We start from the raw sequence: 142,661 nt of genomic DNA, 5'->3' as shown, positions 1-142,661 counted from the left end.
GACACTAGACAGTGTTTAGTGTCTAGTGTACTTTCATTTCAGTCTGAAGTACTCTCTTTAGTGTTTCTTGTAGGTCTACCAGTGAGAGTTCTCAGGGTTTATTTTCTAATCTAAGAATGTCTTAATTTATCCTTCAGTTTTGAAGGATACTTTTGCTGAGTATAGAATTCTTGGTTGATAAATGTTTTTCTTCCATTACTTTGAATGAATATGCCATTCCATTGCCCTCTGGCCACTATGGTTTCTGATGAGAAATCAGCTGTTAATCTTATTGAGGATCCCTTGTATGTGATAACTACCTTCTCTCTTGCTGCTTTCAAGATATTCCCTTTGTCTTTGGCTTGTGGCAGTTTGATTATAACATGTATAGGTGTGGAACCCTTTGAGTTTCTCTTTCTTGGAATTCATTGAGTTGCTTGGATGTGTAAAATATTGTTTTCATCAAATGTGAAAAGATTTCAGCCATTGTTTCTTCAAATACTCTTTCTGCCCCTTTCTCTCTCTCCTCTCCTTCTGGGACTCCCAGTATTCATATATTGGTATATTGCATTGTGTTTCACAGCTCTCTGAGACTCTGTTCATTTCCCTTCCTTTTTTTTCTTTCTGTTCCTCCAACTGACAACCTCAATTGACCTATCATCAGGTTCTCTGATTCTGTCTTCCACCTGCTCAAATCTTCCAGTCAGGCTCTCTAATGAATTTTTAACTGCGATTATACTTTTTGACTCCAGGATTTCCATTTGGTTCTTTTTTTATAATTTCTTTTTTAAAAATTTTATTAACATTCTCTATTTGGTGACACATTATTCTCATGCTTTTCTCTATTTCTTTAGTCATGGTTTCCTTTAGTTCTTTGAATACATTTAAAACAGCTAACTCAAAGTCTTTGTCTAGTAAGTCCAATATGTGGGGTTTCCTCAGGGAAATACTCTATTATTGCTTTTTTCCTTGTGTATGTGCTATACTTACTTGTTTTTGGTTTGTTTGTTTGCATGCCTCTTAATTTTTGGTTGAAAACTGGATGCTTTAAATAATATAATGTAGCAATTCTATATATCAAATTCCTCTTCACTTCTCCAAGGTTTGTTGTTGTTGATATTTGTTATTTTTGCTATTGTTGTCTGTTTCACGACTTTTATTAACTAATTCTGTAAAATCTGTATTCTTTGCTGTGTGTGGCAACTGAAGACTTTGCATAGTAACCTTAGTGGTCAGTCAACGATTAGACATAGATTTCCTTAAACACTAGGAACCTATAAGTCTCCCAGTCTTGGCCAATGGGCTCTGTGCATGTGCTGAGGCATGCCTTCAACATTCAGCCAGAGAGATAACAGCTCTGCCTTAGTCTTCACTTCCTGCTTGTGCAGAGCCTCAAGGACAGACAGAAGTAAGAGCTTAGGGTCTTCCCAGATTTTTCCTGAGCACATGCATAACCCTTCACATGCTCACAGCCCTCACATGCATGTGGTTTTCTAGATTCCCAGGAATATGCCAGAGCTTTTTATAGACCCTATGAATATCTCATTCCCTAATTTTTCCTTTCAAGCTTTTTGGTTAGCCTATTGTTTACCCCAACTCTTATTCACTACCTCAGGCAGTCACAATTCACCCTAAATGTTTCTGACAAATACCTTTGGAAAAAAGGCTTTTCGAACTGGGTGAGCTGCAAGTTAGGTCAAATAAAGACAGGCTTGCAAGTGGCGTCTTCCAGTTAACCACCAGACAAGTCAAATAATGACAAGTCTCTGAGAGTAATACTTTGAAGGCTCTCCAACCCTATTGTAACCTCTCCATTGGCTGCCTGGCTGCAGGTTTTCACTGAGATCATAGGCTGTTAATTTTCATGGCTACCACAGAGCTAGAGAGACTAATGGGGATAGCATACATTAAAATACCATAGGGAATTCTCTGGTGGTCCAGAGGTTAGTATGTGGGCTTTCACTGCCATGGGCCTGGGTTCAATCCCTGGTCAGAGAACTAAGATCCCACAAGCCACGCAGCAAGGCCAAAAAACTATATATATGCCATAGAGCTTATTATTCTTACCAAGAGCTAGCCATTTTTCTTGAATAAATGCTCCCTGCCCTGCTGCAAGCCTTTGGTTAATTTCTAGAGTTCTGCAAAAATTATTTCTGACAATTGTTGCATATTTCCTTTTTTCCTTTATAAAGGAAAGAAATTTCAGAGGTCTTCACTCTGACATTTTCACTGACGTCACCTTGATCTCATAATTTTTAACATATTTACTTATTTGGGCAATCTTCATTTGTCACAAATCTCCCAAGCATGCCAACACCTCAACCTGTGCAGATGTCTCCCTCACCCCACTAGGCTTTGATATCCTGTGCTAGAATATCCTACTCACCCTGCTTGGGCTCTGACAACACACACCAGGTCATACCTCACACAAACAGTCTCCTCTCTTCACTGACCTCTGACTCTTTGTACCAGGCTGCACCTGTGTGTGATCACCCTCCCTACCCTACTCCAGGTCATTGCAGCTTCCCATCTCACCTCCTACCAGAGCAGGCACCTACCTTGCTCTGCCCTACATAATGATTTTAGAACTAAATTGTTCAGGAAAAGAAGGTGAATGGGAAATTTTTCTTTCTAAGAAAAGAAAACAAGGAATTGGAGCAGCTGAGTGACTTGCTCAAGGACACAAAGTAAGTGAGGGCCAGGAACAGACCCAGGTCAAATTACTCTTGGTGACTCAGTTCTTTTTCCATTATAATACCTAAAAACAATGGCTATTATTTGACTGAACACTTTCAAGTTATTCAGATCTCAGCATAATTGTCACTTCCTGACCACCCAATCTAAATAGCCACCCAGTCCCTTATGACCATGTCACCCTGTTTTAATTCTCCTTATTTCCCTCACCACTAACATTTTTCTTTATTTGTTGGCTCCAAGAACAAGGACTGTGTTTTTCTTGTTCACCACTGTGTCCTTAATACCTAATCTGTTGGCTGTTTCATAGTTGGTGCTCAATATACATTTGCTGGACAAATGAATAAACCACGTGTCTGACACAGACTAGTTTCTCTTATAGTTGTCAGAAGAGAGGCTCAAAGAGGTTAAGTAATTTTCTTAAGGTTACATGCAAGTAAAGGCCTTATTAGTTAAATTAGGTTTCTATAAGTGACAGTAGTAAAACTGAAATTTTGACTGGGCCCATGGCATCTTATACAAAGACACGTTTTCCACCCTCTTTTATAGGTAGGTGTGGCCATGTGATTAAACTCTGGCCAATACAATGTAAGTGGCATTGGTCTGTGCAACTTCTGGGAAGTGTCCTTAGTGGTGGGACCAGTGCTCTCTGCCCTCCCTTTCCTCCTTTCTTCAGGCTGGAATGCAGACCTGAGCAGCCATCTTGGAGTACGAGGTGAACTTGGGGACGGGGGCCACTAAAGGTAGAGAAAGATGATAGACATCCTTGACACTGTGAAGCACCACACCAGTCCCAGATCACCAATCAAGACTTCATGGGATAAAAAAATAAATTTCTGTTATGAACTAAATTATGTCCCTCACCTCCAAATTCATATGTTGAAGCTGTAATCCCCAATATGAATGTATTTGGAGATAGGGCTTTTAAAGAGGTAATAAGGTTAAATGAGGTCAAAGTGGTAGGTCCCTAATCGAACATGATTTGTATCTTTATAAGAAAAAGAAGAGACACCACAGCCCTCTCTCCTTGCATATGCACAGAAGAAAAGCCATCTACAAGCCAGGAAGAGAGGCCTCACCAGAAACCAATTTTGATGACACCTTGATCCTAGCCTTCTAGACTCCAGAATTCTGAGAAAATTAATTTCTGCTGTTTAAGCCACTCTGTCTGTGGTATTCTATATATTACGGCAGTCCTAGCAGATTAATCCAACTTCCATCTTGTTTAATCCCTTGTAATTTAGCATTTTGCCAGCAAGCAAAAAAGACAAGGAGGGTAATGGCTATTCAACAACCAAGAAAAACATGATCTGCCACAGAGACACACAGAGCTACAGCTACATGCTCATCAACAAATATTAAGTGCCTACTATGGGCCCAACTCTGTTCTGGGGATTTAGGATACTTGAGCGAACCAAAGAGACAAAGATACCTGCCCTCTGGGAAAGCTGCAGGTAGATTGGGTTCTGTGGCTGGAGTTGAGGAACAGGAGTTTAGTTTTGGACATACTGAGTCTGAGACATCAATCAGACATTCAAGTAGAATGGGGAATAGACAAACAATAAACATAAATTATATAGTATGTTAAAAAGCAATAACTATGAAACAGGGGTACCTAGAGCAGGATAAATGGAAAAAGGAGTCCGAGGTGGAGAAGACAGTTTGTTGTAATAAATAGGATAGTTAGGGAAGACTTCATTGAACAGATGACTTTTCAACAAAGACTTGAAAGGCAATTCGATATCTGGGGGAAAAGAAGTCCAGGCAGAGGGAACAGATAAAGCAAAGGCCCTCAGTTTGAATTGGGAGTCGGTGTGCAAAGTGTGGTGAAAAGGAAGAGAGTGGTAAGAGAAAGTCAGAGAGATAACAGGGCCACTCATGGGGAGCCTTGTGGACTATTGGCCACTCATGGGGAGCCTTGTGAGCTAGCACAGGCCCTAGGCTCGCGGGCTTCAGTAGTTGCAGCACACAGGCTCAGTAGTTGTGGCTCATGGGCTCTAGAGCACAGGCTCAGTAGTTGTGGTGCATGGGCTTAGTTGCTCCACAGCATGTGGGATCTTCCCGGACCAGGGCTCAAACCCGGGTCCCCTGCATTGGCAGGCAGATTCTCAATGACTGCGCCACGAGGGAAGCCCAACAATCATTTTTAAAGGATAACTGTGGAGACTTCCCTGGTGGTGCAGTGGTTAAGAATCCACCTGCCAATGCAGGGGATATGGGTGTGAGCCCTGGTCTGGGAAGATCCCACATGCCACGGAGCAACTAAGCCCGCAAGCCACAACTACTGAGCCCACAAGCCACAACTACTGAACCTAGAAGCCACAACTACTGAGCCCACGCACCTAGAGCCCATGCTCTGCAACGAGAAGCCACTGCAATGAGAAGCCTGAGCACCACAACAAAGAGTAGCCCTGTTCACTACAACTAGAGAAAGCCCGTGCACAGCAACGAAGACCTGATGCAGCTAAAAATAAAAGTAAATAAATAAATTTATATATAAAAAAAAGATAACTGTGGCTGTTGTGTGAAGAATGTGCAAGGGAGATCAGTTCGGTGCTTTGTGACCACCTAGAGGGATGGGATAGGGAGGGTGGGAGGGAGGGAGAAGCAAGAGTGAAGAGATATGGGAATATATGTATATGTATAACTGATTCACTTTGTTATAAAGCAGAAACTAACACACCATTGTAAAGCAATTATACTCCAATAAAGATGTTAAAAAAAAAAGAATGTGCAGAACACGGGTGGGAACAGGAGGACCTATCGGGAAGCTATTGCCAGGAGTCCAGGCGAGAGAAGATGGTGGCTTAGACAAGGGGGCGGCAGTGGCAATGGTGAGAAGTGGTTGGGTTTGGGATATAGTTTGAAGATAGAGTAAATTAGATTTCTGACCAATTGGCTGTAAGTATGAAAGAAACAAGAACATCAAGGACAGCTCCAAGCTTGGGTTTTTTGTTTATTTGCTTGTTTGTTTGTTTTTGTCTGGGCCATGCAGCATGCGGGATCTTACTTCCCCACCAGGGATCGAACCAGTGGCCCCTGCAGTGGAAGCGCGGCGTCTCAACCACTGGACCGCCAGGGAAGTCCCAACTCCAAGGTTTTTATATCTGAGCATCTTGAATGGAGTTGCCATCTACTGGAAAAAAGGTTGAACTGGGGGAAGGTTGCAGGTAGATTGGGTATTTTGGGGGTAGAGGGAGAACAGGAGTTTAGTTTAGGACATGTTGAGTTTGAAACATCAGACATCCAAAGAGAGACGTAGGCAATTGGTTATGCAAATTTAGAGTTCAAGAGTGAGCTTCAAGGCTGGAGACATAAATTTGGGGGTTGTCAGCATCTAGGTGATATATAAACCATGAAATGAATGAGATTCCCAAGTAAGTGAATGTAGGTGGAGAAGGGAAGAGAACCAAATCCTCCTGATAAGGAAGATAACAGAGAAGGCTGAGAAGTGATTGGTGGTACTGAGAGCCAAGTAGAGACACGAGGGAGTAATCAACTTGTGTTAGGTAAGTAAATTAAGGACTAAGGATTGCCCATTGGATTTAGCAATATGGAGGTGATCGGTGGGATGGTGGAGATGAAAGTCTGATTCAAGCAGCTTTAAAAGAGTATAGAGCTAAAATATGTGCATTTCATTATATGCAAATTATTTCACAAAACAAATATGTCTTAGGTAGTAACATGCATACTAAAGTATTTAGAGGGAAGTATACTTATATCTGCAATTTACTTTGAAGTGTATTAAAAAAATCAAATGGATTGATGGATAGACAGAAGAATGGTTGGATAGTTAGATATATAATAAAGTGAGTACAATAGAATATTGAAGGTAGAATCTAGGTGGTGGATATATAGGTGTCCACTGTAAACTTCTTCAACTGTACAGTATTTTATTTTTCATAATAAAATGTTGGGGGAAAAGAACAAGGGACAGATACTACAGATGACTTTTTTTTCAGGGAATTTTGTTCAAAGGAAAACAAAGAAATAAGATGGCAGCTGGCTGGGGAAGTGAAGTCAATATACGTTTGATTCTTTTTTTTAAGATGAAAAAAAGAATAGATGTGATTCTGTCACTAGGAATGATCCAGAAAAGAGCAAAAGAAGTTGTAGAAAAGAGAGGAGTGAATTTCCTATGCAGTGTCCTTGACCAGACCCAAAGGGATGGGATCTCACAAGTGGCGGGGCCAGCTTTAGCCAGAGCACAGTAGTTCACGACAGGAGGGGAGGGAAAAATGTTGGCGGGCGGTGGGGGGGGGGGGGCAGATCCTGGTGGGTGGGCAGAGCAGGAGAGGGAAACTAGGGAAGTTCTCTTCTGATTGCTTCAATATCTCAATAAATGGGCCACAAGGTCAACAGTTGAGAGTAAGGATGGGGGAGGAGGCGGGGGTTTCAGCAGAAGATGTGATCTAGCCATCCTGGAGAGGGGAGAATGAATGGACCAAGGATATAGCAGGTCCTTGCCTGGAAGCATTAAAGCCCCATTGTAAGATCATGGTCAGCATGGCCGTGCATTTGTCTTCAGCCTTGTTTACCTTCACTGAGACAGGCGCAGAACAGGTGGAGAATTGGATTTTATCAAGGAGTCAAGTGATTATAATAACTGACCATGGCATTGGAGCTGGGGAAGGACATTAAGAGATGAGGGGCCATGAAATGCTGATAAGACCACTGGAGGGTCCAATGTCCAAGGATTGTCAGAGTTTGGATACTAAAGGGAGAGAGCTAGAAAGACAGGAAGTGGTAGGTAGAGAACTGGATGCATGAAACTGAAATTGTGACTTATTGGTAAAAACTAAATATGATCAGGGGAGTGAGAGGCTGAGATTGCATGGAAGTCAAGATCGTGGACGGAGAGGTTGTCGAGGAACCAAGAGGCCTGGGGTTTGGAAGGATCATCTCCACATACATTGCCACCATATGAATCCGGTCTGAGTCAGGGGAACAAGCAACAGTGAGCCAGGAGCCCAGATCGCTGGGAAATGAGGGGCCAGAAGTCAGTGGGAGACAGTGACAATGAGGGGCAGTAGAATGGAGAACCTGATGATGTGAGGTTCAAAGCCAAGGAGTTTTAGGATGAGGGGCGGGAGAAGGGTCTGTACATGACAGTCAGGAGCAGGAGGACAGCTGCCCACCTCCACACACAGCGGCACAAGGGCAATGGGAGGAAAAACAGCCACAGCTCCAGAGACAGCAGGGTCCCGAGGGGGAGCCAGGGTCCTGTTAGAGCACATGGGTGATGGGAACTTCCAAGGAAGAAGTCAGGATACGGCAACTTTTGCTGATAACCAACCGTGAACTCCAGAGAGCACAGTGGGAGGTTCTGGGGAGTCGGGGAAGGGCAGAGAAGGGACAGAATAGGGCATGATAGAGCCTCTTGGAAATTAGCAAGCCCAAGATGGGAGGTGACCTGGGAGTCTGGAGTCCCAGTGGTTGCTGATAAACACTAGGATAAAGGGTCACATGAGACAAGTCCGGGGGCTCAAGGCAGATCTCAGAGGCCAGGTGAGAGTGTCAGAAGAGGGGAGGGCTGTGTGTTTGGGACTCCCTCTCTGCATGAGGGTACAGATGTTCACTCTCATGCCCCACCAGCGAAAGAGGAATCTAACTCAGCATGGTGTAATGGGGTAGAGTCAGACTTCCCTGACTGCATTCTAGCTGCCACTTGCCAGCCATGCAATGCCACTTCACCACTCTGTGACCTAGTTTCCCCACCCACAATGTAGAGATAATATTTCTGTCCTACGTGCGTTGTGAGGAATAAATAACTAATCCGTGCAAGCCTTCAGCAAATGGTCGCTCTTGTGAGAGCCACACGGTCTAACTCACCTAAAGCCAGACCACCTCCAGACTTCTCAGTCACATGAGCCAAGATATGCCCTTTCTTTGTGGACTATGCTAGCTTGAGTTGAGTTTTTTGACCCTTATGACCAAAAGATTTCTGGCGCAGGCACTGTTTTTGTAACAGGGATGAACAAATCTGACTCCATATTGGATCTGTTTCTTTTACTTTACAAGTTAATCACTAAAGGCTTGTTGCCTATAAGTGTAAATTATGCATAATGGTCCATCTCTAGGAACACTGCCTCCCATGTAATGAGTGTTAAGCTAAAATATCTTTGTTTAGCTCACTGGAAACATCTTGACCACACCTACCCGTGAATGGCTGCAGGAAGGAAGAAATTAACACATCCCCTCCAGAGTCTCTGACCTGCCAGTCTGCTCAGAAACAGCCATACTACCACCAACTCAAAGTCCAAGTGCCCAGGATCCTTTATTATTTCTAGTCAAGTGTCTTCCTCCCAGGGGAGCCCTGCAAAGGCCAGGACTCGACATTTTGAGAAAAAAGGCGAGCTGGTTTGACAGCTTCCCAACCTTGGGCAGATCACCCTGGAGAGTAGTTTAATGAGTCACAGGCCATGCTGGGGAGGATTCATTTTCACATAGTTCAGTGGTACAGATCGCAGGTCCACGCTTTTGGGACGAGCAGAGGACAAGTGGAGAGGTATTCTGATAGGCACACATCGTATCCAGGACAGCATGAGTCGAAGGAGGCAAGAGCCCAAGGATTTTATCTCAAGAAAGGGATGCCAGGTTACACACCCACACTCTCCCTGCCACCTCCACCTCCCATCTTATACAGGCATACCTTATTTTATTGCACTTTATTTTACTTCACAGATAATTCATTTCTTACAAAATTGAAGGTTTGGGGGCTTCCCTGGTGGCACAGTGGTTAAGAATCCGCCTGCCAATGCAGAGGACGTGGGTTCAAGCCCTGGTCCAGGAAGATCCCACATGCTGCGGAGCAACTAAGCCCATGCACCACAACTACTGAGCCTGCGCTCTAGAGCCCACGAGCCACAACTACTGAGCCCACGTACCACAACTACTGAAGCCCGCGTGCCTAGAGCCCGTGCTCCGCAACAAGAGAAGCCACTGCAATGAGAAGCCCGCGCACCGCAATGAAGAGTAGCCCCCACTCGCCGCAACTAGAGAAAGCCCGCACAGCAACAAAGACCCAACGCAGCCCAAAATAAATAAATTATTTTTTTTTGATTGAAGGTTTGTGACAACCCTGTGTCGAGCAAATCTATCAGCACCGCTTTTCCAACAGTATTATTTTTTAATTAAGATATGTGCACCGTTTTCTTTAGATGTATGCCATTGCACACTTAATAGACTACAGTATAGTGTAAATGTAACTTTTATATGCACTGGGAAACCAAAAAGTTCATGTGACTTGCTTTATTGCCATATTTGTTTTATTGCAGTGGTCTAGAACTGAACCCTCAATATCTCCAAGGTCTGCCTGTATTTTCCAATTCTTCCTTATTATTCTATCATCATTTCTTTTCTTCTTCTTTTCCTACCTCTCCTCTTTCCACAAACATTTTGGAATCATTACAAAAAATATATAAAAGTGAAATCTAAATACAAAGATAAAGCATCAGACTTCAGGACTAGGTAAGCCATTAACTAGACTTAGGGAATGGGAATGGACTGTAGCACCACATGCCAAATGTGATATTCCAGAGTTGCTATGGTTGAGCTTCCTGGTGGCCAAAGCAAAATGGGAAACTACAATTAGGTAGTTCAGAATAGCTGAACTACAGCTAGTCGTGTGAACAGACACAAACTGCTCTCAGAGGAAACGAAGCTTTTCCTAGCACTTAGCCCAAAAATAAAATTTTCACACATGTATACATATGACATTGAATAGTGTCATGCACAGGTGTCCCTGGCCACATCCCTGAATGTACATGCAGTAATGGGTTTCCTAAGCCTACTTTTTGGAGTATCCTTTGAAGAAGCCGGTGGAACAGCTCTAAAATACAATTCAGTGAGAGCCTTTAGAAAACAGAGTCAAATGCAACTTTCTAATGGCTTAGCTTGATCCAACAGCATTTCCCAAACTGTGTTCCTCAGAGGCCCAGATTTGCACACAGCATTAATAAGTGTTCTGTAAGAAAAGGGTTCCACAGGAGATAAATTGGAGATAAAATCAGGATTAAACAAAATCAAGCAAGTTTTTTAACTGCAGAATTTCTACAAGTGCTTAATACTTGAGTGTCCGTGTGAATCTCCAAGGTCAGGTGCAGGATGAATTATTTTCTGTCTTCATGGAACCTTCCTCTCCACCCATCCCCAATTTTTTCAGGAGTTCCTTTTAGAAGCTTACAGAAAGCTAGAGATGCGAGGACCATAGTTTGAGAGATGCTGATATGGAGAAATGGATGAGCTAAACTCCTCCAAATCAAATTTCTCTCAGCCAGGCATTTGACAGAGTTAGCCATCTGATGGTTTAAGGCAGGGGTCCCCAGCCTCCGGGCCACAGACTGGTACTGGTCCATGGCCTGTTAGGAAATGGGTCGCACAGCAGGAGGTGAGCGGCAGGCAAGTGAGCAAAGCTTCATTTGTATTTACAGCTGCTCCCCATCACTCACATTATCACCTGAGCTCCGCCTCCTGTCAAATCAGCGACGGCATTAGATTCTCACAGGAGCGTGAACCCTACCGTGAACTGTGCATGTGAGGGATCTCAGTTGCGTGCTCCTTATGAGAATCTAATGCCTGATGATCCGAGGTGGAGCTGAGGCAGTGATGCTAGTGCGGGGGAGCGGCTGCAGACACAGGTTATCATTAGCAGAGAGGTTTAAGTCAGAATCCGACACTTATTTTAGTCCACCCGTGGCCCACCCATTATTTTATTTACCACTTCCGTCCGCGCCTCTTTCCCTCCCTGAGCACTGGTCTCAGTCACAGTTTTGGTAAGCCCACAGGCTAACCCTAGCCAAAATGAGTAAAAAACAAACTTCGCTGGAGAGCTTCTTTGTAAAGAGGGAAAGACCCAATGATGAAATGGCAGACTCTAAGTCTGCCAGCAAAAAGAAAGCTGCATTTAAAAGAAAGTACCAAGTCCTACTTAAATTCCGGGTTCATTGCAACAGGTGATTCACATTCTCCAAGCCCGCTTTGTATAATATGAGGCAACCGGCTATCCAACGAAGCCATGACAACCTCAAACTGCTTTGCCACTTGGAGACCAAGCACCCTGCGTTAAAAGACAAGCCTTTGGAGTTTTTCAAAAGAAAAAAATGTGAACACAAAGAACAGAAGCAATTATTGAAGGCCACCACTTCATCAAATGTGTCTGCACTGAGAGCTTCATTCTTAGTGGCTGACCACGTTGCTAAAGCTAAGAAGCCCTTTACTGCTGGTGAAGAGTTGATCCTGCCTGCTGCTAAGGACATGTGTCATGAACTTTTAGGAGAGGATGCAGTTCAAAATGTGGCACGTGTTCCTCTTTCGGCTAGCACCGTAACTAGACAAATTGATGAAATAGCTGAAGATATCGAGGCACAACTGGTAGAGAAGATTAATGAGTCACCATGGTACGCAATCCAGGTTGACAAGTCTACTGATGTTGACAACAAGGCAACAATGTTTGTTTTTATGTGATACGTTTTTCGGGAGGATGTGCGTGAGCATTTGTTGTGTGCACTTTTGTTGCCAACCAACACCACAGCTGCAGAACCTTTCAAGTCTTTGAATGATTACGTATCAGGAAAACTGAATTGGCCGTTTTGTGTCAGTATATGCACGGATGAAGCAGCTGCCATGACTGGACGGCTTTCTGGTTTCACTACTCGGTTCAAAGAGGTCGCTTCTGAATGTGGGTCTATGCACCGTGTCATCCACAGAGAAATGCCGGCTAGCCGAAAAATGTCACCTGAACTTAACAATGTTTTGCAGGATGTGATTAAAATTATCAACCACATTAAAGTACATGCCCTTAACTCACGTCTGTTTGTGCAGCTCTGTGAGGAGATGGACGCAGAGTACACACGTCTTCTCTTATACACAGAAGTGAGATGGCTTTCCAAAGGTAGATCACTGGCCAGAGTTTCTGAGTTACGAGAGCCGCTCCAGAGATTTCTTTTAGAAAGACAGTCACCACTGGTAGCAGATTTCAGTGACACAGAATAGGTCGCAAAACTTGCTTACTTGTGTGACGTATTCAACCTGCTCAACAAACTCAATCTGTCACTTCAGGGGAGAACGATAACTGTGTTCAAGTCGGCAGATGAAGTGGCTGCATTCAAAGCCAAATTGGAATTATGGGGGCGACAAGTGAACATTGGGATTTTTGACATGTTTCAAACATTAGCAGAGATTTTGAAAGAGACTGAGCGAGAGCTTTCTTTCTCCCAGCTGGTGCATGATCACCTATTTTAGCTTTCTAAAGAGTTTGAGCATTACTTCCCAACCACAAAAGACCCCTGAACTGGGAAGGAATGGATCCTCAACCCATTTGTGGATAAGCCAGGTGAATCGACTTTGTCCGTGCTAGAAGAGGATCAACTGCTTGAGATCGCAAATGACGGTGGCCTTAAAAGTATGTTTGAGACTTCAGTCTCCATACGTTCCGGATTAAAGTCAAGGTGGAATAGCCTGAGATTGCCACAGAAGCACTGAGAAGCCTGCTTCCATTTCCAACGTCCTGTCTTTGTGAAGCAGTGTTTTCTGCAGTGATGGCAACGGAAACGAGATTACGGAGTAGATGGACAGAAGCAACACACGTCAGGTGTCACTGTCTCCCATCACCCCCAGATGGGACCATCTAGTTGCAGGAAAAGGAGCTCAGGGCTCCCACTGATTCTGCATTATGGTGAGTTGTATAATTATTTCATTATATATTACACGTAATAATAATAAAAATAAAGTGCACAGCAAATGTAATACGCTTGAATCATCCCGAAACCATCTCCCGCCCACCCTGGCCCGTGGAAAAATTGGCTTCCACGAAACCGGTCCCTGGTGCCAAAAAGGTTAGGGAGCGCTGGTTTAAGGCAATGGAGTCTGACAGGGGCCGGACTCGAGGTCTCCCAATACTCTCATGGTGAGATGAAAATGCCTCTTCCACCAGCTCCTCTTCCAGGACTCACATTCTTAGTCCAAACAACTAGAGAACGTGCAAAAGAGGTTACGAGGGTGAGGATGAAAATTTCTCACAACCTGTGAGATGCTCTGTCTCCACTAAGGGGGGCAGGTGCGTTCCCTGGGGCCTGGGCAACGGCAAAGGTGGGGGTCCCTATGCTTGGCTGCATGGAATTGCGGGGGCAATTAAGGGAATGCAGACTCAAAGACATGCCAGATGTTTCCAAGGAGATATTCAGAAGGGGGTCAACGGAGAATTCCAAGTTGAAGGGTTAACTAGAGCTAGCCAGAGAGATAGGGGGAGGGAGGGACAGGAAAGGAAGTTTAGAGGTGGCAGTGAGAAATGGGTTTAGACTGTAGAATCATTCCAAATTCAAAGAAAATGCGGTCTTAGGGGCTCACTATCTGATTTCTGTAATCCAGGCATAGACACGTTTTGATAATTCTGAGTCAGACGGAAGTGGTCTCACCTATTGCCCATCAGCTCATGGTTCCAACCTTCATGGCTTGAGTCAGGTTCATAAACAACTCGGCACAGATCCAAGTTTAGGACCTGAACCAGCAGATGCTCCTCAGGCAAAAAGGCAGATCGAGAAGATATCGTAGGGGCTTCCCTGATGGCGCAGTTGTTGAGAGTCCGCCTGCCGATGCAGGGGACACGGGTTCATGCCCCGGTCCAGGAAGGTCCCACATGCCGCGGAGTGGCTGGGCCCGTGAGCCATGGCCGCTGAGCCTGCGCGTCCGGAGCCTGTGCAACGGGAGAGGCCACAGCAGTGAGAGGCCCGCGTACCGCCAAAAAAAAAAAAAAAAAAAAAAAAGCAGAGGGGGAAAGCGTTATTTCCAACCTCCCACAGTTGATACCGGAAGCCCTCACTTTCTTGCATGGTCTCTCCCTCTCCATCCTTATCTTCACTATCCTGTTATTGTTGTTTTGGTTCCAAATCCTGCCCCTCCATCTCCCCCACCCATCCACCCTCAGACACACTGACGCTTTGAGAGGGGTGGAGGCATAGCCGGCTGGATTCCGAGGAGCAGAGAGGCAGGAATTCTGGAAGACGAGTGTGAGGTAAGACACTAGCCAGCCTGGGGTGGGGAGGGGAGTGGGGCTGATGGGGTGTTTGCTGGGACATGGCTCTCTGGGGCCACTGGGGTGTGGAGCGAGGGTGGGCTGGTCAAGATCAGAGGCCAGGCAAGGATCAGGCAGCTTGACTCATGACAACACCGCCCTCTCACGCCTTTGCCAGTGAACTTGATGCAGGGCCTAAAGCTCACATCAGAAATGTCTTTGTAGGGTGAGGGTCTGTGACGACCTGCAAAGTGGGGTTTCCAAGGTGGTCCATCAGGAGACCTGAGTCTGGTTTCCCCACTCACAGGAGGCTATGAAATTCTAAGCTCACTGAGGCTGTGCTTCTCAGATTCCTTACAACCCAGGGACTGTGTGAAGCCACAGGATGGAAGAAACTGCATTTCAAAGGGGAAAAGAAAAGTTTTACTGAGAATTAATGAATTCGCATTTGTATAGTAATTTAAAAATTATGTTTTATTTGAAGATTTGGAAGGACTCAATTTCCTAATTGTAATATTACTGCAAGCACACATGTAACACGGAGTAGAATAAAAAACCTAGATGAACTGAACATTTTGAAGGCTCCAGAGACATTTTTTCCTTCCCCTGGGATAGATCTGCTTCAGGCTATGCTTCAGATCCTGCCCACTTTCACTTCTCTTTAAGAAGCACTGGCTGGGGACTTCCCTGGTGGCACAGTGGTTAAGAATCCACCTGCCAATGCAGGGGACACGGGTTTCATCCCTGGTCCGGGGAGATCCCACACGCTGCAGAGCAACTAAGCCCGCACGCCACAACTACTGAAGCCTGTGCGCCACAACTACTGAAGCCCGTGCGCCTAGAGCCCGTGCTCCGCGACAAGAAAAGCCACCACAGTGAGAAGCCTGCACACTGCAACGAAGAGTAGCCCCAGCTCACCACAACCAGAGAAAGCCCGCACACAGCAAAGAAGACCCAACACAGCCAAAAATAAATAAAATTAAATTAATTAATTTTTATAAAAGAAGAAGCAGCACTGGCTAAACAGATCACCGAAGTGTCTTACCTCTGTGTCCCTGGGTGTGGTCAATTACACTGAGGTCAGTTAGTTGGCAAGGTGTATAAATTACTGTCTCCCCTGAGCAGGGTTTGATGGAGGTGGGAAGGGGTGCTTAAGTAATCTCCCACAATTTCCTACAGTGTTACTGTCTCCATTTTATCAAAATGAGAAACTGAGCTTCGATGAAGTTGAAAAGGCTTGCCGAAGGCCACGCAGCTGGCAAAGTGACAAGAGCTGGCTGTCTAACTATAAAGCCAGTGCAAATGATAGTTAAGCCAAGGCACCTTTAAGAAACAAAGTAGCTCCCAAGCCCAGATGGTAGGATGGGGGCAATGTGAAGGAACGTGCTGTTAAATGCTGTCATTTCTCAGAAAACAGAAGTTTTTCAAAGGAACTTTCACGTTCTCCTTTATTTATTTCTGTAATATTTGGGTTGTTATAACCAATATATATTTTCTTCATGGTGGTTGCCCCCCAACATCAAAAAGTTATTTAGACACTAACCCCAAATAACTTCCCTTGGTCTGATTACAACCTCATCCAGCTACCTTCCTAATTATTTGGCTTCCAGTAGAGCTGGCTAGCAGAGAGGGGCTCAATGGCCAAGCTGACCAAACTGTGTTGCCCACCTGATTTTCTATTTCTCATTATAAATGAATGCAGCTCAACAAATTTTTTCTTCTCCTATCTCAACCCTTCCTCAGGTCTAGCAAACAGAAAGGAGCATTACATAATGCGGGTCAAAGCAGGAAAGAGACACAAAGTCTCTTTCGGCATAGTAACCCACAGGTGTTAGTTCTCCCTTGGCCATGTACAGCTCGATTGTCTTGTGTCAGGTAGCAATTAAAGGCTTCTTTTCTTCATCTATTGCTGCATTACTCAGCTGTCTTTCCCTTGCAAGGGACAGAAATCCAACTCAAGCTGACTTAAGAATAAAAATCAGAGTAAATTTTATTGGTTATTATAACTAAAAAACTCCAAAGAACTCTGACTTCAGGTATGGCTGGATCAAGGCATTCAATGTCATCAGGCCTTTTTCTGACTCTTTTCTCATCTTTCTTTTGTGTCACACTGTGTGTTCCTGGCACTTCCAGGGTTCCATCCTCTAGCTTGGAAACCCAGCAGTAAGAGAAACTTGTGAGCCGTTCCAACAGAACTCCCAGAATTGAATCTCATTGGTTTGGCTTAGATCACATACCCGTGTCTGAACCAATTCTTTTAGCCAGCGGGGTGGAATATGCTGATTGGTCTGCCCTGAATTACATCGCCTCTCTCCTCCCACAGAGCTTTGAACCACACACAACGACGGTGGAGAGCAGTGGTTGCCCAAAAGGAAAACAGGCCACTGTAGAAGGAGAGATGGATGCTGGGCTTGGGGAGAAAACAGATGCCCAGTGCTAGACCTGAGGCACCTTTCAGCTTGATCTGGGGGAGAACAGAATAGAAAGAAATAAGTGATTGTCAGGCTGATGGCTGAGGAGGAGAAGAGATGTGATGGCGAGGGTAGAGGGTGCAGAATTCGATTTCAGAGACAGGGAACCCAGGGGGAGGGTGAAGCAAGAGAGCAGAGCCTGTCCCTTAGGGCGGAGGAAAGCACTGGGTCAGAAGAGCTGGACTCTGTGGACCTCAGCTGGTGACAGAAGCCGCAAAGGACGGTGGATTCGGCGTGACGTAGGTGAGGCATTAGTTTGAGGAGGTGGATTGCACCACCCCACCCTCTGACGTTCAGGGCAAAGTGAGGAAATCACATTTTCTTTTTTAATTTTAAATTTGTTATTAAAGTATAGTTGATTTACAATGTCTTGTTAGTCTCTGGTGTACAGCAAAGTGATTCAGTTATACATATATATTGTTTTCCTTTTTCCTATTCTTTTCCATTATGGGAATCACGTTTTCTTAACTGCATGCTATGTATGTCTTTCAGTCCCACATGAGTCCTGTTAGCTTGAGTCAGCTGCCTAAAGGCCAACTGTCTCTACACCAAAGGACGAGATTGAGTTCCTGGACGCAAGAGGCTGGGAACCTGACCTTGGACGCTGGTAGATTCCACGGGGTCCTGGCCCCATGAAAGGCCCCTTGACAGGCAGCTGGCAGGCCTGCCCCGACCACACCCTGCCTTTGCTTCCAGACCTCTGCAGCGCCTTCCTTATAGGGTTGTGCCAGGATGCAGGGAGATGGCAGGTGAAGGTTCTGTCTCGAGGCTCGGCTCCAAGCAGGCCCAAACAAACAGCAGCTGTTTTTATTACTACTGGCTCTGCAGTGTGCCTGGCACACAACAAACTGTACCTATTAGTAGGTATGTGAAGTGCACAGCTGGATCGGGATGAGATTCTTGGGAAACAGTAACGGTTAATACAATTATTGTGACTGTAAAGGAACAGATGGCAGTAGCGGGTGAGACACACCTATGGACTGTTTCGGTTTTACTGTTTGGCTGGACATTTTCCCCCCGGCTACTCAGAATACGTTTCCGATCACTTCTTTCTTCTTCACAGGGCCACCTGCTTGCAAACATTCTCAAAGCACAAATAAACTTTTTCCCGCTGATCCTGACATCCAAAACCTTTTGGGAAACACCCATGGCGGTGTTTCTCAAAGTGATGCTCCCTGGTCCACCTGGGTTAGAATCCACCTGGGTTAGAGTCCACCTGGGTTAGAATCCACATCATGGTGTTTGTTAACTGAGCAAATTCTAAGATTCCCATCCAGACCTTGCTGAATCTCAATCTCTGGGTTTGGGACCTAGAAACCTGCATGTTAAAAGGCTCCTGGGGTGGGGGGCAGGGGGTGGTGGTGGTGATTCTAATGTACCCTGAAGCTCACAAGCCATAATCCCGCGGGCACTCATGAGGCACCAGACGCCACAGGAAAATCCGATTCACGCACTGGCCCTGCCCCCTTGGCCCTTCCAGGCCCTCAAGTTACTGATTAACCCCAGGTTTCAAGGAAAGAAATAATAATAACTGAAGGGACAACGTGAGCCAAGAAACAAGCTGAGCAGCCCTGGGAGAGCGCTGCTAGATGGATGATGACGAGAAGGAAATAGGGGCTTGAGAAGCCCAGCCTGAGGTCAGACCACATCCAGGTCCCAGTGACACCGGCTGACACTTCCCTGTCGATGCCCAGGTCCTGAGCTGCCACGTCCCGGTGGCCCCTGTGCCCAGAATGGCCTGCACTGAGCTCCTGCAGCAGCCCCAGCTTACGTCCAAAGAAGCCACCGCCTCTGACACCGCGGGCCCTGCTGGGGGTCATCGTGGCTCCGCGGATAGCAACCTGGAGTGCCTGGTGTGCCGGGAGTCCTATAGCCGTGCCCGGCTGCCCAAGCTGCTGAGCTGCCAGCACACCTTCTGTGCCGTCTGCCTGAAGCTGCTGCTGTGCGTGCAGGACGACACCTGGTCCATCACCTGCCCGCTGTGCCGCAAGGTCACTGCCGTCCCTGGGGGCCTCATCTGCAGCCTGCGTGACCAGGAGGCCGTGTTGGGGCAGCTGGCCCGGCCGGACCCGGAGGTGCGGCTCTGTCCTCAGGGACTGGTGGATCCTGCTACCCTGATAGCAGGGCATCCCAGCTTAGCCGGAGAGGATGAACAGGACACGGAGAGTGCCAACTGCGTGGCAGCCCAGCGCCTGGCGGCACACCTGTTCCTACTGGTCTTGCTCATCGTCCTCATCCTGCCCTTCATCTACCCGGGCATCATCTGGTGGATGCTCTGCTTCGTCGTCGCACTGGCCCTGCTGTTGTCCATGCTTTTCTGCTGTCACCGCAGCAGCCAGGCCGGCTACTGGTCCTCCCCCAGGACCCTTTTCTGCAGACAGCAGAAACCCAGCGAGATCTCTTCCATTGCCTGAGAGCGCTCCGACCAGACAGTGTCTGGGGACTTCTGTCTCTGCGGCCCGTTTACTGTCACAGTAAACAGGGTAAGGGGCTCTGCATCAGACTGGCTCCCTTGGGAGAGTAAACGCCAGCTGCACCTGCAAGCCAAAGCCAGAATGGCAGTCTTGGGTCAAGAACTGTGTGTTTGGACAATAGACATACACCTGCTCAGGGAACAGCATAGCTAAACTGTTTGGGAATGGGGAAGAGGCACAGACTACTTGAATGCTACAGGGGCGGGGGGACCATCTGTTCCGCTTATTCCAACGCTCCCGTTTTTCCTTCTATACCTTGATAAAAGTATTACAAATATTGACGTTATTGCACAACAAATAGAACCGGAACCCCTTTTTCTACAGTTTATGTATCTGGTTGTTTCTTGCTTGCTTTTGGTTTGGTTTTGTGTGTTTGGGGCCGTTTGTTTCTATTTCTGGCTGTGACACATTTTCCCTCTGGGGTAGTCAGAGCCCACAGGAAGTCCTCCTGTGCTCCCCCGGATGTTGTCCATCTCGTGCCCATCCCACCTCGCCAAAGGTCCTGGGGGTTCGGGTCTCCCATTGAGCTGCCCCCAGGAATGGAGAGGGAGAACTTGTGTGGAGGAGTGGGTCTTCTGCTGCTGCCAGGGGATGCCCACATTTGGTTGGCAGAGTTGGGGAGGGTTGGAGAGGACACAGGTGGGTCTGGGAATTGCTCTCAGCAGCTCCACCAGGATTTCTCAGCTCCATGTCATCAGACCCTAACTTAACAGAGAATCACAGCATTACAAGAACTACCCCCATCCCCCCACAGCGGGTCCAGCTGCCCACTGGATGCACATGATCCCACACTCTAGAACGAAATCTTTATGGGCATTGTTTCTTTCTTACTGCCTCCCGATGCCCATTTGAGCTTTTGTCATAAAGATAAGAGGCCCCATAAATGAAACAGTCCTCTCCAATAACCCCACATTTCCTGCCTCTCCCTGAGAGTCACAGCCACCTGAAAGGCTTTTGTGTCTTCTCTCCACCGTTTCTGCTCCATAACAGAGAGGAGACTTCTGCCAGAGTCAGGCGTCAGCCGGGGGGGGACCCACCAGGGTGCAGGGGAGTAAAAGACAGGAGATGTCACATTATTTCCTTCCAAAGACCCCGTAACTGGGAAGCAGACTTGAAACCTCAGAAGGGTTCCTTGAGTACAATCCATTGTCCCTCCTTGCCCGCCTTTCCTCCTGATAGGATGACAGCTGCAGGGTGGACGTGAAGTTCGCGGTGACGGTCCCTTTGTCAGGGAGAGATGAGAGAACACCGCCACTGCAGCACGTGGAGGGGGCCGGGGTGGGGGGGGGGCGTGCAGGTTGGCCCCGGCCCAGCCGTTGCGTGTGTGTTGTTGAACAGGGCCTTCTGGCTCTCTGAGCTTCACTTCCCCAAAATGAGCCAGTAGCACTGGATTATTCCTAAGTCCCCTGAAGCCCAGAAGCTGAGGATGCCGCTGGGCTCCCAGATAATGAACGTGGGGTCACATCCCCTGTGGAGTCACACCCAGAAAAGTCAAAATGTAAGTCTGTATGCAATTAGCTGTTCTTGCAGTCTGCACACACACAAAAAAATCTTCCTTTTTCTTATAAGGTACCTTCAGGGCACACTGTGACACCCATGCTATTGGCCTTATTAACCCCTGGTGCTGGGAAAGAGTGTGGGTGAGTGCGTGTGGGTGTACATGTGCCCATGCTTTTAAGCCAACGCCAAGCGGGCCTGGAGGACACCCTGTCTCCATAGGATGGATAAATGACAAGAATTGTTTGGCATTTCCAGAGCTGGCCTCGGGCATGTGCAGTTTGGGATGGTTGCCAGTAGGAGAAGGAAAGAACATTCTTTCCTCACTCACCTCCACTCCCATTCCATCTCATTCTTGGACCCTCCACCAGAAGAAAACCTCCACCAAGGTTTCAGTTGCTAACGACAACACCATTTCTACCAAAGTAACGGTGGGCTCATGTTTACGGAGTGCTTACTGTGCAGCCAGCACTGCATTAACAGCTTTATGTCCATTGTCTAGCTGAATCTTCATAACAGCTTTATGAAGAAGAGACCATCTTGCCGATGAGGATACTGAGGATCAGAGAGGTCAGTTCATCTGCCTGAGGTTGCACAGCCAGCCACTGCCAGAGCCCCCTAGGAAATTAACCCATTGTTCTTTCTGCTCCCACATGTTTCCTCCTTTGTGTGCAGTTTCAAAACAACCAGGAAGCTGGTCACTGCTTGTGGGCTTGCGAGAGAGAATAGGAAACTAACCACAGGAGCCTCCAATTCCAGTAGTCAGGTGCTCAGAGAAGCCCGAGAATTCTGGAATCTATTGTCTACGCTAAAGAGAAAGAAAAGAGAATGATAAAAGTGGGATGGCTTTCCTGACTTTTACCACCCAGTGCCAGCCTCCACTGAAGGGAGCTGTGTTAGCACATGACCAATGTGCCCTCCGTCCCCATGGGCAAAGATGTCTCGACACTTCTGTCCCATTGTCCTGAAGCCCAGCTGGTCCCCGAGTACTGTTGGCCCCTGGCAGTGTTGGGGCAGAGAGCACCAGAGGCTAATTTCAGCCCAGGCTGCCCTGGAGAGGAACAGAGGAAACAGGCAGTGCTGCAAAAGGATGTAAGTGGAAGAAATCGGAGGGGCAGGCCAAGGCTCAAAGGCAGGCTCTCACCCAGTGTGTGGCCAATAGGAGTAACAGAACTTCTCTGAGCCATGGTGTGCCCACCTGTAACGCAGCGTGTGTGGAGGATGCCACACACATCCCAGGGCCTCCGTGGGGATTCAAAGTGCTGCTGAACGAGAATCCCGTGTCCTAACAGTCTGCCTTTACCATCAGACATTGACCCCTGGGGGTGAACGTGTTCCACAGGGCCTGTCCGGTGTGATAGAGCGGGGGGCCAGCCTTGGTGATGGGGTGGAGAAGCCAGTCTGGAGTAGGAGTGCTGTCCAGGACAGGCCGATCTGGTGGAGAACCTTATGCTTAGGTCCTAAGGATGGAGAGGAATTGCAGGGGGAGGCCACATTTCATCCCCATCAGCCCCGTCACCCTATTCTGTGACCTGGAAGTCAGACATACCTGGCTTGAATTCTAGCTTCACTGCTTAGAAGTCATCTCACCTCTCTGAGTCTCAGATTCCTTATCCATGAAACAGGTTATATACATATTTCACAGGGTTGTGGGGGAATTAGCAAAATAAGCCATGGTTGAGCACTGGGGACTGCAAGGAAGTAAAGAAGGAAGGGAGAAGACAAGGAGAGATGGGCTGAGTTCTAGAAAGCCCCAACAGGAATGATGAGAACAGACCCGTCTTATTTTATTCAGTCTTATTAATAAGGAAATATATTAAAACCCAAGCACTAGAATTTACCTCCCCCATTAACCAGCCTCAACGTCAGCAACATCTTCATTAATATAAGAAAACAATCATCGCTAACATGGTTTGAATGCACCATGCAAAGTTTATTACATATGTTATTACATCTGCTAGAATGTAGATGCTACTATCAATTACCCTCAAATTACCAACAGGGATGCTGAGGCACAGAGAGGTTAAGTAACTTTCCTCAAGATCGCACAATGAGGTGATGGTGAGGCCAAGACCAGGTCCAACTCCAGAGTTTAGGCTTTGAGTCACTTTGCTGTATCAGATGAAACATTCCCAGCACACTGTAATCACTCAAGGTGTGTGGGCCCCCTGGCCCAAAGGGTGAAAAACTAAGAAGAGATGGCATCCCCTCTTGGATGGGGGACTCAGGGGTAGACGTTTGTGGAGGTCACCTGTCCCGTTACCCACAGCCATGTTCTCATCTCACACTAAAGCACCTATTCATCATTGGAAGCCCTTTTCAAATGACTGGAGGAAGTCTTGCAGTCTTCGCTGGAACAATGAATTCTTTGTGGCGATGGAAAACATTTCCGAGAATGAAGGATATTCCCGCAATCTCTCAGGCTATGGGAACAGCATAGAGCACAGTCAAAGGGAGATGAGATCCAAGCTCTTGAATCTGCCTGGAGCTATTCATGTGAACTTTATATTCTTGTCCAAGAACCTCGAAGTTACTTTTTTTAAGGCAGAATATTTCCTGGGTCAGTAGAGAACTCTCTGAAGAATGCAGGACACCATGAAAGCTAAGATCCATCTGTGCATTTATTCAACAAATATTTATTCAAGGTCTTCTCTGTGCCAGGTACTGAGCAAGATATTTAATCTTATTTGATAAGGAATTTTGATGAAAAAGGAAAACTAATAAGTGCACAGTTGAATTGTGTCCCCCTCCCCCCAAAATATATGTTGAAGTCCTAACCCCCACTACCTCAGAATGTGACCTTATTTGGAAATAGGGTTTTTACAGAGATAATCAAGTTAAAACGAGGTCATTGGGGTGGGTCCTAATCCAGTATGACTGGCATCCTTATAAAAAGGGGGAAATTGGATGTAGAGACAGACATACAAAGAAGAAAGACAATATGAAGATACACAGGAAGAAGACAGCCATGTGAAGGTGAAGGCTGAGACCAGGGTTATGTTCCTATAAGCCAAGGAATGCCAAAGATGGCCAGGAAATGACCAGAAGCCAGGAGAGAGGCCCGGAAGAGATTCTCAGAGCTCTCATCAGGAACCAGTCCTACCGACGCCTTGATCTTGGACTTGTAGCCTGCAGAACTGTGTGAGACAATACGTTTCCATTGTTTAAGCAACCAGGTACTGTGGCACCTTGGTGTGGCAGCCCTAGGAACCAATACAGCCTCTATCCTGTGCCTGTGCTTGCGACAGGCCCCTTAGCTGGGTTGCTTCAAGTTCAGCTAAATGACTTGCCCAGAGTCATATGGCACATACATAGCAATGTCAGGCTCAAAATCGAGTCTGATTGATTCCCAAGATTAATTCCTCACCCCCATTGTGTAGATAGGAAATCGAGGCTCAGAGAAGCCCTGTGATTTCCCCCCAGACAGAGCCCAATATGTCAGAGATGGAGCTGGAATCAGAGCCCACAGTTCCTAAATTATCCTTAATCTTAGCAACCACCATATGAGAATTACTGAGTTATTATCCCCATTTCACAGATTAAAGAGTTAAAACCCAAGTCATTAAGATACCTGACCTTCAGGTCACAAACGAGTAAGTGAGATACTAGAATTTGAACCTACTGTTTGACTCTAAAGCTATGTCTGCACTTCCCACTGCCCCACACTGCTTCTTAGCACCCTGTCTGCATTGAGAAGCAGGAAAGCATATCTTTCAGGATGCTTGAGGAACCCACCATAAGAGCCTGTACGCTCAAAGAGGGCAGGACTGAAGTGGACCTTCGTCTTGTTTCCTTTGATTGTCTTATATTCAGCTGGGCCCCCCTTGTTCCCCCACCTCCCTTACTGAGGAAACTGCCCTGTAGCTCATCTTGCCCAAAGGAGCATTCCACCAGCAACCACTACACCAGTTGGGGCGCTTGGTCCTTCCTCTACCCACCTCCCATTTCACCTGAAGCAGTCACATGATAATATGTCATATGATCTTTCCAGAACTGGAATCTGGAGCTAGTGATGAAGGAGAGATGAGTGTTTAAAGTGGCAGCAACATGGGACTTCCCTGGTGGTCTAGTGGCTAGGACTTCATGCTCCCAATGCAGGGGGCCCAGGTTTGACCCCTGGTCAGGGAACTAGATCCCACATGCCTCAACTAAAAGATCCCGCATGCCACAATGAAGATCCCAGCTGGTCAGGGAACTAGATCCCACATGCCTCAACTAAAAGATCCCGCATGCCACAATTAAGATCCCAGCCCACATGCTGCAACCAAGAACCGAGGCAGCCAAATAAATAAATAAATACATAGTTTTTACATTTAAAATAAATAAAGTGGCAGCAACAGAGCAGATGGTCCCCATAGCTTTTGGTCCTTGAGGGTCAGTAAACCCTCAGGTTCCTTCCCCACAATTATTATTTTTTTCTTTAGATAGCCAGAATCAGTTTCTGTTGCTTGCAACCAACATTCGTGACCTAATACAGGAGCTGTCCACACTCCTGCTTGCTGAAAAATCCCACCATGAACTTCAGCCCCTCCAAAGACTGGGAAAGGAAAGTTGCAATGCCACAGGCCAGGGAGCGGAAGCCCTCTGGTACCCCCACCCTCAGCCCTCCTGAGAGCCAGCCTGACCTCGTGCCGAGGCTGCCCTGATATCAGGCCCAGGAGAACGGTGCCCAGGTCAGCTCTGCTCAGACGTGGGGTCAGACGGGAAAACACGGCATTGGATCTCAGGCCAGCCACTTGGGAGGAGGCTGGTCTCTGGTCTATTGGCCTCAGAATCCCCAGAAGAAACAAGCTCTAGTAGACAATCAGCCAGAGGTCCTTCACTGGAGTCAGATTGCAAAAGAAAACAGCCTGCAAAGTAGCTGTGGGTACAGCAGTTCCAAAACAACTGCAGCAACCATCCTGGCTAATGTTTATCAAGTGCTTACTAACATTCAGGCTACTGTTCTCAGAGCTTCCTTAACCCTTCTGTTCTTCACAACAACCCTGTTATTCTTTATGCTAGACATTTGACATGTCATCTCAGTGACTTGACACAGAGCTCCTATTTAGGTAGGCAGCTGAGGCAGAGAGAAGGTAAGGAACTTGCTTAAGCGGCAGAGCTAGGGTTGAACGCAGGCAGTCTAATCCAGCTCTGCCTTATTCAGTCACTGCATTTACCATCCCCCTCCTACCCTCACCTCTCTCCCTTGCTTCCTCACCTTCCTGCCCCAATCAAAATGTACCAAAGAAAAAAGGAAGAAAAAGAAAAAAAGAAAAGAAAAGAAGGGCCCTCAGTAACAGACACACCTGGGTTCAAAACCAAGTCCCTCCATTTATTCTCTGTGTGACCTTGGGTGTGATACATGCCTTCCCTGAACCTTAGTTTCCTTGTTTGGAAATGCAAGCTAATCAAACCTACCTGAGGGAAGTTCTGTGACAATTCAATGAGATAATGCGTAAAACACCTGGCACAGTTCCCAACATAGAGTAGGTGCTCGCCCATTCCAGTCAACCTGTCAACAAATGTGTGTGAGCACTTATTACTCACCTGGCAAGTGGGGGAAGCAATAAAATACAGGGGAAGTGATGGTCCTTACCAGCAACACCCCTGTCAGCGCTCTCCCTAGCTGGGAAAGAAGATATGCACATAGGTGCTAAATCAGACCCCAGCGTGAGATCTGGACCGTCTAGACAAAGGGTAGCCCTAGAGGAGGTGGTTCTCCCTGCGGAGAGGCAGCCAGTGGGGCTCTGGAATGCTGCTCATGTTCTATTTCTGGACTTAGGCGATAGTTACACAGATGAGACTTATTTTCTAATTATTTATAAACAGTGCCTACATCTTGGATGTGCTTTTCTGTACATATTTCATAGTGAAAAAATAAAACTTTAAACCTAACTTAACAACGCTACAGAGTCTAAGCAGCTTGAGGGCAAAGGCCGGGCCTGAGGCTGGTACCCAGCGCTAATCCCGCATTCGGATGCCTGCCCCATCCACAACCAATTCACCCCGGGTTTTAGAGCTTTGTGGGTTGCTCTGTCGATGGTCTGTCTGGTTTGAATCCTGACTCTGCTACTTACTGGCTGTATGAATCAGTCTCTCAAACTCCCTAATCCTCATTCTCACACCTATAAAATGGGGAAATAATGATGGAGTTATGAGCATCAAAAGAGATCACCTGTAGATACCATTTAGCACCATGTACCAGCACACAGGATGTGCCCAAGAAACACTAGCTGCCCAAGTTAGGCAAAAAGATGAACGTATTGGCTCATTTAACCAAATGGTGGCAAAGGCAGTTTCCTGTTGGGTTTTGGCAACGATGAAACTAAGGTATGGGGCTTCATTCAGACTGTTTCTCTCCATTTCCATCTCCTGTTCTCTCTGCATTTGAGTCTTGTTCTCACTGACCAGCTTTGTCCATGAGATTGGAAACTTGGCCAGCTCCTACTCATGTCTTCCTAGCTTCACCTCCAGAAAGAAATGAGCAGACGTTCTTCCTTTGGTCAAATGATGAAAAATCCCAAGGAAGGAGTCTGATTGGTCATCTCGGGTCACATGCCCCTCCTCTGTGAATCAGCAGGGCTGTGACTAGCAGCCCAAGAGAATCTTGTGGTTAGGAAGGAGAAGGACCTCAAACAAAGGAGAATGCTATTTGCAGAAGAACGAGAGGTGTTGAGTAGAGAGAGCAGCAGGTGTGAGTCAATCCCCACCCCTCCACAGCTAATTAGAGATGAACTCCAACTTGATTGGGTCTCTCTTTGAGAGGCCTGCCTCCTCCCCACCCGATCTCAGTCCAAGTGGGTTCTGATAGTAACAATACCATATTCGTCTCTTATGGGTAGAGCATGTGTCCCAAACCTGCCAATCAAAGCATCATGTCGCCTGGCCACAAGGTCTGGTTCAAAGCTAAGCCAATGTCAGCTCTACCCAAGAATATTACTGGAGCTACCTGGAGGAAGTATTTTCTCTGCCAGAGCTGCTAGGCTGGTAAAATGTTTGGACTTTCCGGTTACCATCTTTCCCCACCAAGGGAAGGATTTTTCTATGGGTGAAGCCAACCCAGAGCAAAGCTGAGCCCAGTGATAGAGAGAGGTTCCTAATCATATTATTTGAGTACCTAGATCTGGCCACACCTGAAACCTGACTTTCCTCTGAACTTCATAGTTACATGGGTCAACAAATTCTTTTTCTTAGCTTAAACCCTTTTGACCATGTCGTCTCACTTCCAGGCAAAGGAGCACTGAATCACTCGTGGGTGCTTGAGTTATGAGGTCATAGAGAGGGAAAGCTAAGATAGCCAGTCCAGAGCCAGATTTATGTCACAGTACAATAGAGAGCTGGATGTGAGTGATGAATGAAGCTGATACAGAGGCAGACAAGAGGGGGCCCGTGTCCTCTGAGAGGCAAAGAGAAAAGCCTCAGGTCCTGATATCCCAAGTCGCCAGTCTCAGTGAGGCCTGGCCATTCGCCAGCCTTGTCCTGCCTGTCCACGAGACCGCCTGTCATATCCTTCAATATCCCTCTTTTAAATAAGCTAGCTAGGGCTTCCCTGATGGCGTCATGGTTAAGAATCTACCTGCCAATGCAGGGTACATAGGTTCAAGCCCTGGTCCAGGAAGATCCCACATGCCACGGAGCAACTAGGCCTGTTCGCCACAACTACCGAGCCTACGCTCTAGAGCCCACACACCACAACTACTGAGCCCACGCGTCACAGCTACTGAAGCCCGTGCATCTAGAGCCCGTGCCCCACAGCAAGGTAAGCCACCGCACTGAGAAGCCTGCGCACGGCAACGGAGACCCAACGCAGCCAAACATATACAAATAAAATAAATTTTAAAAAATAAATAAATAAATAAGATAGCTACCCAGAGGATTCCGGTACCTCCTCATCCCCTCCCCTAAGACCCGGTGCTCTGTGAGGTCTACAACCTCTGTTGAATGTTAAATGGAAGAGTGCCCCAGGGCAGGACATGGCATATGTGAACTCCTAGGGAAGACATAAGGAAGGGGGTTTTGGTGGCCAGGGCAAGCCTCAGGAAGGATGTGGGAACTGGCTGGGTCTTGAAGGAAAGGTTGGATTTGAACAGACAGCAAGAATGGGGTGAATAAGGGTATTGCAGGAATAGTGTGAGAAAAGTATGGAAGTTGGAAAATACAGAGTCTATTCAGGGACAGAGAGTGGGCCTGTCTAGGTCAGGAATTTGTCAGGAACAGGGAAGAAAGCTGGGCCTGGCGGCAGAGGGTCCGGTGTACCAGGCTGTGGGGTCCACTACGGCACATGAAAGGCTTAGCATGGAAGTGCTGAGTCATCCAGCAGCACTGAAACTCTGAAACAGCAACAGCAGACTCTCGCTGGCAGACCCGGCAGCTGTCCACCGGAGGTGAGCATGGTAGTGAGTCGGGGTGCAGCGGGAACGGTGTCCAGAGTGCTGGGGTTTGCTCTGCTACAGACCCCAGATAAACTTCCTTGGGACTTGGCCTCCAACAGCATCCATCCCTGTGGGAGGGGATGCAGGACAATTTCAAGTGGTACTAACACAGATATCCATTCATTCACTCACTTATTCAATCAGTAAGCATGTATTAAACACCTACCATACACTAGGCATTAGGTTAGGTCCTAGGGAGATGAGGGTCAATAAAACATAAGACCCCTGGTCCCACTGAGCTCACACTGGGGCACTAAGGGCTGTCTTCTCAATAGCCATTCCACCTTCTCCTTCAGAGAAACCTGATTTTATCTGTGCAGCAATGCGCCCCATTAATACCGGCGAGAGCAGTCTCTGCTCTGGGCCCCATCCTTTAGGGGGCCCCCCCTGGCCTCTTCCATCCTGATGGAGAGAGAAGCCTACGAGGCCAAGAGGATGTGCCCACCTAAGCCCACACTCTGGGTGCCTGGTACCCCAATATTCCCTGTCCAAACTGCCCCAAATCCACTTCCAGACTGCAGGAGTGAACCTCTCCCCTGACCCATTCTCCTAAGGGTGCAGCCACTACACACATTCCTAGGTTTGAGGAGTGGCCAAGTGGCAGCTCTTTGCAGGAGGGGTATTCAGATCTTGGATGCCTGGGCTGCAGTGTCCACACACCTGTGTGGGAGACCTCATGTGGTATGGGATGGAATTGGGGCTGGGAAGAGAAGGAAGATGGGCAGTAAACCAGGAGCCACATCATGGCGTGGAACTCTGAGGGGCTGAAGGATTTCTAAATTCACACCTGATATTCCATGTGGTTTGAAGGTGTGTCTGTCTGCTTGGAAGGTTAGGACATGTTTTTTTTTTATCACTTTGTGTTCTTGCCCTGAGCTCTGCAAATGTTAGGACTGGCCTGAGCCAATCCCCTTTGCCAGATTCCTTGCTTTCCCAGACTCCCTTGCATCCACGGGTGATCATGTGATCCAGACATGTGATCCCAGCAAAAGGGCTTCTGGGAAATCATTTCCACCTTGACCATGGGAGAGAAACCATGAGGAAAGTCTCATGAGGAGAGCTCCCTTTTTCTCTTTTCTGCGTTTGAACACAACTGCTTAGCAATGCTTGACGCTGAGGGAGCCATTTGGGCCACAGCATGACACAGTGAAGGGCAACAGCCAACATGCTGAGGACGATGAAAGATGGAAAGAGCTTAGGTCTTTGAGCTTTGGGGCCAACTCTGGAACCATCTACCTCCGGATTTTATGTTCCATAAATCATCAGTGTCATTATGATTTTGGCCACACATTGGGAAGCGCTGGATACAACAGTGGCCAGACATCCTAATGGAAACATGCATTCTTTTTTTTTTTTTTTTTTGGCCGCTCTGCATGGCTTGCTGTATCTTAGTTCCCCGACCAGGGATCAAACCCAGGCCCCTGGCAGTGGAAACACAAAGTCTAACCACTGGACCACCAGGGAATTCCCAGAAACATACATTCTAATGACAAGTGAGAGAAACCAATCTGGCCATCTTGACAGCCTATGGGGAGGATTTTCCCATGGGTGAAGTCAACCCAGAGGAAACAGAATTTTTTGCTACATCTGCATGTTACTTTTACTATTACTGTCTTTTTAAAGGAATCTCATTTTGTTTAATGTTTTAAAATGGTGTCTCTGTCATAAAGAAAAAGCCAAGGTCATTTGCTGTTGCAGAAAGTAATAAAAAGATTTTTGGGGACTTCCCTGGTGGTGCAGTGGTTAAGAAACCGCCCACCAATGCAGGGAACACAGGTTTGAGCCCTGGTCTGGGAAGATCCCACATGCCGCGGAGCAACTAAGCCTGTGAGCCACAACTACTGAGCCCACGTGCCACAACTACTGAAGCCCGCATGCCTAGAGCCTGTGCTCCTCAATAAGAGAAGCAATGAGAAGCCTACACACCACAGCGAAGAGTAGCTCCCGCTCGTCACAGCTAGAGAAATCTCGTGCACAGCAACAAAGACCCAACGCAGCCAAAAGTAAATTAAATTAAAAAAAAAAAAAAGATTTTTAAAGTGAAATCAATGCTGAGAACAAACAAACAAACAAACAAAAACATTAAGTGCATTGTGGTATCCCAGATGGGATTCTGGGACTGTAAAAGGACAATAGTAGAAAAACCAATGAATAAAGTCTATACTTTAGTTAACAGTAATGTACCAATGTTGTTACCAAGTCCAAGTTCGTACTGCTCACAGCACAACAGGCCAATAAATTGAGAGACAAGTTGTTGGGGCAGGGAATGGTGACTTTATTCGGAAAGCCAGCAAACCGAGAAGATGGTGGACTCGTGTCCCAAAGACCCATTTACCGGAGGTAGAATTCAGGCTTCTTTTATACTAAAAGGGGAGGGGGTGTGCCTGGTTGCTGCAAACTTCTTGGTGTCAGAATCCTTTATTCTTGCAGCTGTCCACATAGGATAGATCACCATGTTTCTGTAAACCTCCAACAAGGCAAATGTTATTCTCTGCTCTGCAACTTTTTATCTCTGTATGAATGCAAAAGCGTTAGACCTTTAAAGGTCAGAGCCTCTGGAATGGGCTATCCTGTGTATTTCAAGCTATAGGCAACATTCTTAACTTGTAGCAAAAGCAATAGAATACAAAGCTTAAAGTAAAAGAAACAGATCCAATACAGAGTCAGATTTGTTCTTCCCTATTACAACATTGGTTTCTCAGTCTTGAAACATGTACCATGGTTATGTAAGATGTTAACATTGGGGAAACAAGGTGAAGCATTATATGATTCTTAGGTAAGAATTCTGTACTGTCTTTGGAACTTTTCTGTCAATCTAAAATTCTTCCAGAATAAAAAGGTTATTAAATAAATAAATAACAGGATGTTTAAATCCTAACTCAATATTTTGGAGAGTCGAAGACTCTGAGCTGAGGCCCGTTCTCCTTTTGTTAAAAAGGAAGATCAGCAAATGTTACAGGAGTACAATGGCATACTATTCAGCCTTAAAAAAAGAAGGAAATTGCCTCACTTGCAACAACGTGGATGAACCTGGAGGACCTTGTGCTCAGTGAAATATGCCAGACACAGAAAGACAAATACTGTATGATCTCACTTATGTGTGTAATCTAAAATAGTCAAACTCATAGTGGCAGAGCGTAGAATGGTAGTTGCCAGGGTTTGCGTGGAGGGAGAAGGGAGATATGAGGACATGTTGGTCAAAGGGTACAAAGTCTCAGTTATGCAAGATGAATGACTATGAGTTCTGGAAATCTAATATACAGCATGGTGACCACAGGTAACAATACTATACTGTATACTTGAAATTTGCTAAGAGGATAGATCTTAAAGCAAATCTTCTCGACACACGCGCGCGCGCGCGCACACACACACAAATGATAACTACGTACACATGATGGATTAAGTTATTTAGCTTGACAGGGATGATCTTTTACAAGGTATACAAATACTATCAAAAATTCAAATTGTATACCTCAAATATATATAATTTTGTAAGTCAAAGATATCTCAATAAAGTTTGTTTTTAACAAAAGAAATATATATACTTTTTGTGTGTTTGTGAATCTGTAAGTCACAAAGAAAATGGTTTAAATATGAGTTTAATTAATGGCCTTGATTATTAATTTATCAGAAACAAATAAAAATTGTACCTCAACAAACAAAAAAAAAGATTCCATAGCATCAAACTGTGTTCTCAATAGAATAAGGATTAAAGGGAATAACTTCTCATGCATCATTCAAGGTGATTTAATGCAAGTTCATGTACCAGCTGAAGATATCTGTGTACCACCAGTGATATGGGTCTCATGCACTGAGATCCATATCAGTGCAGATCAGTTCAGGGGTAAGTGCAAAGCATTCTTAGATGAGAAGCAGGTAGAGGGTCATCACTCAAACTTCTGTGTAAGAGATAAGGCAGAAGACTACAAAATTATTACCTAACAGACAAGAACAATGGGGGAAAATACTAACCCAAGTGTCTTTGACCCTAAATGCTGCCGCTTAGATTGGCCAATTCTAGTTGATAGTCCCATTAACAGACAGATGTTTAGTTCTTTGGGTCAAAGACACCTTAGAACAAACAAGAAACTGCTCAGCGATGTAACAATAGCCATAGTAACCAGAAACTATCCACAGCACCCTCCACCCTGACCTTCCTCTGTGGTTGTGTGCAGTCCCTCCCCATGGTAGCCCTGCTTATTTGAGCGCCATTAGGAAAGAAGTGACCATAAACGAGCTTCTGTGTCGTTCAGTCTCAAGTTCAGCACAACAGCATCATAAGGATATTCTACGGGAAGGGATGTGGGGTTGCTTTCAGTGACGTCACCCCCAGAATTCAGTACCATTCAACAAAGGCTCATGCCAGGCCAGCCCCCACTCACATCCCGGAAGGACAGACATTAATGGAGCATAGCAAAGGAGCCTCCTTCTTTTGGGGAGCCATCATCCAAAAGCCATCTAAGTATCTTTGAACCTGTACTGATGTTTGAGCCTATGGGATGGCAGGATAGCAGAGTCAACCAGATCTGGGATTAAATCCTGGCTCTGCCATCTTGTAGCTCGGTGACCCTGCCCAAGTTATTTAACCCCGCTGAGCCTCAGTTCTTTCCTCTGTGAAGTGGGGCTAATAATAGCACAGGATTAAATGATATAAAGTGTGTATGTATGGGACATGAAGAACCAGCCACAAGGATAATGGTCCCTGAACAATATTCACGGTTATTTCTGTAATTTCTGGAAGAATCAAATCCAATCAACTGGTTCTTCTAAACCTGATTGAACACCAGAATCACCAGGGCAACTTGTTAAAAATATAAACTTCTAGGCTTCCACACCCCTGAGAAATTCTAAACTGGTTTGGTGAGGGGCAGGACCCAGGAACCTATGCCTCCATGATATACTTTTATTGTGCCTAGCCCATAGTAGGCACTCAACAAATACAGGTCCCTTCCCCGACCTGGACCGTTGAAACAGCTTCCGAAGCAGTCACCCGTGCCCACTCTTATCCATTAGTCCACCACCAGGAGCCAGTGGGATCCTTTGAAAAGGTGAAAATATGTCACATTGCTGCCCCAAACCTATACAACTCTCCATTTCATACAGAATAAAATCCATAAACAAGGCCCTACATCAGTGGCTCCTGGGCACACGTTAGAAATACCTGGTGAGCTTGTGAACAATAACTAGGCCTGGCCTGACCCCAGACCAACAGAATCAGAATCTCTAGGGGTGGGGCCCAAGCAGGGTTGCCAGATAAAACAGAGGACACCCAGTTACATTGAAATTTCAGATACCCAATGAATAACTTTTTAGTATAAGTATGCCCTGGGAAATAGTGGGAGATACTTGTACTAAAGAAGTATTTATTTCTTGTGTTTCTGAAATTCCAGTGTCACTGGGTATCCTGCATCTTCATTTGCTAAGCCTCGCAACCCTAGGCCCAAGCATCAGCCTTTTTATAAAGCTCACAGTGACATGGCCCTCGTTGCCTCTCTAAGCTCATCTATTCCTCTCCCCCAGCTCTCTCCACTCCAGCCTTTTCCTTGAAAGTGTCAACCACCTTCCTCCTCTCCACAGCTTTGCAGTTGCTGGCTGCTTGTGAGACAGGCTGGGACCTGGGACCTGGGACCCTTTGCTGCAGTGCTTGCACCTGGACAAATGTCTCCTCAAGGAGCAAAATACAAAGAAACTATAAGGGACTAAAAATAACTGCATGCCTGTGCAGTTGGGGGAAATTCTGGACAACAAGATACAAAAAGACCAAAAAGACCAACCGCCACTTCTGAAGAGCTGGGAGCAAAAGCAGGGTACTGTTCATGCCCCCAGCACACACCACCACCAAAGGGCTTTTCCTTCCAGCACAAACCCCTAACCATTCCTTCCGGAGGAGCTGACAGAAGACTTCTTAGCAGAAGTATCTTTTACCAAGAATGAAAGCAGCTAATTCTTACTGAGCATGTCCTGTGTGCCAGACACCATTCAAAGCACTTTACCTGCATGTCCTCATTTCATCCTCATGACAGCACTTGAAGGGGTCATAATTATCCTCATTTTACAGAGGAGGAGAGTAAATTCTTCAGTGTCTAACACCAAACCTCAAAAATCTCAAAGGCATACACCAGAGGGGTAAATATACTTTCTCCACTTTTCCTTCCTGTAGCCTTGATTCCGGATTAGCTCCCGTGTGCTGTTCAGTGGCGGGGACTGAGGGGAGGGATGGGCACTGGGCAGGGCTGTAACAGATCCAAAGTCTGGAGTCAACAGTGTTTAACACAGAACCTCTCTCGAACTAGAGACGGGGCAAGGCTGTTGTGCAAAATGGTGCCTGGTCCCACAGAGCCAATCTGGCTAGAAGGGGCCACCAGACACTGAGCGAAGGAGGGATGGCTGGAGGTTTTCTGCTGGCGTCCACTTCCATGTGGTTATTAATACTGCAATTGACAAGACCCACGTGCTCAGATATACCCCCTATGCCCCTGAAGGGTGGATGCTATTAACCCATTTGACCCTCACAATGGCCTTGTAGGTAGGTAGAGCTGCTGTTCTTGGTCCTGAGTGGCCAGTGGAGAGACGAGGAGACAGAGGCCTAGTGCATTCCACAAGAAGCATGAGTCACAGACTTTGTATTGGAAGCTGGTCTCTGACCCTGGCCAGTGCCTTTTCTGTTTACGGTACTGGGCTGTCTTTACCTGGAGAAACAGTAACAACCTTGTGGCCACAATGATTCACACTCCAGCTCTGGCACTCATCATTAGTTCTGTGGCTTCTGCACAGCCTCGACCTGAGCCTCGGTTTCCTTTCGTGTAGCACAGTTGTGATGAGATTCACAGGATTGCTATAGGAATGAGATGCATTCATGCATTCATTATACGATTCTGAGCACTTATCAAGTGCCAGGCACGGTCCCTGGGGCTGGGCACACAGCAGAGGACTCTCCAGGCTTTTAAATTCTAGTGGGGATGGCAGGCAATCAACTGCCAACAGGAAGATAAACCAAACAATTCCACAGAGTGAGAAGTACTGCGATTGACACAGAACAGGACTGTGAGCCTGGAGTGGGATTCCCCAGAACTTAGAACAGTACCTGGCACATAGTAGGTGCTCAGGAAGTATTTGTTCTCTGGCTGAACGTGCTGGGTGGTCAGGGAAGCCTCACAGATGCCACCCTGGGTGGACACCGGAGTGGAGAGCTGGGGCCACAGGGCCAGGCACGGGAACCTCAAACGCAAAGGCCCTGAGACCAGACCAAACTTGGCGTTAAAGAAACTGAAAGAAAACTCAGGGAGCGCATGGATATCTCATCACTCAGTAAACTTCCAAGCACTGTATACACATGCGGGAAGACTGTTTCTGTGCCTGGTTCTTTGATTGCACCTGATTTAATTTTGACGACCGAGCCCCTGGCAAGCAGTTTCCGCAGAGCCGAAGCCCTGTGGCTTCCCCGAAGGCGAACAGACCCACAAACCGAGTTTCGCGCCGGGCTGGCCGGTCACTTCCTGAAGCCGGCACCCTCTGGCGGGGTGGCGGCGGGGCGAGCGGCTTGGGACACGCGTTTCGGAGCCCGGAGCCCGGAGCCCGGAAGGACCAGGCGCGCACGGGGCGGGCGGCGCGCGTCAGGACCAGTCGGGACCCGCGCGGGGGGAGGAAGGGAGGAAGGGGAAGGAGGGGCGGGGCCGGGGCAGCCTGGCCGCCTTCGCCGTCGCCTTCGCCGCCACCTTCAGGTAAGAGGCCCGCTCCCCGCCGCCACCGCGCCGGCTCCGCGCGGGGAAGCCCCAGCCCCGGCTGGCTCGGCCTGCGGACTCTTTGCCCCCGCCCCGCCCTCCGCGCCGACCCTCCCCGGAGTCAAGGCCTCCGTGTGGTTGCTTGTTTTCCTTCCGAGCCGGAAGTGCACGTAGGAACCACACGCCCGGGCAGCAGATGGGGAAACTGAGGCCGGGTGCAGCACTCGGGCGTCCGCCTGCCCTCCCTTGATAAATGAGGACGCTGGTCCGGGCCAGGGAGGGGAAGGGACTTGCCCAAGGTCACCCGGGGTCAGTGGGCTTCCACTTGGCTCACGCCGGCCCCTCCAGCGCCCCTCACCCCCCTCTCCTTGCCCCTCCAGACCTCTGAGCTCACAGGACACACCTAAACTGAGAATTCCCTGGGGGGCGGGGGAGGGAGGTTGGGAATAACCTCTGCAGAAAAGCCCCGGCCCCAGTGTCACAGGAGACCAGGTCGCCTCATCCTGACCCCTGCTGTTAGAGGAGAATGAATTACTGCTACTAACTTTGGAGTGGATTTTACACTTGGGTAAGCTGAGGCTCAGAGACATGAGGGAATTTTCCCAAGACCAACACCGCTGAGAAGGAGGTCACGATACGAACCTGGGTTCCCCGACTCCACAGCCTGACCCAGTGCCTGGCACAGAGGAGGCCAGCACAGTGCCCCTCTCTCTGCCCTGCTCGGTCTGGCACAGGGAGTCGGGACCACAGCTGGGCTAGACTGGGGGCCTTGGTCCAGACACTACTGCCTAACATGGAGTAGGAGTCAGCAGTTAGTTCTCTTTTCCCCTAACTCGGTGTTCATTTCAGGGCAGAAACATGAAGCCTTCTAAGCTTTGGGGCATCCAGCAAATATTTATTGAACACCTGCTGTGTGCCAGTGTGTGCACTGTTTGTTTGTTTGTTTAACATCTTTATTGGAGTATAATTGCTTTACAATGGTATGTTAGTTTCTGCTTTATAACAAAGTGAATCAGTTATACATATGCATATGTTCCCCATATCTCTTCCCTCTCACGTCTCCCCTCCCTCCCCACCCCTCCCTATCCCACCCCTCTAGGTGGTCACAGAGCGCCGAAGCTGATCTCCCTGGGCTTTGCGGCTGCTTCCACTAGCTAGCTATTTTACGTTGGTAGTGTATATATGTCCATGCCACTCTCACTTTGTCACAGCTTACCCTTCCCCTCCCTGTATCTTCAAGTCCATTCTCTAGTAGGTCTGCGTCTTTATTCCCACTTCGCCCCCTAGGTTCTTCATGACCATTTTTTTTCGTGTTTTTTAGATTCCATATATATGTGTTAGTATATGGTATTTGTTTTTCTCTTTCTGACTTACTTCACTCTGTATGACAGACTCTAGGTCCATCACTTCACTACAAATAACTCAATTGCATTTATTTTTATGGCTGAGTAATATTCCATTGTATCTATGTGCCACATCTTCTTTATCCATTCATCTGCTGATGGACACTTACGTTGCTTCCATCTCCTGGCTATTGTAAATAGAGGTGCAATGAACATTTTGGTACATGACTCTTTTTGAATTATGGTTTTCTCCAGGGTGTATGCCCAGTAGTGGGATTGCTGGGTCGTATGGTAGTTCTATTTGTAGTTTTTTAAGGAACCTCCATACTGTTCTCCATAGTGGTTGTATCAACTTACATTCCCACCAGCAGTGCAAGAGGGTTCCCTTTTCTCCACACCCTCTCCAGCATTTATTGTTTCTAGATTTTTTGATGATGACCATTCTGGCCAGTGTGAGATGATATCCTCATTGTAGTTTTGATTTGCATTTCTCAATGATTAATGATGTTGAGCATTCTTTCATGTGTTCGTTGGCAGTCTGTATATCTTCTTTGGAGAAATGTCTATTTAGGTCTTCTGCCCATTTTTGGATTGGGTTGTTGGTTTTTTTGTTATTGAGCTGCATGAGCTGCTTGTAAATTTTGGAGATTAATCCTTTGTCAGTTGCTTCATTTGCAAATAATTTCTCCCATTCTGAGGGTTGTCTTTTGGTCTTGTTTATGGTTTACTTTGCTGTGCAAAAGCTTTGAAGTTTCATTAGGTCCATTTGTTTACTTTTGTTTTTATTTCCATTTCTCTAGGAGGTGGGTCAAAAAGGATCTTGCTGTGATTTATGTCATAGAGTGTTCTGCCTATGTTTTCCTCTAAGAGTTTGATAGTTTCTGGCTTACATTAGGTCTTTAATCCATTTTGAGCTTAGTTTTGTATATGGTGTTAGGGAGTGTTCTAATCTCATACTTTTACATGTACCTGTCCAGTTTTCCCAACACCACTTATTGAAGAGGCTGTCTTTTCTCCACTGTATATTCTTGCCTCCTTTATCAAAGATAAGGTGACCATATGTGTGTGGGTTTATCTCTGGGCTTTCTATCCTGTTCCATTGATCTATATTTCTGTTTTTGTGCCAGTACCATACTGTCTTGATTACTGTAGCTTTGTAGTATAGTCTGAAGTCAGGGAGCCTGACTCCTCCAGCTCCATTTTTTGTTCTCAAGATTGCTTTGGCTATTTGGGGTCTTTTGTGTTTCCATACAAATTGTGAAATTTTTTGGTCGAGAAGAGCTAACACCTATCCTTCTCAAACTCTTCCAAAATATAGCAGAGGGAGGAACACTCCCAAACTCATTCTACGAGGCCACCATCACCCTGATACCAGAACCAGGCAAAGATGTCACAAAGAAAGAAAACTACAGGCCAATATCACTGATGGACATAGATGCAAAAATCCTCAACAAAATACTAGCAAACAGAATCCAACAGCACATTAAAAGGATCATACACCATGATCAAGTGGGGTTTATTCCAGGAATGCAAGGATTCTTCAATATACGCAAATCAATCAACGTGATACACCATATTAATGAATTGAAGGAGAAAAACCATATGATCATCTCAATAGATGCAGAGAAAGCTTTCAACAAAATTCAACACCCATTTATGATAAAAACCCTGCAGAAAGTAGGCATAGAGGGAACTTTCCTCAACATAATAAAGGCCATATATGACAAACCCACAGCCAACGTCGTCCTCAATGGTGAAAAACTGAAACCATTTCCACTAAGATCAGGAAGAAGACAAGGTTGTCCACTCTCACCAGTATTATTCAACATAGTTTTGGAAGTTTTAGCCACAGCAATCAGAGAAGAAAAAGAAATAAAAGGAATCCAAATCGGAAAAGAAGAAGTAAAGCTGTCACTGTTTGCAGATGACATGATACTATACATAGGGAATCCTAAAGATGCTACCAGAAAACTACTAGAGCTAATCAATGAATTTGGTAGAGTAGCGGGATACAAAATTAATGCACAGAAATCTCTTGCATTCCTATACACTAATGATGAAAAATCTGAAAGTGAAATTAAGAAAACACTCCCATTTACCATTGCAACAAAAGGAATAAAATATCTAGGAATAAACCTACCTAAGGAGACAAAAGGCCTGTATGCAGAAAATTATAAGACACTGATGAGGGTTTCCCTGGTGGCGCAGTGATTGGGAGTCTGCCTGCCGATGCAGGGGACGCAAGTTCGTGCCCTGGTCCGGGAGGATCCCACATGCCACGGAGCGGCTGGGCCCGCGAGCCATGGCCGCTGAGCCTGCGCATCCGGAGCCTGTGCTCCGCAATGGGAGAGGCCACAGCAGTGAGAGGCCCGCGTACCGAAAAAAAAAAAAAAAAAAAAGACACTGATGAAAGAAATTAAAGATGATACAAATAGATGGAGAAATATACCATGTTCTTGGATTGGAAGAATCAGCATTGTGAAAATGACTCTACTACCCAAAGCAATCTACAGATTCAATGCAATGCCTATCAAACTGCCACTGGCATTTTTCACAGAACTAGAACATTTCAACTTTTAGAACCCTTGCCATCACATGTACTGCATCAGACAGATGTGGCTAACTTTGCAGCTTCCTGAGTCATCTTGAACAAGCTAAGTGACCTGTGCCTCATCTATAAAATACCTGTCCCCAAGGTTGTCATGGGGGTGAAAGCGGCCAAAGCCACAAACAGCCCTGTGTAGAGCTGCCACTCTGGGAGCCTTTTCAGTTTTTAAGCCCAAGGCCTAGGAGTGGTTGGATGGGCACAGTTGACTGCATAGGTTGCCATAGCTCAGCATGTCCCAGCATGAGCACTGTTTAGACGCTGGAGGTACAAGCGGTCAACAAGACAAGTGTTGGCCTGGTTAGGGTGATGGGGAGGTATATCAGGGTCAGAGCCTGGAGAATTTCTCACGAGCCTGAAACCATCTCTCCCTGCACTGGTACCACCAGGCTACAAGTGGCTGGATCAGGCTCCTGGGCCCACACATGTGGGACCTGAAAAATGTCATTAGGTGGTTTATCATCACTCTGTCCTTTATGACCTGAAGGTTTTGTAAACATTGCCATACGCTTTAAACTGGGGCTACAGATGAAACAGGAGCCTCGCTGCCATGTGTTACAACCAGCGGAAGGGGACTGGGGACAGGATATTACCCACTTGCCACTCAGCCACCCTCCACTTGGCAGCCAGACCCATCTTTGGTACCACCATCCACTCAAAATCCTTCTGTGGTTTCCCACTTTCTAAGCATAAAGAACAAAAACCTTAACAGGGCCCATAAGGCCCTGCAGTCTGGTCCCCACCTACACCTGGCCTCCTCCTCCAGCTGCATCTCTGATCACTTTATCAGCAGCCCTCCTCAGGGCCTTTGCACGTGCTCTTCTAGACCATTCCTCCTCCCTCATCTCCCTATTCCCAGGTTAACACCTGCTCATCCATCAGATCTGAGCCCAGCCTAGACTTGCATTCCAAGTTCCTCAGGCCACAGGACATCCCCAGGTATGTGGGAGGTTTAGCTCACGGTGGAATTATACACTGTATATTGCTGGGATTAATTTCAGCCTGTACCCCGTCACCACCCCCGCCACACACACACACCTTGCAACTGTAACCCTCATGACTTCCGGGACTGGTCTGAGTTTGCTCAGAGGTGCTCAGTAATGAAGTCTACTTTTGGGAGTAGCTCTTGAGCAGATATGGGGACCTTGCTTTGTATAAAACCGTATTGTCCTTCATCAAAAAAAAAACAAAAAACAAAACGCTGAAGTCACTTCTTAGTTTTGGGGGTAAGTGTTCATTCATTCATCCTTTCACTTACTCTGCCAGGCACTGTTCTAGGAGCCATCAGGGAATGTGCCACAAAAGCCACTGCCCTCACGGAGCTTTCTCTAGTGGGACCACAAACAAATAAACCTGTAACCCATTGTCAGGTGGTAGCAAATTTGATAAAGAAAAGTCACGCAGGGTCTGGTGGGAGCAGGCAGTGGTGGCACCTGCTGTCTTAGACCTGGATGAATATGGAGGGAACTCTGCTGGGGAGGTGGGGAAGCACAGATGTCCTGAGTGGCTTCCACTCCCACCCTGAGCCTCCTTGTTGGGGAGGCAGGCACAGGGGCAACCAGCCGTTATACCTGCGAGGAGGTGAGGCAGAGAAAGCCTGGTGGGAAGTTGGGGGTGGCTTCAGAGGTGGCAGGCTGGACAAATCCAGGAAGCCTCATGGCAGCTCCTGAGACCCTTTACTAAAGTGAAGAAGAACTTGGGTTTGAAGTCACACATGCCTGTGGAGGGTATGTCCTACCTGGTCCTGCCATTTGCCAGCTGTGTGGCCCTCACCTCTGTGAGCCTCAGTTTTCTTGTCTGTAAGATGGGGACAGTGTTAGTCTCTTCCTTGTAAGGCTGTTGTGAGGCTGAAATGGGTTCAGGATGCTTTTGAAGAAGGGCACCATTTGGACATGAGGACCCACATCAAGAAAAAAACAGCATGAGGTGAGGCCCTAGATGAGAAACCCAGCATGGGCTGGAAGCAGCAGATGGTTCAGTTTGGGGCAAGGCTGGCTGGAAGAAGGGAAGTGGAAGAAAACAGTGAAAAGTAGGGTTGTTACTGAACCAAGCTCAGCTCCGCTCACCCACACGTAGTAAAGCCAATCTACTGACACCGGGTTGTGGTGAAGTAAAGCTCAGCGTTTATTGTAAGGCTCCAGACAAGGAGTCTGGGGAAGTCAATGCTCAGAAAAAGCCAAACTCCCCGTTGGGTTTCAGGGAAACTTTTTTTTTTTTTTTGATATATAGTTGATTTACGATGTTGTTAGTTTCTGGTGTATAGCAAAGTGATTCAGTTATACATATGTATATGTATATATATACATATATATATACATATTCTTTTTTATATTCTTTTCCATTATGGTTTATTACAGGATATTGAACATAGTTCCCTGTTATAGTAGTACCTTGTAGTTTATCTCTTTTATATATAGTAGTTTGTATCTGCTAATCCCAAACACCTAATTTATCCCTCTCCCATGCCCATTCCCCTTTGGTAACCTTAAGTTTGCTTTCTACGTCTGTGAGTCTGTTTCTGTGTCGTAAATAAGTTCATTTTAATCATATTTTAGATTCCATGTATAAGTGATACCACATGGTATTTGGCTTTCTCTGTCTGACTTATTTCACTTAATATGATAATCTCTAGGCTATCCATGTTGCTGCAAATGGCATTATTTCATTTTTTATGGCTGAGTAGTATTCCGTTGTGTAGATATATCACATCTTCTTTATCCATTCATCTGTTGATGGATGTCTAGGTTGCTTCCATGTCTTGGCTATTGTAAATAATGCTGCTATGAACATTGGGGTGCACGTGTCTTTTTTAATTATAGTTTTCTCCAGATATATGCCCATGAATGAGTTTGCTGGATCATATGGCTACTCTGTTTTTAGGTGGTTTTTTTTTTTTTTTTTTTTGGCCACACCATGCAGCATGTGGGATCTTAGTTCCCTGACCAGGGATCAAACCCACACCTCCTACAGTGGGAGTGTATAGTCTTAACCACTGGACCACCGGAGAGTCCTATTTTTAGTTTTTTAAGGAACCTCCATGCTCTTTTCCATAGTGGCTGCATCAATTTACGGAGAAGGATTTTTGAAGGCAAATGAGGAAGGGGAGTCACAGGGTGTGTTATCAGCTCGAGCACAGTTCTCTGATTGGTTGATGGTGAGGTAATGGGGTGTCACAGGTGTTAACGTTGTCAGTCCTCAGGCTCCAGTGGGTCTGGGGGGCTACATGCTCATGGTCATCAAGTAGTTAACTTCTTCCATTTGGTGGGGGTTTTAGCATCTGTAAAACAGCTCAGGAACTGTGCATCAGATACTGTTATCCAGGTACTTTAGAGAGGAACTAAAGATTCTGTGACTGCCATATGGCTGATTTACTGTTTAAATTATTACCAGTTCTCCAGGCACAACTGCTACATTTGTCACTACAGTCCTTTCAATCATTAATTCTTGAGCCAGGCTTTTGTGACTCGGGGGAGGCCTGGGAGACTACCACTTTTCCATAAACGAGAGGCAGGCAGAGGACATGGGGGAAGGTGTCTGTCGCAGGAAAGCCCCACGGGGTCCTGCTCGGTTCAGGTTGTTAACCTGTGGACAGACGGAGCTAGTGAGGTTCTAATTCGGAGGTTTTCAAATTGTGTTTGAAATCTTTTGGGCCACCTCCATGTATAAACTAGACCAAAGAGGAGCAGTGTGGCATCGTAGTTAAGATGGCTGCCCTCGGGCTAAGACCCAGGTACAAGTTTAAATCCCACATCACTCATCCTGTGACCTTGACGTCCATTTCTCAGGGCCTCTTTCTCCATCTGTAAAACAGAGATAATAGCACCTACCTGGTAGGATTATTGGGAGGAAATGAGATGATGCATGGAAAGGGGTGGCATTTACTAACATTGACCAAGTATTGACTGGTACGATTTTTTTAATTAAAAAAATTTTTAATGGTGATGAAATAGACACGACATAAAATTTGCCATCTTAGCCATTTTGAAGTGTGCACGTCAGAAGTGTGAGGTATAATCACAGCATTTTGCAGTGGATCTCCAGACCATTTCACCCTGCAAATCTGAAACTCTGTACCCACTAAACAACACCTCCCCATTCCCCCTCCCCCAGCCCCTGGCAGCCCCCACTTTACTTTTTGTCTCTACAATGTTGCTTACTCTGAGTACCTCATATAAGTGGAGTCATACAGTATTTGTCTTTCTGGGACTGGTTGATTTCACTTAGCATAATGTCCTCAAGGTTCAGCCATGTTGCAGCGTGTGAGAATTTCCTTCCTTTTTTAAGGCTGAATAATGTTCCATTGTATGTATATAACATTTTGTTTATCCAGTCATCCATGGATGGACACTTGGGTTGCCTCCACCTTTTAGCTATTATGAATAATGCCGCTATGAATATGGGTATACAGATATCTTTTTGAGACCCTGCTTTCAGTGCTTTTGGGTGTGTAACCAGAAGTGGCATTGCTGGGGCATTCACTGTTGAAATTTGGAGGTGGGCATGGATGGCTCCCCACTGTCTCTCCTCTTGCCCATCAGAGTAAGAGAGGTCCCTGGGACCTTGTGGAGCAGTTTGAAAACCAGTAGGTCAAATGAACCATTAGAGATTTTGCCATTTCTCCCCCTTCCTTCCCAGGAAGACTTCCCTCTTGAATTGTTTTTTAATTATCCCTAGTGGAAACCACCCTTCACTCAGCAAATGTTTATGAGTGCCTGCTATGCTTCCACGTGGGCAGAGGGAGAGATAAACAGTAAGCAATAAGCATAAACAAGGAAAGGATATAGTGTGTCAGACAGCGATGCGTGCTCTGGACCAAGCAGAGGAGCCAGTTAAAAGCGATTGGGAGGAGAGGCTGGGGGCAGCATGGCTTCCCTGAGCTGTGAGATTTGAGCAAAGACTGGAAGGAGATAAGGGAGTTGGTCATGTGGTTATCGGGGGAAGAGCACTTCCGGCAGAGGGAACAGCCAGTGCAAAGGCCTTGAGGTGGGAGCATGCATGGTGGGATCCAGGAGCAGCAAGGAGGATGGTGTGTCTGGAGCAGAATGAGTGGAGGGGAGGGGAGGAGAAGGGTGCGCTACATATGGCCCGGGTGCCTTGATGGTGACTGTGGGTGAGAAGGGAGTCACTGAAGGTTTGGAGCAGGGAAGGCACATGATCTGATTCTAGTTTGAGGTGGAACTTTCTGGTTGCTGTGGGGTGGATAGCTAGGGGTGAGGGCAGAAAGAGGCGGGAGACTGGTGAGGAGGCTCCTGCCAGAGAGATGATGGCAGCTTGTACGAGGATGGGAGTCAGGGAGGAAGGGCGCAATGATAAATGTGGACAAAACGTCCTGCAGCCTGGGCATCCACCCCAATAGCACACTGTTACCCTCCCTGCGCCAGCACCCCGCCCTTCCTCCAGGCTGCTGAAGTGAGGTTGGGATGGGAACTTGCCCTCCATGCCAACATCCCTTTTTTTTCTTTTGGTCTGTAGTGGGATTGTCCAAAACCCTCTGGGTTCTTCTTTGTTGGAACTGTTGCCATGGAAACCTCCTGAGATGCTGCAGTTACCACTGACCTCCAGTTTAACTTCCAGATAGAGGTACAGAACGAATGGGTTTGTCTCCTAAAATGCTGAGAGTGGGAAGTAAATTGGGCCTGCGTAGAATCTCCACTTCTAGGACCATGTCAAGATTGTCTTACTGTGTGTGTGTGTGTGTGTGTGTGTGTGTGTGTGTGTGTGTGTGTGTGTGTGTTTTAACTTTGGACTACAATCTTCAGAGTTTCTGGCTTAAGAACAGTGCTGTAGCTGTATTTGTTATAAAGGATTTCTTCAGCCAGATGTTCTTCCTTCTCCTTGGCTCCAGAATAATTAGTCCTCAGCCTTCCTGTGACACGGTAGCTATCTCTCTGGTAATGATTATCTCACTGTACTGCAGACTCATTAAAAAATGCAGCTGTGACCAGTTAACTCAGAAAAAGAGGAAGAGAGAGAGAAAAAGAACGTCACCCCCGACCCCCACTGGGCTCCCCTCCCCTCTGTAACACACACACACACACACACACACACACACACACACACACACACACATCGAATTTGACCTTGGCCTTTACTGACTGCTCCAAGTTAAAAAAAAAAAAAAAAGCCACAGCTGACTCACGTGTAAGAAAAACAAAAAAAGTTCATTCTTGCATGAGATCTTCTAAAGACCCAGGTCCCAGAGTTTTAAGGATGATTTAAAGGATTTTCAAGGATGATTCTGACCACATTTGATTTTCTCCTTGGTGCCGACTTTGGAATTTTTTCTTGTTCCAAGAAGAAATCCCACTGCATCGTTTATGGTGTCCGTCAACAAATGTGGGTTGAGCACCTCCTGTGGGTGCCTGCAGAACCCAGGTCAGATGTTTGGGAATGACCGTCTACCTCCACTACTGACAGAAATAACCCAGTCCGTGTTTTCTTTGGTGACAGATAACATGACTGGTGAGAGAAAAATCGTGATTGTGGTGCCTCAAAACGTGGTCCCACTCCAGACTAACCGTTTCCGTCCCACTTCTGAGCCTAGCCGTCGACTGGTGTCCTCCCTGGGGTCCTCACCATGTACATGTTTCCCTGAGAGTTGGGGCTCTCCTGGGTCAGGTGTGGACCTTTCTCAGGGTTCCTTGGTGTCTTCACGGCACTTGGGCAGAGGCAAGACCCCCAGGGAGTTGGGACTTACTCCATCCATTAGGGATGTCCTGAGCCCAGGGTGCTGCTGGACTGGCCCTGTGCACATGAGGTGGCCCCAGGCACACAGACACTGCTAGCCCTGACTAGCGGGGTCTTTTTCTCACCACAGGAACCCAGCTCACTCTCTCAGAATCAGTCCAGCTTCTCAGACATATTTGAGAATATCAGACTGGATCCTGGTCCCTAATCAGAACAAGGGGTGGAGGCCCCCGAGGACCAGCATACACAGTTTAGGTGGCACTCCACCCACGGCTGCCACCACACTCCCTCAGCTGGAAGAGTTTGGGGCCCATCCCTTCCGCCTGGACAGTCCATGGCGTTGGAACCGTGGACTCCTCCATCCCACCGGCATGGATGGCCGAGAATTGCCCTTGTCCATCTTGTTGATGACAAGACCTGTTGGTCAGAGGAATGGGACTTAACTGTGACAAGACCTGTGGCTTGGCTGGGCCACGTGGGGCCAGGGCTTTCTGAGACTAAGCACTCCCCTTCTAGGGATCAAGAACACAACTGTTGGGCTTCCCTGGTGGCGCAGTGGTTGAGAGTCCGCCTGCCGATGCAGGGGACACAGGTTCGTGCCCCGGTCCTGGAGGATCCCACATGCCGTGGAGCGGCTGGGCCCGTGAGCCATGGCCACTGAACCTGCGTGTCCGGAGCCTGTGCTCCGCAACAGGAGAGGCCGCAGCAGTGAGAGGCCCATGTACCGCAAAAAAAAAAAAAAAAAAAAACAAACACAACTGTTTTTAATTCTTTTAAAAAAATGTTTTTATTATAAAGGCTCTAATAAGCTCACGACAGAAAATGTTAAAAATTCAGAAAAATAGAAAGAATAAAAATGGATTACTTCTAGGCCCACAGCCCCACCACCATGAGACAAGGATCATTAACATTTTGATGTACTGCCTTGTGATCTTTTTGCTCTGTGAAACATTTTTTAAAAACATAACTGGAGGGCTTCCCTGGTGGCACAGTGGTTAAGAATCCACCTGCCAGTGCAGGGGACACGGGTTGGAGCCCTGGTCCGGGAGGATCCCACATGCCGTGGAGCAACTAGGCCCATGTGCCACAGCTACTGAGCCTGCACCCTAGAGCCCGTGAGCCACAACTACTGAGCCCATGCGCCACCATACTGAAGCCCGTGGGCCTAGAGCCCACGCTGTACAACAAGAGAAGCCACCACAATGAGAAGCCCACGCACCACAACAAAGAGTACCCCCCGCTCGCCGCAACTAGAGAAAGCCCGCGCGCGGCAGTGAAGACCCAACACAGCCAAAAATAAAAATAAAACATAACTGGAATCGTACTGTATATCCAGTGGTGTACTGTTAACCACCTCCCTGGAAAATAGAATCCCTTTGTTTGTAGCACTTTCCATTTCTGTGGTGGAAATACGCCCTCTTGGCCCATTTCAGGCTCCCAGCATCACTGAACACAGAGCTGGGAAGAGATGCCAGTATGAACCGGCATCAGTACACCATAGTATAATTTAAAATCGTATCTATTTGTTCCGATCTTGTAATCAATACACAGTCATTATTGAAAATTCATACAACTTGAACATATAAAGAAAAAATTAAAATCATCCAGAATTGGACAACCACCGCCCCACCCCCCCGGCTTAGAGACAGTCACTGTCACCATCCCAGTGTAAGTCCAGCAGTCCCCTCTGTACAGATGGAGATATAAACAAAATAACTGTCTTCAGAGTTGAAAAGCAATACGTATCTGTGACAGAATATTGGGGAAATCCAGAAAAGTCTCTGGTATCTCACCTTTCAGAGATCACTATAGAGGCTATTCATCTCGACATTTTTCTTCTCTGTGTCTTTTTAATATGGGTGGACTTGTGGCTTGAATCTCCTGGTTTGCAGGCATAGTATATACATTCTCGTGCCTCATAAGAAGGTAACATCCAGGGGAAGGGTGTTATCACTACTGATTGATTAAACACCCTACGGAAGCTTGAGAGGCAGAAAATATTCTGGTTCCTTGAACATGGCAAATGGCCCATTAGGATGAAGCTCAGGTTATTTGAGGTAGTCCCTGAGCATCTTTCTGGCTCTTCAGAAGCATCTTCTCTCTTCTCCTGCTGGGCTCTGGGACATCCCTGGGTAATTCCAGATGCTTGGCCCTTGTTCCAGTCTCCCTTTCTCATCTGATGCTTGATGGGAGGGTAAGAATAGGAGTGCCTTTCTGGAGGGAATAACCTAGCTCTTGCTTAAGCCTGAACACTAGTTCATTTGTTCGTGTCACAGGCAATTTCTGAGCACTCACCCTGTGGCAGGTAAGAGGTTGGGCAGCAGAATACTGATATGGAGTAGATCCAGTGCCTGCCCTCTACTGCCAGGCTAACCAAGGAGCCAGTGCAGCACCCACGGCTCAGGGTACAAGGACTTAGAACCGACAATCCACGCACAGCACCAGGGCTGTGCCCAGTGAATGGTAGCTGACTGCAAACCTTCGGGGGCAAAGGCCCAGAAGAGTGGTAGTGGTGGTAGTAGGGTTAGCCCTGAGCCCCGGGCTAACCGATCCCTCTTTCCCACAGGCCTCCTCCAGATCCCACACCCTATGGACCCATGGGCTTCTTTTTCTGGTTTGCTCCTCCAGGGAAATTTGCATATTTCTCCAAAGAACCTTCAAGAACCTGGACAGCCTGTTTTCAGACTTAGAGGGGAAGCCCACGGTTGTTTCTTGAAATCTGGGTAAGTATTATTTAAGGTTTCTTTCTCTTCAGAACCCTTGTCATTACTTAAAATGATATTAATTTAAATGTCATGAGTTTACATGTTATCTGTCTCCCCGACTAGAATGTATCTCTATGGTGGAAGGTGGTTGTCTGTTTGTCTTAGTCACCGCTGTGTCCCCAGCATGTAAGACAGCACCTGGTACATATTTATTGTACGTATCTGGTACATATTTGTTTCTTTATTTATTTATTGGTTTTTGTGGGGGGTTTTAGCCGTGCTGTGGGGCATGTGGGATCTTAGTTCCCCGACCAGGGATTGGACCTGTGCCCTGGAAGTAGTGGAAGCGTGGAGTCCTAACCACTGGACCTCCAGGGAAGTCCCTGGTAGATGTTTATTAAATTAACTAACTGGTTGGTTTGGAGTGGAGGCGAATATCTATTTTAGATTTACTTAGAACTTAAGGTTTTCATATTCTCTAGTGACATCCCACCTTTCCTTTTTAAATAATTATAGATTTCACAGGCAGTTGCCGAAGTCATACCAAGGGGTCCCGTGGTATGTCATACTCAGCTCCCCGCATGGCCATTGCCTTTGAGGTTAAGTCGGACTCAGCTGGGAGGACTTGGTCCTGCAGGGCGTAGCCCCTGGCAGCTTCCCCTCCAGCCTCATTTCTTCCCTCCCAACCTCTACACCGACCCATTGTCCAAGCCCTGACTACACTGAGCATCCTTTTCGTTCTTCAAAAGCGTCCTCTCTCTTCTCCCTCTGGGACTTCACAGATGCTATCCCCTCTGCCTAGAACATTCTCTTCCGACTGACCCCACCCCTGTCTGATGTCACCTTCTCTGGGAAGCCAATTCTGGGTTCCCCTCTTTGTATCCCTCTATCTGTGTTTTCTCCATCACAGCATTTATCCCACTGGGTTATCATCATCTGTTTACTTGTCCATCTAGCTCTACCACTGTCCTGTTTCTTCTACTGGAATACCCTGTCCCATCCATCTGCAGCGCTGTCCCCCTTACTTCCTGCAGGCCTCTGCTGGAGTGGCACCTTTCATCCGATACTGTTGTCACCCCCCGCCATCCTGATCACTGCATATCACCGTCTCCCTAACTGTTCACTGCCCAACTGAATGTTTATATATTTATTTATTTACTTACTTACTTATTTAGTGGACTGTTACATCCAGATCCTCTGAGTGTGAATCTCAGTTCCACCACTTAATAGCTATGTGATCGTGGCAAGTACTTAAATGATTATGATCATGATGTATTAGTGTATTATCTCCTGTCTCCCACCAGAATGTAAGCCCCTTGAGAGCAGGGAATTTGTCAGTTTTGTCCCCTGATTGGCCTCAAGGCCCCCTTCATTCATCCAGCAAGTAGTTATTGAATGCCTGCAATACTCCAGGGCCTGTTCAGAAAGCTAGGGTTACAGCAGTGAAAAAACAACCAGGGGCTGCCTCGAGAAGTTTATGTTTTACTTGTTTACACAAGTAAACAATACAATTTAAAAATATATTATTTAAGACAGGAGTAAGTCTTATAGAAAGAGAACTGGGTGCTAGGATAGAGAGGCAGAGTACATGGCCTGGGGAATCAGGGAAGGCCTCTCAGAGGAGGTGACATTCAGGCTAAGGCCAGAATGATGTGAAGGTCAAATGTAAAGTGTCCCAGGCTGGGGGGAATGGCAGGTGCGTAGGCCCAGAGGGAGGACCAGCTTGCGTATTTGAGGAGCAGAAAGACAGCCAGCATGGCTATAGTGTAGTGAACAAGGCGGGTGTGGGGGGCGTGAGCTGGAGTTGAGAGGCGGGCAGGGGCCAGATCAGGACTCTGTAGACTATCATGAAAGGATTGGTGATGGGAGGTGATGGGGTGATGGGAGGCCTTCGGAGGCCTTTAAGCAGGTGAGTGACATGATTGGTATATAGGACAGCAAGGCCGCTCAGGCTACTGTGTAGAGAATGGATTATAGGGCATCAGGAGAGTATTCTGTTGAACGGATGAATGAATGAATTTGGCCTGAGCTGAGCTCTTCGTGCACTCAGTGCAACCCCCTGTCCCCTGTGGTTAGAGACAGGCCAGCTCATGCTTCTCTGATTAGAAGGCCGTTTCTTCTTGAGCTGAGAACTAACATGGGGCTCCCCAAATACCAGCCCAATAAAATACCATCTTGGGTTCTTCTGGGTAATAGGGACAATTACCCCAGCTGCCAAGTGGCACAAGGTAGTAGAAATTGCTAAGCCTGCTGGCATCAAGGCCAGGCGCTGCCCCCGGTGACGTCCTTAGTTCTTGGCTTGTTGCTGTCCTCTTGGTCCACCGACATGGTCTGCACTGATTATCTGAGCCAGGGAAATCTACAAACAGATCTCCAACTTGGGTTCCTGGAGCAACCATTGGAGGCCAGTCTTGCTGGGTGACATTGGGCATGGTCTTAACCTCTCTGGGCCTCAATTTCTCCATCTGAAACAAGGGAAGGAGAATCCCTGTGTGGGTGTAGAGGAGAGAACATGGGGTTTAGAACCAAAGTCTGGTTTGACTTTTCGTCACATACTTACTGTGTAACTGTGGGGAAATCGCTTGGCCTCTCTGAAGCTTATAGTTAAAGGAGAGAATCTCATAACGCCTCACGTCCTACTTAACCTTACGTGGTAGTTGTAAGAATTAAATGGATTTAAAGTGCTCTGTAAACTGTTATGTGCTGTCCAGATGTTGGTTTGTGGCTTTTAACTACCTCAGAGTTATTTTGAAAAACTGATGGCAATATTAGTTGTGGACAGATTTTTAAATAATCCCTCCATGGAGGTGATACTTTGAGAACAAAAGATTTTATTGCTCAGCTGGATGAGAAAAAATTTGTGGACCAAAGTCAGTGTGGAGTATGGGTATTAGACTAGAAATCTCTTGGCGATAAGACGAGTGTTCGAAACAGAGATGGTGGCCCAGAGCTCTGGCTTTGGGCTCTGGTCTGCCATTTACTGGCATGTGACCTGGGCCCAGTTCTTCTCTGAGCCTGTTCCCCTCCGGTTTGAAAACTGGATGCTATGGTATCAATAGTACCTGGCTCGTAGAGTTGGCTGGGACCATGCTTGTTAAAAACTGTAGCCCCAGGGCCTGGCATCCAGCAATGGCTCAATAATGTTGCCTCTTACTATTATTTATACACCTTTGCTGTGTGCCAGGCACTGTGCGGAGCATCTTAGTTACTTGTCTGTTGATTCTTTTTATGCATTTATTTCTTCATGGCCATGTCATTTATTGCTTACACAGCTCTTCCAGACACGTACTGTTATAGTCCATTTTTAGGCAAAGGAATCTCAGTGCAGAGAGTTTGAGTTGCCCAAGTTCCCACATCTATGAGTTGGAGGCACTTAGATTCACACCCTGTCTGTCTGGTCCTGAGCCTGCATTCATATCCACAGTGCCCTATGGTCACGGCTGGTACCCTTCCCAGTACCCGCTCCCAGGGCCCTTGGATGCCTGACTTGGCTTGGTTTGTCCCTTCCCCACTCCTCCCCACCCATCCCTTCCCTTCTTCCCCTTCTGCCCCTGGGAAGGAAAGAGAATAAAGGGAGGGACAGAGGAAGGGGAAGGAGACCTTGCTCCCTCCCTTCCTCCCGTTCACTGAAGTATAACGTACATAGAGTACACAAATCGTAAGTGTACAGCTCAGTGAATTTTTAAAATATATTTATGCCCATGTAATCACCACCTGGGTCAAGATATAGAACATTTCCATCACCCAGAAGCCTTGCTGTCCCCCTTCTAAGCCAATATTCCCTCCCACTGGCAGCCTCTCTTCTGACTCTTCTCACAATAGATTGGTTTGACCTATTCTTCAAGTTCATATAAACGTAATCCTACAGTATATATTCTCTGGTGAATGACCATCTGCTTACCATTGAGATTCACTCATGTTGTGGTGAGCCAAACTTCATTCTTTTCATTGCTGTGTAATATTCCATGGTATAAATCTGCATAGGTTGTCCATTCTGCTGTGGGTGAATGTGTGGGTTGTTTCATTTGGGACTATTATGAGTGAAGCTCCTATGAGCATTCGTGTCTTTTGGGAGACATAAACCTTCATTTCTCAGGAGTGGAGTTGCTGGGGTGTAGGGAAGACACATGTTTAAATTTAGTGGATAAAGTCAAACCATCTTTCACAGGGTTGTACCAATTTACACTCCCACCAGCAGTGTATGAAAGTTCTATTTGCTCCTTATTCTCTTAGTATTGTAGGTCTTTTTAATTTTAACCTTTCTGATATGTGAATGGTAGTATCTCATTGGAGTTTTAATTTCCATGTCTCAGATGGCTAATTTACACTCGCACCAGCAGTATATGGAAGTTCTATTTGTCCCTTATCTTCGTCAGCACTTGGTATTGTCAGTCTTTTAATTTTAGCCATTCTGATGGGTGAGTAGCCATGTCTCATTGGGGTTTTAATTTCTGTTTCTCTGATGCCCAGTGATGTTGAACACCTCTGCGTGTGCTTATTGGCCATTGGATATCTTTTGTGAAGTACCTATTTAAGTCTTTTGCCCATCTTAAATTTGCCTTGTTTCTTTTTCTTAGTGACTTGTAGGAGTTGTTTTTACACTATGGATACAAATCCTTTGTGATATACACATTGAAAATATCTCCCCCAGCCCCAGTCTCTTAAAGATGATGAATAGAAGTTTTTAATTTGAATGAGGGCTAATTTGTCTACCTTTTCTTTTATGATGTGGTAGTTTTTGTGTCCCATTTAAGGAAGCTTTGCCTACCTGCTGAAAGCATTTTTCACTGGGATTTCTCCCTGCAGGGCTGGAAATGGCCACAGGGGACGGGTCGAGCCAGAGGCTGCCCCAGGTGGCCGAGCCAGGTGTGGAAGGGGAGCCGCATCTGCCCACAGGCCGGGAGCTGACCGAGACCAACCGTTTTGCCTATGCCGCCCTCTGTGGCATCTCCCTGTCCCAGCTCTTTCCAGAACCTGAGCAAAGGTGAGTGCTTTTATCTCACAGAGGGATGGTCATGATTCTTCAGGGAGATGATTCTTGGCAGCCTGCCAGGTGTTACTGGACACTACAAAGAGGAGAAAGCCATTGTCCTTGCCTTCAAGGAGCTCACAATGTGGTAGGGGGCTAGGGCATCCCTCATTCAGTACCCACTTATTTATACCTTCACCAAGCATTTAAGGAGCACCTACAAGCATTTCACCAGGCACCGTTTGAAGTACATGGAAAGTGGACATGAGTAAGACAAACAAGGCCGGGGCTTCCCTGGTGGTGCAGTGGTTGAGAATCTGCCTGCTAATGTAAGGGACATGGGTTCGAGCCCTGGTCTGGGAGGATCCCACATGCCTGCCGCGGAGCAAGTAGGCCTGTGAGCCACAACTACTGAGCCTGCCCGTCTGGAGCTTGTGCTCTGCAACAAGAGAGGCTGCGATAGTGAGAGGCCTGCGCACCACGATGAAGAGTGGCCCCTGCTTGCCACAGTTAGAGAGAGCCCTCACACAGAAACGATGACCCAACACAGCAAAGATAAATAAATTAATTATCTCCTACCCCCAACATAAAAAAAAAAAAAAAGACAAACAAGGCCGACACTATCCCTGCCCTCAAGTAGGACACACCCTAATAGGGGGATAAGATATCTACATTCAGTGAGCACTTACTATGTGCTGAGTGTAGTACAAGGCCCTGTGGAGAAAACAAGGAAAAGCAAGGCCTGGCTTCTACCCTCCTGGTGCTTACAATCTGGTGGGGGGCGGGCACCCAAATGAGTGATTTTAACAGTGGACAAGTGGGCTAAGTGCCACGATGCATATCAGGTTCAGTGACACTCAGTATATGGAGTCGGAATAGTAGAGTGGCTAAGAGCTTGGGCTTGGCCTTCAAGCCCTTTAAGGATTTTGCGGGGAGAGAGTTTGGAGACCAGAGGAGGGAGTTGTTTGGAGAAACCAGGACAGTGACCCAGAGATGGAGGGACACAGGTGAGATGGAGGGACACACGCAGTTTTTCTCAGGGAGAATGCAGGTGACTTGGAGACAGCTTGGGTGCTGTGGGTGGGCCAGAGGGAGGAGCTAACTTTGGCCCCAAAGGTCCAGATGGGGAGGGGTCCTGGGAGGACAGAGATATCATTCCTGAGACAGGGAGTGATGGGTTGGGGGCAGGAGATTTTTGCATCTGCAGTGTTTTCAAGAACCGCAGCCCCCAACCCCAGCCATGGTCCCCATGAGTAAACTTCCCCGTGCCTTGGGTCTTAGCTGGGTTTTTGTTTGTTTCGCTTTTTTTCTTTGTCCCTCCCACTGGCCCGAACCTTGAGCGTTTTCATCTCCTTGGGGGTCACTTCCAGGAAGCCTTTCCAGACCCTCCTCAGCCCCCCAGACAGGAAGCTTCTCCACCTGTCTGTCCAGTGACCTGTCACCACAGCCACCATGCTGCACTCTAACTCTTCCCCGAAGGGCGGAGCTGCCTCGTTCGTCTCTGAGTCCCCAGTGCCTGGCACACAGCTTGGTGTAACACACACCCTCGGTAAAGGTCTGTGAAAAGAAGGGATGGATAAATACTGACTTTCTTGGCACAGGAGACATTCCACGGGATTTGGACTTAGATCTGGGTTCGAGTCCTACCCCTGCCACTTTCCAGTTACATGTGGCCTTAGGCAGTTTATTTAACTTCCCTATGCATCAGTGTCTTCATCTGTAGAATAGGGCTAGTGATACCCACCTGCTGAGTGATTACAAGAGTCAAATGAGATGATATAGTTAAAGCACATAGCATAGTGTTTGGCCCACAGTAGATGCTCAATAAATGGCGGTGCTTGCTGAGTCTGTGACTTACTTTATTTGTTCAATTTCCTCATCTGTACAATGAAGACAATCCTGGAACTTACCCCTACCATTCAGGGTACTTTGGGCTGCAAGTAACAGTACATTGTACTAAAAGAGATTTAAATAATAAAAGTTACAATGGCCATCATCAAAAAATCTAGAAACAATAAATGCTGGAGAGGGTGTGGAGAAAAAGGAACCCTCCTGCACTGTTGGTGGGAATGTAAATTGATAACAGCCACTATGGAGAACAGCAGGGAGGTTCCTTCAAAAACTAAAAATAGAACTACCATACGGCCCAGCAATCCCACTACTGGGCATATACCCTGAGAAAACCATAACTCAAAAAGATACATGTAGGGACTTCCCTGGTGGTGCAGTGGTTAAGAATCCGCCTGCCAATGCAGGGCACAACGGGTTTGAGCCCTGGTCCAGGAAGATCACACATGCCGCGGAGCGACTAAGGCCGTGCGCCACAACTACTGAGCCTGCGCTCTAGGGCCTGCAGGCCACAACTACTGAAACAGGCGTGCCTAGGGCCTGTGCTCCACAACAAAGACAAGCCTCCACGATGAGAAGCCCGCACGCCGCAACGAAGAGTAGCCCCCGCTCACCGCAGCTAGAGAAAGCGTGTGCGCAGCAATGCAGACCCAACACAGCCAAAAATAAATACATAAATAAATTTATTTTAAAAAAAAGATACTGTACCACAATATTCATTGCAGCACTATTTACAATACCCAGAACATGGAAGCAACCTAAATGTCCATCAACGGATGAATGGATAAAGAAGATGTGGCACATACATACAATGGAATATTACTCAGCCATAAAAAGGAATGAAATTGAATTATTTGTAGTGAGGTGGATGGACCTAGAATCTGTCACACAGAGTAAAGGAGGTCAGAAAGAGAAAAACAAATACCGTATGCTAACGCATATATATGGAATTTTAAAAAGCGGTACTGATGAACCTAGTGGCAGGGCAGGAATAAAGAGGCAGACATAGAGAACAGACTAGAGGGCACAGGGTGGGAAGGAGAAGCTGGGATGAAGTGAGAGAGTAGCATTGACGTATATACACTACCAAATGTATAATGGATGGCTAGTGGGAAGCTGCTGCATAGCACAGGGAGATCAGCACAAAGCTTTGTGATGACCTAGAGGGATGGGATAGGGAGGGTGGGAAGGAGGTTCAAGAGGGAAGGGATATGGGGACATGTGTATACATGTAGCTGATTCACTTTGTTGTACAGTAGAAATTAACACAACATTGTAAAGCATTTATATTCCAATAAAGATGTGAAACAAATTTTAAAATTTAAAAATAAATAAACAATAAGAGATTTGTTTTTCTCACTTAACAAAAAATCAAAAGGAAGAGAGTTCCAGCATTGATACAGCACCTCAAAAAGCCTTTGGGTTGGCTTTTCTGCAGTTCTTAGCCTCCCCCTCCTGATCATAAAATGGCTGCTGCAGTGCCATACATCACAGAACAAGACCCAAGGCAAAGGAAGGAAGGCCCAAGGAAGAGGAGGACAGGGATTCTCTTCAAGTCTCTCATCAGGGAGGAACTCTTTCCCGGGATACCCTGAGAAGGCTTCCCCTTTTGTGTCATTGGCTAGGTCTAGTCAAATGCCCTCACTTCACCTGCAAGGGAGGCAGGGAAAAAAATAAAGGCACTTGACGTACTCTGTCTCCGTCATGGGAGGGGGCTTCTACTGGTCAGGATGAAGGGGCTGGGGAATCACTGCTGCTGAGAAACGGCCATCCATCAGAGAGGGTGGTCCTGAGGAAGGAACGTGTTGATGGCCCTGCAGAGCCTGGCACAGAGCTACTGCCAAACAAACGTTGGATGTTCTCATTATTAATAATGAAACCACGTTCTCTATCTAGAGGTTAGAATACATCTCGTTGGATGTTCTGTTCCTAAGCAAGCCAGGGTCCCATCTCCTGCAAGGGTCCAGCTCTCTCCCTGCTCTAGCCCATACCTGTGCCATGCATGGGAAGCTCTGTCTTTCCAGAAGCTTCTCAGATCTGATAAATCCCTACCTGATAAGCTGGTAGATAGGTGGGGGAAGAGTTCTGCATACTTTGTTCACATAAACAAATATTTATGAATCTGAACTGTGTGCCAGGCCTGTGCTGGGCACCGCCTGGGAGGGCACGTGGAGAAGTTGTTCTGTGTCCCCCACAAAATCCAAGTATGGTGTTAAGCACATGTGGCTGAACCGGAAGCATCTGCCTTGGGGGCAATTTCCTTCCTGAAAGTTACAATGCTCTATGCCACCTCTTTCCGCTTGGTTGATCTCAGTCTTCTTAAGGCCCAAAACACATTTTAAAACCAGCCTCAATCTGGGTTGTAAATCCCAGATATGCTGTTGGTTTCAGTAATCTTTAGAAAACTTTCTGTGTTTATGTCCACATGAGGCATAAAAGCAAGCCTTTAAAATATTTATCTCTCTTCCATGCTGTAAGCGTCACAGACGCTGTTCCTTACAATGAACTCTGTTTATTAAACTTGGAGATATTAATGGTGTAGAGCAGGGGTCAGTAAGCTTTGTCCGTGAAGGTCTAGATACTTTAGGCTTGCAAACCCTGTGGTCTCTGTTGCAGTCACCCAGCTTTGCTGTTGCATGTAGGCTAAAAGCAGCCGGGAGACAGCATGTAAAGGAATGGGCGTGCTGTGTTCCAATAAAACTTAGTTTCAGAAAAAAAAAGGGGGCTGCAGCCCCCTGGTGTAGTTTTCCAGCCCCTAGTGAATAGGAGGAGCTTTGGACTAGGAGTCGGGAACCTGGATTCCAGATGAGGCTTTGCCCTTTCCCAGCCAGGAGACCCTTGATATGGTGTTTAACCTCCATAGCCCAGGGCCTCCGTCTCAAGACATGGCAAGGATGAGAGGGGAGATGGATGCACCAGCCTAGCCGGTGCCCAGCACTCGGTGGGTGCCAAGGAATGTGATTGCTGGAGAGGGACGATCTCTGCAGTGGTGAAGCATGACCTCTGGAGTCAGAGAGAACCCTGGACCCTGGAGCTGTCACTTAACCTCTCTGGGGAATACCCTGGCAGTCCTGTGGTTAGGACTCCGCGATTTCACTTGAGTGACCTAAGATCCCACAAGCCATGTAGCATGGCCAAAAAACACAAACTAACAAAAAAACACCTTTCTGGTTCCGGGTGTCTTTATCTCTAGAATGGGGGTAAAAATAGTACCTCCCTCCCTCATGGGGCTGTAATGAGAAGTAAATGAGTCCGTGTGTATGAAGCACTAAGTACAGGGACTGACAGATAGTTGCTCTGTGATGACCATTTATTATCATCATTGCTATTGATTTTTATGTGGTTCAGCTAGATCACCAGTCACGTTAGAAGCATTTACCAAGGCCCTGCCATTCTACGATGCTATTTCTTATTTCATAGATTGCTGTCCTGGGACTTTACATATATATTTATTAATTCATTTGTTCATTTAAAGAAACACCTATATAGGGCTTTATATGTGCCAGGTTTTGCTCTAAGCACATGACAAATGTTAACTTAGCTTTCAACAACCCTATGCAATAGGTTTCATCGTTATCGCCACCGTTTTACAGACAAAGAAACAGAGGCACAGAGAGGCTAAGTAACTTGTCCAAGATCACACAGCTTGTGGCACAGCTGGGATTTGAGCTGGAGTTCGTGCTCTTCACTCCTCCACTCTTGTTCTGAGATGCTTCTCTACATCCAGGACTTCCTCCATGGACACAGGGCCAGGCCGTGCCGCTGCCCTCGGCACTACGTATATGTTTACCCCGAAGTAATGCTCAATTCACTTAGTCATCCCTCCCTGCATATACACTCACACATCATCCCAGGGTAATCCCAGTAACTGTAGCGGGGTAAGTTACAGTAATTGTTACAGCAGTAGGTAACATTTATTGAAGGTTTTCAGGCACTATTATCATGTCATTTAATCTTTCCAGCCAATCTATGAGACAGGCCCTATTATCATCCTCATTTTACAGCAGAGGAGAGTAAAACTAAGAGAGGTGAAGTAGGGCATGAAGCCAGTCACCGAGGGAGCCAGGACTCCCCCAAGGGGTCAGACATTAGAGCCCGGCTCAACCCTCTTCTCCACTGCCTCTCTTGGTCACCTTGTAAATAAAATAGTGATGCTAACTAACATTAGTTGAGTATCTACTGCATGCCAAGCCCTGCTCGGGCTGCTTTATATGTATCAACTCATTTAATCCTCAGACAATTTTATGAAGTTGGTTTCTTAGACCCATTTGCAGATAAGGAAACTGAGGCACAGAGAGGTCGAGTTACTCGCTCAGATGTCCTTCAGGAGTGAAGGACTTTTCCTGGGACTTCCCTGGCGCTCCAGTGTTTAAGACTCCACGCTTCTACGGCAGGGGGCGCAGGTTTGATCCCTGGTCAGGAAACTAAGATCCCTCATGCCGTGGCATGGCCAAAAAAAAAAAAAAGGAGTGAAGGACGTTCCCCCAGCTACTGAGAGGGCTTTCCGGCACAGCCTGGGTCTGCCTCAGCTGAAGAGAGCCACTTCACCCAAGGTTCTGCCGCCTTCCTGGGGCAGCCTTTGTCCGATGACTGTCTGAAATAAGGGTATAAAGGCCCAGCCCTGTTGCCCCACTGGGGGCAGTTCTCAAGGGTCACCCCATCTTCAGATCTCCCCACAGGGTCAGCTGAGGATTCTGTTGAGACTGGACCTCCCTGCCCAGTCCTGTATCCTCCCTGCCCATTCACAGACGTTGACCCCAACAGAATCCCCAGTAATCATTTCAGAGCTGCTTCCCGGGGACCTGGACCAAAACAGTGGTAGGGCCAGGATTTGAACCTGAGTCCTGCACTGCTCCTGTCACAGGCCCGGCCTGCAGAGGTCTCTCTACTTGGGCTTTGGCAGCAGCAGCTCTAAAGAATGGGTTGGGTGGGCTGCCTGGGATCCACAGGAACCGGAGCCGGGCGGTGCAAGCGGGGAGCTTCCTGAGGTCGCCCTCTCTACCAGGGAGCTCTCCTTGTCTCTGGGAAGCCTTTTCTCTGCACTGGCCTAATCCCCTCTGATCTGATTCCCTTTTCCGCATCCCAGTGGTGGCTTGGAATCAAAGCCTTATATGGACTCTTCTGGGGTCCCCAAGATGCCATGTGTTTCCTGTAGCTCCTGGGGTCCCTCCTCTCCTGGAGCACCCCATCCATCCCCCACCCAGGGACCCCCTCAAATGACTGCTGCAGACAGAGCCCGCATGGTGGTGGTGGGCACGGCTGGAGGACAGACTTCTCTGCACTTTATCCACTTCTACAGCAGCCATTGTGTCTCCAGAAAGCATGTCCGTGGCCATTTCCAACAGCAGCCAATCTCCATGTGTGGGAACCTTTTCTGGTCACTGCCTCTCACCTCACAGGTGGATTTGGGGCTCCCTCTCGACTCATCGGGGCTTGATTCCTGCCCCTGTCCTAGCATATCCCACGGCCCTGGATCAGTTAGTTCCGCCCAAGTCTCCATCCCGCTGCGAGCTTCTCATCCAAGGCCCATCTTGCTCATTTTTGATTCCACAGCGCCAGGGCAGGCCGGCCTCAGGGCGCATGGTCAGTAACTTCTCGTTAGCCCCGTTCGTGTGGTTTATCAGCCCTGTGGTCAAAGTTTTGGTGGAGGAAGAAGCCTAAGTCCACACACCTGAAATCAGGTTTTGGCTCTTCCGTATTCCCTGGGCCACAGTCGCCGTGGTTTTTTGTAAGTGCCAGGTCTTCACATCCCTGCACACGCCTCATATCGTGAGATGCACGGTCCAGGATCTCAGCTGCGTCTGTCTTTCAGATCCTTCTGCACGGACTTTGTGGCTGGCCTGGTGAAGTGGCTGGACTTGTCCGAAGCTGTCTTGCCAACCATGACTGCTTTTGCCAGCGGCCTGGGAGGCGAAGGAGCAGACACGTTTGCTCAGATTTTATTGAAGGACCCCATCTTGAAGGACGACCCACTGGTGATCACTCAGGTACACCCACCGCCCAGGTGGTGGCTGCCAGGGAAAGTAGAACAGATAATTTCCTCTCAAAGTCAGCCTGAATATCGCTTCTAGTGGCGTGGGGGGAGTTGAAAGATTAAATATTGCATCATAATTTCATATGATGATGACGATCATAGCTAATGTTGAATTATCATTATTGAGTATTTACTATCGATTTATTACTTAAACAGTACTTATTATATGCTAATACCTTACTAATATGAACTCATTTAATTCTCAAAGCAATTTTATTAGATAGGTAGGATGATAAATGGAGGCACAGAGACGTTAGGTAACTTGTTCAAGGTCACACAGCTGATTTGAACCTTGGCAGTCTTACTCCAGAGCCCGTGCTCCTGACTGCTAAGCTGTGGTGCCTCCTTTTGGAAGTAGCAGCTTTGCTGTGTGCCCTTGGGCATGTCACTCACCTGCTCTGTATGCATTTGAAGCAGGCAGAAGCTTGACACAGGCTATCGATGGGTACAGCCCTTCCCCTCCTTCATCTGACTCCCTGAAATTCTCACGCATTTATTCAGTTATCTGCTTACTTGTTTGTCTGGCTTGCCCCTTGAATGTACGCCAGAGGTGTTTTGTCTGCCTTGTTCTCCCACTTTTTAAGGGTCAGTAAACATTTGTCAAGTGAGCAGGCTGGTTACAAATCAACCTATTGCTAATTCCTGTTACTCTTCCCTCAGGACCTTCTGAGCTTCTCACTCAAGGATGGTGAGTTGATTTCATAAGTTGTGGGGCACGTATCTGCACCTCAGCCAGTGAAGCCAGTGGTAGGTGTTGCCCCTGCGGTCCCGTCCCCAGTGGCCTTTTTGGTGCAAGAAAAGAAAGGGGGCTTCCCTGGTGGTGCAGTGGTTGAGAGTCCGCCTGCCGATGCAGGGGACACGGGTTCGTGCCCTGGTCCAGGAAGATCCCACATGCCACAGAGCGGCTGGACCCGTGAGCCGTGGCCGCTGAGCCTGCGCGTCCGGAGCCTGTGCTCCGCAACGGGAGAGGCCACGACAGTGAGAGGCCCGCATACCGCAAAAAAAAAAAGAAAGGAAAGGAAAGCCAGTAGAGCTGGGCCACGAGCCCAGCGAGCCACGTTCATCCTAGCCTGCTTCCTGCCCCCGCCTGCCAATCACAAGCCCTCCTGAGCTCCCAGGAGCACCCAGGACACTTTAACTTACCCCCTTTGCTGTGGGTGACCTTGGCCTGGCTCTCACAGAATAATTGGAGTGGGTTTGAAACAGTCTGTCTAATGTCATCACCTGGTACTTCATTCCCTCCCGGGGGTGTTCTCATAGGCAGCCTCTAAACCGGCATTGCCTTTGAAATGTCTCTTGAGAATAACCACCACTTATGAAGCACCTGTTAATGCTGGTCATGGTACCCGACCCTTGTCGGGCATTGTTTCACATCATCCTCATAGACATCCTTTCATGTAGACACTCCCACTTTCCAGACGAGCAAACTGAGGCCCAGAGAGGTGAAGTAACTGGCCTAAGCTGGTAATGGCAGAGCTGGACATTCTAAAACAAGTGCTATTAACAAAAACCGTAGCAGATTTTACCCACAGGGGTTGAGGACTGTGGCAGCATCCCCACGGGAATATAGTAGTACCTCGTATCTAAAGAATACCAGTCTCTGACAACATCTGGGGGGTGCCTTTGGTTTATCTCAAAGCCCCACCAGATGCCGGCATCTACAAACAGGAGGAACTTCACTGGCACGCCGGGACCCCAATGGGAGTGGGTGCTAGGGCTCAAAATTTCCCCAGAGGTCAGAGGTAGGTGGCCCCTCAAACCATCTAGACGACCCTCTCATGAGACACAGGCAGACCTCGGAGATATTGCGGGTTCCATTCCAGACCACTGCAGTAAAGCCAGTCACGTGAATATTTTTGGTTTCTCAGTGCATATAAAAGTTATATTTACACTATACTGTAGTCTATTAAGTGTACAGTAACGCTGTGTCTAAAAAAACAATGGATATACCTTCATTTAAAAATGCTGTTGGAAAAATGGCACTGATGGACCTGCTGGATGCAGGGTTGCCACAGACAAGGCAAAGAGCAGTAAAACGAGCTCCGCCTGTAGATGAGAAAAGGAGGCCCGGAGTGGGAGTGGCTACAGTTGTCATGTCCAACTCTGTCCTTATTAATGAAGAACCAGGGACCAAGAACTGGGTACATCTGGGGATCAGGCTGCCTGGTGTTAAGATTCAAGCTCTACTTTGGCAAGGTCCTGAATGTCTCTGTGTCTCGGTTTTCTCAGGTGTTAAATGGGAACAAACAGTACTTTTTACCTTATAGGGCAGTGGTGAGGATTAAATGAAATAATCCAGGTAAAGTGCTCAGAACAGAGCTGGCGGGCAGGAAGCAGGCCATGAGTGCCACTGGGGCACGGTGGTGGTGGTGGTGAAATGGGAAAACCCTGGGAACCAGAAAACCTTGACTGTCATCCTGTCTCTCAGACTCCCATTGTGTGACCTTGATCAAGTCACTTAACTTCTCTGAACTTCAACTTCAAATACAAATGAAAGGCAAGAGCCAGATGCTACTTCAGAGCAAAACAAAACTGTCTTTGGTCCCAAGAACACAGTCAAGGATCTTGTAAGGAGAAGGTCAGTGTCATAGTTGGGCCGGTTGTTCAGGGCCTTTCCCATAAGCTCCATGAGAGTAGGGCCCTTGTCTGGCTTGTTCACCATCATATCCCAGTGTCTGCAACACTGATGGACACGTGGCGGGCATTTAGTACTTGTTGGGTGAATGGATGGATGGATGAAGGGATGGAGGAATGGATGAAGGGATGGAGGGACGGATGGATAAATGGATAGAAGGTTGGATGGCTAGAAATAAGGATGGATGTCCTTTCCTTAGAGCACAAGCTCAGATACTAGCAAGATGGTTTGTCTGAACTTGAGGGTTAAAACATCTTTTTTCTACAGAGACTGATGGGGTAGGACACACAGCACAGAAGGCTCTCTGTGCTACTGCATTTCTCTCTGGGTGTGACACAGGGTGATTAATCATGGAATCAGCCCAAGACATCAACACAAAAAGCCGCACGTCTCTGAACTTCCTGGAAGGTTGACCCATACTGACAATATTGGGATGTTAGTCACAAAACAATGCCATCTTGGCGGCTGGGTGGAATTTTTTATGCATGCTAATCATTTTCTTCTCATCCAGTAACAACCCATGAAGCTTCTTGCCCACACAACTGGAAAAAATAAGCCTTTTATATGTTGAAGGTTAAACTAAATCTGAGCCAACTCTAGACTGGGTTTCACAACTGTAGCACTATTGACATTTGGGACTGGATAATTCTTTGTTGTGGGACCACCCCGTGCCATGTAGGAGATTTAGCTGAATCCCTGGCCTCTACTCACTAGATGCCAGTAGCACTTCCTGAGTTGTGATAACCAGAAATGTCTCCATGCTTTGCCAGATATCCTCGGGGGGCAAAAACATCCCCGGTTGAGAACCATGGGTTCAGGACCCCAAATTTGGCCGTCTCAGGTGGGGCTGGTTTATTTGTAGTTGGTAATCTTTATAAGTTACCTAGTTGCTCTCCTAGGTCCTGTACACAGATGGTGAATTAGTGCATCGTATATAATCCTCAAATCATCTGCTAGAGTAGATACTGTTATCCCCACTGGTAGGAAATTAGGCTCAGGAGGTTAAGTAACCCGAGGTGGCATTTCCAAGTAAGTGTCAAATTCCACTTAAGGCAGTGAGTCTCGTGGTGAACGTGCGCGGGACACTTAAGCTGAAGCATGGTTCTTGCCCTCTGTACTCTGAATCCAAAGATAACATTGACTCCAGGCCGTGGAACCCGACGACATGCAGCCACATGAGATATAACAACCTTCACCGCAAACTTGGCTCTACTTTCTGACCTGGTCTTTATTACTGAGTTGCAAACCCTACCTCCCCAATGAATCAGAAAGGTTTGAGAGGTTGGTCGTTGATCGTGGTGGAACGCGCTGTCAGCTGGTGGCGAGGTTCTTCATCAGGATCCTCAAGGTTCGTAAAGCTTGCTATCAGTATTGAAGCTGGCTGTTCATCCATTCAGCAAATGAGAACGGAGCCCGCACTGTGTGTGCCAGGCCGTCTGCTAGGTGCTGGGAGTAGTTCTAACCAGGGCCGATGCTCATTGAGTGCCTACTGTGTGCAGGCCCTGAGAAAAATGCTTTACAATTTGTTTAAACCCCTCAACAGCCCTGGGAGGTAGATGCTATTCCTGTCCCTCATTTTACAAAAGAGGCAGCTGTGGCCCAGAAAGTGAAATCACCTGCCCAAGGTCACACAGCAAGGATTCAAACCCAGGCAGTATGGTTCCAGAGTCCATGCTTAACTGCTGTTCTGCTTCCTACATGGAGATAAAATGATAAAATCCTCATCCTTACAGCTGACTTTAAGGGGATTTGATGAGGCCAGAATGAAGCGTGGGCACCCCATGTGGTAGAGGCCAGAGGAGGCCAATCTTGCCAGCAGCTGAGAGGGTGGAGCTGGAGGAGGGCCTCAGATGGGCCCCCTTTGCTCCCATGACCACCGGCCTTGAAGTAAGCTTGTTGCCACGTTGAACACCCTTAACTGTCCCCCCAAAATGAGCCGTGAAGAGAAAAGGCAGGAGTCATACCTGAAATCATCTGAGTTCGAGTCCTGCCCTGAGACAGGGTGCATCTTAGAAGTCCTGTCCCTTGGGACTTCCCTGGTGGAGCAATGGTTAAGAATCCAACTGCCATTGCAGGGGACATGGATTTGATCCCTGGTCCAAGAAGATCCCACAGGCCGCAGAGCGACTAAGCCCGTGCACTACAACAACTGAGCCTGTGCTCTAGAGCCCGCGAGCCACAACTACTGAGCCCACATGCCACAACTACTGAAGCCCGCACGCCTAGAGCCCATGCTCCGAAACAAGAGAAGCCACCACAATGAGAAGTATGCACATTGTGACAAAGAGTAGCCCCTGCTCACCACAACTAGAGAAAGCCCACACGCAGCAACGAAGACCCAATGCAGCCAAAAATTAATTAAATTTAAAAAGAAAAAAAAAGTCCCGTGCCTCCAGCCACACTCTGCCCACCAAAGTGAAGACCCTGGGAAGACTTGTAAGTCAGCCCAGTGCCCATGGGGGAGGTGGGGGGAGGACCGTGGGACTAGAGTAAGGTGTGGTTTCCTTTATATGAAAAAAAAAAATTCATTGAGGGTGAAATTGGGTATAAATATTCTAAATGTTACATAAAATGTACAATTAGAAAAGTTGGGGGAATTCCCTTGTTGTTCAGTGGTTAGGACTTGGTGCTTTCACTGCCAGGTCCTGGGTTCAGTCCCTGGTCGGGAAACTAAGATCCCACAAGGCACGCAGCACGGCCAAAAAAAAAAAGTCGGTCCATCAAGGGATGGCAGTGCAGTAGGCTGGGTAATCAGTTGAATGAATATGGCCTGAGAGTGTCCTCAGACCGCAGGGAAAGGCGAGACGAAGGTTCCCCGTGCTGACACAGCAGCAGCAGCTCACAGCCTCACCCCAGCAGCCCTGGCTTCTTAGCATCTAAGGATAGAGGAAATTTGACAATTTACCATAAAAAGAGTACTATTAACCACCCTTTCTTGATCACTTACTGCATCCCAGGTGCTGGCCAGTCTCATCACATGCATCTTCTCTGTATCTCAACAAACGCCAGATTAAAAGGGTATTCTTGCCCCCATTGTACAGATGAGGAAACTGAGGCTCAGAGAGGTCAAGAAACTTGCCAGAAGCCATTCAGCTAGTAGGTAGTCAGATGAAAATTCAAACCCCAGTCTGTGTCCCAACAAAGGCTGAAGTTTCTGCCTCTGAATTCCTTTTTCCTTTGGTCTGGAGGGCAGTCCCCAAAGGGAAGGGATTGGCCGTGATCTCTTCTCAAAGGTCTGGGATTCTGCTGCTCTCTGAGGAGAGGCAAGCTCAACCCCAGGCAGGTCCTTCTGGCTCCCGAACTCAGATCCATAGTGAGAACAGAGGCTGGTTCAGTGCCTGGCAATGGAGGTTGTACTGCTCCCTGAGGAGGTGCATTTGGAAATGCAGGGCAGGTGGTGGTTGTTGCCACAGCGCCTGGGGTGCACCTGGCGTTTAGTGTCAAGCTCCAAGGACGCTGTTCATCCTTTAATGCACAGCACAGTGTTGGATGGTGAAGTGCAAAGTGCATCAACTTCTCTATTGAGATGCTGGTGAGAAAAGGAGCCCAGAAGTGTTTGTTCTGCCTCCGGGTCTGTCCAAACACACTGGGTGACTTTGGACATGTCCCTTGTTCTTCCTAGGCCAGAAGGACCAGTTGGGCTCCAAGGGTGGAGTCTGGGTGGGTGCTGGGGCGGCCCAGCAGTTGGAGGCTGGCATACTCCTGCCCCCTGGGGGCAGAGCCAAGATCCCTGAGCCTGCCCCCCCACCAGGATTTTCCAAAGAACAGGCTGCCGGGTGATGGGTCCTGTGTGTGCACCTTTGGCCCATGGCCTAGGGCTATGCCTGGGATTGTGGGTGCACCCCACATATCCCATGCACCCAGAAGGTAGGATTCACAGCTGACCACATGGGATTGACCTGGAATCACAAAACTTCACTTGAGTAGATTTGCCTTATTCTAGTCTTTTTTTTTTTTTTTTGGCTGCATCGAACCTGGGCCCTCCACAATGAGAGCTCGGAGTCCTAACCACTGGACCTCCAGGGAATTCCCTCAATTAGATTTGCCTTTAAAAGGCAGCCACAGTGAAATGAACAGAAACTTTGGCATCCTGGGTTTTAAGCCAAATTCCACGGCTCTCTCAGCTGTGTGATTTAGAACAGCGGTCCCCAACCTTTTTGGCACCAGGGACTGGTTTCGTGGAAGACAGTTTTTCCGCAGACTCGGGTGGGGGAGATGGTTCAGGCGGTGATGCTAACGACAGGGAGCGATGGGAGCGGCCAATGAAGCTTCACGCCTCGCCCACAGCTCACCTCCTGCTGTGCGGCCCGGCTCCTAACAGGCTCCTAACAGGCCACGGACCGGTACCGGTCTGTGGACTGGGGGCTGGGGACCCCTGATTTAGGAAGTTTCTTAGCCTTTCTGCACCCTTTCTTCCCTCTTGTGCAAAATGAGGCATCATAATACCAGCTTCCCAGGACCACTGGGAAGATTAGCAATCAGGAATGCAAGCTTCTTGAGTGGTGCCCAGCATTTGTTAGGAGCACCGTGGATGCTGATTTCCTTCCCTGCAGAGGTAGCAGGAGGAGGAGTCATCTTGATTACACCACTTCCTCCAGGCATGAATGCACCCAGACCTTCTCAGATCAGGAACTTGCTAGTTAGAACAAGTGCAAAGGCCCTGGGGCAGGAATGAGCTTGGCTTCTTGGTGGGACAAATACTTGTGGAAACAGGGACCAGTAGAAAGTGAGGTGGTAGAGAGTGGCAGGAAGGGGTTAGAAAATGTACAGTCTTGCAGACCATGGGAAGAAATGTGGATTTTATTCTAAGTGCATTGGGGAGTTTTGTTGTTTTTTTTTTCATTGGGGAGTTTTAAGTTGGGGAAGAGAACCCCAATCAGATTTATGACTTCAGCCTTCAAGCTGCTGCGTGGCAAATAGAGTGTGGGGCAGGAGGAACCAGGGCAATGGCTGGTCCTTGAAGAGCGATGGCAGTCACAGTGGCCACGCGGCAGAGATGGGGAGCCGTGGTCAGACTCAGTATACATTTTGGAGGTGCAGCTGTCACCATTAGCTGGTAGATTGGATGTCTGAGGAGGGGCAACGAGAAAAAATCAAGAACGATGCCCAGGCTTTTGGCCTGAACCCCAAGTTGGGCTTTTTATTGAGACAGGATGGATTGGCCCTTGAGGAGTGAGTTGGCTACCTGGCAAGTTGTCCTGGGTAGCCCAGGACTCCTGCCCCTCCTCCACCACTCACCACCTGCCTTAAATAGAACCTCAGCTCCAAGTCCAGCAGCCTGGCTGTCAAGGTCCTTGAAATGACCCTTACACGAGGCTGACATTCCAGAGTCCCGTGCCCGAGAATACCTTGGGAGGTTTTAACCACCTGTGCACCTGGCAGTCTGTATTCCAGAAACTGAATCACGGCAGCCTTGACCAATGGAGTATGAATTAGTGGCTGATAATAACTGCCATCAGTTAATCACCACGGCCAAGGCTTGTTAATTGCCACAGGTCGATTACGGCCTACACGCAATAGTCTGTGAGCCTAGGAGGGAGCTCCTTTATTTGTGGAACATTAGCTGATCAATAACCCCAAGACATGGCCTGTGGTATCTGTTTCCCGACACACAGGTCCTCATCCAGGGAGGCGGCCGAGGGCAGCTGGGCAAGCGCTGCTAGACCACGGCTCGCTCTAAGGACCCTCGTTAGAGGAAGGAACTGGCTTATCTTGCAGAAGCTGAGGTTATCGTAGCTACTACGACCTTAGTATAAAATTACCATGCAGCATTGCAGACACCCAGCAGAGGAGGCCGGTTCTGCATCGTTCATTAAGAACCCGTCATGGACCCAGAGTCCTCTCCTCAAAGCTTTGTGAGGGCTTCCCTGGTGGCGCAGTGGTTGAGAGTCCGCCTGCCGATGCAGGGGACACGGGTTCGTGCCCCGGTCCAGGAAAATCCCACATGCTGCGGAGCGGCTGGGTTCGTGAGCCATGGCCACTGAGCCTGCGCATCCAGAGCCTGTGCTCCGCAACGGGAGAGGCCACAGCAGTGAGAGGCCCACGTACCGCCAAAAAAAGAAACTTTGTGAGATGACTGTTACTATTTCCACTTCCACCTGAGCGGGGATGAGCTTTGCCCAAGGTTAGACACAAATAGTATCCGTACCCAGGTCTGTCAGGTCATTAATTGAACATTTATTCTTTGCGCCGAGCACTGTCCTAAGGACTGGAGATAAAGCAGTGTAGAGTTTATACTTATAAAGTTTATACTTCACGGGGAGAGACAAACGAGAGTAAATGGATATGATTTCAGAGCAGGGCAAGCTCTGTGTGGAACAAAATGCAGAGTAAAGGGGTAAAGTAATGGGGGCCGGGGGTCAGGAAGGCCTCTGTGAGCGGGAGGCGTCTGAACAGAGACTTGAGTGAGGGGGAGGAGCCTCCCAAGAAGATCTGGGGAATGAGCCTTCCCGGTGGTGGAAACAAAACAAGTGCAAAGGCTCCACAGCAGGAACATTCTAGAAGGTGAGGTCGTGGAGTTGGCCAGGGGCCTTGTATGTCATGATGGAGTTGGATTTCCTTCTGATCGTGATATCACGTCCTTAACAGCTTTGGGATGTGAAAATTTGATCTTTGCTGATTTGGTGAAACACGCCACCTTTCTTCCGATCCGTGTGGGTAATGGTTGCACACGGTTCCGCCCCAGAAGCTGTTTCCTTGCTCAGCTGACTGGTTCTCGGGGCTGTGCACTTCGGACGTATCTGGGGTTTGGGTTTCATCCGTTGCACTGCTGTTAACATGTCTGTGCTTGGAAGCTGAACTGACCCTGTGCTCTTTCTCTCTTTCCAGGGCGCTACGATGCTCGGGCCCGAGTCCTCATTTGCCACATGACCTCCCTCCTCCAAGTGCCCTTGGAGGAGCTGGACCTCCTCGAAGAGACGTTCCTCGAGAGCCTGAAGGAAACCAAAGAGGAGGAATCTGAGTAAGTGTGCCCTGCGACCCTGGCCACCCTGTCAGGAATCAAGGACTTCCACTTTTCAGATAACAGCATCCTGTGTGTCCCCTCCCCCCATTAAGAGATGGTGCTCTGAGGTGGGAAGAGCACTGGACAGACAGTCACAGTGCAGCCCTGACTCGCTGTGTGGCCTTATCAAGTCACTTCCCGTCTCTGGGCCTCCATCCTCATTTGTAGGAAGGGAGTATTGAATGGATGAATGCTAAGGGCCATGAGTTTGTGACTTTAACATTCTGTGGCCCCAACACCCCACTCCCCCTCAGTTCTTGTGACACCTTGTCTGTGGGCCAGAGTGGCCTGGGTTCAAATCCCACCTCTGACACCTGTTTGCTTTTTGACCTTGGGCAGGTGCCCCCCCACCCCCTGTTCTCTAAGCCATAATATTCTTATCTGTAAAATAGGAATGAGAATAGCATCCTCCTAGGGTCATTGTGGAAAACAAATGCAATTGTATTATCAAGTGCTTGGCCCAGGGCTGGCATGTAGCAAGGGCTCAGTAAGTATGAGTCCTTCCCTTCCCCCACATTCCCCCATACCTGCCAGCTATCAAGAGGCTTTGCTATCTGTGTATGGTCAGGTGTGTGTCGAGGGAAATTTTCCTGGTAACTTGGCCAGAGCTCAGCTCTTTGCAGAACACCTTACACAGGATCTAATCCCAGGGTAATAAATCGATCCCAGTCACAGCCTAACTGCGGGCTCCTTGCACCAGGCACATCTCCTAGCCTTGGGTTTTGTTCAGCCATGAAGGCTTTCTTTGAGCAGCCAGGCTGTGCCAGTTCAGCCCAGCTGGGAATCTAGCTTTGAAGCCAAGTTCAGAACTGGAGCCGCCCTCCCCCCAGGGTTTATAGGGCAAAGGGAGGGGGTTGATTCCTTCAGAAAGAAGGAAACTTGGTCTATTGAAATAACCTGAAAATAGACTTGTTTTGACTCCCAGAGCTGTGTCAATAAAGAAACAGCTGGATCCAGGCCAACACCTGGATCCCTCAAGTATGTCTTGAAATGAAGGAAACTCTTAAGTATTGTCTGGAAATCTATTGTCAGAAAGAAACACATTACCCAGAGGGTCTGTTCTGATAATACCAGTAATGCCAGATCAGGGAATGTGTAAAACAGAGCCCAGCTCTGCCACTTACCAGCCGTGTGATCCTGGGCAAGTTATTTAACTTCTCTGGGCCGCAGTTTCCCCAGCTACAAATGGGGATAATAATAGCACCCTCTTCATAGGGTTCTTGTGGGGCTCAAATGAGTTTGTACACATAAAGCGCTTCGAGCAGGACTTGCACAGAGTTTCTAGTTGTTAAATATCAACATTTGCTATAGTACTGTTATCATTGCTGTTATTACTGCGTGGACCATTTCCTCAGAATAATACTCCACAGGTGTCATTTTTTAACTCAATTTTAGGGACTTTGGCAACCTCTCAGATTCTATCTATGGTCTCTGGAGGGGTCTGAGACGCAGGGAAAGCATAGGGACTGGTCAGCCAAGGGACCTGGTTCTCTGTTTGATTCTGCTGCTAAGTCCCTGTGTGGCCCTGGGCACGTTGCTTTCCCTGTCCGGACACCAGCACCAGTTTTTTCACCTGTACAAGTAGAGTATCGAGTTGTATGTAGGTTTCTTTTAACTCTAAGGTTTTGTGTTTCTGCAAGGTGAGCTTCTCACTCAGCACCCCAAGGCGATCCTTTGCAACTGGAGTTCAGGGTGTGATGTACCACCTTTCTGTTCTTGGGTCCCCATTTGAGCCCTGAGGCCGTCCAAGCTTCCCCTACTTGTTTGGTGACTTCACTTCTCTGTGCCTCAGTTTCTTCAGCTCTAGCACAGAGACAGTGGTAGTATCTCCATCATAGGGCTGTCAAGAGGGTTAAATTAATTAATACATATCAAAGGCTTGGAAGAGCACCTGACACATAGTAAATGTTAGCAAATGCGGTGCTGGACGTTGATACTGATCCCATCATAATAACATGGTCAACATCTAACCTTTATTGAGCGCTCTGTAGATGCAGGTACAAGATACCATCTCATTGGGTTCTCATTACAATCCCCTGAGGCTTTTGCAGAGGAAGAAACAGAATGTCAGAAGAGTGACGTAATTCACCCGAGGCCACCCAGCTGGTCAGTGGCACCATCTGATTCATCCTCCTTATCCAGTCTGAACATTGCTTACTGCGTCCCTCAAGGCATGGCTGAGAATCCGAGGTTTCATTCTTAATTCTGAGAAAGGCGGTGAAGATAATTCTTTTATGGGGCTTTCTGAGCTTTTACTAGGAATGTGTCTCTAGACTCCCCAGAGATAAGCACTCCCTCTCTATCTACTGGAGAAGGTGATTAAAAAAAAAGAAAAGGGTGGTGGTGAGGGCAGTAAAGGTAAGGAACACCCTCTCATGGGAGATAAGGTGGCAGTGAGGGAAATTTCTTTGTGGACCCATGAGATAAGCAGTGCGGGTGTCTCTGCTCTTCTCAAGGTATCTGTGACCTCTGCCTGGGATTTAGCCCAAATCTGCATTTTGGCTTCAGCCTCTGTCTTTGGGAAGCTGACATGGAATGTCCGCTCAAGGTCACTTCTGACATCCCAGGTCATGAGTGTGGCCAGAGGCTATGTGATGACATAGATTGCCATGGTGCCTAGTCAGCAGGCAAAGTCAGTAATAGGAACAGGGCTTCACTTGGATTTAGTGTCGTGCTCTGAATTCTCACTTCCCAATATAGGAAGCATCATAGATGTAACTCAGAGCCAGCCTCTCCTCTTGTGCTTTAGAGGTTGAAATTCAATCAGACAACTGAAGTTACTGCAGGAGTGAAATGCTGTGATAATTAATGATTAACGGGAAAGCTGTTCGTTTTGTGTACAAAACAGTTACTAAGAGCGTTCAAGTACTTAAATAAGGAAATCGATTGGCAGTTCAGGTGTACATTAAGAGAGAGTGATATGCAGACAATAATAAAACTGCTTCTAGGATAAGATAAACCATTCGAAGTGCAAAGCACAGTGGCAGACATGTTGGAAGTCCTCAGTAAACATTAACCCTTCTTTTATCATCATCGTCATCGGCCATCGCTCTGTCAGTTGAGTTGTCCAAACTCCAAGTTCAGTTCAGAGTTCCCACTGGTAGTGACCGCACTGCCCCACCCTTGTCTCCCATCCTTCTCCTTATTGCCCCAAAGCACCGGGGGCCAGATGTTGGACAGGAAAGTTGGGTTTAGTGACTCTCCTGGGCCATTCTCAGGATTCACCTGACCCCAGTTTACTCCATATGCTTCCCTTTTGCTACATTTTGTCCCTTTCAAATTTCAAGTCTGAAGGGTTCTAGCTATTGCCCCAAGGCCAAGGTCTCCAGTACAGACATTTCTCTAACCCCTCTTTGAAAAGATAAATCTGAAGGAAATTGGTTCCCAAATTCCTTCCAGAGGGAGGTGGGCTCAGATGGCGGAGTGGGGGGAGGGGAAGGAAGGAGTGAGGTGATGATGTCTGTGACTCTATCTGGTACTCATTCTGGGTCCATCTGTATAAAGATAGTTTTGTGCTTCTTTTGCCACTATTATTATTATTTTTTTGTCTTTTCATTATTCAAATTGCAACCCTGTTAGGATGGATTCGTTGGGTAAGTAGCACATCCCACGTACTGGGATTCCCCAGCTGGGTTTTAGAATGTTTTCAGCTTTTTAAAACCATAGATGGGTCCAAGGTTACCTCGCTCTGCATGACAGAGCACCCAGCACTGATCCCAGTTTGGGGCTTGGTGAGGCGGGGAGGTGTCAAGGGATCCCAGACACAGCCAGTCCCAGAGAGCAACCTCTCCCCCACCCCACCCCCAGAACGGCCGAGGCATCCCGGAAGAAGAAAGAAAACCGGAGGAAGTGGAAGCGCTATCTCCTGATAGGCCTGGCGACGCTGGGAGGCGGGACAGTGATCGGTAAGATGAGATGGTGGCCCTGGCCAGGGCAGCACGGAGTGAGGGATGATGCCAGGCTGGGAGCAAGAGTGGGGAGTGCAGGGGGATCAGCTGGGAGCCCACCCCAACTCGCATGCGCGTAGTAGGTGTGCTCAGAGGCAGTGGGAGGGAGGCCGGTGGAGGAAGAGCGCAGCAGGCCCCGTCCGCACTCCCACCTCTACCCACCACGGGCCGCTTTTCTTGCAGGCGTGACCGGGGGTCTGGCTGCCCCTCTTGTTGCTGCCGGAGCCGCGACAATCATTGGCAGTGCCGGGGCAGCGGCTCTGGGCTCAGCGGCCGGCATAGCTGTCATGACCTCGCTGTTCGGTGCAGCTGGAGCTGGCCTGACAGGTAAGGTTCCAAAGGAGTGGTGGCCCAGATTCTCACCAGTGAGGGCTCCCTGGGAGACGGAGGAAGAGGACATGGCTTTTCTCACTCTGAGTCCTAGCACTGCCAGAACTTATAGCGAGCTTCACAGAGAACTGGGTGGATGGCTTGGCATGGCTCGGGAGAAGGCTGAGTTTGAGAAACTGCACCTGGTGTAGACTTCTTAGAAAGGGTCTGATTGGACCTGCTTGTCACCATCTAAGAAGTTTCCAGGCAGGCTGCCTCAGAGACGGTTGAGCTTCTTCTTGTAAGAGGACACATGGCTACCCCTCATTTACCAGCATCCCTTGGGGGAGTGTTTCCAAATCATATGTGTCAGTAGCTCCCCAGTCACACAGAGTTTCCTGTTAAGTGGCATGTTGCTTCCCACATTGAGAATCTTGATCAGCTCAAACCACTTTCACTGAGAGGAGTGTGTTACACTCCTGAAGTTCGTGGGCGGGAAAAAGATGTAGTACCCATTGAATCAGGCCAGAGCGGTGGTTATGAGCTTGGGCTCTGAGTTTCAACCCCAGCTCTGCCAGTTGGGGGCTAGCCAGCCTTTGGAAACCTGTTACCTTCATCTGTAGTCAGGACGATAATGGCACCGACCTTAATGAGTTCAAAAACGAGACGTTTGTCAAGGGACAGGGCACACGGTTGGCAGTCACTGTGAGTGTGTGAGTACACAGAGCCACTCTAACATTCCCCAGGGTCCCCAGTGACCCCCATTCTCACTTTTGTATCTGGGTCTTTAGGATACAAGATGAAGAAGCGTGTCGGGGCCATTGAAGAGTTCACGTTTCTGCCTCTGACAGAAGGCAGGCAGCTACACATCACCATCGCCATCACGGGATGGCTGGCATCTGGCAAATACCGTGAGGACCAGGGGCAGAAAAGAATGTAGAAGCGGGTGGATGTTGGCTGAGCTGGGTCTGTTGCTGTGGGCCAGACCCTGGCCTAGGCTCTTGCCTGTGTATGTCTTTAGGGGGTGGGTAGGGGGGACCTATTCTTCAGAGGAGGAAACTGAGACTCGGAGAGGTGAGATGACTTTATCCCACATCTGTCTTCCCATCCACCCATCCATCATCTGTTCATCCATCCATCCAACTATCCATCCATCTATCCATCCATCCATCCATTCACCCATGCAGCTACCTATCTATCCATCCATCCATTCACCCATTTAACCACCCACCTACCCACCCATCAACCCATCCTTTCCACAGAGTTTATAGAGCATGTACCAGACACTGAGCCAGGTCCTAGGAATTCAGTGGTGAGCAGCACAGTCATGGCCTCTGCTCCCGTGGAACATATGGTCCAAGGCAGAAGACGGATCATTGAGCAAGTAATTACAGGGAAGCTTTATGGAAGGCACGATAGGGGAAGCACAGAGAGCTTCTGGGGAGTGAGGGAAAAGTTATTGGAGGAAGTGGCATTTAGGCTAAGGACTGGCTGGGAAGTAGCCAGAGAAGGAAGGAGAAAGAAGTGAATACCAAGCAAAAGGGCAGCATGTAGAAAGGCCTAGTGGTGCAAGAGAAGCACAGGATGGCTTGAGCAAGGAGCTAGAAGACAGGAGTGTGGGTGACACCGGATCACACAGGAGCATGTGAGCTGTGGCGAGGAGTTTGAGTTTATCCTCAGAGCAAGTGGAAAATAGCAAAGGAGTTTCAACACATAGGTGAGAAATCAGTACATCTTGGCTGTGTGACCTCAAGCAATTTACTTCACCTCTCTGTGCCTTGGCTGCTTCATTTGTAAAGTAGAACAAATTATCCTTGCCTTTCAGGGCACTTACAAAGATTAAATTAAACGAGGTAACGTGTGGAAAGCACCTGGTTTTTAGTGACATTCCACAAACGTTATTTCCCTTTACTGCTCTAATTTGAACGTGTGTGTTTTGGGGGGATTCTAACCAGGGTGGCACTGAGGAATAAGGTCATGGTCCGCTTACTGTTGGCTCACTTTTGCAAGTGCTCAATGTGAGGCTCAGCAAGCAGGTCGTCAATCAGAGAGAGAACAGGGTGGGCCGGGGAGTCTGGAGCGTCCTGACCAAATACACAAGCTCAGAGCCTCCTGGGTTCCCAAATTGCTGGGATCCGAGGGCAGAAGCCACAGCTTTTCTAAACAGCACAGGAGGAAGCAGGTGAGAAAATGCCCAGGCTCTGTTGAGAGGCATTACTGGGCGCCAGAGTCTTATTGGTATGTGCGCACCGGGGCCAGTCCCCAAACAGGGGACTCTCGAACAGTGACTGAGCACCTAGCACCATGAGTCAGGCATTTCACCCACACACTAGGAGCCTGATGTACGTTACCTCGAGTGACCCTCATCCATGCTCTGAGGTGAGGGCTGTTCTTATCCTGATCTGGACGAAGAGGAAACCTAGAGGGATCACATGGCAGACAGGTGGCACATGCAGGATTCGAACCCAGGTCTCCTGACCCAGAGTTCACGGGTTTCTCTTCATTTGTTTCATGATACCATCCATGCTACAGAAAGACTGAGACAGGAAGGAAGGAGCAAGAGTCTAAGTGAAGGAATTTGCAGTTCTGACCAGTGTGGAAAGCAAAGCCCTTATGGTTGTTTTACCCACCCCCTTGCTGGGCTGGCCCCAGGGCAAAATCAAGTTCATTTGCGGTGGGGGCCGGGGGAGGGGGGGCGGGGGGGCCATTATCGTGCAATATGCTCCCTAGGCAGAGGCGGTGGTTACAAGAAATGTAACCAAGGTAGGTGAATGGAGTTCAGGAGGGAAATGAGTCACCTTGTCCTGCCTCCTTGATGGCCAGGAAAGAAGTCTCGTGTCATCACAGGCTTGCTTCTGTGTGCGATGGGAATGTATGGGCTTTCTTGGGCCCGCCCCTTTATTAAATAGGATTGTTTGTAATCATGATTATGGCTTTGTAGCTCACCACTAAGCCAGGCATTTTTGCACGCATTGGCTCACTTAGTCCCTCACTTCAAGCCACGGATGTGGGCATCATTATCACCCCCATTTTACAGATGAGGAAACCGAGGCTGATAAGGGCTGCCTAGGGTCGCCTCGCTAGTCAGGAACTGGGGCACGACTCACCCCCGTTCTGTCTGGCTCCGTAGCCCATGTTCTTGGCCACAGGGTGATAGAATGCAGTACTGCACTTTACAGTTTACATAATGCTTTTCGTGCAGCCTCTCACGTGATCCCCACAACACCTGTGAGTCAGATGCCTGCCATCATTCCATTTTAACAGGTGTAGAAACAGGCTCAGAAGGGCAGCGTGCTTTGCTTGTGAGTCTTGCAACCATAAAGCTGCCAAGCTGGGTCCAGAGCCCACCACACACACACACATACACACACACACACACACACACAAACACAATATCTGTGCCCACATCCTGTCTCGGGCTGGCCGTCTCCTCCTCCATAACTAGAGACAGTTAATCCCTGAGCTGCTGCAGACCTGTGACAGACTCTCTGCAGAGCGGGGAGCAGCCCCTCAGTGGTCTGCATGTCAGCAGAGCACCCTCGGGTAGGGACGAGGCCTTCGGGTTGGGCAGGTCGAGGCATGTGGCTGAGCCAGAACCCGAAGCCTCTGGGAAGCTGGCTCCACTGTTCATTCATTCATCCTGTTTTCATGAGGCTTTGGGAATCGAGTGCTTGGCAGACAGACTGCAGGACAGACGTGCACTAAACAGATGACACAAAAATAAATGGATAATTGCAGACTGTGACGAGAACTCAGGACGCAAAAGTGCAAGGTGCGTTAGATCCCCCTTGCCAAAGGGGCCGGGAAGCTTCCCCGGGGATAAGGCGAGCGAGCTGGAAGCTCAGAGACAAGTAAGGGTGGAAGGTCACTCGGACCATGGGCAGAAATGCATGGGGCCCCTCGATGGTCCCACGGCCCAGAAATGAGTGACTACATGATGTTTGCATGGCCCTCTCGCTCCCCAGGCTGAGAGCACTTTATCTGGATGGCTCAGTCTCCTCAGCTATAAAATGAGGCTAATTGTGGGGCCCCATTTCAGAGGCTGTGTTGAGGTAAATCAGAGAGTGCATGGGAAATCCCTCAGCACAGAGCTGCCCAGCACTTAGTACTTGCTCACTAAACGTTTCCTACGATGATGGGTGTCTGTATCCTCAGGGTCAAGCGCCTGGCCTGGCATAGTCTAGGTGCTCAGTTAAGGTTTGTGGTATGAATGAATGAACGAGTGAACAAACAAAATCAAAAGCATGTGTTTCTGGAGGGTAACCTGATGGATGATGAGGCTGTGAAGGAGGCAGGGGCCAGGTCACAGGGGGCCTGAGAGTCCTGCTGGCGAGGTGACAACATCCTCAAGGCAGAGGAAGGACTAGGAGGGAGGGAGGGAGGGAGGGAGGGAGGCAGACAGTCATGGTTTTACTTTCCTGCTTGACGTTGGTCACGTGGTTAGTACTGTCATCATCCTCCCATTTCCAGTCCCTAAGTGAGAAAATTGAGGCTCAGAAAAATCGGGTGAGCCGGCAAGCTCATGGCAGAGCTGGGCTCAAACACCTCTGCTCCAGATTTGCAGACTATTTCCCAGGCAGTGTTTGTTGACTGAGATGCAGCCGGTTCAGGGAGCAAGCTGCTCGTGGCCCCGTGTGTTCCTCTCGTGTGCTCTTAGCATCCTCGATGCCAGAGTTACTGCAGAGTGAGAGAAAATAACACTTTACACACACAGTAGTTGGAATACTTAGTTCTTATAACTACTCTATGAAAAGAGATAAATACTAGTCTGCTGACTTGACAGCTAAGCAAAGTGAGGCTTAGTGTGGGATAGTGACCCAGGGTGCCCGGTGTCGCCCAACTGCCAATGAATGCAGGAGCTGGGTCTCGAGCCCCAGCCTGCTGTCTCACAGCGCGGCCCTGTGCTCTGCCTGGGAGCGCGTCTGCTCTGCTATCAGCTGCCATTCAGTGGCGGGGGTGGGCCTCTTGTCTCCCCGCAAGGGTGAGTGGGCCCCTGTCGCCGACTCTCTGGGAAAGGGTGAGAGGCCTGCTCTGTCACAGGAGAGACCCCATCTACTTGTGCTCTCCCCAGGCACCTTCAGCGCCCCATGGGCTGCCCTGGCCCACAGCCGTGAGCAGTACTGTCTGGCTTGGGAGGCCACGTACCTGATGGAGCTTGGCAACGCCCTGGAGACCATCCTCAGTGGTCTTGCCAACATGGTGGCCCAGGAGGCCCTGAAATACACAGTGTTGTCTGGTAAGCCTCCCCTCACCCCCACCAGCAGCATTCCCACCACTCCCAAGCCACACTGGTTCTGTACCTTTGCATGTCTGAGGCCCCCAGTGAGCCAGGCACGGTGCTGGTCTCCAAGAACACAGAGAGGCGAAGTTTATGATCCTTATAGGGAGGAGACAGATAAACAGCCCATCACGTTATCACAGAGTGTGTCAGTTAGCAATTGCTGCATAACAAACAACCCCATAACCCAGTGACTTAAAATAACAACCACTTATCACAGTAGCTCAGAAGTGTTGAGGCTTCATTTGGCTGACCTCTGCTGGGCCTGCTTATGCATCTGTGGGTCAGCTGACTGTCCACTGATCTAGGCCAGCCTTGCCTGGGGCAACCAGGGCAACTCGGCTCTGCTCCATTTGTCTCTCCTCCCCGTCCTGGGATCGCAGGCTATCCCACACCCACAACAGAAGTGCAGTAGAGGCACAAGTCCATTTCAAGCCTCGCATCCAGTAACATCTCATTGGCCAAAGCAAGTCACATGATTGAGCCTAGAGTGGATGGGCAGGGCAGGAGCAGGGGACATTGCAGACAGAGTTATGAGGCCAAGTGGGAGGATACAGGGTGGAGTGACAAACTGGGGCCATCTCTGGAATCTCACACATGGCAGATACTTAAACATAAGGGATCTAGGCCATGTATCAGAAATGCGTGAGCTTCAGTTTTCTTCTGTACTACTTAGCAGTTTGACCACACATGGAAAACTTACAGATTCCAAGTTAGAGACTCTGGATGTATTCACTCTGGCATCCATTAGCCAGCCAATCACTTCCCTAGAAGGACCCCCCCCCCCTCCGCCCCTGCCACCACGGCCTTCATCACCGATGTCCCTCCTCCCCAGGCCTTGTGGCTGCCCTGACCTGGCCAGCCTCACTCCTCAGTGTTGCCAATGTCATCGACAACCCCTGGGGGGTGTGTCTCCATCGATCAGCAGAGGTTGGCAAGCACCTGGCCCACATTCTGCTCTCCCGGCAGCAGGTACCTGGGAATAGCTGGGGCGGGGAGTGGGGGGAGCGGGCAGGGGGCGAGGAAGCAGGGAAGCATGGGGGCTGACTTGTGCACAGACGTCATACCTGAGACAAGCCCACGTGGGGGTAGCCCAGTGGCTTTGGGGGGGCTGGGGGGTGGTCGTCATTGCTCCTCCAGTTCAAGTCATAAAAGCACCCTAGGGGGACTTCCCTGGCGGTCCAGTGGTTAAGACTCCATGCTTCCACTGCAGGGGCCACGGGTTCTATCCCTGGTCAGGGAACTAAGGTCCCACAAGCAGCGCAGCGTGGCCAAAAAGATAAAAAGTGTCCTAGGATGGACCAGTAAGAATTACAGACCGTGCATCTCTAGCAAGCAATCAGGTGAAAGCTAACAGGCCTCTGCAGGTGTGGACAAGGCCAGCTCTTCCTTTCCCGAAGTATAGAGCTACCCTCTGAGCAGATCTCCAGTGGCCCAAATACCACGTAAAACGGTTAGGGTTCCATCCACATTCCAGACAGTCCGAGGCAGGAAAGTAGAAGTGAAGGGCCTTTCACATCCCTTGGCCGGGACTCAGCCCTGCAGCTATCCCTGGCTACAGGGCAGTTGGAGAAACTTCATTTTTGGCTGGGTAGCTGTGGGCCCAGAAAAACTCAGGTGTTCTGTTACCAAGGACAGAGGGAGAATGGGTGTAGGGTGATGACTGGTAGCCTTTGCCACAGAGTTCCTGCAGAATTGGAATATTGTTTAATGGAGGGTCTTCCATGGCAGTAGATGGATGTGGGGGGGAGGGTGGGTACATATACCGGCCCAAAAGCAAGGGAAAGGAATGGAGTACTGAGACCAGCTGGACCTTTGGAACTCATCTGCCCTCTCCCTCCACGTAGAAGTTGTACCCAAATACTTCTCATGACTTTCTTTTTCAAGTTGCCTTTCCTACAAGTTTTTTTTTTTTTTTTTTTTTTTGGTAAGCGGGTCTCTCACTGTTGTGGCCTCTCCCATTGCAGAGCACAGGCTCCGGACGCGCAGGCTCAGCAGCCATGGCTCATGGGCCTAGCCGCTCCGCGGCATGTGGGATCTTCCCGGACCAGGGCACGAACCCGTGTCCCCTGCATCGGCAGGCAGACTCTCAACCATGGCGCCACCAGGGAAGCCCCTCCTACAAGTTCTTGAGTCAGAAAATTCCTCTTTGCATCTAACTTACAACCTCCTCTTATAGCATAAGGCCAATATTTCATGTCCCCACTTCCTATCTAGGAACAGAACAGTTGTGTCCCCCCCACCATGTGACTCTTTGCCTTTTTCCCCCATCACACCCGGGGTACCTCCCGCCTCCTCTCTCGGCTCCAGAAGGGCCCCGCTTCACTGCAGTCATTTGCCACAGGTAGATGGGGAAGGAGCAACGGCCACTGGGTAGTGGTTTGAGATAAAACCAGGGAATTAACCCAGCCAGATGCTGCCTGTCAACCTGGGAAGAAGCCGGTTCCTGAGCAGGTGCCCTCCTGCATAAATGAAGGCCCAGACTCTCCTGATGGAGACATCAGAGCCTGGGGCCGGGAATAGCACAGGCGTGATTCATTAAGCGGGAGGCAGGTGCTGGGAAGTGTGCAAGGGCCACCGTCATCGGGGCTGATGTTTTTCTAGAACTGGCTGTGCACCATGCCCCCAACACCTGTGTCCTTTCTCCCCCAGGGCCAGCGGCCTGTCACCTTGATTGGCTTCAGCCTGGGAGCCAGAGTCATCTACTTCTGTCTGCAAGAGATGGCTCAGGAGAAAGGTAAGGCTGGCCCATTGTCACAGGTGAAAACACTTCCGGAGTCCTTCCCCCAGGCCAGAGGTTCTGCACTAGAGGTCGCGAGTCTTGTGACCGTGTTCCCAGATCTTAGAGTTTAAAACAGCTTAAAAAGAAAAAACAGTCATTTGGAAAATTGTTTATTTCTTCCGTACGTAAATTAGAGTGGGTGTGAGACAGTCTTATAAAAACGGCCTTTGCGTTCTGATGCGGGTTCTTGAGTGGGAGGGGAGTGGAAGAGTCCGAAATCGGGGTGTTGGCAAGGCCGCGCTCCCTCTGAAGGCTCTAGCGGAGAGCCGCGCCTCTTCCAGCTTCTGGTGGGGGCCGGCAGTCCTAGGCTTGCAGACGCCACGTTCCATCCTGCCTCGTCTTCACATCACCTTCTCCTTTGTGTCATCTCTTCTCACCTAAGGACAGTGTCAGTGGCTTTAGGGCCCGCTCAAATCCAGGATGACCTCATCTCAGGATCCCTCCCTAATTACATTTGTGTGATTTAATTACATCTGCAAAGACGCCTTTTCCAACACCTGTTACCAAGGACAGAGGGAGAATGGGTGTAGGGTGGTGACTGGTAGCCTTTGCCACAGAGCTCCTGCAGAAGTGGAATACTGTTTAGTGGAGGGTCTTTTCCAAGTAAGGTCTCACTCACAGGTTCTGAATGGACACATCTTTTGACGGGGCCACCATTCAACCCACTACAGACACCTTTGGGAGTGTGTCTTGCCATCCGAACACATACTTTCAGTGTTGATGCAGCGGAAAACTTGAGGGCCCCTACCCTGCTCTTGGGTCGGTGAGGCCTCCAGGACTGAAGGCCGGTTTGAGGCAGATCTGTCACCAGGGGCTGCCATAGCAAGGGGTTAGGGGGGTGAGGTGCAGAGCTCAGGGCACTTGGGGTGGTCCACCGTGCGTGGGACCCGGGCTAACCTCTCTCCTGTTGTAGCACAGCAGCAGGAGAGAGAATTCCTTCTCTGGATGGGGGGAAGTAGCAAAGAATTTTCAGCAGTCTTTAACACACATTTTGCTGGTCCAAGCAAGTGACAGCCAAGCCCTAGGCCAGTGGGGTGGGCAGTCCCCGCTGCCCCTTACGCTCCTTCTGTCCACAGCGGAGGACGAGGGGAGCAAATGTTTGCCAAATGGTGATCCAGACTCTGACTTGGGGATAAAGGAGGGCATGGGCTTTGCAGGCAGCCGAGACCTGGGTCTGAGTCCTACCCCTGCTCACCTGGGGAGCCTGGGTTGGGTAAGGACTCAGCCTCCCTGGACGTCGGTCTCTCCATTTGCAACAGGAGGTGCTTGTCACCTCTGGGCAGTGTCAAAGGCCAGAGAGCATGGAGGTCAGGCAGCCGGCCCAGTGCTGGGTCCTGGTCAACACATCCTGTAGCGGCTTTTAGGCTGAAGTATCTCTGCTGGTGTTGGGGGTAGCTGCACTCGCCCCCTGCGCTCTAAAGCTGTTGCCGCCAGGGAGGCCCCTGGAAAGTTGTCACGCTCTGCGCTGTCATCGTTTTGCTCCTTTCCTGGTCATCCTTCCCCCAGTCCACGCAGCAGACCCATCTGCCAGGCTCCTTATCACCTGGATGACGTGGTCTGGGGGACAAAGGCGTGTCTTTGGCTCCAGTTAGCATAAATTACATGTTAACTTCAGATCATTAGTACAAGCCAAGTCTCCAGTTCCCCTCCTGAACGAATTAATTACCATTGATCATTTGGACACGGCCATTGGAATTGAGGTCGCCCATCAGCTGCCTCCAGCAAGTGAGGCCGGAAACTGATGGGAGGGAGATGTTCCTGCCCTCAGCCTTTGGCAGGGTGGTTCTCAAAGCAGCTTCCTTCCCGCCTCTTTCCTGGCCACTGCTCCCTGCCCTGGCTCTTCATAGCCCACCACTGAGAACTGGGGCTTTGGTATCAGGCAGACCTGGATCTGGGTCCCAGCTTCATCACTGACGAGCTGTGGCACCTTGGGCAAGTCACTTAACCTCTCTGAGCCTCAGCTTCCTCATCTGAACGTGGGACTTAGTACACTTACCTCGAAGGCTCTTCAAGAGATTAAAATGAGACGATGAATGTGAAAGTACCTGCTGCAATTTGGGTTCACTCAGTAAACGCTTCTTCCTCTAATCTGAGGACCTACTGTGCACGGGGAACTATGGTGAGTGTCGTGCAGATGGAGGCGCTTGTCATTTTGTGTCTACTTTCTGGCGCACACGTTAGATGGTGAATTCCAGGTAGGCGGGATCTGCCTGTGCCCCACCGTCTCTCTGGCACATGGCACGTTCTGAGAGCTCGGGAAGGTGGGTGGACTTGACTTCGGGCTGACAGGCTCAAGAGCCTGGTGCAGACTCCCCACGTGCCGGGCCGTGCACTATGCAGGATCTCGGTCTCCCGGCAACCCCCTGGGAGGTTGTTACTCTCCCTGCTTCTGGGATGAGAAACTGAATGAGGCTGCGAGGGAAAGCCAGGCGGATCCTAAGAGCCAGAGCCAGGATTCGACGCCCGGGTGTCCGGCTCCAGGGCCCTCGCTCGTAACAACTGTGCTATGCTTTGCAGAGGACCCAGACCTTGAACGTGGGTGGGGCTCCTCCAGAGGATCTAGAGGGAGGGGAATTCCAGAGAGTCCGGCCAGCAGGGAAGAGGAAGGGCTCTCAGAGTGTCTGAAAACGTTGAGTCTAGTTTTTCTGCAGCCTGTGAGAGGGGACCGAGGTGGAATATGGGAAATGGTTAGGACAGGAGCCTGGCACAGATCTCGAATGCCGGGTTAAAGTGCTGGAACCGACTGGTTAGACGCTCGGCCTCTGAATTGTGGGACGAATGAACAGCTGAGCATAGTCCTGCAGAGGGAGGCAGTGGGGGCAGGGGGTGGGCAGTGCTGGGCAGCTTGTGGTTGACCCCCCTCCCCCGTGCACACATTGTCTTGCGTGCGCGCGCACACACACACACACACACACACACACACACACACACACACACACGGCAGCAACTCAGCCGACCCCAAGGGCCTCTCCTGAACGGATGGGAAGCTTCCCAAATAACAAGAATTGGGTAGGAATCTGAATAGAAGCCCAGCGGCCAAAAGCGCAGCTGGTTTTCTCCCCATCCGGTCACCTTCCGAAGGAGGAACTCACGGCCAGAAGACACTGAACAAGAGTCTGTATTCTTGATCAGCCTGATAGTTTCCCCTACTTAATAACATCCCATCCCACCCTGTGTCTGGACGGGCGGTAATAAAGGACCCTGGTAACCCTTTGCCTTGACCTTGGTCAAGAACCCTCCAAGGAGGGGTCTGCCCCTCAGCTGGCTGAGGCTTATTCCAGATGTAAACAGCAGCTGCTCTCACGTGGGGGGAGCTGGGGCCCGCTTTCTCTCTGGGGCAGAAGAAGGCTCCCCGTGCCATGGGGCACAGGCACACTGTCTAACCCTGCCTGCCCTGCTGGCCTTCTCAGCTCCTCCGGGTGGACGGCAAGCCCCTGATGCCAGGCCTCAGAGCCGTTTATTTCCCCAGTTTCCCTCTTCCTTTCCGGAGATTATGTAATGTAACTCCTGGTGGCTTATAGAAATGGGAAGTTGGAAACAAAACACACCCACGTGCAGAGGGGAACTGAGGGGTCCTGAACCTGGAGAGCTCGGCGCTTGTGCATGGCCTCCCTGACGGCCCCCTGGGGGGCACGGGCCCAAGGCCACCCAGACCAGGAAGTAAAATGAATAAAAACATGGACGTACACACACTCATAAAGAGGCTCACATTCCTGCGTGTTGAGCGTGGCCCTCCTCTTCCTGTGTTCTCTTTCTCTGTCATCCCCCGTGTCCTCTTGCCAGCCATCCAGGGAGCCTCTGGCCTTCAGGGCTTTACCACTTACCACCCGGTCCCCACCCATCAACAGACGGGGGACCAGACACAGCTCGAAGGATGGCACAGATGCAGGCCTTTGCGTCATTAGGCGACGGGGCCACACAGCTCTTCCCCACCGAGAAGATCCCAGCTCAGGTGCTGCAAATATGTGGGCTGTGGAGCCAGGGCATCTGGTTTGAATCCCACACGCACTGCTAGGTTCACCTACCCGCTCTGAACTCCAGGTGACTCGTGTGAAACACAGGGAATGATAATAGTATTGCCATCAAGGTTGTAAGGATTAAAGGCAATAGTGCATATAAATGTTGGCATATAAGAGCCTGGTAATTCTTACTGAGCATTTATATTATGCTAAAATCTGTCTTAAGCTTTAAAAAAGGGAGCTGGCTTGGAATTTCCTGGCGGTCCAGTGGTTAGGACTCCACGCTTTCACTGCCGAGCACCTGGGTTTGATCCCTGGTTGAGAACTAAGATCCCACAAGCCATGCACGGCACGGCCAGAAAAAAAAAGGGCGGGGAGCTGGCACCTAGGATTAGAGCACACACACACACACACATAGGTGACCTTGACCCTGGACCTTGTTGAGGGAAAATCAGCCTCCCACCAGAGTGGGGGCCCACAGTTTTGGTTCCTTTCTGTTCCTACACCCGCCTTGCCCCCTCTTCCTAGACAACCCCCTTCCAAGTCCTGGCCTTGTGTTACTGATGGCGCACCTTCAGGTCTCCAGCTGGCTGTCTGTGGTTGTGAATGAATTATTCACCCTTTGCCCGGAGCTGCTGTTTCACATCTAATTCATTCCAGCTCAGCTGTCTGGTTTCAGGCAGCCCTGCTTGTTTAACACCCAATTAATCTGCACACCAAGGAGACCCTCTCCTAATTGCAGGAAAGCTGTCATTATCTGAGTTAGGAGAATGCAAAAGAGGAATTACTCTAATGCAGTTGAATCCACTAATTGTTTTCTGGGTTCCTTGAGACCAAGTAATGAAATGTAGCAATAAATCCTAGAGTCACACAGAGTACAGAATCCTTCAGCTAGCCTACCCCCACTCCCTGCCCCCTCCTAGCTGCAGCCCATCCTTTTTTCCCCTCCCCCAAGAAAAGCTGCCTGTAGCATTAACTATCTCACAACTTCATTTCCTTTTTGGGCCATGTTGCAAACAGCAGGGGGTTACTGCTTAGGGGATATGCAACCATTCACAAGGTGTCCCTCACCCGGGCCTGCCCCTCCCTCAAGTTCAGTGTGGGCAGCTTCCTTACAAATGGATGTCTAGACTACAAGCCCCTTGAGGGCAGAGATTGTGTCTGACCCACCTCTGTGCCTCCTGTACCTGGGATAAAGCCAACAGAGAGTGGTCTGTAAGTGAATTTTCTAACGTTATAAACATTCACATTGTATCAGTCAGGATAGGTGAGGTTATGCTGCAGTAACAAACATCCCCCAAATCTTAGCAGTGTAACACAGCAAAGGTTCATTTCTCACTTGTGCCATCTGTCCACTGTGGGTGGGCAGGGGGTTCTGATCTTTATAGTCACTCAGAGATCCAGGCCAATGGAGCCTCCTTCAGTAGGAGACACTGGCTCTTAAAACACTTTCACCTGGAAGTAACACATCACTTTCACTCATGTTTCATTGGCCAGAGCAAGGCACGTGGACATGTCTAACATCCATGAAGGGCCAGTGAATGTATTCCCACCATGTGCTCCAGCCAGAACATCTTACTTGGATTCTGGCCCCTGTAATTAATTCTCAGCTGAAGCCTCAGGTTCTTTATCTACAAACTAGGGACTTTTCTCTCTTCCTCCACCTTCCCTCACCGCTTGCAGGATAGACGTACACCTTGATGGAAAGCCAGAGTGTGGCAGAGGATGCTTGGGCGAGAGCCCCAGCGATTGATGGTACCCAGGAGCCCAGGAGCTCGGCCAAGGGGCCCACACACAGACAGAAGCAGCAAAGATTCCCCAGCCCGTTACCCACCGGAGGACCAGAGCTGGTTCCAGTCTGGCTGGGAGCAGGCTCCAGGCAGACAAAGCTCTGAGCTGTGTTGATGGTGATTGGCTCCAGAACGTGCCCAGGGCCCAGAGAATCAAGGGAGATGACCTGGTGAAAATGCCTTGAAAAGGTAGAGCTGCCCACAAATGGGAATGACTGTCATAGCGATAGTGTAGCAACGGATGCCACTTACGAAGGCCCAGCTCTCTGGCTGGTTCTTGCTCACGGATTTATGTACATTCTTGTCAACGCTCACAACAACCCCATAAGATAAGTGATCCTGCCCCGTTTTTCAGATGAGAGCAGTGAGATTTAGAGAAAGGTGGAGTAGCTTGCCCTAGAACTAAGATTTTGATACCTTTCTCGGACTCCGGAGCTCCCGTTCGTATTGTTGTCTTGAGCCCTTCTGGCTGGATGTTTTCACTCAAAGCAGTATCTCAGATCAGACCTTCCCAACGGAGAGCTAGTCACAATCAAATTCACTCCATTAACTTGTATTCATGAAGCACCTACTGTGTGCCAGGCAACATGCTGCGCTTTGGGGAGATGACAACAAACTAGCCAGTGCAGCCCCCGTCCTCTTGGAGCTGACAGTCCAGTCTGTTAAATAATCTGCCCTCCCTGAGACATGAGTTGGGGGTCTTGCAGAATGGCTGTGGGGGTGGGCAGTGATGGATGTCAGTCATCTGAAAAGCACTTGGCATGTAGTAGGTGCTCAGTAAAGGGAGCCTTACTGTACTTGCATACCAAGTTCTAGGGTAGCCGCCTGGTTGGGGCTGACACCCTTAATGTGAACCTCCTGCCCTTAGGTGGAGACATCCGTCTCTACCACTTAAAGCCCGTAAGTACTTGGCTTACGAAATAGAGTCACAAGAAGCCAGCCCCCCCAGGACACAGTCAGCTGCTCAGCAAGGCTTCCAGACCTGCCATGCCCCTCGCACAGCCCAGGTAGGTGGTTTGGGCTTGCAGGGGTACCTCGGGGGCTGGACGCATCTGCCAGGCTTCCTCCGTCAGTTAATCGGATTCTCAGAGCAGTCTTACCACATACTCAGACGTGGGTGGTGGGAAGGACTGACTCCCAGTGGGAATCCCTTGCCTTCTGGGTATTTGAATGCTTCGTGTGGCTGAGGAATCTTCTCCGTGCAGAAATAGACCCAGGTTCAACGGGAGTTTACTGAGACCCCGCCTACCTGCTTCCATGATTGGTTCATTCTAATCGTCATCATCATCATCATCTCAACAGCTAACGATTATTGGGCACTTACTATGTACCAGGCACAGCTAAACACTTTGCATGCCTTATTTTATTTAATCCTTCCAATAACCCTATGAGGTTTTAATTAGCCCCATTTTACAGATGAGGAAACTGAGGCTTGCTTACAGAGGGGAAGTAATTAGCTCATGCTTACAGGATTAATAATGATGAAACTGGAATTTGAGTCCACAATGGCTGAGCCATGCCTCTTTCATGACATGTTCTCTAATTCTTACAGTAACCCAAGGTCAGGATAATTACCTCCATTTTACAGCTAAGGCTCAGTGCGAAGCAAAGCAATGTGCCCAAGCAGGTCCATTTGGTGTTTTTGGTTGCAGGTCCTGAGAGTTCCATCAACTGCCCTTCCTTCCGCCACACCCAGAGCTCTTCTCTCCCCAAGAATGAAAAAAGGGGGTTCAGGGTGACTCCTGTCTGCTAAGGTCCAGGCATCCCTTGCCTTTACACATGTTCTCGTGCCTTTACACTTGTTCTCGCTATCCAGAATGCTCTCCCCTCCCCTGACCCCAGGCATGGAGCCAGTTCAGACACATCCTTCAAAATGTGGCTCGCAAGTTCCCTCCTCCATACTCCGTGTGGAAGGAAGACTCAGACTCGGGAGCATTTAGGAAAGAAAAGTAGTTTTTGCAAAAAGGTGTAAACTAATTAGACTTTGGAAGGTCTGGTTTGCCAAATTACACACACGCACGCACACAGCAGGTTCTTAAAGGAAAACACACACCTCACAATCACCAGGGTTGCCAAGTTTTCATCAGTTTGTTCTTGATGGAAAAGCAGGCATTTCTCCTAACGTTATTCTTTCTCATGAAGCCACAGGGACACCCAGAATCTTCAGACATCAGCGTTCCAAACACTGGGGACAGGATTCTCATTGGGGAGTCAGCAACTTATGCGAAATGCTCCTTCATTTGGGAACTCGCACCGGACAAGGTGCCCCTGTTATTCTTGCTTTATCTCAGAGGGTCAAGTGTGGGTTTGGTTTTGGTGTCGGTCGCCACAGATGGGATGCCTGTGCTGATGCCTGACGGTGACGGTTTCGTTAACTCTGATCCTCACAACATCCTCGTGGGGCAGGCATTTGATTCATCACATTTTACAGAGAGTCTCAGACAAGGACACTGAGACTCAGAGAGTCTAAGGGATTTGCCCAAAGTCGGAGCTGGGAGGTGGCAGAGCTGGAAGGTGACAGAGCTGGGATATGCGCCCAGCGCCCGGCCCCTAAATCTGGGTCATTCTTCTTCGTGCAGCCACCTCCCTGCGCCCTCCCTCACCCTTGCTCAGCTGTCTGTCTCCACACTCACTCACACCTCTGGGTCAGGCATTGTCTGTTGTACTCACCTCTGTATCACCAGCTCCTGGCCTAGGCTTGACACATACAAGGAACCCAGTACATGTCAGTAGTTGATGCATTAACGAGGGATGTGAAACCCATGAAGTTTGCCGTGAGCGCTGCCTGCAGAGAACGGCGCTGAGGCCTTTGGGTGATGAAGGGCTCGAGCTGCCTCATCACAGCGGACCCCACCAACTCCGAGACCCCGACCAGCTGATCGGTGTGTCGCCCAAGCCTCCTAGTGACCCAGGGCCACTCCACTCTCCAACTTCCCGGCAGGCATAATCAGCCAGCATGTTCACGGCCCGTGTAGGACCCCTGCCCACCCAGAACCAGGACAAAATGTGCACCTGCCAAACGTGATACTTTGGGGCAGGAAATGAACATAGCCAGAATTCCCAGAGAGGAACAGTCCACTTCCGACAATGGTCCATCTGCCAGCCGACAGGATGAATTTGCTTTGGGAGTGACTGATCCTCTGACCAAGAGTATTTTTGGCCCCAGCAGGTGGCAAGAGTGGTGGGCAGTGCCTGATGCCAAGAACAGCCACAGTCCCAGTACTCACCAAGAGACTCTGGGCCCCAGATCAGGATTGTTCATCTTCCTATGTATTTACTTTCAAAGTTCTCAAAAATTGAGTAGTTGGAAAGAGAGCTCCATTCAGACTGACTCGTGGTAGCTGAGCCAGGAAATGGCCACGTGAACCGAGAAGTCAGTTCAGCTTCAGCTATCTATGCATCGATTCTCCCCCTCATCCCCAAAAGATGTGAAGGGAATTAATAGGCGACATTACATGTTGTCTCTGGCTGGTGGCCCTGTCCGTGCAGTTGGCGAGACATGATGAGACAAGCCAGCTCACCTGTGCCTGTTCTCACGCATCCAGTGAAAGCCTGCGGGGCCTGCTGCCCTCTGGGCACCGGAGCCCGTTCATGACATCGGTCCCGGTTCCCCCGTCCCTGCTCCATCTGTAAGCTGACGCCATTCGATTACTTCTCCTTGTGTCTTCAGGATGCAAGGGACTGTGACCTGAGTTCAGATCCAGCCCCTGCTAGCTACTGTCTAGGTGCCCTTAGGCAAATCACTTCACCTCTGAGCTTCAGGTTCATGAGTCAAGTGGGACCCTGAGGCCTTTGGGGCTTGCTCTGGACTTAATAACTACTGTTTATTGAACATACTATGTACCAGGCACTCTGCTAAGTGCTTTGCATATTTTCCGTTCTTTAATGTACAGACACCCCTAAGATGCAGGTATGGATATTCCTTTTGCTAATGAAGACGTTGAGTGCAGGGACTGTGTCCATTTCCTTCGCCCCTGCGTCCCCAGCACCTGGTATGGGATTTGGCACAGAGAAGAGGTATACAAATGTACGTATGTAGGGCCTGGGACCCAACTTGAGCCAGTCTGATGGCACAGCTGGCCTTGCGGTATGGTAGGTGTGACCACACAGTGCTTGGCGTGTGGCCAACCCTCAGTAAATTAGAGTCCCTTTCTCCCGCTCTCCATCAGTTTATCCAGATGGATTTTCCAGGACTGTGGCTCTCACTGCCTCTGAGCTCACTAAAAGACAGTAACATCTTCAGTCTGGCAGCTCCTGGGAGGAAATGGAGCAAAATGTGGGATTCATTTGCTGCTTTTTTTTTTTTTTTTTTTTTTTTTTTGGCTGCTCTGTGGGGTTTGCGGGATACTAGCTCCCCGACCAGGGATCAAACCCGGGCCCCTGGCAGTGAGAATGCCAAGTTCTAACCGCTGGACTGCCAGGGAACTCCCTCATTTGCTGCTTTAATCTAAACTAACGGGGTCTTTCCGACAGGCCTGTAGCTGCAGACCATGCCAACCCCCTTTGGAAGGCATCTGCATCCCCTTGGTGATGCAGATATCCTTGACCTTAGCAGCCACACCTGCTGAAACGCATTTGCTCACACATGGAACCTGGGTCGTCTCAGCTGTGTAAAGGCGAGGATTCAGGAGCTTGCTCCGGCCTCTCAGGGGCCCGGCCTCGCTGCTCCACCATAGTTCCTCAGGGCTTAGCCACCGGTTGACCCATGTCACCCTCCTCCCGCAGGTTGGCCGTCGACCCCCGTGCCTACTAGATAAATCCACTCAGCTTCCAGGGGCCCCAGGTCTGAGCTGGAAGAGCCTCCAGAAATGGCTTTGTTTAACATCTTCATCTTACAGGCAAGGAAAAGGAGACCGGGAAAACACGTGGTCTAAAGGCAGTGATGACCGGTGTTTGTGTTGGGAGTTTGATGTTGTTATGATAGAGGAACCCAGACATGCCCAGATCCTAGCCCTGGAAAAGATCCTGTCTCCCCACAGGATTCCCAAGAGTGATGAGCATGTAGACTCTAGCTAAATGAGGGGTTTCTAGGCTGGCACCAGAAACCCCTGGGGAAGAACTTGGCTGAAGCTGTGCTGGGTCACACCGCAGGCTCAGCCCCCAAAAGCTCCACACCTGATCCAGGGACCTACCTCATCCTGGCCGGCGGCAGCATAGAGGAAGGGAGTCAAAGGAGAGAGGGAGACAAACGGGGTGGAGACAGGGCCACAGAGAGAATATGTGGGCCTGGTCCTCTTCGAGGGACTCAGCTTGGAGAGGCAGCAGAGCCGCAGTCTGACTTCCCGATGTACAGTGACCTGCCCACAAGTATATCAGTGTCCTTGCACTTGACCAGTCAGACCAGCACCCCCTCTTCCCTTGGGGGCAGTAGTGGGAGGCCTGGGAAGAAGGTGGGCAAAGATGTGCTGGTATAAAAGGAGGAGAGGTTGTGAATTTCACTGCTCCTGCAGCTGAGACCAGACAGAGCCCAGGTCCTTCACTCCAAGGCCAGAGCCTGTGCCCTCCATCCAGCCATCTCAGGACCATCGGCATGCTCTGGACCTGCTGTGCAGAAGCTCCCCTGGGCTTCTTTATTCCAAGACCTGTCTCCCTAACCTGCCTTTCCTACCACCTGTCTAGCCATCTATAGACACACTTCTTACTCCTAACTCAAATGTATACGGGGCGTGAGGAGTGGGTTAACCCCTCATTAGGAAAGTCATAGAAAAGTCTGCTAATAATTACCCAGAAAGCCACAATTCCCCACACCACGGGTGTCAAAAAGGCCTGGTTCAAATCTCAGTTCCACCATTTATGAGCTCTATGACCCTGTGCAAATTATATAAGTTCGTCAAGCCTCCCTCATAGTAAAAATAGATCTAATGACACCCACCCATCAAGATACTTAGGGGCTTCCCTGGTGGCACAGTGGTTGGCAATCTGCCTGCTAATGCAGGGGACACGGGTTCGAGCCCTGGTCTGGGAGGATCCCACATGCCACGGAGCAACTAGGCCCATAAGCCACAACTACTGAGCCTGCGCGTCTGGAGCCTGCGCTCCGCAATAAGAGTGGCCGCGATAGTGAGAGGCCCGCGCACCGCGATGATGAGTGGTACTGTAAGGACAGACAAAATAGCACGTGTAAGGCACCTAACACAGGGCCTGGCTCACAGTAAATGCTTGGTAATTGGCTAAGATCATTGCACAGCAGGTGGTTTGCAGTCTTGAAAGCATTAGAACACTGTAAAGGGCACTTAGCACTCAGTGTAATCACAGTTGGATGATCCAGAGACACTTCAAGAACATCACATTGGGGTCAGTCAATACGATGGGCCTCGGTTCATCCTTTTATCCCATGGACATCAGAAATTATGGAGTCTTAGACTCAGGGTTCCAACGGACATTTGGAATCATCTGATTCAGACCCCTACACATACAGGATCCCCTTAACATCATCCATCAGAGGTCTCTACTAGTGTCTGCTTACTTGCTTCCAGTGACAGGAAGCTTAGACTCTGCCCAGGGTAGTTAGGAACTTAAGAACAGATCGATTTAACCTGAGAGTCAGTGGCTTGTGGGCTGTGCACCATCAGGCCCTGCTCAGAGAGTCTGTTAAGGTGGCTCGTGTTCAGCTATTTCCAGGGAGGCCTCTGGCACCGCAACAGAGCCCCGAGTTCTTCAGTGCCTGCGCGACCAGCATGTCCTCAGATCTACTGTTGGCTTTTCAGAAACATGTTTTTATCCATTTTGAACTCAGAGCTGACCAGAGTCCCATTAAGTTCACAAAGAGTGTTGAGAACTGAATGCTGATTCATTTCAGTCCACCATAATTGTCACTTTCAAGCAGATGGAGCAGATGTCTGTGTTCACTGTCCGAGCTCCTGGGGAAACAGATTATCTGCCAAAGCTTCTCTCCACAGGGAGAGGAAGGGAATTCTTTTCCTGGCCATGGTGAGCCCTGATGACCCATAAACAGGTCCCTTGCATGAGTCCCAACTGATAGTAACTGAAGAATCCAGACCCTCTGCAGTGAAGGAGCATCCCTCTGGGGCTTTGAGGATTCCAGGAGGCGAAGAAATCATGTCTCCTTAATTTACATATTACTGAAGCATCTCAGTTCACAGCATTCTGTAATGGAAACTGTTGGGGTTTGTTTCCTTGTATCTAAGATATCCGTGACCATCGAGCCTGCTTAGCCAATATCACCAAAACGGTTGTCTTTTAGAAAATTGCCAGGCCTGTTTTGCAGGACAGAAGGTTAGAACATTCCTGCCTGTGGGTGGTATGTTCCCTATACTTTGTGTTTTAATGACAGGGTCTGAGTTTGGGGGCCTCCATCCCTGCCACCCCAGCACAGATGTCCCTGTGTGAAATCTGACCTTTCAGGTCTCTACTATGTTCCCCTTTATTCTTTGTGTCTTCCATCTCTGGTTCACTCATTTACTCAGACATCCATTTATTTATTTATGCAAAGCCCATCTCCTGGATTTGCAGAACTTCTCAGGAAATACGGATAAATATAAAACATCAAGACCAAAAAAACACAGATGTGAACAGGAGGCATGAGCCAGTTGGGAAGCCCAAATACAGCAGAGTGGACCCTGCAACCAGGCCTGGACTTGAATCCCAGCTCCGCCACTTACTAGCTGAGCACATGTACCCAGTCACTGTGCCTCAGTCTCCTTGCCTGTGAAATGGGTCTAGTAATACCTTCTTCAGAGCTTGATTGAAAAGATTAAGTGGGATAATATATGTAATGCATTTAGCAGAATGGCTGGCAAGTAGTAGGCATTCAGTAACCACTATCTTTGTCCCTGGTACTGTCATTGCATATTCTGTTGTTATTACCCAGTTGCTATAACTGAGCTGTGACTTTAGCTACTCATTTCCTAGCAATCAAAGCAAAAGCAGAAAGCATTGACTGCCTGTTTCTCACTTCTGTGAGGGGATGTGGAGATGCCAGCTCCAGGGGTAACAAGACCTTCCATTTCAACCTGACTCACTCTGTCTGAGTGTTGCACCCTCTCCTTTTAGGAGCTAAGTGCCCAGGTTCAGGCTTAATTAGCCTGAAACAGCTCTGCCTTTGGCTAGCTAGAAAGGTTACAAACCCGGAACCATGAGGATGACGCCATGGCTGGGAATGACCTTTCCAAGTTGCTGCCTAATTGTCAGGAGGGTGGTAGCAGGGGCGTCTGCAGAAACTCAGACAGGAGATAATGATGTCTTCAGCTTTGAGCACCTGGGTACTTGGAAGAATGTTAAATAGGCAACAAGTCCCAAGTTGGAATCTTATTTGGGGGATTTTACATTTTGTAATTTAGCAATTGCTGGAGATTGAGGCTTCAGGGGACTGTTGCCGAACCTGGCTCACAGCTTAGAGCGCAAGGTTTTTATTCTTCCTGCCACATTTCTCTGCAGAAGTTTGATGGAGAACAGCTGCTCATCTTCAAAATGAGAAGCCGTCGTTCCAAGATGGGGAGGGGGGAAGGGAGCTGATGTTTATTGAACACCTACTGTGTGCCAGGTAGGAACAGAATCCCCCTTGATCTTCTTCCCAGTCACCTTGAGAGGTGTGAGCATTACTACACCTGGATGCAGGTGTTCCATTTTCCATTTTTACGAATGAGGAATCAGATGCCCAGGGAGGTTTTGTGACTTGTCCAAAGGCACACAGCCAGTAATGAGCAAATCTGGGATTCTAACCCAGATGCGTCTGACTCTAAACCACTTCCTATTGACCCTTCTTTTCTGCTGCCTCTTATGATAAGCTTGCTACCCTCAAATTGCCTGTAATCTAGGTAAGAGAATGGAATCCAGCCTTAAAAAAAGGTAGATTAACAGTACCACATGCTTCACTGCAAGGGCCTAGACACTGAGCAGTTCAGAAGAGGGAGCCTTCTCCTTCCAGGTGGCAGGGAAGGCTTCAGGGAGGAGGTGGCAGGCCTTGAGGAACAGGTAAGCCTTGAGAGGCTGTGAGGGAGACAGGAGGCCTTAGAGCCTGAGTCTGGCAACAGCAAAGATCCAGAGAGAGGAAGTGAATGGTCTGGGGAGGGCAGGTGACCTGAGCCAAGATTGCTGCTGGGAAGTTGAGAGAAGTAAGCTGGGAGAGATGAACAGGGTCCAGGATTCCAGGGCTCGACTGTTGAGCGGACGCAGGCTCTGACTTGAGTCTTTCATGTCAGCACTTTCTCCTAATGTATTTATCCATCAATCAGCAGACATCTTCTGAGGGCCTGCCAAGTGCCAGGACCTGTGCAGGGCACAGAGGGGTCAGAGATCAGCCAGACCCCATCCCCGCCTGCGGAGAATTCGGGTGGGGAGGGACTCCCTTCTGAGCGTGCTCCCCACTCCATCCCCAGCCATCCTGCCTGCAGCTGCGCAAACCCGCCCATCTGCTGGTCCCGGAGGCCTCTGTTCTCTCTCATTCTGCTTCCTGAGGCCAGGATCTCCAGCCCCCGGTTCGGCCCAGCCTTAGGTGCCCCTTGAGAGGATTTGTTGAACTGCACCAAATGAAGCCAGTTGATTGAGTGCCCTTCCTGCCAGGCCCTTCCCATGAAGTGTCTCTTTGATGGTCACAGCCAACCTGGGTAGGCCCTAGGCATGCCTGACTCCCCCAGCAGGGCTCTCTCCACTGCCCCATGAGGACCGTGGACCTGTCCCTTTCATTGTACAGCTGAGTGTTTACCCAGCTGGTCTAGGCTGCACAGCTAGTAAAAGGCAGGGCCAGGGGAAAAAAAAGGCAGAGTCAGGTCTGGAGCGGGCTTCTCTCAGGGACCCCGGGGAGCGGCGGGTGCTCTAGGCTGTGGTCAGCCCACCCCTTGGCAGGTGGCCTTCCAGAAAGGTCCTGGAGGAGTGCCAGGCCCAGGAGGCACCTGGAGCATTTGTGGTTGCCACAGCACCATCTTGTGGTCACTCTTGGGGCGTGCACGTCACAAGCCCAGCATGGAGTGGGTTTCCAGCAAGAGCTCGCTGGGGAGTGTCTACCGGCTGCCTTCCACTGAGGGCTTGTGAAGAACTGAGCAGCTGCTCCTGCTTTCTGAGAATTTCCATGTCACCCAGCTACATTCTCCTTGCTTGCATTTATTAGGCATCAAAGATACAAAGTGGGGGGTAGGGGACTTCCCTGGCAGTCCAGTGGTTAGGGTTCGGCACTTTCACTGCCAGGGACCTGCCTGGTACGGGAACTAAGATCCCACACGCTGCATGTCATGGCCAAAAAAAAAAAGAAAAGATACAAAAAGGAGGAGGAACTAATATTTACCAAGTACCTGCTGTCACAGGTGGTTCCAGGCATCATCCCATGGACCCTTCCCAACAACCCTGCAAGTTAGCAATTCTTGGGCCAGTGTCCAGATGAGGAACTGGAGAGGCGTGGTCTGGCCCAGCCCAGGCAGTGCAGGGCCCATCAGACCCCTGCTCACACGTTACCAGAGCAGAAGTTCTGCCCGCCTCAGTATGGCTGGACCTTCCTGGCAGCCGCTGCCCAAAGTGTGCTGTTATTTCAATGAACTTTTTTATCCCCAGACGAAAATCAGGAGGAAATGATCTGAAAAAGAATTTCTTAAAGAAAAATCAGATCCCATTAGTGATGTCATCTTTTTTTTTAATGACCAAAACTATACAAGATCACGGTCCTGTGGCACTTTTTTTTTTTTTAAGATGGAAGGGAACTCAGATGGGGTTGTTTTTGAGAATTCCACAGCATCCCAGACATCACTGGGGGGGGCCCTGCCATGTGGCAGACCTATGTGGAGAAAGTCATTGGCAGAGAAGAGGAAGAGCAATGACCAAGAGCAATGGGTATCTCCCGTTACCCGTCCGGGGACCTGGGCTCAGGCTAAGGAGGGCCATGGACACACACTCATCCTCACGGGGACATTCAAAGATGCAGGCTGCTGCCAGATCTGAGCCGCTTAGCGATCTGGGGCTCCACGGTTTGGCAGAGCTATTCATGCAAGGAGATGGCGGAGTTCGTGAGAAAGACATTACTATCAGCACCCTTATCAGTGATCTCTGCCCTGACTGTTCCTTACCAGCAGTCACTGTGCTGTCTGTTTCAGGAACAGAATAAAGAGTTGTAAAGCTTGGGAGGGGGTAAGAGGAAGCAACCATGGGGAAATCTTATTTTGTACCTGGATCCAGTCACATTAAGTAAATGACCCAGTTGAAACATGACCACCTTTTAAAATAACTGCTGTCAGAAAGCAAACCTGACACTGTAGCCCAGAGAACATCAAAAGTTAAGTGGACTCAGACTTGCTAAACTATAGCCAATGCTGTGGACACCAGGTTGTAACCGCTAGCAGAATGATAATAACCACTGTGGATTCACAACCAGGTTCCCAACCACAGGCATTATCATACAGGATCATGATTTGTGTTGTTTCTATTTAACATGGGTGTTCCAATTTAATATTTTTATATCAATTCATAATCTTTACCTAAATGTATTTATTTTGTAAGGAACCATTACCTCAGCTGGAAACCGAGTATTATCATACATGAAAAGAATCATTAAAAAATTAAAACATTAAAAATAAAACAATCATATTAAGACCTAGCATGATGTTATCACCTGCCAAAGGCCCTGAGCCTGAGACCTATCCTTTTTCTTTTAAAGAGGAGATGGTTAACATACAGTGGAGAAATATTATAGCTATATTAGCAATTTCTGGAGTGGCAATAGTGTGAACTAATCAGCCTGAAAATTCTCTCACTACAAATACTCCAGAAATGCTAGATGAACTATAGCAAATACCTCTTTAAATGCTTAGCTGGGCTCCCAAAAAGTAAAGGAAATCACCAGAGGTGAGGAACAAGGAGGGAGCAGAAAACCAGATTAATAAGCATGTCGCCCTGACTGGGGGGAAAAAATATGTCTCCTTGGGGAATTCAGAGACACAGGGCCATGCCTCACTCGGGTTTAGGGTTCACATTTATACCACCTGCATGATCCAGGAGTTCCCCAAGTCAAAAAATTGACACCAGACTAGTCTGGGGAAAAATAGGTCCTGAATCCAAACTACACAGATTCCCATGTAAGAGCAGCTTTAAAGATGAGCTCGTATTCCAGACTTAAAAAACACATGGGGGGGCTTCCCTGGTGGCGCAGTGGTTGGGAGGTCCGCCTGCCGATGCAGGGGGCACGGGTTCGTGCCCCGGTCCGGGAGGATCCCACGTGCCGCGGAGCGGCTGGACCCGTGAGCCGTGGCCGCTGAGCCTGCGCGTCCGGAGGCTGTGCTCCGCTACTGGAGAGGCCACAGCGGTGAGAGGCCCATGTACCGCAAAAACCTAAAAACAAAAAACAAAAAAAAAAAAAAAAAAAAAAAAAAAAACACATGGGGCGGGGGGGAACCATGTGGGAAAGTCACAAACAAACATCAGGATTAGATGCTCAGTCTAATAGAACAGGCTGAAAGAGCTCCCCCTCAAAAAATAAGCAGGTTTATAATTATTAAAGATATAAATTAAAACATTGAAAAATAAGTGGAAAGAGTAAGGCATTGAGAAAAGAACAGGGAGATTTTAAATCAAATGGAACTTTTAGAAATGAAAATACAGTCATTGAAATTAAAACCTTGGTGGATGAACTAAACAACAGATTAGACAAATCTAAAGAGAGACATAATGAACTGGAAGATTGATTTGAAGAAATTACAATGCATCACAGAGAGATAAAGAGATAGAAGATAGGAAAGGGAAGTTAAGTTCAACATTTGCCTAATACCAACTCCAAAAACAAGAGAGTAGGAGAGAGATACAGTTTATTGGCTGAGAGTTTTCCAGACTTGATTCCTGAGGTTCAAGGAACATGAGTCTTGAGAAGGATAAGTATTTTACACCTATGCACATCATAATGAAATTGCAGAACTCCAAAGATAAAGAGAAATTATTTAAATGATTACTTTAAAAATGATTTTTTAAAAATGAGTCTTACAACGAAAGCTCAACTAGACTGATGAGACTTCTCAAAACAATAGAAGCCAGAAAAGAAAGAAAAAGAACTGTCCATCTAAAATTCTATATCCAGCTAAACTATCATTCAAAATGGAAGCCAAAAGGTATTTTCAAAGACTGAGCAAGTTTACCTTTAAGAGACCCTTGCTGCAATACCTACTCAAAGATCTACTTCAAAAAGCAATGAATATTACTGTGATAACACAGAGAGAATAACACTGTTCCCAGAATCCAGGGCCATGCTGGTAAATACTAGCTGCCTTTATCATAATTGACTAAGAGCCTCCAGACCCTGTTCTGCAGCTGTGACCTCTGGCCCTCTGAATCTGGTGTTTGTGCTTGATCTTGAACTTGATCGAGATCAGTACTTGAACACCCCACCTTGATCTTGCCTAAAGGATTCTTTGGTCTACTTTTCCAGTTCTCTAGGTGGATCCTGCTTTCACTCAGGGTCCCCAAACCACATCCCTGAAAACAGCCACTTGGAAACAGCCTGGCTAGGCAACCCCAGCACCCTGGCATCGTTCCCACCCAGTGTTCTTCCCACTCCTTCCCCTCCTCACTAAGTGAGAATTCAGAGAAACATTCATCTAGTACTGGTATCATCGGGGATTTTTAACCCCTTGCTTATTGCACGTGACTATCAGTACTTCGCAGTGTTTCAGGTATATTGTGTACATCTGTGGTAGACTGATCGCAAAAACTGGCCCTACTTCTCCACCCCTCCCTGTATCCACATCCTTTTCAATATGACCCTGAAGCTCTTCCCATCAAGAAGTGGAGTCAGTTTCTTCACCCCTTGAATCTGGGCTGGCCTGTGACTTGTATTCACTAAAAAAGGTAGAGGAAATGACATCATGTCAGTTTCAAGCCTAGGCCTCAGAAGGCCTTGCACATGGATTCCACCCTCCTAGAACCTTGCCATTGTCTTAAGAGCGAGTCAAGGCTAGCCCACTGGAGGATGGAGATTACATGGGGCAAAGCCAAGTTATCTTAGCCAGCCCCCAGCCTACCTACCAGCTGGTTGTAGACACATGAGTGAGCCCAATGGGATCAAGCATGCCTGGATAATCTCAGCAGAACTGCCTAGCCCACTGGTAGGATCATGAGAAATAACAAATGGTTACTTTAAGCCACTGAGTTTGGGGATGATTTGTTACACAACAATAGCTAGCTGATAGAACATATATGACATTTTATTTATGTATATGCATATATATAATGAAATTGCTTGTTTTATACTGGCTCACAGCCTACAGTTTACCAGCAGCTGTATTTCTAAGTTATGTCGTCTTAGTCAGTTTGACCTTTCTGATGGGGAATTGAGTTTAGGTGTTAGGGTGTAGGCGGATTGCCATAACTCTCCATCAAAAAACAGAAGGTGTGTCATCTTTCATGTGGACCCCTTTTTCCTTTTTCTTTGCATTATCTTTTCGCCCGCTTGGTTTGGCAGATGTTCCTGAGATTACCAAAGCACAAGGTCATGTGCCTTTGGTGTGGTGCCCACATCAGGATAAGAATCTTCTAGCAAAGTCTAGCCTGCTAGTGCATCTCTTGACTCAGCCAAATTGGAACTGTTCATCTTGGCAGGGTGTGTTGTTCTGTTTTTAATATACAATTTTAGAAGATGTCACAGTTATCAAAAGACATATGTTTTAAGTCAAGATTATGTTTCATAGCAAAGGGAAGTAGGACAGGAGAGTAGGAGAGAAAATGTAGGAATAACTGAATTCCACTCTGCCACTTACTCTGTGACCTTGGGCAAGTTACTTAGTGTCTCTGAGGCAAGCTTTTCCCGTCATAAAATGGGAGTAGTACTGCTTAACTCTTAGGATCATTATGAGAAGTAGATGAAATAATATATGTATAAAGCACTTAGCCTATCCCGAGGTAAGCTGTGATGATGGTGATGATGAAGATAAAGGAAAGGAGGGGGATTAAGAAATAGACTACCAGAACTTTGTTTTTAAAAAAAACAACTTTGCAGCAAGATCTCTCTCTCCAATTTCATTCCCAGCCCCTAAGAAGTTAGACCAACATTACTGTCCATGATGTTTGAAGGACAAAGCCAAGGCAAAAGAGTTTGTCACTAAGCTCAGATACATTTAAACATCCTGACCCTTGAATTCCTAAACTCCCACTTAGCTGAAAACTATTTCTGAGCTGTCACTTAGATACCAGCTGAAATGCAGAACAGACTGTCATTCAGTCAACTGGCTCTTTTCATCTCCATGATAGCAGACATCGCATTTGATGGGATTTCTTTCCCTTCCATGGAATTGCATCTATCAGTTGCTTTGTCCTCGGACAGACCCGGCTTTAGCCCACCGCTCCCCCCACACCTCCAGGAGAGGTCAGGCATATGTGGATTAATTTTGTGGGTCCCGGGATGCTAGTAACAGCCTTACCACTTTGCCAGATGAAAGGGATGGAAATCAAAAGGGAGAGATGAAGGCTTACTCCTTCCATAAAGAATTCATCCCAAATCCTTATAATATATCCAAACGGGCTCCCTTAAACGATTCTTTCCAGTGTGAACCTCATTCCACTGGGGGCGTCGAGGGGTGGGGGACAGTCAAAGCCTCCCTCCCTTCATCTCCCTTTATGCCTGGTTCCTGCCCTCTCCCTCTCCCTTTGGCCACGTCTGTGTGTTTATCATGCGCGTGTATGTGTATTTTAGGAATGGATTTCGTTTGTGTTAGATGCAGTTCATATCATTTACTTCAAGGTCTGTTTTCTGGACTCGCAGTCGGGAGATCATTTCCTCCCTCGTTTCCCACCTTATCACTCACTGCACACATGACCCCCCCCCGCCAGGAGGGAGAAAATCCTTCCTTTTCGCTTCTCAAACTTTGGTCTTTGCAGCCCGGGAGAATCTCATTATTGACAGTGTGATAGGCCTGTGGGAGTTTGTGATGTTGCCTTTCTGGCCGTTTGATGAGATTTCTGTGTAACTCCTAGAGGAGGGTGTTTGGAAAGACCTGGAAAGCACTGCCTGGGCCTGCCTCACCTCACTGTATGGAGAGGACAGAATGACAGAGGGGAAGCTGGGACTGGTTGTTCCCAGTGACACTTGGTCCTCCCTCATCGTACAAAAGGACTCTCCGTGGGACGCGTTGAAAGAGCTGGCCCTACTTGGTACATTTCAAGAATGTTTAGTTTCACAAAAACTCAGTTTATATATGATTTTCAAGGTCAAGGCTCTAGTGTAAAGGGACTCTTGCCGTTGTGAAGAACAGCCTATTCTCAACTCTTGGGTTTTCTTTTGAAAAGCTAAGACAATCTCCAGACCGCCAGGAGCGCCAGGTGGTAAAAGTGTCATATCAGGAATCTGGCGTGAACTACTGAAGGAGTGATAAGAGCAGTTGACAAGATAGAAACTGATTTATCTAAATTCTGATTGATAAAAGCAAGTGAGGATGGTTGCATAACCATGTGACTGTACTTAACGCTACTGAACTGTACGCTGGAAGATGGTTCAGATGGAAAACCTTATGTTAGGTGTATTTCACCACAATTTTTTTTTTTTTTTTTTAATTTTGGGAATTCCCTGGCGGTCCAGTGGTTAGGACTCCGAGCTTTCATTGCCGAGGGTGTGGGTTCAATCCCTGGTCAAGGAACTAAGATCCCTCAAGCCGTGTGGCTCGGCTCCCCAAAAAAAAAAAAAAAATTAAAGTAAACGAGGAAGTGTTTAACCATTGTTTACAGCTCTTCAGCTGCTTCTCTCTAGAGGCTGTGCTCTGAAGGAGACCGACGCTACTGTCCACTGCTACCAGGTGCCTGGCATCACCACTCCCCACCACAAACTCCTAAAATAGTGCCTGCAATTAGCAGCTGGCTAGAAACAGGCACGGTGACTATAACGGCTGAGCCATCTCCAAAGACAATGCCTCACGCCCACCATTTCTATCTAGTCGCCCAATTGATCATCTGCATGGGAATAACAGTGGACACCACTGACCAAGCCGTGTGCCAGACACCGCCCTGGACATATAACCTCACGCCAGCCCTGGGAAATCAGTATTATTATATTATCTCCATTTTAAAGATGAGGAAGCTGAGGCTCCAAGTTATTAAATAACCGACCTCAGTTCACGTAAAACCAAGATTTGAACACAGATCTCTCTTGTGCCAAAGGTCAAGCCGCTTCCCCTGGACTGGAGATTCCCAGCCTTTCTGAACCTGAGCCCTTTCTAATGGCAAACACTTCACAGCAGTCATCACACTTTCAACATCTCCTGGTGGAAAAAGCATGTAATGACCACAGACTACCTGAATCCAGGAATTCTGTGAGTTGCAACAGCATCTGATACGGTCTTAGAATCACGACACCCGCTGTGTGAGACGGGAGACATTTAATTGGACGACAGCAGTTTGCAACTGTGTAGTTTCTTAGGCCCTCGAAGTTGCTGGATCTTTGCCCCCAGAGATGGGGCACCCTGAGCTGTACCATGAAACATCTGAAGGGTCTGGAGACCCTGAGCCTTCTTATTACGTAGGCCAAGCCCAAGGGATTTTTTGTTAATACAGGTGATGTCGGGTGCTTCTTGGGAGGGTCACCGTGAGCCTCTGGGTCACACTGTCGGAAGCCAGCAGAGGAGACTGAGGCAGAGTCAGCTTTGGAAGGACCGGTCATTATTCTTGCCCACTGCAGACCGCAGTCAGTCACAGTATTACCTGTTCCCCTGGAGCAGAGCTCTGGAAACCAGCAGTTGAAGAGCTGAGAACCCTGGTTAAATACTCTTCCATTTACTTTCAGCCAAGTCAACACTCTTCATTTGCTTTTATCCAGTCCACAGAGATCCTCAACTAGAGCCTCTCGGAAGATGTTATACCGGGAGGAAAATTTTAAAAATTTAAAAAATAAACTTTTTGCATGTATTCTCAACATGAAGGGTTGCTGAGTCCCACAGCTTGCTTTCATTCATCCCACAAATACTTACTGAGCAGAGCATCTGTGCCAGTTGCTGTTCCAAGCACTGGGGATTCCCTGGCTCAACCCTTGAGGAGCTCACGTGTAGTAGGAGACACATCATAGGAGAGACTGTGAAAGTAAAATAGGTAGTAAGTCAGAGGGTCTCAAGTGCTATGGAGAAAAATACATCAGAGAAGGGAGATGGGGCACCTGGTAGGGGTGGGAGGTTGCATCTTCCTCCCTTTGGAGGGTGGCAGCTCAACAAAGAGGTGAAGGAGCAGGTCGGGGGGGTGAGGCTTGTGGATGTTGGAGGGAAGCGTATCAGGAGGAGAGGTCAGCAAGGGAAAGGCCTGGCATGTTCTGGAACAGCAAGGCCAGTGTGGCTGGAAGAGAGTGAGCAAGGGGAAGGTGTGGGGAAGGTCACGCAGGGCTTCGAGGGCTGTTGAAATGACTTTAACTCTGACTCCACGAGAGATGGATCCCACAGGAGAGTTTTGAGCACAGGAGTGAAATGATCTGACTTTCCTGCAGTGTCATTTACATATTACACAATCCCCCCATTTTAAGTGTACAATTCAGTGATTATTAGCGAATGTGCAGAGTTGTACAAACCATCACCACGACCCAGCTGTAGAACATTTCCAGCACCCCCAAAAGGTACCTCATGCCTATGACTCAAATTTTAAAGGGATCTCTTTGGGTCCCGTGTTAAGAATAAAAAAAAGAGAGACTTCCCTGGCAGTCCAGTGGTTAGGACTCAGTGCTTTCACTGCCGTGGTCCCAGGTTCAATCCCTGGTCAGGAACTAAGATCCCACAGGCCACGGGGTGTGGCCAAAAAAAAAAAAGGAATGAAAATAAGAGGTAAGAGCAAAGACAGTGTGGGAAGGTAATGTTTCTCACCATACGTGAGTGAAAAAAAGGACTGATAGTGGAGGGATAAAGACAGGACTAATAAAGCTTTTCTTTTGAATTGCCCCAGGGATGGAGCCTCCTTAATGCCAAAGGCATAAGAATGAAAGGCCTCCAGCTTCAACAGTAAAAGTACTATATTAATAACATACACAAGACTGTTTAAAAAATGAGCAATCCAAGCCCAAAAGCTGAACCTGAACTTGAGTCCTGAACTTGAAGGTGACTGATTCACCTTGGATCCCTGACTATTTATAAAACTATGGAACTATATCTTAACACCTTAAAAATTCACAAGAAGAAAAGTTGGTGGTAGCAATATAGGAATAAATCCCAACATGTTTCAGCAAACATTCGTGGTCCCTGCAGGAAAAAGACAGTGAGGTCATCTTATGTTCGTTATTATTAAAATGTTAAATGCCAGTTTCTTGTGTTGGTCTTGAAAAGCGGGGGTATTCTGCGCTGAACTCATGCCATGATGTGACGGATCATCTGTGCCCATGAAAGGGGACTGCTTGACACTAAAAGTGGTACCTGAGTGAGGATTCTCTGTATTTTACCTGGAAGGCTGAAATCTTCTGGTATTATAAGGTTTTGGACCAAACAGTGAATTTTGACATTTTTTCTCCAGCGTCTACTTCAACAGCCAGTTTTCCTAACTCAGGTTTCCCCTCCTGGACCGTCTCGTTCCGGGAACAGTACAGGATTCTCCCTTGGGTGGGTCTAAAATGATTCTCACCAACTTTCTTTAAGCTAACACCTGTGCATTACCAGGAGCCTGCCACGTGGCTTATCTCTAGGTTTGCAACCTCCTAGAGAGCAAATCATCTTTTAAAACATAAGACAGGCACATCTGACTGTGGCAGCAGTCTGAGGATAAAGGGGAAGAGGTCTAGAAAGGCAGTTTAAAGCCAGGCTTCAGAGATAGGTAAATGTGTTTCCAGCTCGCCGCCTACCCTGACTTGGTTTGACTGTGCTCTGGACTGTTTTGTGAGATTCAGCTCCTAGTCTCAGCTCAGCAAAAGACACCTACCTTTGTTTGCTTTTCATAACACCTGTCCGATCACTAGTCACAGGATCCTGACAGTTGCTCAGGGTAACCTGATAGGGAATGCTGCAGTTCCCCTGCCGGCCACAAGGAGGTCCCAGCCCTCCAGGCGTCGGCACCCAGGGCTGCAAAGCTGTCCCAGCTCCTCAGATAGAGAGATTCTGGGGGACAGGGCAGGTGCCCTGAGTGGCCGGTGTCCAGAGAGAGCTGCTAAGCTCAGTCGTTGACCCTGGGCCCACAGCCGTTTGGCACCGTGGGAGCAATGATAACCCACCTGCGATCGCTGTGCTTTGAGTTGTTACCCGTAAACAGCAGAGAGAATGGCCCCAGGCCCCGACAGCTCCCCGTGCCGGGTTCTGGGCCCAGCTGTATTCTCACTACCTGTGTGACCGTGGGCATGCCCCATCCCCTCTGAGACTCCGTGTTTCCTCATCTGCCGAGAGAAGGGGTCAGAATCAGAGCTACAGCCTTGCCAACAGCATAGGCACCTGCAATAGCCCTTACATCAAACAGTATCTGAGTCATCCTTGCAATTCAACACAGACTGCCAGCTTCCTGAGGTTTCCCATCCTTCTGCCAGATTATCCCAACCCTGGGAGCAGAGGAGTGAAATCAGAATTCTGTGCCCTGGAATCTTATAACTCAGGGCCAGAGGAGCACAGGGCTTCTCAAACTCCTGTTAGCCTGGAACCGTTTACTCAGACAAACTCTGACACAACAGCCCAAGTGGAAAACATTTAGACGCACTCTGGTTAGAAACCGGAGCCCAGAGAGAAGAAGCCACCTGTCCTGTGTCCCTCAGCAAGAGAGAGTGGTAGGACTGGCTGAGCTGTCCCTCTGGGGCCCACTCCCCAGGAATGACACGGATCACGCTGCTGCCCAAACTTGGGGGGGCTCAGAACCTGCGGAGAGGCAGGGGCACAGGACAGGGGACGGGGCGGGGAGACACTGGCTTCCACTGTGTGTTCACTACGCTGGGGTTTTCCCCACCATGATTTCATCCCCATAAAAAGACCACCAAGGCAGTACCATAGCCACCTGTAGGCTCAGAGAAGTTAAGTGACTTGTCTCAGAAGTCACTGAGCCGGGATTTGATCCCAGGGCTTTGCAACTGCAAAGCACATATCCTGGCTGTCCCAGGGGATGGCAGTGTATTTACTCACTCATTCATTCACACCTTTACTGAACCCCAAGTATAGACTAGGCATTGTCCTATACAGCTGTGACCAAGGCAGCCGGAGCCCCGCCCTCCCTGAACCCAGATATTAGAGGAGGAGACGGACGTAAACAAGTGAGGTGTGACAAGAAGAAAAATAGAGCCGGGTCAGGGGGTGACTGGGGGTGGGGGTGCACGTGCGCCCCCAGGGGTCTAGAGCAGTGCTTCTCGAAGTGCGGTCTGCACTCCCATGTGTGAGCTGTTGGTTTCCAGTCTGCAAGGAGATCAAAGAAACGCTGCTTTGCTGATCTATACTTACAAGACAGACAGCCCACGGGCCAGCCCTCATCCACGAGCTGCGCTCAGAGGAGCCCTGGCCTAAAATACTCTGAACCACTAGGTCAGTGCAGCTGCTGTGTGTACTTCGTGTCCCAGGATCCTGAGCCCCCCCGCTCCTCTCCACGCCCACCTTCCCGCCAGGCTGTACAGACCCCAGAGGAAGGCTGTGGTGTCTCCTGCCCGGCACGTGCAATGCGCTAGGGGCCATCAGTCCCTTCTAAAGGGAGACACCCCATCTGAGTCCACGGCCAGTTGTGAGCTTCATGGAGGGGGAAATAGACCTGGGTCCCGATTTGGGCCGTGCCACTTACTGGCCATGTGATCTTGAAAATGTCTTTGGTTTTCCTTAACTGGGAAATGGGGATGATGATGCCCTGCAGGAATAGATCGGGCCCTGGAGGGCCTGGAACTCAGTAAATGGAAGCCACCATACTGTGTGGGCACGTGTGTGTCTGTGTGCACAAATGTGTTTGCACAGGTGCCTGAGCATGTGTGTGCACGTCTGCACGAGTGTGGGTGTGCCTATGCACGTGTGTGCGCGTGTACGTGACATCCATGTCCTCCACCACCATTGCAGAGTCGCTCTCAGGACCCGCTGTGGCCAGGGGTGCTGACAGTCTTTTCCGGGGTCTCTCTCCAGATTGCCAAGGGATCATCGAGGACGTTGTCCTGCTGGGCGCGCCCGTGGAGGGAGAAGCCAAGCACTGGGAGCCTTTCCGGAAGGTGGTATCTGGAAGGATCGTCAATGGCTACTGCAGGTCTGTCCAAACCTTGTGCCTGTGAGGAGGTGACAGTGCTTACTGAGCACCTAGTGTGTCCAGGCCCTGTGCCCAGGACACAGACGTTGGAGGCCAGGCCCTTGTCCTGGAGGATCCCAGGGACCGGTAGGACACCAGCCCTACTAGAAGCAAGGCCCGGGCCAGGTGTTCTGACGTGGGCAGCATCCATCCCCATAGGATGATGGGCAGCAGGGACAGATCCTAAGAAGGATTTCCCTGTGTCGGGCCTGAGACCAGTTTACAGGATGACGCGAGAGGCCAGGCTGGTCACCGTGATCTGGGGGAAGAGGGTGAGTGGGATGAGACTGAAAAGCAAAGATTGGGCCGTAAATGGGGGGTCTTTGAACGCCGGCTGAGGAGCTCGCGTGTGGGTTATCTGGCAGCGCAGGAAGGGGGTGGGGAGTGTCCAGGCTGAGCTTTCAGAGCAGTGTCTTGGGGCAGGGCTGACAGCCATGGGGGAGCCAGCACCCACACCACACGATAGACCCTCCTGCAAGAGAGGGGGGCTGTGAAGACTGACAGCTGTGGGGCTGGAAGGGAGGCACCCCTGGGCTTGGCTTTGAGGAGGACTTGAGAGGTTTCAGCCAAAGTCGTGCCCTCGACTCTGGGGAAGAAGAGAAGATGAAGGCCCCCGCTGAGACCTCAGGAGATTGGCCCAAGAAGATGCCCGGGCCCTTCAGCCTCCAAATGAGGCAAAGGAGCGAGGTGACAGCGTAAACACGAGAATAGGGATTTGGAATCGCACAGACCTGGGTCTTAACATCGGCCTCAGTTTCTCCATCAGTGAAGGGGGGATAATAGTAGTGACTCCCCCCAGGGTTACGATGATAGTCCAGCGATTTACAGAGTTGCCCGTGGTGGGTGCCTGCTCCGTGAGTGACAGATGGTGTTACCGTTTATCAGCAGCAGCATCGAAGCGCCAACCTCGCGCCAGGCACTAGCTGGAACCTCAACAGGAACAAGCCCCCACCTAGCCCTGTGCAACCTCGCACGCAGCAGCACAAATAGGCAGGAAACAGGCAGCTCCGGGCTTGTCTGCGACACCCAAATCCAGAAGCTCTGAAACCAAAGGCTTTTCCCCAAGTGCGGTGCACACTCATTTAGCGACAGGAGGTGAGACCCGGGGAAGCGGCTGACTCACGGGGCTATGAACATGAAGTGTCCAGCAGGGCGGCTGGGGATGCAGCGCTGGAACTGAGAGAGATGCAAACCGGAGCGAGGGCCAGTGGGATGTCAGCTTCGGCTGAAGCCAGAAGGACAGGTGAGATCATTTGAAAGGCAAAGCCTAGAGAAAGAGGAGAGTGCTGGGTTCCTGATTCTAGGGAATATAGGTCAGGGTGGGATGAGGGAGAGGCTCCAGCCCGAGGTCAAGGGCAACTCAGCATCATCCCACATACATGCCCAAGACGTCCTGCTGGACGTGGGGCTACAAAGATGAACAAGAGGAGTTCATGTCTAGCAGAAAAGACACATATGGAAACAGTTATTCAAAAAAACCCATGAAAATGCAATAATGCAGTGATAGGGGAGTGGGTATGACAAGTATTAGACTCTTACCACCTGCCAGATCCTGTCTCTGTTGTCATTTTCTCCGTTAATCGTGCCCCAAACCCTAAGGGGTTTGTATTATTAATCCCATCTTACAAGTGAGGAAACTGAGGCCCAGAGAAGTTAAGTCACAAGGCCAGTTAACTTTAATTTTGATCTAAGCCCAACCATCCCAAGTAGAACCTGCAACTGAATAGAAGAGATTTGGAAAGTCTTTATCATTTTGATAATTTAGCCCATGTCTAGTTCAGAGCTGAAGATAAAGATCATCTTTAGCCTTGGATAGAGGGCATTAACCGGGACACGAGAGTTCAGCCAATCAGTATGGCTTTATCACTCATATTCTAAGCTGAGTTCTTAGAATCAGGATAGGGTAGAAAGAACAAAGAAACAAAGACAAAGAGCTCATGCAAATCAATAAGAAAAAAAATCTAATAAGAAAAATGGCCAGAGGGACTTCCCTGGGGGTCAAGCGGTTAGGACTCCCGACCTCCCAATGCAGGGGGCCCGGGTTCAGTCCCTGGTCGCGGAGCTAGATCCCACACGCATGCTGCAACTAAGAAGTCTGCATGCCACAACTCAAGATTCCACATGCTGCAACGAAGACTTGGCACAGCCAAAAATAAATAAATAAACAAAAATTAGAAAATGGCCAGGGACTTCCCTGGCAGTCCAGTGGTTAAGATTCCATGTTCCCAATGCAGGGGGCACCGGTTCGAACCCTGGTCAGGGAACTAAGATCCCACGTGCCTCATGGTGCAGCCTAAAAAATAAAACAATAAAAAGAAAGAAAATGGCCAAAGGATATATAAACATGGAATAAATACAGTCAATAAACTTTTGGAAATGTACCCAACCTCATTATTAGTGAAATAAATGCAAACTAAAATCAGTAAAATACTATTTATCATCCGTCAGATTATCAAACATCTGAAACATGAATAACATTCAGTGTTGGTGAAGATGTGGAGAACTGGGCGCTGTCATACACTGTTGGTGGCAGCTGAATTCAGTGGAGGGTAATTGGCAATATCTATCCAAATTTTTAATGTGCCAGTCTTCTGATCCCACAGATTCTGACTTCTGGGATCCTGCTGTACTAGATACATGCACAGAGATGGATGCACAGAGGGGATCCTTGCAGCTTCATTTATAATTAAAAATTTAAAACAACCTGAATGACCGCAAAGAGGGGAACAGTTAAGGGGGAAAAAAGCAAGTGCGACAATACATACTATGATCCCATTTACGAAGGAAAACGTTTCTGCGTGTGCATATATGTATCTGTATGTCTGCAAATGGACAGGAAGGTCCAGAGGGACCATGAGAAACTGATAACAGTGGTCACTCCTAAAGAGTGGACAGGGATTGGAGGTAGGACTTAAAAGAGACTTTTTTTAAATTGATATGTAGTTGATTTACAACATTGAGTTAGTTTCAGGTATACAGCAAAGTGATTCAGTTATATATGTGTGTGTGTGTATGTATATATATATATATTTATTAATAAAAGAGACTTTAATTTTTTAAGTAAGGACAGTTTAAAAAATAAGAAAAGAGCATCCTAATGTCCATAGCAGCACTATTTACAGTAGCCAGGACATGGAAGCAACCTAAGTGTTCATCGACAGAAGAATGGATAAAGAAGATGTGGTACATATCTACAATGGAGTATTACTCAGCCATAAAAAAGAATGAAGTAAAGCCATTTGCAGCAACATAGATGGACCTAGAGATTGTCATACTGAATGAAGATATTGCTTATATGTGGAATCTAAAAAAGGGGTACAAATGAATTTATCTACAACACAGAAATAGAGTTACAGGTGTAGAAAATAAACTTACGGTTACCGGCGGGTAAGGGGTGGGGGGAGGGATAAATTGGGAGATTAGGATTGACATATACACACTACCCTAGACAAAATAGGTAACTAATAAGGACCTCCTGTATAGCACAGGGAACCCTACTCAATACTCTGTAATGGCCTGTATGGGAGAAGAATCTAAAAAAGAGTGGATACACGTATATGTGTAACTGATTCACTTTGCCGTACAGCAGAAACTGACACAAATTGTAAGTCAACTCTGCTCTGATAAAAATCTTTTAAAATTAATTAATTAATTAATTAAAAACAAGAAAAGAGAAGGAATGGCCACCACATTGATGGCAGACAGCCCTCAGTTAAAATCCTGGCTCCACCATTTACCACTCAGGTGGCTTTGGGCAAACAAATCTGAAGCTCAGTATTTCTGCCTATAAGATGGGAATAACAGTCCCTCCTGCACAGGGGTTCTGGGGAGATTAAATGAGATTATGTAAGATGAAGGCTGGGGCTTTAGACGTGCCCAATAAGCAATAGCGGTTATAATTATTATTACTGGGCATATTCGCAGCATACGATTTTTTTGATCCTTTCATAAACAGCAAAGGGAAAGAATTAAAATTGCATGTGTGCAATATGAAAGCAGCAAAATCTTATTAAACCCATCTGTTCCGTGGAGAACCTGAGGATAGTAAGTTTGGTTTTCCATTATTTTGTGAGATCCTGAGCCATCTCTCTGGAGAGAAAAAGGAGGAGGGGGAGAGGAGGAAGAAGGAGAGAAGAGGGAAGGAATGCACAGACCAAAACAATAACTGTAATTTTTTGATTAAATTAAGCACTGACCAGGAATTCATATTCCTGGCCCCCAAAAGTGTTTTAGTTGCCGTAAACCTACTTAAAGACTGGGAGTGGAATGAGGGGCTGGGGGGAGCTTCAGGCCAACACTCCCAAACTATATACGTTTATAAATTTATCATGTACATTAATAAAGCTCTTTGCAAGTTTGTTAACTTGCTTGGGCTTTCACGAACCCCCTGGAAGCCAACCGGGCGAGTGGTTCTGTTCCCTATTATACTGTGAGGAAACTGAAGCTCAGAGAGGGTCAAGTGCCTCACCAAGGCCACACAGCAGAGCCAGGATGTGAACTCAGGTGAGACTGTCTCCCTGATGGTTGGGATATCTGCAATGAGAGGGTTTTGTTCTGAGGCCCCGGGGGACTCCCTGTGTGGTCTCTGCTCCGGTACCGTGTGGGGATAATGGTAGAAGGAATGGGGAGGACCCCCTGCCCACAAGTGGTTCCAGGCCTGTGAGCAGCCACAGCACACCCTTCAACAGGTCATGCGGTGTGAATCAAGGTTCAGTTGTATGCATCCGCCTGGCCTGGAGGGCCATCGACGCCTGGCTTGCCGGGCACTGCACCCACCTCCCACCCCCAAGGGAGTTCCCGATTCTGCCCAGGATACAGGATGCAGCACTAAGGCACAGTCCTGCCCTCAACAAGCTCTCTGCCCGGAAAAACGGACACACGGAGGACATGTAACAAAGGTCACAAGAGGAGCATACACCAGTCACATGAGGGACAAAGGATTAATACTATCAAGTGGAAGGGCTCAGGGGCACTCCCTGGAGAGGTGACATGCAAGCTGAATTTTGAAAAGATGGATAGGAGCCCATCAGACCCTGGAAGAGTAGGCGGAGCAGGAGAGAGGCCACACTGCCCACGAAGGCCCAGAGCGGGAGGTATCATCGTACCCGGTACCTCCTGAGCACTCACGTGTGTGAGCACTGGGTACACGATGTGCCATCTCTCTGCACGCTCCTGCCCGCCCCGGATGGTAGGTTACAGCGAGGAGACTGAGGCTCAGAGGGGTCAAGCAACTTGCCCAAGGTCACACAGCTGGTAACTGACAGGGTGGGACTGGCTCTGTGTGGTCCAGAGGGTGGGCTCATGGCCCACCCCAGGCAAAAGAGACAGATGCTGGGCACAGAGGGTCTGGAATGCCAGCAAAGGCCCTGTGGTTTGCTTAGCACAGTTTTGAGGATGTGGAACCTTCTAACACATGTTCCTGTCCTGCCCCTACATGTGTATGAATAAGTACATTTAACATTGTAAGTAGGGTGTTGTCATGTTTAAGACGGATCATCGGGAAGGAACAATCCTGACTTTGCTCCTTTGCTTTCTATGTCAGAACCGTATAGGGGCCTCCCTCACACCCCGTATTGGATGCATGTAAGCCTCACGACTAGTTAATAAAACAACTTGAGTCAGTCTCTTTTCTTCTCCCCTAGCCATCATTCTGAGGGACAGTGTTTCTTGGGCCTTCAGTATTAGGATAACCATTGCGACGTGCAAACATTGCTCTCTGGCAGTTAGGGAATTTTCTAGAAGAGAAGGCCTGTGGGTAGTGGAGAGTCAAGGTTGGCTTCTGAGAGGAGAGGGCCATGGTCAGATGAGAGTTGAAGACCCCAGTGGCTGGAGAGAGGTGAGGCCAGGAGCGAGGAGGAGGCTGTTCCTTTTGTCCGTGGGGGGCCGGGCGGGGAGTTGCCTGATCGCAGGGCTGGAACAGAAGGGATGGGTTTTGGGGGAGTGGGGAGTAGGGGCAGGTAGTACAAATCTGCAGGATTCCGTGATAAGTTGGCCATGGCGGGAAGGGAGGCCTAGGACATGGCTTTGCTGGCTTCTGCTCGAGGGACCTGGTGGACGATTCAGAGAAGGAGTCACAGGCTGATGAGCTCAGGGTGGGGCACAGCAGGAAGGTCTGTTGAGAGCCCCTCAATTCTGGACCCCAGCCTTCTAGAGGCTTCCAGGGTGGTAACCACACAGGCACCCATGTGGCCAGAGATCCCAGAGGGTCAGGCCTGGAGAGCCCACAACACCCTGGGTCCCAGACAGCTTTCGGGCCTCGCCTGTGGGCACAGAGGGTCACGCGGGCAGGCTGGGGACTCCTGACCCTCAGCACATTCCCCTGCACACGCGGGGAGGGAGGGCCCTTCTTTCACACAAGCGCACAAAAACGATGGGCTCAAATGGCCCTGCAACCGGAGTTGGACTCGGTCTAAACAAAAGACGCCCAGTGTGCTAAGTGGGGTCTCAGCCCTGGAGGCAGAGGGGGAGCAGAGGCGTCCATGTGCATGGACTTGCTGAGGGAGGGGCCCAGCTTCACCCCGGACAGGGCACAGGGGTTCGAGGGGCAAGGCTGTCCCGTGGACCCCACAGACCACGTCTCCCGTGGACCGTGCTCGGTGTACCTGAAGAATCGGGCCACAGAGTGTCCGGGGTTATCTCCTCGCCAGAGTGCAGGGTTTATGTCTGGGTGGGGGCAGGGGGCAGGGCGTGGTGTTCACAGCAGCCATGAGAGTGGAGGAGTGTTCCAGGGGTGTGACCTGCCTCGGGGGGCCGCGCTCACCTCCTAGGTGGCTGAGGGCAGGGAGAGCTGCAGGCTGGGCCAGGCCTGTCTCAGAAAGCACAGCTGGTCCCTCCGGCTCAAAGACAGATGGGGGCCCAGACCCAGAGTTCCAAGCCACAGAGCATGGTGGCCCCAGCTCCCCGTGATCCTCTCCCCCCAGGCAGACGCCCTGCTGCCTTTCTTGCGTCTCCCAGGGAGCCCTGGACCAGCCTCCACCCCCCACCCTGGGAACTGGAAACCCTCCCCAGCTGAGAGCAGCTCACCCAGCCACATGCAGACTGTGGAGAACTTCATCCAGCTTCCTCATTCACTCACTCAACAGATACTCGTCTATTGCCCACCAGGCCAGCGCTGTTCTCTACTCTGGGGGCCCAGCAGGAAACAAAGCAGCCTCCCTGGAGCTGCCACGCCCTGGGCAATGCTCCCGAAATGCTAGTGGCTGCAGCTCCCACCATGATACACCAGTGCAGCGGGGCCCTGGTTTCCCACAGAAGCTCCCGTCCCACCAGGCTCCCCCGGGGCGAGGCAGGGCCCTCCTGAGGCTGACGTCCGCCCCTTCTCACTCCGTCCTCTCCGCCCACAGTGGGGACTGGCTTTTGAGCTTTGTCTACCGCACGTCCTCCGTGAAGCTCCGAGTGGCCGGCCTGCAGCCCGTGCTGCTGCAGGACAAGAGGGTGGAGAACGTGGACCTGTCCTCCATGGTGAGTATCACCGGTCTCTCCTGGGGCTGGAGGGGTGGGCACTTCGTTACTCCAGCCCAGCAACCCAGGTCCCAGGGACACTGGCCCGGGCTCAGTCCACCCCAGAGGAGGGAGGTCATGAGAATTCACTTGGGAAGAGGCAACTCCTGTTCACGGGCACCATCCTTGTGCTGGGGCATTGTCCCCAGGCCTCTGGGGCAGGCACTATTATCCCCATTTCACAGATTAGGAAACTGAGACTTAGAAAAGTTCCCATCACACAACTAGCAACTAATAGCCTGGATTTGAACCTCCAGAGCCCATGCTCTTGCCGCTATATTACTGCCCTCCCACTACGCCTCCCCACTCCTCCTCCCACTGCCCCCACTCACTCCCCCAGCCGACATTACTAGTCAGGACAGTCTATGTCTCCTGGAAGTAACGAAAACAACCAGAGGACACAAGTGGAGGCATTCAGGCTGGACCAGAGCAGAAGCACCCAACTTCCAGGCTGTGAAACTGTGGAATACAGAGCAGGGAAAGTGTGTTCCCAGGTCCCCCACCTTGGAATCATCTGGAGAGTTTATTTAAAATGCAGATCGAGCCCCACTGCCCAGACCTCCTAAATCAGTCTCTAGGAGCTGGAGCCTGAAAGTCTGCATTTTAAACATACTCCCCAAGGATTCTTACACATCTCAGACTAGGCAGGGCAGACAATGAAAAGAATTCTTGCTGGGAATGGAATGCAATGCGAGGGAGCCCACCCCAGCAGCTACACAAACCTAATTTGAGTTTCTAGAGCCATCTTGTGGGTTTGAAGGAACCTCGTCCACCCATCACATGTCTGTCATAGGGAGTTAATAATAGCTTCATGTGTGGACACTCACTTGATGCCCAGCTCTGCCCTAAACCTTTTGCAGTATCCGTATCCCCACTGTACAGATGAGGACCCTGAGGCTTTGAGAGGCTGAGGGACTTGCCCAGGGTCACAGAGCAGGGACAGGGCTGAGCAGGACTGAAGCCAGTGGGCATCGCCCCAGGTTGGGTAGATGTGAGAACCAGTGGGAGAGGTGCCAGCTGCCAGGAGGATGAGGATATACTGAGCTGCAGTTATGTCCCCAAGCAAACTCAGCCAGTGAAAATTCCCGGGTTGCAGGGTTCACGGGAACAGGAACCTTGTTTTCCAATTATTACGTTGCCGGCTGCCATTTATCGAGTACCAAGCATTTCCTGAGCGTAACCCAATTTCCCCAGGTGCCACATAAGTAATTTGAGCCAGCCGCACCATCCTACCTGAGAGCAGACAGTCCAGGCTCCTCCCTGGGCATCTGAAAACTCCCCTGGGGAGGGGCACCCCGGAGGACCCTGGCTTCTCCCTTCAGCTTCAACAGCAGCCTGGCCCAACGACACACACACACGCACACACGCACGCACGCACGCATGCACACGCACGCACACACACTGCACCTCGTGGTAGGGGAAGCCGGGCACCCTGACCCACCCCCACCAGCACAGCTAATGCTGGGTTGCATGCGTATTGAAACTTGACTGAGGGTTGAAGAGAGCGCGGGGGGATTCTAGCGCAAAAACTTAAAACCAGACGTCATCAGGCACTGCAGCCACTGAAGCTCGTGGGCCGTGACCTTGCCCCGAGGTCTCCTGGGCCTCCCACCCAGCCTGCCACCATGTCACTGGGGCCAATTTGTCCTGGCTTATATCTTCACTCCCCCAGACTCCCAGGGCCCTAGCTCACAAGTCCTGACCCACCAGACAACACGAGTGAAGCAGTCCCGGCCTTCCTGACCGGCAGCTTTGGGGGCTGGTATTGGTCCAAGAATAAGAAGTGTTTCTAGACTCAACCACCCATGAGACTTATCACTCCTAATTCAAGAGGCAGTCTTCCCAGGACAGACATGAACTTCAAGCCCTAGAGCCATCTCCTTAGATCATCTTTATCCCTGATAGACTTGCTTCACGCAATGTCAATCTCACAGCAATCCCGTACAGTGGGTATTGGGCATCCCCAAGTCACAGACTGGAAAACTGAGGCTTGAGAGAATAGATTCAGTGTAGCCAGAGAGTCATAGATCTGGTCTCTGAAACCAGGTCCAGAGCCTGTGCTGTACACCTCCCTGTGGGAGTGAGGAAAGCTGGGTAACAAGACCAGGAAACAGCAGGACTCAGTGATGCCTCCTGGCCCATGTCCAGGGGTCTCTGTCCTGCTTGAGGGTCCCTATACCCTGATGGGGTGAAGGGGAGAAGCGACTTGATACCTCACCACTCCAGGGGTCTTTCTCTGCCACAAGAATCAAATGTGAAAAGGAACGGCTGAACGTTCCTTTCAAATGAAAATTTCCTTTAAATGCTTCAAAGCCCTTGAAAGATAGTTTCTGCCCTGGGAAGCCCCTGAATGGGATACAGTGGGAAGAGCACAGCCTTTGGTGCCGGAGAGGCCTGGCTTAGAATCCGGGCTCTGCCACTGGTATACTGGCTGTGTGACCTTAGGCCAGTGACTGAACCTCTCTGTGCCTCGGTTTCCTCATCCTAGAAACAAGAGATATCACCTGTCTTGCAGGGCACATGCGAGATGGTTGGTGCACAGTAGGCCCTCGTTTAATGCTGGTTCCCACGTCTCCTGCCCCTGTGTCCACCTTCAGTTCTGCCTCTGGGACCACAGCTTCAGAGACTCCTCTCCCCACTCAGACTGCCGTCACGGCAGCTTCCCAGCTCCTGCCTAACAACAGCTCTTTATCGCATTAGGAGCACATCACAAAAAGCAGCGCTTTCCTCTTCTGGGTAATTAGAGGTAATTAGCATTGCCTTTGTGCTGCCCTCCTCTTTTCCTTGAAAATTCTTGCTGGAAGAGAGGTTGCTGGCAAAAGAGTCCTCGTGACTGCTGTTGCGAAGCACTGGCTGCCCCGTGCTCGGAGCAGAAACCTACAGGACCTTCTACAGGAGAATTTCCTTCTCCCTGCCGGGCTGACGTGGGCAGAGCCCTCTGAGCGTCATCCCAGCGTCAGCCACGGGACACAAACGTGGTCTGCGGTGGCTCCTGATCTCAGGACAAGCCTGAGCAGGAGTGAGCCAGGGGCAGGCCCTGTCGCAGGCAGAGGGCATCTCTGGTGAACGGAGCAGACAAAGGCCAGGCTGCCTGCCCACCTTTCAGGCTCTCCTGTGTGAGGACTGGGTTGCAGCGGGTGGGGGTTTCTGCCACCCCGGGGGCCACGTCACGAGGTTTCTTGTGGGGGCAGAGACCCAGCCCAGAGTCTCTGGAGTCTTGATGTCCCAAAAGAACGCCAGCTGGCTTCTAGAGCTTAGCACAGGGCTTGGCACACAATAGACATTCAGGAATAATAACAACAATAGCCAGTGTGCCAGACACTGCTCTGCATGGTTTAGAGACCTTATGTCACTTGATCCCCATAGCTGTGCCATGAAGTAGGGATAATAACCCCATTGTACAGGTATAGAAACTGAGGCCGCAGGAAGGGACACTGCATGTGAGTGGCAGAGCCAGATGAACTAGGGAACCTACCTCAGAGCCTGGGCTCTTCACACTGTCTGCATTCACGTACCTCTGTGGCTTCCAGTCAGTGACCTCCAACTCTAGGCCAATAAGCCTGTGACGTGTATTATCTCGTTGAATCCTCACAACCAGCCCACACAGTGTATGGTGTACGTATCTTTATTAGCCCCATCTTACAGAGGAGGAAACTGAGGCCCAAGAGGTAAAGGAACCCCAGGGGGCCTGATAGGCTTGGGAATTGTTGACCAGGCAGAGACGGGTGGCAGCAGCTTTGGTTTGGGTAAGTCAAGGTGTCTTGCAAAGCAGGAAACCAGAAGCGCTGAGGCCCATTCATCCTGTGTGGATCTGGTTACCCTGAGCACCCACAGCGTACAGGGCTGTGTGCGGGGAGTAGAGGTGAGTTAGAGGTGTGCACCTCCTCAGCTCACACGGTCTGTCAGAACACAGACAGATGCGAGCAGATGAAGACGATGCTGTGTAGTGAGTGCCGTCGCAGGGGAGCCCCAGGAAGGGTCCGTAACCAGCGTGGGAAGGTCAGGGAGGCTTCACAGCACCAGGGACATCCAGCACATCCGGACAGGTGGCAGATTTCCGTCTAGACAGCCAGGGAGATGGTCTTGGGCTGAAATCTTTATCCAACATCAGCCACGCCAGAATGTTCCACTGCTCAGAAGGGATTCTTTTCCCATCCACCTCACTCCTGCTCTCCCATCCCTCTGGCTACCTGTACAATTGGAACTCTGCCAGCCAGTTCTGCCTCTGGGTCTTTGTAGAATGGCAGATCAGGGACTAGGCTTGGCTGAGACCTGGACCAACTTGTAGCCAAGAAGGTCCAGAGCTCTGCATTCGAGGGCAGCTGCACAGTGGAATTTCCATCTGGAATCAGCTGTAGCCAGTAGCCGTGAACACCTCCCTCCCTTCCTGTCCTGCCTGCCTCCACCCAGCCCGAGTACCAGCCCTTCACCAACATTAGAAAGGTATAGGGAGGTCATCCTTGTTTGTCCCTGTGGGTTTGGGTATAGGGAGGTCATCCTTGTTTGTCTAGGTTACTGCTGGCCCGAATTCAGATGTGATGGCTAGAGCTTCAGCAGCCGTTTTGGGTTCCTGAATGGATCTGCCTAGCTCACTCCCTACCTTCTATCCCTCCTTCCAAGAAAATTAAATTAAAAGGAACTCATATTTATGGAGCACCTACTGTGTACCAGGTGCTGTGCCTTGTGGTTTGTATTATTTCTTCCCACCAACCCCATGCGATGGGTATCACTCACCCTAATTGTGTAATGTCCCTATAAAAGTGTTTGGGGTCATATATGGAACAGAATAGTTCCCACAAAGTCCCAGGCCCTTGGAGCTCTCATCGCAGACATTCAAGGTATGACGTGTCATGATCCTCATTTTACAGACAGGGAAGCTGGGTCTCAGGACGTTGTACAGACTCACCCAGTTACTAGAAAGAGACAGAGCCAAGTCTGGAACCCCCGTGTCTCTGATTCCAAACTTAGGTTCTTTCTAGTGCCATGCAGCCACTAATGTCCACCCGCTATGGAAAGATGCTGCCCTACCTTGACCTCCACCCTGAACCCAGGGATCTGAAAAGCCTCTTCTGTGTGTATGCGTGTGTGTGTTTTCACTGAACACTCTTTAAAAGTGGTTGTAAAGAAAAGAACGAGAAGTAAGCAGGTAATGAGAAAATAACAAAACTGTACAGGGAATTGTCTTTTGTGTTCTTGCAAAGTCATTGGAATAACCCGGTGTGATTTGTGATTCGAATGGAAATGCAGGTGTTAGCACCCGAGCCTTTGTGTTGCTTCCTAAGCTCCCCAGCACAAGCCTCTCCCGTGCTTTCCTGTCTCCTTTTTAGACAAAAACCTTCCCCTTCAGCCTTGAAGGACTGTTCTGTCTTGTGCTTGCCTTTGGCACGAAAGCAGGCACCCTAGGCTGGATGGGGAGAGCGCAAGACTCCATCTCAGGGAGGAGATTTGAGCGAAGCAGCCTCTGCTCTCAGCGTCTCAAGCACAGCACACGGCTGTGCTTTTCACGTGCTGTGTGTCGTTAAGCAAACCACCACCCCTCTCTGGGTTTCTCTTTTCTCATCTGTAAAATGAAAATGATTTCTAAAGTCTTCCCCACCACACACCTGATCTTCTATGAAGTGAACAGGGCTGGATTCAGACCCCAGCTCTGACACCTGGGTGACCTTGGGCAGGTCACTTTACCTCTCTGCCTCAATTTCTTCACCTCCAATTAGCAGCCAGTACCTGTCAAAGGAGTATATTCAATAAACTCATTTCCTACAATGTATTAAGGACCTACTGTGTGTCGACCATCGTCCATTTTCAGTTAGGCATCGGGCACTCCAATCACGCCCCTATTTTTCAGTCACTGATATGTGCCGACACAAAAATAGGGGAGTCTCTCTTCTCTCAAGAAGGGGGTGGGCACTTCTGAGTTCTTGACCCTTGTCTTAGTGAAGGTTCCATCCATAATAAAGGCCCAGATGAAGTGGCTTAAACACACAAGAGGTGATGCTGTCCCATAGGCAAAGGCTAGAAGAGGCAGTTCAGGGCTGGTGGCTCTATAGCTTTCAGGGGCCAAAATTCCCTGTCTTGCTATTCTGCCATCCTTAGTGAGCCAACTCATGGCTCATGGTGGCTGCCACAGCTCTGGCCATCCTGTCTGAATTCCAGCCAGCAGGAAAGAGGAAATAGGGGTAAAAGCGAAGCACTCCCCCTTTTAAAGAGAATTCCAAGGAGCACCGCATAACACTGCTGCTTCATCTCATTGGCCAGAACTCATCACCGCAGTACACTTGGCAACAAGGGAGGCTGGAGAATGTACCCAGCTGTAAACTGGAGTTCTTATGACCAAGGGAAAGGGGGAGAGTGAATTGTAGAAAGTACCTGGCAATCTTTCTAGCCATAGTTCTATTTTAGATTTGGGGGCTTTGTCCTGGAGGAACGCTCTGATGTAACTACTCTTACTGTCCCCATTTTACAGCTGAGGCAAATGGAGGTCAGAGGCATACAGGGTCTTGTCCAAGGTCCCACAGCTGGTGATCCACAGAGCCCTTCCACTGTAACCTAAAGCTGCAGGCAGAGAACGGGAACTTCCACTCCAGCTGTAACAGGAGGATCTTTCCTGCCCCCAGAGGACCCAGCTTCTGTAGAGAAGCTTCCTTCGTCTTTAGTTAAGAAATTTTAGAGCAGCTTTGAACCCAGAGGCTTCCCACCCACTCTGGACTTGAGAATCATTGAGGGTTGGAGTCATGGCATTGGTGACTGGTTGGTGAAGATGCGGAGGGAGAGGCCCAGGAGCCCTGGGGAGGACTGGGGTCTGCCCACCACCCGTGGTCCTCACTCACTGTCCTCCTGCAGGTCAGCGGCCACTTGGACTACGCCAAGCAGATGGACGTCATCCTGAAGGCCGTGGGCATCCACACCAAGCCAGGCTGGGACGAGAAGGGGCTCTTGCTGGCCCCAGGCAGCCTGCCCCAAGAGGAGCCTCGCCAGGCAGCAGCGCCCTCCTCATCGGATAAGACCACCAACCAGGATGGGCAAACCCAAGGTCCCACATCCCCCTTGGGAGACACCCCCAAAGCAGCCACATCTCTTGACCCCAGCCAAGCCCAAGTGCCAGTGAGACTGGACCAGTCTGAAGGGGCCTCTCTTCCTGCTGCTGCCAGCCCTGCTGAGAGCCCCCCTGTCTGCAGCCATGGCATGGGCCCCAACCCACTGGGCTGCCCCGACTGTGCCAGCGAGACACAGGGGTCCTGCCCAGGGCTGGACTGACCCCGGAAGAGTCATTCTCCCAGATTTCTATATGCAGTGCTCTCTTACCCCACTCCACCGGGTCCCTCACATGAGCTCTGGAGATGCAGAATTTCCACCACTGTCTTTCCTAAATTGAAGACATTGCTACTGGAAGGAGGGGGATTGTAAGAAGACACCGTCCCCTCCCCAAGGAAGCAAGGCTAGAGCTCTGCAGAGTCAACCAAGCACAGTGTAGAGCCCCAGGACTAGACCAGCCGTGGGCCTCCTGTGCTTCGGGTCAGAGCTGTAGGGTCTGGTTGCCCATCAGGTGGCTCAGGAGCTCTGTGGAGCCTGAGGCTCCCACCCAGCCACGCTCCCCAGCCTCAAAAGCCTGGTGTCTGCCGACCCATTCGCCCACAGGCACCACTGCCACACCTACAGAGCAGGTACAAGTGGGACAAGCAGCTTATTCTCTCTGCTCTTGGGAGATCCGATGAGATCTGCCACGTGCAACTGTACAGGCTGTGCACCACACAACTACAGGGGCAGCATCATAAAGACGTGATGTGAAGGGCGCCCCCCAAAGTTATGCCACGTAGTGGCCCTGGATATAACTGTTACAGAACAATTACAGAACGTGGTGAAAAAATGCTGGATCAGCAGGCAGTGTGGACTGGGCCTGTGACGAGAATGAGTTAGGTGGGGATTTCCTATAGCAGAGACAGAGGTGTGATGATTCTAATAATAAATAATAATAACAGCTACCATTTATTAGGTATTTACTGTGTACAGGGTGCTTACCTGGATTGTCTCAGTTGACCCTCACAACAACCCTATGAGGTAGGTTCTATTATTATCTTCATTTTCACTTGCAGACCAGAGAGGTTAGGTAAGCTACCCAAGATCACACAGGTGGTCAGTCTCAAGCTCCAGTCAGTCGGCCTCTAGAGCCCAAGCTCTTAGCCACTGGATCTGCATCCCTGGAACCATCCCCTTTGGTCCTCCCACTGTCTCTGAATGAGCGGGCCAGAGATAATCCCCCCCGCATCGTGCAGATGGGGAAACCAAGGCCCCGGCAGAGAAAATATTGACAAGCTCAGGGGAGGCAGCGAGGAGTGGGGAGAGGCAGGGGAATTAGAGTGTTGGAGCCAAATTGGTCCTCAGGGGTACGTGTATTTGTTTCAAAAAATATTTACAGAACTCCTACTGCTGTTAATCCAAGCAGCTCATGTCACCCACGGAAAACTGAGGCCCCGAGAGAGGACATGACGTTGCTGAGGTCCCAAAGCAAACTCAGGGCAGAGTCTGGACCAGAACCCAGGACACCTGCACCCAGAGTCTCTTCCCACTTCACCAGCTGCTTCTACAGCCTGAGTGGCCCCTCAAGCGAATTCAGTTCACACCACGGTCACCGCCTCAGCTAGTGTTTATTGAGAGTCCACTGGGGCAGGCCTGGGGGTAGAGGGGGAGCCCCAGTAAGCACCAGGGCCCCTCTACAGCCAGCGGCATGGCCAGAATTGAGTCTACTCAGCACCAAGGAGAGCTCCAGGCCACCAGTGGAGGCTCCTGGGAGTTTGGGTGGATGGAACTTGGAGGTGGGAAGCAGAGTAAGAAAAACCTCTGACTAAAAAGAAACCTAAAGTAGGTAAGCTTTGGGAACCAAGAGTTCCCCCGTCAGAAAAAAGCAGGCCCCTGTGCCAGGGTCCACCTGCCTGCCCGAGGGCACCAACCCACACCAGGGACAGCTCTACAACTCTGCTGACCCGATGGCCACCACTCCCACTGAGCCCTGGGAAGGCCAGAAGGAGGTGGTCAAGGGCTGGTTCTGTTCCCACCAGCTGGTTCCCTTCTAGGCCCAAGGAAGTCCAGGCTAGAGGAACACCATTCCTGGCGCTGAGCAGAAGCCACCAGCTCTCCCTTCGGCTCCAGGAGACGCAGTGCAGCCGCCTGGGAGCTGGGGTGGGGGCCCTACCCAGCTTCCAGAGCGAGCCAGGCTGTGAGATCTGGGCCGGGGCTGAAGACGAGGAGGAAGGTGGAAGAACAGTGGGAACAAAGAGCCCTTCCTGGCCCTCAGCCAGAGGCCAGGGGACTGGATGGCCAGGAGCTGTAACAGCAGGGACCACCAGCCGACCACCTGCCGAGTGCCGGGCATTCTGTGTGCAGTATCCTAACGCTGAAGACACCCTATGAAGCAGGCATCGTTACTCCCATTTTGCACGTGGAGTAATAGGCTCAGAGGGGTTAAGTAACTTGTACGAGGACTGGTAGGTGGTGAAGCAGAGGTTCACAGGTAGGCCTGCCTGACTCCCGGGCTCAGAGGGGTTAAGTAACTTGTACGAGGACTGGTAGGTGGTGAAGCAGAGGTTCACACGTAGGCCTGCCTGACTCCCAGGCTCAGATGCTTTGTGTGCGGGCAGGTGTATCCTGAGAACCTGACTGGTCCAAAAACGGTCTAGCAAACCATTCTCGGGGTTAAAGATCACCTGAACCAGCACATCTCAAACCATAATGTGCGCAGGATCCACCTGCTGAACACCAGGTCGGGATGGGACACAGGTGTGCGTTTCTAACAGGCTCCCGGGAGCTGAGGCGGTGGCCCACGGACCACACTTGGAGGACCGAGGAATTTGGCCCAGCGCCAAGCTGCCTCTGCAGACAGAGGTGTCCCTCCCACGCAGTCTGACAGACACGTGCAAAGGAGATGGTTGTCTTCATCCTAATCTGGGCCAAGAGGTCCTTACCCCACTCCCTGGAGTCCCCCAGCCTTGCTCTACACACATCCACAAGTTACACTCAATAGTGGGGCATCCTGGAGAAAACTGTACCGAGCCAGCAACTAGCCCTCCAGGTAGGAGGCCTGGAGTGGGCACAGGGAGCTGGCTCCGTGCAGCCCCCTGGAGCTCAGCGGGCTCCCGGGAGACCTGGAGCATCCTGGTTTTAGCCAAGAGCTGGCCCAGGGCCTCAGGGACTTGGTCCCATCCGGTCCAGCTCTCCAAGCCTGCGTCAGTTCCTCGGGGGACCAAGCGGATGCAGCTGTAGCTCAGGCTCCGCGGGATCAACGCTGAAGAAGCTGACTGCGGTAGTGGTCCCAGCAGGCGGCGGGGGGTCCCGGGTGGCCTCTCCAGGCAGCAGCAGCTGGGCCGTGAGCTGCAGGCCTGAGGAGCCCCCCGAGCCCGGGTCCGAGTCCGAGTCCGAGTTCGGCAGCAGGGGCAGTGGCAGCACGTGCTGCAGGCTCAGGCCCGGCCGTGGGCCGCTGTGAGAGGTACGCACGGAGGGCGAGGCAAGACTGGGCTGGCGCTCCCGGGGGCAGTGGGGACACGGCAGGAACCTGCCCAGGGCCCGCTTGAAGTCCCGCATGAAGAGCGGGTAGATGATGGGGTTCATGGTGCTGTTGCAGTAACCCAGCCATGTGAGGACATCAAAGAGCCCCGGGGAGATGCAGTCGCACACGGCCTGGAGGGATGGGGCACGTCATGCCTGGTCCTGGAGGAGGGACGCAGGCCACCCCGCCCAGCACGGATGGGACAGACACATAAACACATGGAGAGGCAGCCCGCCCTCCTCCCTCCCCGGGTCTGGGCAGGGGTAGGGCTCAGGGCCTCCCCAACCAGGCGTGGACTCACCTGCCCCTTGTGGTAGCATTACCTGGGCTATGTTGACCACAAAGAAGGGCAGCCAGGTCACAAAGAACATGCCCAGCAGGACGCCCAGTGTCAGGCTGGCCTTCAAGGCCTTCCTGCTGTGCTTGGTGGCTAGACGCCTGCTGTCAGCCGACTCCACCCCGGGGCACGGGGTCCTGGGCACCTGAGGAAAGGAAAGCCACGTGATTTAGTGAAGAATGCGCCCCAGTCTGACCCTATTCCCAGCCACAGACTGAGCCTTACTCCTAATTCTAGACTGAGCCCTAGTACCAGTATTAAACTGAGCCCTGACCCTTGAATGAGCTCCAATTGCAGTCCTAGCTGAGGCCTGACCCTGACTCCCGACCGAACCTTGATCTTGGCTTCAGACTGAGCCCTGACATCAGCAGTAAGCTAAGCCCTACTCATGGCCCTGAGCCCCTGATGCCTACCGTAGGTTGAGCCCTACATAAACAAGATCTCAAACTGAGCCTCAACCCCGGACCAGACTGAGCCCAATTTTAGCACCAGACTGAGCCCTGATTCCAGAAATAGACGGAGCCTTGGTCCTGGTCCTGCACCGAGCTATGACCCTGACCCAGCGCTTCACGAGGAGCTCTAGAAAGTACAGTGAGATTTCCTAGGTGCTGGGGCTCATGGTCATGTGTGTTGGCCAGTGTCAAATGTTGTCCTTTGCAAGGCGTGTAGGTCTTCTGAACTGTTGGATTTGTGTTTGGGGCAGTGTTGTCCTGCACTGCACTTTGGCACTACAGGAATTAGCCACAATTGAACAGTACTTGACAAAAGAGGACAGTTGCTGTCCAGGGCTTGGCAATCTCTTTGCCTATGGATTCTCTTCGTATGTTGGAGTGATGGTTTTGTCTGCACCACTACTCCCAGACTCCACAAAATAAAGTGCATTTTTGAAAATATGTGCCCAAAACAAACGTGTACAATTAAATCTGTATAAATTACTAGGGATGCAAGCAACCTTGGCATTTTACACGCAGATTTCACTGTGGAGTGACAGACATCTCCATTCGCACACGTGGACTCCGTGAGCGGGAACCAGGGGAGAGGAGGAGGAAGAAGCTAGGAGCTGCTCCATGGGGAACACGGCACGAGGGGTTAGAATGTGACTTTACAAGTGGGAGCGCAGGCGTCCCAAAACGTTCAAAAGGCTCTCTGATCCCAGATGACCCATTAGCCCAGAGGTTCTCCTAATTTTTTCAACTTTGTGAGTCCATTGAGACGCTAATGAAATCTACAAAACCACTCCTCAGAAAACAAAAGGCTTATAAAATTTTATAAATACACACACACACAGAGAAAAAAGTTCCCTCATGTCCAGAGGGTTCAGAGACCACTGTGAAGTCCATCCATGAAACCCCTAGGGGTCCATGAAAGCTGGAATGTGAAGCCCTCCTCTGAACCATGTATTGTAATCAATTTGGATTTTCATATATCAGCTTTCCACAAGGCAAGAGCCACCTATATTGACAATTTTTAAGTAAATACTGGTATGCAGAGGTGCGCACAACTTATTGAATTATGAAGGGGCATGTGGGCTGCCTGGGAATATACCTGGGCTTTGAAAGCCAGGGGTTTCCCCCCAACATTTCCTAAACTGCATGAGAGCCCAGCTTAGCTCTTGAGGCAACCAAAGATAGTTTGGGTATGGGAAGATGAAAGAGAAGGAGGCAGGAAGGGAACCAGATTCCCAGGCAACCTTCACAGGTGAAAATGGGGTGGAGGAGGCAAAGGCAAGTTGTGTCAGCCCTTCGAGCACCAAAGCCGAACCCCCTACCCCGTCCCCCTCCCAGCCCTTTTTCTCTCCCCGCCTCCTCAGGGTAGCCAGGCTTGGTTACTGTCCATGGTGCTGAAAACCCAGCTGCATCCCTACAATATCTTTCTATAGGGTCTGGAATGGCAGTGGCAGGAGAGGGGAGACAGGCACACTGCAACTCCCACCCTTCGATGTGTTTCTCCAAGTGAAATCTGGTTAGACAAATATCAAAGACACCCAGAGCAGCCTAAAAGAGGCCCTTGAGTTCTCCCCTCTGTCTTGGTGGGGCAGCATTGTGCAGAGGCAAGAGCTTGTTTTAAGACAAGTGATCTGGCTTCAAACCATGCCTCTACCACTTACTCGCCCTGTGATCTTGACAGTCTCTGCTTCCACATGTGTAAAATGGGAGAAAATACTCACCTTACGGAGTTGCTTTGAACCTGTGGATATACATGCACGCACAGTGCCTGACACAGAGTAAGTGTAAATACATAGCAGCCCTGATGTCGATTCAGCAGTATACAAGGTTGGGGGAGTTTTTAGCACCTTCAGGAGCCCTGTTTTTCTGCCAGCAGCTTGAGCTTTCCAAAGCAGCACAGATGTCAGGACAAATGCTCTGAGCCACTATGCTATAGCAAGGAAGAAAAAGAGGATCTGCTTTTCTCTCTCCTTCTCATTTTCTCTTCTCCAGAGTGAACTCTATATGGCTCCCGTGGGCCAACCTGTTCAACCTGGAGGGAGAGGCTCCTGCTTCCCCAAAAGAATCTCCTAGGACCTGCCGTGACTTTGAATTGCTGCCACCAGTGGGGACAGACATATGGGGAAGAGGGAGACACCGTCTCCAGAAAGCCCTAGCCACACGGGTACCCCCTGGCCCCTGGAGACCTGGGGAGGGGGCAAAAGACAGCTGTGATCTTGCTAGAGCTCTAGGGCACTAGGGTACCAAGGTACTCAGGGAGACATTTTGGGGGCAGTCATCAGGGGAGGATGATCCAGAAGGACTAACCATGGTCTGAGAGTCCCTCTCTAGTCTTCCTAGGAACAAACCTGTACTTCTCTTTCTCCTCTTCTCCCCGAAAAGTTGACCCAAGAACACAAGCAAGAGGGAAGAGAGAAGGAATTGAGGCTCAGAGATGGTGGGGGAACCTTCCCAAGGTCACATTACGCCAGTACAAAGCCTCAAACAAAAGTACCAGTGACCCCAAATGATCATCTCCACTTACTGAGCACTTACTATGCATCAGCAGTTGATGTTCATTCTGCCACTGAGTCTTTATGGGAGGAAGGTATTATAATCTCCATCTTGCAGATGAGGTTCAGAGAGGCAAAATAACTTTCCAGGAGTCACACAGCAGACAAGTGCTGAGTTAGGGAATCAAAGTCATCTCTGGCTCCAGAAACTGCACTTCACCAGGCCGTTTCCATTTTGGAGGATGGCACCCCCAAGTAAAACCCCACCACCGTCACTGAGAGTCCCTCATGGAGCAGAAGCCAATGGCAACCGCCAGGCCACGCTCTGGGTTCTGGCTGATGCCAGCCTCACCCTTCCCACTTCTCTCTGCCCTGTAGCCACCTCATGGCCCCGTGGCACGTTCTGTTGTTTGCATGTCCCTTATACATGTCTGTGGCATTTGTCACTGTCAGAGGGCAGCTACTGGAGGACAATTTGGCAGTGCCCTTCCAGGAGGCAAGTCCGCTTACAGGTCCTTATGTCCATAAAAACCCATACCTGTGTCTCTACACTTGGCTTGGACAAGAGTGTGTACCACAGCACCATTCGTGATAGGAAAAAAATTGGAAACAGCCCAAAAGTCCATCAAAAGGTGAGTGGTTAAATAAACCCCGGTACATTACCACTATAGAATGCAACACAGATGTTTGAAAGAATGAATTGATCAAATGGAAGGATCTCCATGACACATTATCAAGTGATAACGGCAAGTTGTACAAACAAGAGATACAGCATGATTCCCTTTGTTTAAAAAAATACACAAAGCAAAGCACTAAGTTTCTTTAGGTACATAAACAAATATGGAAAAAGAACTGGAAAGACATTGAGAGACATAGGAGTGGGAGGTGATTGGATGAGGTCAGAGAGGTCTTTTATTTTATCGTTATTGACGAATTTTCATTTTAAAGTGTACTTACGTATTCCCTCGTGTAATTTCAAATGTGTACGATCAACTAATCATAGTGTGAGGGTAATAGGATAGACCCTGGAGCCAGACTGCCTGGTTTAAATCATGGCTCTGTTACAAACTAGCTGAGTGAACTTAAGCAAGGTACTTTACCTCTCTATGCCTCAGCTTTCTCATCTATAAAATGGCAATTACAATGGCATCTACCTCGTAGGGTTGTAGTAAGGGTTAAATAAGATAATAGCAAGTTACTCGAACAGTGCCTGGCACACAGTAAGTACCATGTGATTGTTACCTTGTTGTTGATTATCGTTATTTGTGTTCACCTCGGCTCCTTCATAATGGTGATGAGGCTGCTGATGGCAGTGAGGGTGATTTTTCCCCCTAGAAAATCTCAAAGGGGTGAGCTCCCCCAGAACCGTGCATTTTTACCATCAAGAGGAAAGGATAGGAATTAACGTTTGTCAAGCACCTACTATGTGCCAGGTTTATATATATCATCTCATTGATTCTTCAAACAGCCTCAAATGATAAATAGCATTACCCCTGAGATAGACGGAGGTGAGTGACTCATCCAAAGTCATCCAGCTGCGACGGGAAAGAGGCAGGATTTGAACCCGTGCTCAGCCAGACACGCAAGCTCCTGTGCCCTGCCCCAGCTGCACCAGGCAACCTCGTTCTGAGCAGCAGCAAAGGCTGTCATGCTCGGCTCTGCTCCTCTGCTCCTCTGCCTCCCACTCAGCCCCCTCCTCCCCCTCCAAGATATTTCTGTGATCACAGCCTCCTCTGAGGAGGAAGCAGAGATGGAAGGGAAGATGGATCACTAGGACAGAATGATGCACAGCTGGGGGATGGAGGGTGAAAAAGCTGGGGGAGGAGAAAAAGGAGGAGAAATTGAGGGAGAGAAGGAAGATATGGGGTGCAGAAGGAAGGGATGGGTGAGCTAGAACGGAGGGAGGGGGGATAGAGATGGGGGAAAAGATGCGGTGCAGAGGAAGAGGATAGGGAAAGGGTTTTGACCACAGAGACACAGGAATTCTGGCAGAGAGAGAAAGAGACTAAGAACGTAGGAACTCCCAGCTCAGCCTCCCACTGCTGCTCCCCAGCAAGCTGAGCACCCACACTGGTCCCTCTGGAATCCCCCGAGGATGCGTCCCATCCCCACATGGGCACCCACCTTTCACACACACACACACACACACACACACACACACACACACACACACACACACTCCTGCCCTGGAGGCATCTCACTCTGGCACCACCACCACCTCTCACACCCTTCTCTCCAGCCCCAGCCCATATGCCCTGCCTGGCCTCTAAGCAGAACTCTTTCTTACAGCCCCTGGGGCTGGGAAGACCTGTCTGAAACCGCTGAGCCAACCAGTGGCTTTTTAAAAGGCCATTCACATCAATAGGCAGATGTGGTGGACAGAGGCATAGAAAGATGCTCCAGCCAGCTCAGCTCCCTTGTCGGAAACCCCTGAAGAGCCAGGACTCCAGGGACTGGTGCCCAGCCCCCTTCCCTCTGTGGGGAAGGTAGAGGCTGGATCGGAGAAGGAGCTAAGGGTTCAGTGGGGCTGGAAAGAGGAGGAAAGGGGCCTAACACACCCCCAAGTTCTGTTCATTCTCATTAGTTCCTTTAGGTCCAGGCACTGAGAACGCCTCCGTCCCCAGGCTGGATGCTGCTGGACTCTGGGGCAGGCCAGCTTGGGAGGGGGAAGTGGGTCACAATCCAGGAGGCCAGAGTAGAGGCAGCATCCCAGAAGCAAATTCCCCAAATGCAGGCAATTCTCCAGGCAACAAGGAAAAATTGCCCTGCAGAAGGCTTACTTAGGATCTGAGTGGGTTTGGAAGCAACGGCAATGGGAGAGTCTGACACTGTCTCATTCAAATAAAGAGAAAAGGCTTTCCAGAAAGTAGGAAGAATTTGCACAAACACGTTGCTGGCTTGAGAGGCTGCGGGTCATTCTGCCACAGCTAAATGACCCATGAAGACTCCTCCCAACCTTTGGTTTCGTGACTTCCTTGCTTCGGTTTGCAAACGTATGCACAGGGAGTAATAGACCCTGAATGTTTACTGGCGGAGGCACCCTTCTTCTAAGCTCCAGAACCCTCATCATGATAGGGTTTCGTGATCAGTGTCTCTCTCTCCAGCTAGAAAGTAGATTCCAACAGGGCAGGATCTTCTCAGACCCACTCATCCCTGCAACCACAGCACAAGGGAGGTACTCAACACAGCAACACAGTACCAAGGAAGTGAATCAATCAATGTACTAAAAAGTGCAGGATTCATCAGCTACAAGAACTGCTTCTAACAGTGGGAGAACAGGGAGAGATGTGAGTTGGGATTGAACCCCTGGCTCTGTGGAGCACTGTTGTGCATTTCATTTCTCTCATCACTGTGCACTGACCACTCACGACACGCCAGGCACTGTTCTAGGTTCTGGGAATATAGCAATCGAGATAAGTCCTCACCCTCATAGAACTTACATTCCAGTAGGAGGAAATAAACAGTCAAACAGTAAGTGGGAAAGTATATAATATGTCAGGCGGTGGTATTTGTTGCTGAGAATAACTTAGGAAATTAGGACTGGGTGGGATCTGGACAAGTATGGCCGTTACTACTCTTGACGAAGTGATTAGGGAAGACAGCCAAGCAGAGGACAGAAGAAAGTGATGGAAGCTAGGGGGAGAACCATGCGGAGATGTGAGGAAACGGCACTTCAGGCAGGGGGAGCAGCAAGTGCAAAGGTCCTGAGGCAGAAGTGTGCTTGGTCTGCTCAAGGAATAACAAGGGGGCCAGGGGAACTGAAATAGAAGGAGTGTGGAGGGTGGTGGAAGGAAAGGAGGCCAGAGAAGGAGCAGAGGAATGACATAACAGGGCCTGCATTTTTTTTTTTGGCCATGCCTCACAGCTTGCGGTAGAAGTGCCAAGTCCTAACCGCTGGACCGCCAGGGAATTCCCAGGACCTGCATTTTAAAGGGATCGTTGTGGCTGCTGTGTAAGATCAAAAGGGAGCAAGGATGGGCTTAGGAAGCCAGTGGGTGATCACTGCAATAACCCAGGCATCAGAAGCCCAGGGGACCAAGGGAGGCAACCGAGACATGAGAAGTGTCTTGAAAGCAGAAAGCATGCTGGGTGTGCAGTGTGAGAAAAAGAGAGGCATCCAGGCTGCCTCCAAGGTCCCTGGCCTGAGCAACTCATATTAGTTAGTCGACATGAGGAAGATAAGGGAGAGACTATGTCTGGAGCCTGGAAAATCCGGAGTTCTGTTGCGGGCAGTGGTAAGTAAGTGGCCCAGGCTGGAAGTCATCAGTGGGGAGGTGGCACTTCTGGTCATGGCACGAGACCAGCTCACTGAGTGAATGTGGGAAAAGAGCAAGGAGGTCAGAGGACTGAGGCCGGGGGATGCCTCGGATGGTGGAGAAGCAGGAGGACCCAGTAGAGGAGACTGAGAAGGCACAGCCGGTGGCGTGGAGGGTCTCACACCGGGTGGCGTCCCTGAGGTCAATGTTTTAAGAGCATGTCACTGCCCACAGGCAGCACGACACTCAGATCCAGGCGTTGGCATCAGCCAGACCTGAGCTGGAACCTCACTAACCAGCTGTGCAACCCTGGGCGTCACCGGTCCTCGGTTTCCCCAAATGTCAAACAGGGATGATGATTACTTGCCCCGTTGGGTGTTCGGGGGATTCACTTAGCTCAGTGCCCGGCAGGTAGAGAGAGCACTCAAAGGCTGTGGAGCTGCAGCTGTTAGCATTCGGGGGACACCTGCCCAGGTGCTGAGGCCGCAGTCTCAGGTACAATCCTGGCCAGTTAGCTTCATGGAAAGAAAATCTATGCATCACAGACACTGCTAGAACCGAGAATCCAGACCGAGGCCGGCCAACTTCTCACCTCCTTAGTCACTGGGGCAGAGCTCCCCAGAGTGTGAGAATTGGAGATACCCTTGAGTAGTAAATGGACACCCTATAAAATAACTGAGTCACAGAGTGGGAACATAGGCCTTTACAGTTCCCTCCCAGCTCTTCCGGTTACATCAAGAGAAAGTCTCGTGTCAATGGTACTGTGTCTTTAACATCCCTCCAACGTCTAACAAAGAGAAAGCCGGCCTCAGGCTCAGCATCTCCAGCCACATCCAAGCTGGGCTTTAGTAACCTCAATGGCCAGGATACTGACTGTCCGTTTCCGGAAGAGAAAAGAAGTTTTCTTTCTAAATAAGTTCATGGAAGTAAGAAGATAAATGAGATGTCTCCAGGGAAATGCAAAGTACATACGGATGCAGAGCCTTGAGGCATGTATGAGGGTGGGTGGAGGGGTAGCAAGGCAGATACCACAAGGCAGTTCTCCAACGCCTGACGTCTGGGAAACGCTCCTTTACAGGAACCCAGGGAGAGAGATGGATGGCCCAGGGCAGCTGCCCTACAGCTGCAGAACCGAGTCAGGGTCACAGCCACCTGGTGAGACTCAAGAACATTCTCCAGTGAGCACAGATGGGAGAGAGAGCAGGGCCGCAGCCAGGACCTCCTGTCCACCCAAGACCCTGTCCTCCTACTCGATGGGCCTCACTGCTGGGATGACACGGCTAAGCCGCTCTGCGGGGGCTGCCGACCAGGGTGTTGGCCTCTCAGCCCCCATCTATCCAGTGACACCCCCCGCCCAAGGTAGCTCCCATCCTGCAGGCACCTCCTCCACCTGAGGCTATACCAAGATGACACTGGAGAGCCCATCTGGGATCTTCTTGGGGGCCTGTGACCTAATTCTCTAGGGCTCAGGCCTGATCAGTCTAAAGTCCCATCCCTTGGCGTGAGCAATAAGACTCGGGTACCGCGTGACCCACTCCACTCTAGGCACTGCAGATCTTGAGCAAAGAGCGCCGACCCCATTCACAGGTAACCAGTGAGCACCTACTACGCACAGTGGAGATCAAAACTCACTCAGATACACCCAGCCCTCGTGGGAGCTTACACTCCAGTGGGGGAGACAGTGAACAGATCAACAAATAAACTGGGCATCGGGATCAAGAATAAAAGGGTGGGGGAGGGCAGGGAGGTCTGCAGACAGTGTGGTCAGGGAGGGCCTCTGGGAAGGGGTGACCTGTGAGCTGAAGAAGAGTCTCAGTCAGGCAAGGGCGGCTCCAGAGGAAGAACATTCCAGGCAGAGGGCACAGCCAGTGCAAAGACCTGGGCACAGAGTCAGTCTGGTGCCTACCAGGAGTGTCAGTAGGTCCACAGGACTGCTGCAGAGAAAGGGGCAGGGAGGGGAAGAGGTGCAGCTGGGGAGGTGGTCAGGACCGGATCCCGAGGCCAGATCCTGACACAGGTCTCCCCTTTATCTTGAGAGCAATGGGGAGCCACTGAAGGGTTTGTAGCAAGGGGGTGAGGTGATCACGCTTCTGCTTTTCTTTGTGCAGAAAATGGATAGGAGGGGGTCTGGCGTGGAGGCAGGGGGAGCCAGCAGGAGACTATCAAAGGCTCCCAGGTAAGAAGCAATGGTGGCTTGGATCGGGAAGGTGGCATTGGAGGTGACACATGTTTAGAGGCAGCACCAACAGGCCTTGCAGATGAATCCCATGAGCATGAGGGAGAGAAATTGTTCCTAAGTTTCTGGCGTGCGATGCCATGATGGTGCCATTTGCCACGATGGGGACGACGGGGGGGACGAGCAGGTGGGGAGAGTTGGGACCCCCTGAATTCCCTGTTGCACATGTTACCTTCGAGAAGACTGCCCCACATCCTGGAGCGTCTGTGGACAGCTGGACATTGAGTCTGGAGTTCAGAAGGAAGGTGGGAACTGGGAATGACCAATCGGAGGTCGTCAGCAATTGTATATTACGTGGCGGATGCCTAGTGGGCACCCAATGGCTGCTGATTCTTCTCCATCCCACAAGCCCGGGTCTCCCTGCGCGCCCCGGGTACCTGCAGCGTCTCCAAGGCCTGGACGGCCATGCCGGTGGTGAGGGAGGCCACCTGCACGGCCTGCTTGCGGGCGGCCAGCAGGATCCTGCAGTAGGTGAAGCAGATGGCGCCCGAGGGCAGGAAGAAGGTGAGGCCCGACGCCACCAGGACGAAGGGCAGGCTGGCCAGCAGGCGGCACTGCCCCGGGGCGGGCGCCCGCGCGCGGCCCAACTCGTGCCATCCCAGCAGCAGGGGCAGGAAGGAGGCGAGCGCGGCCAGGCCCCAGGCGCTCAGGACCAGCGCCAGAGCGCGCGGGGGCGTCATGCGCAGCTTGTAGCGCAGCGGCGAGAGGATGAGCAGGTAGCGGTCCAGGCTGATCAGACAGAGGTTGAGGATGGAGGCGCTGCAGCACATCACGTCGAAGGCGGCCCAGAGCAGGCAGAGGCCCCGCGCCAGCACCCAGCGCCCGTACAACGCATTCAGCATGGCCGGCGGCATCACCACCAGCCCCACCATCAGGTCCGACGTAAAGAGCGACACCAGGAAGAAGTTGGACGTGTTGCGCAGCGTGGGCTGCGTGCAGATAAGCGCGATGAGCAGCGAGTTGGCCGCCGCCGTCAGCGTGATGACCACACACAGCGCGGCCGCCACCCAGCCGCTGCCCCCCGGCTCCGATGGCGGCCCCGACTCCCAGTCCAGGGTGCTGTTGTTGGCGGGGCCCTGCTCTGGGACCATGAGGGCGGAGGGCGAGGACGTGAGGCCCGAAAGGGGTCCGGAGGACTAGGTAGGGTGGGCGGGAAGACGGAGAGAGGGACCTGCAGGTGCAGAGGCTGGATGGGCGTAGTCGGTGAGAACAGACCACCCCCCGGGGCCGCAGGTGGGAAGGTATGAATGGGGCTCTGGGTCAAAGGGCAGCAACCCGAGGAGGATGGAGAGGGGGCCTTTGGGCGTCCTCGGGTGTGATGTAGGGACACCTGGAGCAAACCGGTAAGAAGTCTGGGAGGAGGCACCTGATGAGCTGAGCCCTCCAGAAGGAGAGGGCCGAAAGTCAGGAGGACCGGGACGCTGACTCTGGGAGCGTTTGGCCGGGTGGGAGCAGAGCCCCTAGAGGGGACGGGCGGTAAGATGGGTCGAGAGCAGGGACCCAGGGAGGTGGGAACCCAGGGCGAGTGGGCGCTATCCAGGCCGCCCCGCGGCAGGTGGGCGTAGTGGGGGTGAGCCAGGTGGGGAGCCGTGGTGCTGGGGG

At 49.5% G+C, this 142,661-nt stretch overlaps 3 protein-coding genes across 10 annotated transcripts; 2 read left to right on the top strand and 1 right to left on the bottom strand.

Moving 5' to 3' along the window:
* Positions 1-18,887: 18,887 nt before the first annotated feature.
* On the top strand, positions 18,888-19,568 carry RNF186 (ring finger protein 186). The gene has a single exon (XM_032622324.1). It carries the CDS (start codon positions 18,888-18,890, stop codon positions 19,566-19,568), a length of 681 nt encoding a protein of 226 aa, XP_032478215.1.
* Positions 19,569-37,188: 17,620 nt separating this feature from the next.
* Positions 37,189-130,396, top strand: TMCO4 (transmembrane and coiled-coil domains 4). 8 transcript variants are annotated; one of them, XR_004351171.1, is made up of 17 exons: positions 37,189-37,260; positions 46,681-46,788; positions 50,462-50,618; positions 55,407-55,584; positions 63,230-63,404; positions 64,112-64,139; positions 72,915-73,047; positions 76,897-76,994; positions 77,220-77,363; positions 78,137-78,256; positions 82,417-82,581; positions 83,459-83,595; positions 85,276-85,360; positions 113,099-113,216; positions 120,599-120,716; positions 127,596-130,252; positions 130,334-130,396. XR_004351171.1 is itself a non-coding variant. In XM_032641146.1 (16 exons), the coding sequence occupies exons 4-16, from the start codon at positions 55,415-55,417 to the stop codon at positions 128,007-128,009; spliced, it is 1,905 nt and encodes a 634-aa protein (XP_032497037.1). In that variant the 5' UTR covers positions 37,191-37,260; positions 46,681-46,788; positions 50,524-50,618; positions 55,407-55,414; the 3' UTR covers positions 128,010-128,730. The 8 variants fall into 8 exon arrangements, 7 of the variants coding, with proteins under 7 accessions (XP_032497037.1, XP_032497048.1, XP_032497064.1 ...); XM_032641146.1 differs by lacking the exon at positions 130,334-130,396 and having other exon boundaries at positions 37,191-37,260; positions 50,524-50,618; positions 127,596-128,730; XM_032641157.1 differs by lacking the exons at positions 120,599-120,716; positions 127,596-130,252; positions 130,334-130,396 and adding an exon at positions 114,141-115,242 and having other exon boundaries at positions 37,191-37,260.
* A 258-nt stretch (positions 130,397-130,654) lies between these two features.
* Positions 130,655-142,150, bottom strand: HTR6 (5-hydroxytryptamine receptor 6). Its single transcript, XM_032641183.1, has 3 exons — positions 141,437-142,150; positions 131,616-131,774; positions 130,655-131,423 (listed from the first exon to the last, which is right to left on the bottom strand). Exons 1-3 carry the CDS (start codon positions 142,148-142,150, stop codon positions 130,974-130,976), a joined length of 1,323 nt encoding a protein of 440 aa, XP_032497074.1. The 3' UTR covers positions 130,655-130,973.
* Between the last annotated feature and the right edge of the window lie 511 nt (positions 142,151-142,661).

The sequence above is a fragment of the Phocoena sinus genome, chromosome 1 (genome assembly GCF_008692025.1).
Source record: "Phocoena sinus isolate mPhoSin1 chromosome 1, mPhoSin1.pri, whole genome shotgun sequence".
Classification (NCBI taxonomy): Eukaryota; Metazoa; Chordata; class Mammalia; order Artiodactyla; family Phocoenidae; genus Phocoena; species Phocoena sinus.
The sequence above is the reverse complement of the archived record's forward strand: the minus strand, read 5'-3'. Positions and strand labels throughout refer to the sequence as shown.

Excerpts from the sequence above, each read along its gene's own strand:
- RNF186 (XM_032622324.1), top strand. The coding sequence starts at position 18,888 with ATGGCCTGCACTGAGCTCCTGCAGCAGCCCCAGCTTACGTCCAAAGAA.
- TMCO4 (XM_032641146.1), top strand. The coding sequence starts at position 55,415 with ATGGCCACAGGGGACGGGTCGAGCCAGAGGCTGCCCCAGGTGGCCGAG. Across the intron at positions 64,140-72,914 it reads GAGCTTCTCACTCAAGGATG|GGCGCTACGATGCTCGGGCC; the intron begins GTGAGTTGATTT and ends CTCTCTTTCCAG. Across the intron at positions 113,217-120,598 it reads ATCGTCAATGGCTACTGCAG|TGGGGACTGGCTTTTGAGCT; the intron begins GTCTGTCCAAAC and ends CTCCGCCCACAG.
- HTR6 (XM_032641183.1), bottom strand. The coding sequence starts at position 142,150 with ATGGTCCCAGAGCAGGGCCCCGCCAACAACAGCACCCTGGACTGGGAG. Across the intron at positions 131,775-141,436 it reads AGGCCTTGGAGACGCTGCAG|GTGCCCAGGACCCCGTGCCC; the intron begins GTACCCGGGGCG and ends TCCTTTCCTCAG. Across the intron at positions 131,424-131,615 it reads TTGTGGTCAACATAGCCCAG|GCCGTGTGCGACTGCATCTC; the intron begins GTAATGCTACCA and ends CCATCCCTCCAG.